The sequence below is a fragment of the Lepidochelys olivacea genome (assembly GCF_965140295.1).
Source record: "Lepidochelys olivacea isolate rLepOli2 genome assembly, chromosome: 1".
Taxonomy (NCBI): domain Eukaryota; kingdom Metazoa; phylum Chordata; order Testudines; family Cheloniidae; genus Lepidochelys; species Lepidochelys olivacea.
In genome coordinates, this window is record NC_140411.1 from 286,809,382 (window position 1) to 286,940,313 (window position 130,932).

The 130,932-nt window shown below is 40.4% G+C and overlaps 3 protein-coding genes across 6 annotated transcripts; 1 reads left to right on the top strand and 2 right to left on the bottom strand.

Annotated features, from left to right (window-relative positions):
• Positions 1-9,775: 9,775 nt before the first annotated feature.
• Positions 9,776-28,485, bottom strand: TMEM19 (transmembrane protein 19). 2 transcript variants are annotated; one of them, XM_084650144.1, is made up of 7 exons: positions 28,178-28,196; positions 27,608-27,755; positions 18,854-18,967; positions 16,961-17,098; positions 16,362-16,616; positions 14,593-14,802; positions 9,776-12,495 (listed from the first exon to the last, which is right to left on the bottom strand). In XM_084650144.1, exons 2-7 carry the CDS (start codon positions 27,732-27,734, stop codon positions 12,332-12,334), a joined length of 1,008 nt encoding a protein of 335 aa, XP_084506270.1. In that variant the 5' UTR covers positions 27,735-27,755; positions 28,178-28,196; the 3' UTR covers positions 9,776-12,331. The 2 variants fall into 2 exon arrangements, with proteins under 2 accessions (XP_084506270.1, XP_084506269.1); XM_084650143.1 differs by lacking the exon at positions 28,178-28,196 and adding an exon at positions 28,264-28,485 and having other exon boundaries at positions 9,777-12,495.
• Positions 28,486-50,070: 21,585 nt separating this feature from the next.
• On the bottom strand, positions 50,071-61,028 carry THAP2 (THAP domain containing 2). Its single transcript, XM_084638160.1, has 5 exons — positions 60,748-61,028; positions 58,955-59,150; positions 53,715-54,464; positions 51,439-51,507; positions 50,071-50,344 (listed from the first exon to the last, which is right to left on the bottom strand). The coding sequence occupies exons 1-3, from the start codon at positions 60,816-60,818 to the stop codon at positions 54,087-54,089; spliced, it is 645 nt and encodes a 214-aa protein (XP_084494286.1). The 5' UTR covers positions 60,819-61,028; the 3' UTR covers positions 50,071-50,344; positions 51,439-51,507; positions 53,715-54,086.
• A 143-nt stretch (positions 61,029-61,171) lies between these two features.
• ZFC3H1 (zinc finger C3H1-type containing) lies at positions 61,172-120,348 on the top strand. Of its 3 annotated transcripts, none has more exons than XM_084638126.1 (35): positions 61,172-61,846; positions 69,960-70,379; positions 75,160-75,224; positions 75,476-75,713; positions 75,959-76,185; positions 79,154-79,277; positions 81,566-81,657; positions 82,652-82,855; positions 83,681-83,845; positions 87,199-87,336; positions 87,841-87,959; positions 88,348-88,494; positions 89,294-89,468; positions 89,702-89,833; positions 90,638-91,183; positions 91,311-91,420; positions 92,648-92,779; positions 94,090-94,211; positions 97,253-97,354; positions 97,723-97,851; positions 98,672-98,855; positions 103,486-103,672; positions 104,282-104,473; positions 106,074-106,311; positions 107,712-107,817; positions 107,906-108,104; positions 108,624-108,718; positions 109,658-109,768; positions 112,522-112,626; positions 112,737-112,902; positions 114,737-114,837; positions 116,463-116,564; positions 117,163-117,202; positions 119,305-119,367; positions 119,494-120,348. In XM_084638126.1, the coding sequence occupies exons 1-35, from the start codon at positions 61,279-61,281 to the stop codon at positions 119,629-119,631; spliced, it is 5,982 nt and encodes a 1,993-aa protein (XP_084494252.1). In that variant the 5' UTR covers positions 61,172-61,278; the 3' UTR covers positions 119,632-120,348. The 3 variants fall into 3 exon arrangements, with proteins under 3 accessions (XP_084494252.1, XP_084494253.1, XP_084494254.1); XM_084638127.1 differs by having other exon boundaries at positions 75,515-75,713; XM_084638128.1 differs by having other exon boundaries at positions 75,518-75,713.
• Positions 120,349-130,932: the final 10,584 nt, after the last annotated feature.

Sequence of the window (130,932 nt, forward strand, 5' to 3'; positions counted from 1 at the left end):
ATTCAAGCTGTGAGGAAGGAGTCAGGTGGAGGATGAAAGTCCATGCTGGTTTCTTTCCCTGCTGGTGTTTGCTAAAATGAAAATTGATCAGTTCCTGCCCTCTGCAATGCAAATGAATGGCTATTTGTCATGTGATTGTTGATCAACTCTGATGACACCCGGCTGGAGGTGTCAGCTTATCCTTTGGGAAAAAAATGTTAACCCATTCCCAAGACTTGTCTGGTAAACACATTTTAGTTCAAAATTTCCTTCATACTTGTGTGATCCCTTGGGCATTTACTGTGCATACCTCATGGAAGAATATTAATGATCAGTATGTTATTTGTTTTCCATTGATACCTTATATGACAGATATAAGATACAGTTTATGACATTAATGAACTAGGGTACACTGAACTGGTCAGGCCAGCTGAAGCTCATCACCAGATACCAGTGAGCTGCTTGCCCTTTTGCACTGGGATGCTGTTAGGGTCACACTGAGTGCTTCACAAACATTAGCAAAGGTATCTTCACCGCACCCATGTGAGAGCAGGTGGGAATAATATCCCTATTTTACAGATGGGGATCAGAGGCATTGAGAGATTAAGTCCAAAACTGTCAGACATGTCCACTAATTTTGGGTGCCCAACTTGAGACACTTAGGGCCTAATTCTAGAGTAGAGTACTTAGCATTGTTATAATACATTATGTGTTCAAAGCACAAGTCCAGTTGACTTCAGTTGCAGTTGTAAGCATTCATCATTTCTGTAAATCTGGCTCCATACTCTCATGTTATGCACCCAGAAAACGAGGGATACACAATCGGTCACCAACTGTGGACATCTAGGTTTAAATGACTTGTCCAGCATCACATAGGAACTCTGTGGCAAGAGGCAGAGATAGAATCCAATTTTCTGGGGCAGACTTTAACCTCCTTAACAGTGAGATCATCCTTTCTCTTTCTGCAAACCCCTGCTTCATTCACTATTCAACCCTGAAACACTGTCCATCTTGTGCACTGAATGAGGCAGGAGTCCTACTGAAAAAAATAAAGTTTGATCATGTAATTACAGGCTATCATAATGAACACACACAAGGGACCCAAATTAAGGTTACAAGGGCAACATGCATTCTGGCATTTCCTAACTTCTGAGTGCTTGACTTTGCAGCCTTAATGTTCTTTTTAATGTAATTTCTGCATTTTAAAAAAAAGTGCAAAAAAAAATTCCAGTATGTGGAATTATATTAGGTCGTGAGCAAGGTTCAGGACTTAAGATCCATACCACAGACTTCTATTACTTGATCTAATGGAGTAACTAGAGCAGTAGTAGGCTGTTATTTTCTATGCAGACCAGGCACCAGAGGAGGCTAAGACACACTTTGTTTGTGGGCTTCCAGCTATTTGCTGACAGGAGAGAAATGTCGGGCTTCAGGTGTGCAGGGTTCAATTCCAGATTCTGGAAGGAGTGTACTGTAGTGGCTACAGAAAGTTCTTCCCTTGTTCTCCAAGCTTCTGTCTCTCCCCTTCTGCCCCTATCCACCTCCATACCTGCCCCAACTCCTGACCCCCTCTGCATTCAAGTTATGCAGCTTCAGTCTTGTCCTCCACGTGCCAGGAGGGGGAATGTTGATAGCACAGGAGAAACACTCACACTGCTGTCAGTTCCTGGGCCAAGTGCCACAGCAGCCCCTCGGAGAGCTTAGAGCTATCACAGGGAAAGTCTAGTTTAGCCCTGCAGCCTGGGATGAAGAGTGCTGTGGGGGAATGGCACATGAACAGTCCAAACAGCTCACAGGGTCTGCGAGGAGCTGAAGCATGCTCAGTGCAGACAGAATCTTCAGAGAATTTAATAGTCAAACTCGAACAAGCCTCTACTGACCTTGTGCAAACTGCAATTTTTCAGAGGCACATAACTTGGCCAAATTTGGGTTAATTTTCACAGGGACAGTTCAAACACATCCCTGTCAGCAGGGCAATCTCCCTGCTAAATTACAAATCCCCGCTCTAAAGAATGAAGGTGCTAGATCTTACATAGCTTACAAGAAGTGGAAGGTTGGACATATGACCAGGGAAGAGTATAAAAATATTGCTCGGGCATGTAGGAATGTTATCAGGAGGGCCAAATCGCACCTGGAGCTGCAGCTAGCCAGAGATGTCAAGAGTAATAAGAAGGGTTTCTTCAGGTATGTTGGCAACAAGAAGAAAGCCAAGGAATGTGTGGGCCTCTTACTGAATGAGGGAGGCAACCTAGTGACAGAGGATGTGGAAAAAGCTAATGTACTCAATGCTTTTTTTGCCTCTGTTTTCACTAACAAGGTCAGCTCCCAGACTGCTGCGCTGGGCATCACAAAATGGGGAAGAGATGGCCAGCCCTCTGTGGAGATAGAGGTGGTTAGGCACTATTTAGAAAAGCTGGACGTGCACAAGTCCATGGGGCCGGACGAGTTGCATCCAAGAGTGCTGAAGGAATTGGCGGCTGTGATTGCAGAGCCATTGGCCATTATCTTTGAAAACTCGTGGCGAACCGGGGAAGTCCCGGATGACTGGAAAAAGGCTAATGTAGTGCCAATCTTTAAAAAAGGGAAGAAGGAGGATCCTGGGAACTACAGGCCAGTCAGCCTCACCTCAGTCCCTGGAAAAATCATGGAGCAGGTCCTCAAAGAATCAATCCTGAAGCACTTGCATGAGAGGAAAGTGATCAGGAACAGCCAGCATGGATTCACCAAGGGAAGGTCATGCCTGACTAATCTAATCGCCTTTTATGATGAGATTACTGGTTCTGTGGATGAAGGGAAAGCAGTGGATGTATTGTTTCTTGACTTTAGCAAAGCTTTTGACACGGTCTCCCACAGTATTCCTGTCAGCAAGTTAAGGAAGTATGGGCTGGATGAATGCACTATAAGGTGGGTAGAAAGCTGGCTAGATTGTCGGGCTCAACGGGTAGTGATCAGAGGCTCCATATCTAGTTGGCAGCCGGTATCAAGTGGAGTACCCCAAGGGTCGGTCCTGGGGCCGGTTTTGTTCAATATCTTCATAAATGATCTGGAGGATGGTGTGGATTGCACTCTCAGCAAATTTGTGGATGATACTAAACTGGGAGGAGTGGTAGATACGCTGGAGGGGAGGGATAGGATACAGAATGACCTAGGCAAATTGGAGGATTGGGCCAAAAGGAATCTGATGAGGTTCAATAAGGATAAGTGCAGGGTCCTGCACTTAGGACGGAAGAACCCAATGCACAGCTACAGACTAGGGCCCGAATGGCTAGGCAGCAGTTCTGCGGAAAAGGACCTAGGGGTGACAGTGGACGAGAAGCTGGATATGAGTCAGCAGTGTGCCCTTGTTGCCAAGAAGGCCAATGGCATTTTGGGATGTATAAGTAGGGGCATAGCGAGCAGATCGAGGGACGTGATCGTTCCGCTCTATTCGACATTGGTGAGGCCTCATCTGGAGTACTGTGTCCAGTTTTGGGCCCCACACTTCAAGAAGGATGTGGATAAATTGGAGAGAGTCCAGCGAAGGGCAACAAAAATGATTAGGGGACTGGAACACATGAGTTATGAGGAGAGGCTGAGGGAGCTGGGATTGTTTAGCCTGCAGAAGAGAAGAATGAGGGGGGATTTGATAGCTGCTTTCATCTACCTGAAAGGGGGTTCCAAAGAGGATGGCTCTAGACTGTTCTCAATGGTAGCAGATGACAGAACGAGGAGTAATGGTCTCAAGTTGCAGTGGGGGAGGTTTAGATTGGATATTAGGAAAAACTTTTTCACTAAGAGGGTGGTGAAACACTGGAATGCGTTACCTAGGGAGGTGGTAGAATCTCCTTCCTTAGAGGTTTTTAAGGTCAGGCTTGACAAAGCCCTGGCTGGGATGATTTAACTGGGAATTGGTCCTGCTTCGAGCAGGGGGTTGGACTAGATGACCTTATGGGGTCCCTTCCAACCCTGATATTCTATGATTCTATGATCTTCCCAACAAAACAGTTGTAAAAAAAATATTTTTTAACCTGGGCAAAAAACAACATTTTCCCCCAACCTCATTCTTGGAAACTGAAATATTTCAGCTGATACTTTCAAAAATGTTGAGGCAGACACCCAGCATAGAAAATTTCAGCCCGAGTGGTTAAAGTTTAGCCAAGTCTTTTGCAGATAAACTTAGGGTCTTATAATGGAAAGTATCAGGCAACCATTACTATAGGTGGCACTAACAGCTCCGCCTATAATTTATCAAAAACTGCACATGAATAATTAGTTCAACCCTGCTGTCTGTACACATAGCATTGCTGAGTAATTCCAGTCTCGTTACTGTGATCACGGTCTCTACCCCTATCGTTTGTTGTCCCTCGGTTGCATTATTTGTAAAATTATGATCTGTTCCTGCAATTGACTTCCTTTGAAGTCAGTGGGGCTCTTTGTGACCACCAGGGTCTGCCCACATAAAGTCAGTTGTAGGTGCCTTAGATTGCAACATAAGCTCTGCATGGCAGTACCAACATGCTCTCTATCTAAACTGCAAGGTGCCAAGTTTGCGGCACCATAAAATAATGACGTGTTCATTTGCACCCTTCACGTTGCATTAACAGGTTTCTGCATTAATTGGTTTGTTTTTTCAAATTGGTCATTTAAAAGGCCTTCAACATTTATTTGTATATACTGTATGCACTGTTTGTTTTTTCCTTTCTGTGAAATATCTGATGGCTTTGTAGTCTGCAGGTGTTAGAGAGAGCTATGTTAATTTTTAGTGTCTTGTCTTCTAGCTTCAACTCCGCCACAATTTTTTTCATGTTTCTAATAATGTTAGATAATCTATTGGCAGGTCTCCCACTCTTGCTTGTGTGGAGGAATACTTCCTCATTTTGAAACAATTATTAACCAGTGCTAACGTGCCACTTTCTTGTGGTGAAAGATTTTTGCAACATTCTGTAAGATCTATTTAAAATAACAGTCTGACAGTCCTGTCTTAGTTGTTGGCATATAGCACTGAGGGACTACCCTCTCTCTTTACTAGAAAAAAATGTTCCGAACTAACACAAGCATTAAAAAAAAAGGAAAGGAAAGGAGAATAACAATGCTGCTCTCTTATAGTGAAACAACCATAATTTAGAAAATTAATCTCTCAGATACATCATAGTCCTTATTTCAAATGTGTCTCGTTACCAAAGAAATCTCCTTGACATTGGTCAGGTCAATCAAACTCTTTGGCCTTAATCAGGGCTTAACTGCCTCAGATCCCAGTCTGCTAAATGAGGAGAATACTACTACTTTACCTCACTGGAGATTTAGGAGGATAAATTAATATATTCAAGGCACTCCAGTACTATGGTGATGGGCAGTATCACAGATACTGGGTTAACTGAACTCCTGTCCCCCCTCTTCTTGGGGGAGTTCATTCCACAGTCAAAAGCCACTCCTGAAGAAAGTTCTGTCTCTTGCATAGATGAACTTTACTCTTATTGTTGAGAATTCCATTGTGCCAGAGCAGCAGAGTTCTCAACCACGATCTTTGTCCCAGAGCTTTAGCTGATCTTTTAGATGTCCTGCGCCCAGACCATCGAGCACTTTGAAAAAACGCTTGAAACCTTGAACTCAATTCAGAATTCTATGGGAAGCTAGCGTAGATAGTGGAGGACAGGTTTGATATGTTTGCAGTAGCCTGTGTTGGAAGTAGGTCATGGTCTGGTATTTGCTCACCTCCTCCTTCACCCCCATCCACCCCCCACAGGTGTTTGTTGGGAAGTTGCTGTTCAAGATCCATTGTGTTGCTTTCCTGGTTGTTTTTCTAATAGTCCCCTGTTAAGCTATACCAATAGTTTTATACAGGAAAATCTAATAAATCAACATAATCATACAGTAACTTTACTTCACTGACGTGTAGCCAGATAGATTCAGCTTGGTGACTTCAAGGGGCTTTGGATTCCATGGCAATATGGATACCAGTGGAGGAGGAGGAGGAGGATGAAATTAACAGGTTACTTCTGCAGGACTTATCTGGTACAGCTTTACTTGGTGGAGCTTCTGGGCTTGGTCAGCTGACACTGACTGGTGAGGCAGGGCAGTCATGCAACACTTGGGTGGCCAGCAGTGGCTCTAGAGCTTCAGGCTGTGGAAGGCTGCTTTCCTGGTGATCTGTGTAGAGGTCACTGTGGAGCTGCAGCAGCATAACACCAACATGAGAGTTTCCTCCAGTCTGGAGAAGTGTGTAGCCATCATTGCCATTTGGAAGCTTGCCAGCCCGATTCCTATCTGCCACCAGCTAACCGCTTTGGTGCTGCTAGATCAGCTGCTGGGGTTCTTTACATGGAGGTTTGTGGTGCGATTAAGGGGTTGCTGTTGTGCTGAGTCATAGAGCTTGGCAATGCATAGGAAGTTATTGACAGCTTTGCATAGATGGGATGCTCAAAGGAGCTATTGATGGGACCCCCCCCACCCCATGCCTATTCTTTGCTCCCCACACCAGGCCTCGGAGTTTATCAGCAAGAAAGGGTGTTTCTCCATGGAGTGGTAAGTCCTGGTTGATCACTGTGGAAGGTTCATCAATACAATTACCACCTGGCCAGTTTTTGTATTGCCTTGCTGATAGCATATCTTCATGGCAAGGTGTTTTTTGCCCTTTCCCTGTTTCTCCATCCTGAGGTGGAAGGGAACATTCAGCAAAGACTTCCCATGGGCCAATCCCTTGTAAGAGCCAGGCCTCCCCGGGAAGACTCGTCTGCCTTCCCCTCCTTCCTAAAATGCTCCAGCGTTGGCCAGACTCACTAGCTGCCATCTCGGGGGTGGGGATTGTTGTGGGGCTGCGTTTCCCGCTGGCTGCTTGGGGGCCTGGAGTGCAGCAAGGGGTGGGGAAAGTAAGAGGCAAAGAAGCCTGGAAACAGCCCCAGCACCCTACCTGCACCAGCACCTGTGTTAGGTGGGTACCAGGAGGGCAGGCTGGTAGGAATGGTGCCTGAAAGGGGAAGTGGAGGCCAGGGGGCTGGGGGTCAAGGTTGGGCAGTGGCTGTTTTTTTTGCATCTTGGAGCTGACAAACCTATTCACTAGTATGAATGTGGGGTGATGCCAGGGGGTTGACTGTTGTGTGGAAAGAGCCTGCCATTAGGATGATTGAAAGATAGGTCCCAGTATAGTGCATTCTCCATAGTTTGCAGCACAGTGCAAGGTTGGGGTCCAGCCTTTAACTTTGTAACAAAGGTGCTCCAGCATAGCTGCTTGCTTCTGTATTATGTACACCCTTCCCAGGCTTTGTGATTGCATCTGCACCTCTGGTGGCTGTCCTTATGGTGGAAGATGTCACTCTGTGGCAAGTCCCCAGGAGAGAAAGAGAAAGAAAGGTCTTGTTCAAAAAGGCAATAGGCAAATACAGCACTGCTATTTACCAAGATGGTGTCCCCCCAGCTGGTGCAGGTGTGGTGGGGAAATATTAGTTATGTAGGCAATTCTGAGAAAACTCATTGCCTTGGAACATGCATGCCAAAAGAAAGCTCTAATTTGCCTTAAGGTCTCTTATTACAGCCTCAGATTAACAAAGTGCATTCCAAAATAAAGAGAACTCTACAGTAAATGAATGCCTTACAGTCTGTTTTGAACTGTCTCTATAGCCTCATTTGGGAAATTTACTTCACAACGTAAATTAGCTAAAAGTTGAGGGTATTAATGAAACTGAGCCGCAATACTTTGGCTATTGCTTTTACTCTTTGACTACAACAAACACACTTGCCATGCAGGTTTTTTTAACCGGCCTGCGTTGCCAACATCTTGAGCAGAGGTGGGTGAAAGAACAGGAAACACCTCAGAAAGGAGATTGTGGATGCAGCAAGTGGGACATGTGGTTGTGGGATTTGATACTGCAGGGAAATAAAACTTCATAGCTTTTAGTCTAGTGTGGTTAAAAACTAAGCAGCCAGGGAAAGGCTCCCCGAACACAACAGCAGACGGTTGGTACAAGGAAAAAGGTTATTTAACTCTCCCTGTACACTTGTATTGTAATACAGCATATAGTACTGACTGATACAGCTCCCCTCTGTAGCATTTTCAGGCTCATTTTTGTAGAGCTCTCATCCACAGCAATTTCAGGCCAGCTATCTCTAAATCTGCTGTGTAATACCGTTCTTGGCTGCCCAGAAAAATCTCCTGTCAGACTTCCTGGTATACATGGGATCAAATGGTACCTGTTATGCTGTATGGGCTGCGTTGTGGAAAACCGTCCATGACATCATTCTTAGTGCAGTGGTGGCTTTGATTGCAGAAACAGTCCAGGTCCTCATAGTATAGGCAAGCAGTGGGAGCTTTACCAGAGGTCCTGTTCCTGGTCTTCAGCTACCTCTGCTGGAGATCCTGTGCTTTGACTGCACTGGGACCAGGTATGAGAGTGCCCTGCTCTTCATTGGTTCTGTCAGCGTCTTGTACAAGTCTATCTTCCCGTGACTCTTCTCCAAGCATTGAACATGCAGCTCTCCAAAAACAACAATCAAATCTAGGACCTCTGCAGGAGTTCACAAAGAAGCCTAGGGGAATGGGAAGCATGGGTCCACAGGGGAGGGAGGAAGGGGCATGGCTATAACATATGTGACTCCAGGTGTGTGAACTCACTACTATCTGGTATCAAAAAGAGGCACAGCTGGCTGCCAGCCTGCATTTAAACAAGGAGGTGAAATCCAGTCAAGATGACCCCAGAGCCATGGAGGTACACAGATAATCTGATCTAGGGGTGAAGCAATGCACTGGGGAGACTGCTAGAAGTATAGTAGTTAGGAGTGTGCATATGCAAACCTTAGAACAAACAAACTCATTGCAGACAAGCAAACCATCCTCTTGCAAGGATTCATTACAGCAACTGAAGATGCCAAATTCACTTTTTAAAAGGTTATGTATAGATGCAAGGCACTTTAAGGCAAACTAAAGGTAATTGGATATAACATACCTATGCAGGCAAGCCCTATTACCAATCCTGAGCCATCCAGTCCTAAACTTGTTTCATTTTAGAAATGGCATCAGTTCACTTGATGTGTTAATCTGGCATGCAGATTCAATAGAATGCAAGCTTTCATTTTTAAAACAAGTTTTGACCCTTTGTGGCGAAGACAACCATCTGAACATGAATTAGTGTAGTCCTGTCCTAAACAGCAGATAGGTGGAAACTCTCCCATTCATCTCCCAGTGCTAACTATGAAGCCAATAATGGATATTTAGGAATCAGATTTGAAAATAATGTAGGTGTGCAATTTGCATACACAGTTAACAACTGTTCATACACACCAGTTAACTGCATGCAAAAATTGCCAAACAAAAGACAAAAGTAGTAGTGATCCCAGAAAGGGCTGTGCATCACTGAAACTGTAATCTTATCGCTGTTCAGTGGATTATCTGGACTCAGTAATAATTTAAAAATCAAAGCCCTGGGCCACATTTTCACATGTAATTGGGCCATCTCCCCAGACTGTTTGACATCTCTTATTGAGTGGTTTTAGCTAAACATGTCTCAGTGAACTGTGGTTTACCACTGAAGTGCTTGCACACTTAACTACGGTGGATCTATCAGGCACAAACAATGCACATTTTGACACTTAGTAAATTAGTATAATTATAAAGCTGTATTCTGTAAATAAATGATTGCACTGTTGTATCCTTAAAAATGCTTCAGATTGAGATACCAGACTAACTGAAATTTTTTCAGGCAGAGACAAGATTTAACATAAAAACCAATTACATTATGTGTTTATTAAGAAAAACTACTTCATATTTATATTGAAAAATAGTCATGTTCTTAAACATACACAATCTATAAAACTATACAGATAAGGCTCAATTGACTTCCAACTGGAATTTTTCAAAGTATTTTTCAAAGTACAAAGTATTGTAGAGGTGATTTGTGAATTTTCATGCTGTTTCAGTAAGAAATAAATAAATTAGTGCCAGATAAATGTCAAATTTTAATTTACAGGCATTGGATTAGTATTTGAGATTAATCTAATACAGGCATTGAGGCAAAACAAATATTCAAATATTTAAAACACAGTGTAATGGAAAAACACTATGTGCCCTCAATTCATTTCTATTAATATCTTACTCTGCTTATTTTGCCTCCTTTCCTTTTATCACCTGCCCTTTTAATTTCATCTATTTTCTCTGTGCCTATCCAGACACCTTCTAATGATCTCAAGTGTTAACGTTCCATTGGCTTCTTTCTGGTCTGAACAACTACACTTAGTGACATACAATTTCCCTATATTTCTCCTCCTCTTCTCATAAGGGCTACACTTTCTGCACCGCTACTGTGTAAAATAAAAAAAATCAAAGGCAACACAATCTGCACCACTATGTTCTGTTCAATTTAATAGTATTTTGTCCAGTGTAATGGTATCCTGTCCAGAGTGGATATTATTTAATAAAACTAATGCTATATTCTTTAAATACGATTCTGTACACTAGAGATTTAATGGTGGGAAATTCCAAAGCACTCAGTGTTGGCCCAACTCTGTTCTCACCAGAGGTAAGCCAATATTCTGCACTTTTGAAAATCGCACCCTTACCTGCTACGTGCAAAATTACTTGTTTAAAATTTAATTTAACAGCAATGAAGGCATTTCATACTGCTATGCAGTTTGTTTGTTTTTAAAACATGTTATGGATATATATTCAGTGTTGTGTGGTGTTTTAAGCTTGGGATCCACATTAGATTACAATAGAAACTTGGCTAAAAGCCTCCTTAATCCCTGAAAAGATGCCTTTGATTCCTGCAACATAATATACCAGACAATTAAAATATTTAAATTAAAAGCTAAACCCTCTCAAAGTATTTGTATGTTTTCACTCTCTTACTGAACTCACCATCATCTACTTTTTTTCCTTTCTAAGAGCCTTCCTCTAATGCCGTGTGGCATTAACAAAATCAAAAATGTGTTAGCACAAAATCCTAACTATATCATGAAGAAAAATGCATTTATTTACAGTTAAATTAAATATAATTAATCAATAAGGGCATCTATGCCTTTCACATTACAGTGCTTTTCAACAAGAACATTAGGATGCAGTGGTCACACTTAGTTTATTCTGTTTTGAAAGATTCTGCCAAGTCTCCTATACTTAAAACTGGGAATATCACCGGAACTGGTAATCACTCTCAGATTTGAAGAAACTTTTTTTGGTGCACACATTATGGGTCATACCCTGCAAATGGATCCAGGTGGATGATCTCTATATGGCCAAAAGGATCCACGCATGCAACCAGTTGCAGGATCTGATTCTATATAATAAATACTAAATTGTTAACTGAAAAACTTTTTAGCCTGTCATTTAATGACAAAAGTGAAAACCCCATAATAATTTATCAACAGTACAGGCCCCAACACTTTTTACATCTCCAGTGAGCAACAATTTGTAAAACAAAAAAAGAGTGTTACTGAGGAAGAATATGAAGACCACAACTTGGTGAATGTGCTACTATTTAACTGTGGAATTACTCTTTAATATTCCAAGTTACAGAACAAGTTACATCTTTTCTAACCAGTTGATTTTGAATTAAAAAAATGTAATCTTTACTTTTAAGATCAATAACTTAATCTGAGAAGTACCACCTTATGATGCTGCTTATATAAGCTTTATATTCCTACTTAATAAAAGGCAAGGAAGACTTTCAGAAAACAAGGACAGAAACCTGTTTTGCTTATTGGAAAAAGATTAGTTTTGATTTTAAATTTAGTCATATGCCTGAGACATTATGTTACACCATTACTTTTTCTTACTCTTCGTCAAAAGCATGGCAAAAAAGTAATACAACATGGAATAGGCAACAATGCTTATTAAAGTACAATGTTTTTAAAGACTTCAATGCACCTCTATAAAACCTATAATATTGTAGCAGACAATGGGAAAATGTATACTAAACCAGAATTCAGTGATTTCATTGACACTACTATGATCTATATTACAGAAAATATATAGTACTTTGTTTGTGGCTTGGAGAACACTGTTAATGCTAGTCGTATAGCAGATCCAGGTTAGATTTGTGGTTGTATTCTCTCACTCTTTCTTCTGCCAGGGGCTGGAAATGATTTGGAGACCAAGCATTCAGCTTCAGAAGGGAAAATGAAGTGTTTCATGTTACAAAGTAGCAAACGGCGTCCAATTAAGGAGTAGCACTGACAGGTTATTAACAGAGCCTCATCTGGTCCTCTTTTCCCAGAAAGATGGTGGCTGCCCATAAAACTTACAGCCTAAGGAAGTTAAGATGGTGAATCCTTCTGGCTCTGAAAAGGATGCAGAGGACTTCCTCAAACAAGGTAAAAACAGTGCTTTGGGGAGAAACCTTTGATTCATATTAAGTGTATTTGAACTATGTATTAAAAGACTTAGGAAGTTTCACCCTCTTGGCCAGAAACCCCATGCCACACCAGGAAGTAACAAAGCAATGACTACAGAAGAAAAGAGGTTCACTGCATTGTTGTCCAGAATAGGTTTTCCAGATACGTGCTTTGAGTCTTTTGTTTGGTAGTTGACAACCATGCCAATACGCTTGTCAAAACCTGGGGAAAGAAGTAAATAAAAGATAAATTTACAGTACTATCATACTTGAGAGGAAATCCACTACCAAGACCTCAAATGTACATGACTGCCTACAAATGCTTAGTATAGGACTGTGCAGTCAAACGTATATAAAAAGGATAATTAACTAGCCAATAATTATCTATTATTATTATTATTATTATTAATTCTAAACTAACACCAATAGCCTCAAAGGAGGGAATCTAGATTCTAGACTTTTAATTAGAGAGAAGCTATTTTTAAAAAATGTAGTTACTGTTTCTATGAAATCTACATATGCAGTTCTACAAATAAGAAGCTAATGATAGTGGGAATCAAAACTAAAGAGTTCTGATATGAAAGACGCTGCTGACAAACAAATGGTTAGAAACAAAGTATGTCTGTCAAAAAGAATTAGTTTTCAATGATAAAGGATGTAAAGAAAATGATCACTCTGTTTGATGGTAAGTCTACTCCTCTTAGATCAGTGGGGGGACATTTGGGGAGGCGCGCGGCGGGACCCAGGCCAGCCCCCACAAGGGGAGAGGGGTGGAGAGAGAGCACCACCCAGCTCCAGTCCCGCTCCGGCTCTGGCCCCAGCTGCAGCCCAGCTCTGCCCTCATTCCCTCTCCGACCCCAGGCCGGCTCTGCTTCTAGCCCCAGCTCCTCCCCTCTTCTCAGTTCTGCCTTCAGCCCAAGCTCCTCTGCTGAGCCAACTGTGCAGTAACGGCAGGGGAGGCAGACAGGCAGATTCCATTACCGGTAAGGGGCGGACACAACAGGAAAAATTTGGGCACCACTGCCTTAAATGCTGAAATAGTACTCACTAACATCTCCACTTACAAAACAACAGTATTTACTAGCTAGCTGCAAGGCTTTCCCACCACCAGCCTAGCTGCTCTCTACTCTACCTTTGTATTAGCACAGTTTTAACATTGTTTTTCATTAGCTATCACAGTGCTCTCCCTGCCACTCCACTATTGTGTGTTCCAGGAGAAATGTACATTTCTAGAAAACTGACACATGAGGTGTTTGTGTGGGGAATGAGGGGAGGCGGAAGCACCTCAAAGCAGGCCAGTACAACATATGCCAGTATTTCTCTTGTAGCTTTTGAAGATCTCCTAATGCCCAGCATGTTAAAAGATAAGAATATTCACCGTGAACTTCTGTTTTATTGTAAAGAGATTCCTACAAACACCACAAAGACTTTTTCTTTTTTAAAGCCTGTTTGGAAAGCAGATAGCTGGCAGTCTTGTTGCCTCCTAATCACTTACTAAACTAAGGCCAAAACCAAAGTTCAGTGGTGAACAGGATGAGGCTACAGAGGCACTAACTTCATGCTGAGGTAGTTAACTTTTACTAAATACGTGCTATGGAAAGCCAAGCCTCATGTTTATTTTCTAGATAACTCGCCAAACCCAAGAAAAAGACCTTCTGCTCCCCATATTAACATCTTTAGTGAAAGCCACAATCGAAACCCAAATGCACTGCACAAGGGCCACTGCCTCCCGTAATCAAGTAGTACTTGACTCTACAACTAATCCCATTCAAATCAAGGTGACTATTTGCAAATTAATGCATTACTCCACCTAGTAAGGTGGGACAATTTGGCCTTAACTTTACTATGTTTGTGATAAGATAACAGAAGTAAAAGGAAAGTACTGTCATACAATATTAGACACACTTTGGTTTGATAGCAATTCAGTGGAACAAGACAGAAAAAAAGAACACAAAGTCAGTGTGCACTACTAGGATCTGACATATTCAAGCAAGGCCTGATGAAAAAATACTAATCATTTTTTTCCCTATCATACCATTTCACAAACATTTTCATGACTCGGAGGACAGCAGCCTCAGAAAATTTTGAAATGCCAAAATAAAAAAGTGGGGAGAAGAACCAAGATGGCAGAGGATAAGGATGAAGATAGGAGCAAAGGCAATTTATCTTCTTTCTGATCTCCACCATTCTATTTATCTCCCTTTGACCACTGTGGAAATCCCTCCATTCTTTCCCCATTTTAAAAACCACTTCCCCAGCCTCTCTGGAGTTAAAAGGGAGCTTTTAAGTTAATCAGAAAAATAAGCAGAAAATTTCTTACCAGTATATTGCATTGTAGCTCCTAAATATGAATCAATAATTGACCCCAGTAAACCAGCCATTGCGCCAAACACAACAAGTGGCCACTGTGGAGCAGATATATCCAGATCACTCACAAAAACAAGCTGAGTAATGAAGTAAGCCACACCTACTAGCATGCCACCAATGAGACTTGAAATTAGGCCCACTAATGTAACACCTCCATTAGTACCTAAATCAAAGAAAAAACAGAGTTGCGTTATAAACCATTTTGGAAGATGTATTAATTGGCTTTAATGGTTTACTTGACAGTGAAGACAGAACTACCCTCTCACTCCCAGAGGCTCCGTTACACTAGCCTTTGTTTCTCTAAAATTTCCAGTAGTGGCCAACACATTGTCTACACTGATGCTTTCACTATTGTTACTGCTGATGGAACTGCAACCAGTGTTAGCAGTGTGGGAAATTTTGGAGAAAAAAGGCTAGTGTAGACAAAGCAAGGACTGATCCTTCCTGACTGGCATTGTGCTGGGTAGCTTACCCTGCAAAGTTGCTGCCTATGAACTACCACTTGAGTAATCAGATACTTCAATCTCCATGGCTATTAATCCAGAAAATTTCACAAACAATAAGTTAAATAAATATTAAACAAAATTGGAAAGAAAAAAAGTGTCAGTATTACTTAGGCACTTTAATTTTAGGGGTAGAGCGGGAGGAAGATAAAGATATCCTCCCAACCCGTACATTTAACTCTATTTAGCCAGAGTGAGTATCTACTATTCAAACTTTCAGAAGTAGTTCACCAAGATATGTTTTGCCCAAAAGATATTTAAAAGAATTATCTAAAAAAGCAACACGTTTACCAACTTACGCAAAAGGAACCCAGTGAGCATTTATGGTGGGGAAAAAAAAAAAAGAGGCAAACTACTGTCTTCACACAATTTAGAAATCAACTTACAATAACCAACTCTCAAATTTAGGGATCTAGATTTCTTTGCTTCAAGAAAACTCAATACTATGAATTGCTTTAAGAGTTAGCAATGTCATCAACTATAGGAGACAGGGAATGGTAAGACAGCAAAGCAGGAAATGAATTGACTATTTGGTTTAAAAGTGCATTTTTATAATCTTTACATTTAAAACACACATTCTGCTACCAATTAGAAATCTTATCTAGCTTGATTTTAAAAAGCATTTCACTTCCCCTTTTTTAAAGGAAGTCAGATGACAATTACCATTCCTTATATCTATAAAATCTATCTTTAAATCTACTGCAATACGAACACACTAATGGTAGTAAAAACAAGCAGTCTCAGAATTCTGTAAGGGTTTTATCTCACAGGATGCTATCTAACTGCAGGTATGTGAATTTTTTTCATAGTAGTAAATCTGTCAAAAAACGCATTTTTCAGGTCACTGAAACTATTCACAAAATCAGGTCAAACACCTGAAAATGAAAAAAATTGTTTTGGGTCAAACAAAATGTTTTGTTCAACCCAAAACTGAATTATTTTTTTTCCTGTTTTGGCAAGAAAAAACTGTTTCAGTTTGAACCAAACCAAAAGTTTTTTTTTAATTTTTTGCTCTCTCTCCAAGCTATTTTTTTTATTTACAGGCCATGACAAACAGAATGTGGTAAATACTATGTCAACGTACTTATTTTTACCACATAAAACTTCACAATACTAGCAGAATTTGATTTATTCTTTTTATGGATATGGTTATGTTAAGGGTCCCAGACAGAAATGACACATTATTAAGACAAGAATGTATAAATCAGCAAGGCCTTACCAACTGGAACCTTTTCCCATGTTGTTATTAACCTTGGCTCACTTTTACTCCAGACACTGCCAATCTCTGAAGCCCACGTATCTCCAGCAGAGCAGGCCAAAGCTCCCAAAAGGGATAAACACATCCATGATGCAGTGTACTGCTTGGAAAAGTCTATTGGAATTTCACCTGGTCCATTTTCTATCATATATAGCAGAGCCAGCTCCGTAGGGACACCACCATTACAGAATACTTGCACCCAATTCCTCTGCCCACCTTGAGTAAAACAAAAACAAAAATATTTGAATATTTTCATCTGTAGCAGAGAAACTTGACATTCAGCCACATCATACAGTAGCAAAAGCAAATTAAAAAGCGCAAAACTCAAAAAACATGAAAATCTCAAGTCACAATCACTACTTTTAGTTTATTACTATTAAATGAACAACTAGCAAGCACATTGCTTCTAGTCCAGGATGGGGATAAAGAGGAGAAGAATGCTTTACAGTGTTCTCTATTCTGTGTACTACTATATAATATCTCTAACTTTCAAAAGTATCAGGTAAAACACAGTAGCTATTCTTTACAGGTTGTTGGACAGTATAATTCTTCGTGTTTACCTTCTTTGAATTCTGAATCTATACGCTTCTTCACATCTTCTTTCCACTTAGTAAGTTTTGAAGAAGTAACAAAAAACATGAGCAAGGCAGTGAAGAAGCTGTAATTTGCAATTGTTAGGATAAATCCAACCACTAATCCTGAAAAAGTGGGGGGGGGGAAATAAAGCAAGTTTAGTTCATGCAATCATCTTTTCAAAACAATTAACAGGAAATTATTTTGGAGTCTCAAAAATTATCAATTACCCCTTCATGATAAACCTACAATAAAATGACAGTGCAATTAGCTAGATCATTACTGTAGTTCCTGAAAACTGTCTACACAATTTAAAAAGAGCCAACCATTTTGACTGAAATTTTTTTGGGGCTTTTTTGCTTTGATCTTGTCCTTTAACATTCCTGAATCTTCCACTAAGTATCTGGACAGTATATGGTTTCTGAAACAGCCATCTGATATTGCCAGGAAACAGTAACACCCATCTATGCAAAATACAAAGAAAATTAAACAATAAGATGAGGCAAATGACATCTAAGTGAAAATCCCTGGATATACCCTGCCTGGAGTATTTTATTGTTTCTAGGCAGAAAGGAGACAAAGAGCTATTGTTATGTTTCCAGCCACCACTATCTAAATGCTGACCTTTTCATGACTTGGATTCTCCCTTCCCCCCCCTCCCTTTTTTTTTTTTTAAACATAGAGCCACCTCTTTGGATCATTTGACAGATTGCGCATTCCCTGCCATCCATTCATATCATGTCCTGATAGTTGCTAATCTCTTTTTTTTTTGTTCATTTTCTCTCTTGCTTTTTCTTTTCTGTCTGTTATTTCCTTTTTGCCATCCTTCCCTTTGTTGCTTTTTCACATGTTCGTTTTTAACTTTTCTCCTCCTCACCGTGTACTTTGGATTCCCTCTACTTACTCAACTGCTCATCAGAAGCCATATTCTGCTAGTAAAAGAAGTCTACTGGTGCCACCTGAGGCTCAGCTAGCTCAATGTCACTGCAGTACAGAAGCGTGGCCTGATTCTCTATATAAGTGAGCTGCTCCTCCAGTTGGTTACGGTAGGAGTTACAAAGGGAGAAGAAAAGTAAAGTTGGTGGCTTTCAAGGTATTGCCTGCCATTCTACCTGCAGATGAAGTACCATATTTGCAGTGTGTGATAAAAGAAGGGAAGATTTGGGGTCGTGCTCTTTCTCCCCAACACTGATCCTCATTTCTGCCCTGTGCCTCATGAAATGGACTAGCACCATAGCTACAAAGCTTGCATCAGAGTTCGGTAATGTTACTCTACTGTACCTTGGTGTTTCTCCATCTAGTCAAGAAAAGCAGGCTTGAACAGATCATTAATTTCCTTTTTATTTTTGGGAGGCAAGAAAGGAGCACTGCCCATCCTTCAGCAAAGGGAACCACAGAGAACAGTCTGGGTCTGTATCACATAAACTGAAGAATCAAGCAAATAGGCTCCCTCCACGTCTCAGATTGAGGGAATTGCTTTCCAGCAGCCTCCTTCCCCATACTCCTTTCACTCTTCTGGCTTAGCATGGATGAAAAGAGACTGCAACCGTCAGTCTCTCCACAAAGACTCCAGATACTGCAGAGTAAGATGGTGTATGTTATCTCATGTCTCATTGCCATTATTGTAGTGGATTTTATAGCTAAAACAGTGAGCTGTAGTTACAGGAGCATAAACTGCTTGCTTAAACAAGTATAAATGACACACAACATTAAACCAACATGAAGCCATGACAGATATTGTATGCTTACACTTATATGTTTACATTATTACTGGATTGAGAGTAGGAAGTCCTTAAAAGTGCACAGAAAAGCAAAAATTAAGAAAGGCACATTAGCTTATATATTAAATAGGTCACTTAATATTCCCAGAAAATACATACCCCCTAAAGCTCCACTGTGATCCAGGCTCTTCTTCTTAAAGCCTCGTGAAGCAATCATTAGTGGAACGACAACTGAAAAAAGCCAACGCCATGGAGAAATAGGCCGTAAAGTACCTGAGAAGTTAAAATAAAGTATTAAATAAAATATTACATACTCGTCTTCTGAAGGATAGAAAATGGTCTACATGTCAGAATAGTAAATCTTTACTAATATGCATTTACATTCTGAACATACAAATCAGACCTGCTTTATTTTCCTCACCCCTTTTACAATTCAGAAGAGAAATACTTTAACTCTGTTTTAGAACAACACATTGAAAAGGACCTTCTCCCTTTGTTTAGTATTCACATAAATTAATCCATATAAAGAGAAAGTATTCAGTTTAGTAATAAAAACTTTACTAATCAGAAAAGGAACCAAACTGCAGGGAAATGACATAATTTTTAAATTTCTAAAAGGGAATTACAGACAGTGAAAATTAAAATTCAAAAATACAAAACTAACTGAAGCCTGATTTTAATTTTGGTAGAATGGATGGTGTAATTGTGATTTTACAGCAAATACATAAAGACACTAACGGACTAATGACATTATGGGACCTTTTTCTTCCTAACTTCAAGTAAAGACGTAAAATAATATAAAGCCTATAAAACTTAATTTTCAAAATATTATTTTTATTACTTTTATGTAGCGATGGCAGGACTACATTTGAATAAATAAACCAATACACAGAAATCTTTCCAGTACCTTATATTCTGATCGCTTCTCTAGAACTATATGAAGAAGTTTCAACAATATATTTTATAGTACATTATGCAATAAATACAAATGATTTTGAAAAAACATTTCACCTTTAACTAAAAACTTCTTTGACAAATAATCTTGGCAATTTAATAAAGTATCCTGAAGACTGGTTAAAACAAATAGAATTATAAACACCTAGAGGAACATGATGTGACAGAGACAAACCAAAACGGTTTATGTAAAGGAAATTTATGTCTCTCGAAACTCCTAAAGTTCTTTGTATGTGTCAACACAAGAGTAGATAAAGGAGAACATACAGTTAAAATGTAGTTGGACCTTCCAAGAGCCTTTGACATTGTCATGTACAAAAAGACTATTAAGGGAATGAAATATTCATGGAGGGGGAAGTAAAGTACTATAATGGTCATGGATCAGAAACTGTCTAGATATAAAGCATGCAGTAGGAATAAATGGACAATTTTTAACTTTTTCCACTCAACATATATGAACTTTCTATACACAAGTATTCATTCATAGGGTATATTTATCTTCAAAACATCCCTTTATATTTGATCAACCTCTTATTATCTATGTATTTATTTTGTTCAAATCCTGTAGTAACCAATACATTATAAAATCTACTTGATCCTAATATAAAGCTATCATTGCTTCCACTGCAATGATTAATCATACTTTTATTTGTCTAAGCCAGTAACGTTGCGGATCTGTCCTTCTCCAAACATGAGCTATCAAACACCTGGCTGGAAATACTAATTGTGTAATAGTCCAACCTCCTTTGGACTATTACACATATAGAATCATTGTTGGTTTTGTGGTTGGCCTAATCTTAAAAATTCTAGCATTTTCCTCCAAAATACCATTACAGGGGGGTCCCCGGTACAAGTCTCCCCCTTATCCGTTGTTTCGCCTATCCATTGCTCATCAATAGGGGAACGTGTTCTGATTCACTTTGGTCCCTATCTGCGTATCCGTCATTTGCAGTACTGTACTGTAAGTTGCAAATGACAGATATCTCGATTGGGACCGATGTGAATTGGAACACATTCCCCTATTGACGAGGGATGGATATGCGACAGAGATGCATAGCCATGGGTGGGCTGCGGCTCACCCACTTAATATCCCGGCCTACCCCCCCAGCCTCAGCTCTGCTCCTGCCCCAGCGCTTGCCCCATACCGCCGCCTGGCATGTCAGCCAAGGAGCAGGGTTGGGCCCCGGGGGCTTCCAAGCTCCTGACCCTCCTCTCTGGCTGGAGCGCTGGGCGGAGTGGAGCAAGCCCCCACACCCCAACCCCACTCCCCGGCAGGAGCGCCGGGCGGACAGAGCATGGCAAGCCCCAAGTGCCAGGCGGAGCAGGTACACACATTTTTACCAGGCCCCCCTTTTTTCCAGTAGCCCCTGGCCAGAGCATCTATCACATCCCCCTCCACCACAAGACCAGCTTGGTGGTGGTGGGGGGCGGCCAGCTCGCTCTTACCCCTCCACTCCCCATCACTGCCCGCCCACCCAATGTCCTCCTCTTACCTATGCCACTGCTGAACCAGCGGGTCCCTGGTATACATTGTTTCGGTATCCGTGGCCAGGGTGGATAAAAATCAATGATTTAAAAAAAAAAATTAAAAATTGGATTTTATTTAAATTGGATTTTTTTGATAAAATGCTTTTTGAGGAAAAAGCCTATCTAAAGATAGTTTTAATTAAGATACAGTATAGCTCAGAGATATCTCATCATGGAATGGGGATTATAAATGAGAAAAAGCAGTGCTTGGTCAGCAGAGCTCAAAGCTCTGCAGATGCAGGGGTTCTTGATCCCCAAGGGCTCAGGGGTATTACAGAGCAGGCACATTCTGCAGTGATGTATCTGAAGTCTGGCATGACATGAGTAATTAAAACATGGAAAGAGGCCTCATTTCTTGGAGGACAGAATTAGGGAAGTAAACAGATCATTAGGCTGAGGTCAATAGGCTAAAAAGACAATGTCTGGGCCGGCTACAATAGGAGGGAGAACACCCACTGAACCATTTATTAACAATGGACAAGATAAGTTAGGACTGTAAAAAGAGGAGGTTGAGAGTGCACAATGCATGGTCAGAGCAGGCTGCAGAGGGACTGGTTCTTGCAAAATAACCAAGCCAATCCAAAAATGTGTGATGCAATGTATAGTAAATGCAATGCAACGTGTAAATGTATATAAATGAAGAGGTTTTCTGTGTAATTTTGGAGGCGTGGTACGCCCTATACCCACCCCCTACACTTGAGTCTGATCAGCTTTGCATAGGTTTGCTGTATGCCAAGTTAAAGAACCTGAATGACGAAATACGGAGTCAAACGAGGTTTTTGGATTCCAGAGAACAGAATGAGGTGTTCTACCACAACTAGACAAATTATTCTGGATAAGTAGGGCCTTTCATTTTTGGCTTTTATTGTATTTAATTCTGCCTGGGAATCCAAGAAATGAGTCTGCTATGGGCAATGATTTAACTATTTTGAAAAATTAGCTTAAATGCCCTGTATAACAACAACAATAACAAAAACAGGTGAAAATTGATGGAAAAAAACTATTTATTTTTCTGGGTAAATACTGGGGTTTATTTTGATGGACGGAAGGACAAGGGAAAAAATTGTTCAGTAGATTAATGCTTTGGTGAATGGAATTCAATGTGGTTTGCTGCAGAACTAAAACATAACTCAAAACATGAGTTTAACAAAACAACACATCTCTAAACCCAAAATAAAACTTATTTGAATAAACAGTTTACTGTTGTAGACTTAGAACAGGGGTTCTCAAACTGGGGGTCAGGATGTTAGATCATATTAAAGTAGTTCTGTATTAAAATCCATAGTTTAAATTCCAGGGTATTACTAATTAAGAGGTCTCTTGGTTTTTAGTACCGTTTCTCTCCCGCTGTGTGTGAAAATTGCAAGCTCCTAATTGTTAGTACATTCTAAGACAGAGTCTGTTCTCAAAGCAATTCTTTGTAACAACCACCACTCAGAGAGAGACTCAAAGCAATACTCTGTAACAGAAACAGCACCCAGAGACTCCTCGCCCTTTTGTTGTATTCATCTCGCTTTGTTAACAATTGTGATTAAAATAGAGATAGAGGATGTATGTGGATGGATGCTTGGTGTGGATAATAACTGAATGATCAGGGAAGTGCCAGCCTAAGAAGGCAGTGTCCATTGGCTGAAGAAGGCGTCAAGTGGAAATAACCAGAGGACCCCCCGGAGGGCAGACTGGAATCCACCCAACAGCCTCAAGAATGGGAGAACCAAAGAACAAGATAACATCTGTCAGCACGGAGCTGTCAGGAATGTGACATCTGCTGATTGATTCAGCAACAGCATGATGAAGCAATTCCCATAGACTGGCATATGAAGACATTCCTATAAAAATGGACTCTAGAAAGTGAGAACTTTGGGGTCTGATTCTGTAAACCAACTTCCAGGAGCATCAGATGTGCATCTGACGAGGCCCTGCTCCCTCCTCATGTCCAGGCCACCTGGCCAGTGGCTTGGCATGAGCAACTCTAAGGCTGGTAACTATGATAACACCTTGCAGAACCTGTGTGTTAAATGTGGTATTTTGGCTTTTCCCCTTTAATAAGATCCTGCTGGTTTTTATTTTATTGGTATAACCAGGACCTCTCAGGGGGTTGCGAAGTTAATACATGGGGGGTCCTGGGCTGTCAGCCTCCACCCCAAATCCCACTTTGCCTCTAGCATTTATAACAGTGTTAAATATACAAAAAAGTGTTTTTAATTTATAAAGGGGGGGGGGTCGCACTCAAGGGCTTGCTATGTAAAGGGGATCACCAGTGTAAAAGTTTGAGAACCACGGACTTAGAACTATTAGCCTATAAACATTTACATTTAATAACTGGGCCACGCCATTTGCAGCACATACACTTAACTTCATTCCTTTCTCATGGTTTTTTTTTTTTGTTTTGTTTTTTTTTTTACAACTTTTGAATACTTCCTTGTGTTCTGAAATGTATTCAGATACAGATTTTTGTTTTCTTCCCATTTTAGTGGGAGATCTTTAAACCATTATCTGCTGACAGCTTTAAATGTGTACGTGGTGGGTGTGAGATTCATCAGTACATTCAGATGTGCACGCACTTCAGAGCTTGTGTTTGTATCTTCTAGACCAAAGGTTCTCAAACTGTGGTCCGCGAGCTCCATTCAGGTGGTCCACAGATAGTTCCCTCTAAGGTGCGCACCTGGGCGGCCGCACACAACAGAATGAAGGGCCACCACTAATGGCATGGCTCCACTAATTAGGCATGGCTCCACTAATTAGGTGCCTTGACCCTGGAGAAGAAGCACATGTAAGATGAGATGGTGGTCTTGGGGGGAATAGGTGGGAGGGAGCAGTGGGTGAGAAGAGCGGGTGGTGGGAATTTGGGACATGCATGGCTGCGGCGGCCAGAGAAAGTGGCAACTTTCCCCAGCTCCAGGACTGTGGCTGCCGGGGAGAGATGGCCCTCCTTCCCAACCCCAGCTCTGGGGCTGCCATGGCAGGGGAGAAAGGACAAATCCGTTGCATTAGAAAGGTAAGACCACTGATATTAAAATGAGTGTGCGCTCTTACTTGTAGAACAAAAAAACATTATTAAGGTTTTTTTTTTTTTTAAAAATAGGGCTTTTATCCAAAGCGCTTTACAATAGTTAGCTAAGGGTACAAATAACATTTGGAAAGATCATTAAGTGGTCTGCCGAGACCCTCAGCAATTTTCAAGTGGTCCATGAAAAAAAAAAGTTTGAGAACCACTGTTCTAGACCAAGGGTTCCCAAATTTGTTTTGTGGGCCAGGCACCACTTCCCGCAGCTCCCATTGGCTGGAAACGGCGAACCATGGCCACTGGGAGCAGCACGTGGCCATACCTGAGGATGCTCAGGTAAACAAAGGGTCTCGTGGCCCCCCAGGGGCTTACCCTGAACAAGCTGCAAACCAAGTTTGGAAACCCCTGTTCTAGACTAATACATAGCCTTTTTACTTCAACAGGCAACTTTGCATATACACACAGACTAACGTATTATCATAATACATATATCTCATGCAATGTATTGTATTTTCCTAATAAAACAAGTCATTTTTATATGAATGACACAAAAGTAGGGTGAAAAATAGGAAAAAAGTGAATAACACTTTTTGTAAAACCTGGGATTTTTTTTGGTAAAATTCGGTTTAAACTGAAAACGAAGGAGCTTATGGATAAGGCAATTGGAAAAGGTCTCAGAGGGAATCCCAACAAATGATGCATGTCTTACGCTATGCAAAAAGATTCACAAGACAGAAGTACCCCTTCTTCTCCTCTGTACCAGAGTGCAAAGCAAGTGCTTTGGGAGATGACAGGAAGGCAGCCTTGTTGCTATGAACCTCTTATAGTATACATAGGAGAGGAGCTCCACTTGGGCATACAGTAACCCCCCCCCCCTTAAAGTCGTCCCGGTTAACACTGTTTCGTTGTTACATTGCTGATCAATTAGGGAACAGGCTCATTTAAAGTTGTGCAATGCTCCCTTATAATGTCGTTTGGCAGCCGCCTGCTTTGTCCACTGCTTGCAGGAAGAGCAGCCCGTTGGAGCTAGCTGGTGGGGGCTTGGATCCAAGGTGGATAGGCAGCCACCCTGTCAGCTCCCCGCTCCCCTAAGTTCCCTGTGCAGCTGCTGCCCAGCAGGCTATCAATTGCCAGCAGTTCAGCTGTCCCTCCCCCCACTGCCATGTGCTGCTCCTGCCCTCTGCCTTGGAGCTGCTCCCCGAGCCTCCTGCTTCTTGCGGGGGGGGGGGGGGGGAGAGAGCAAGGGCTAATGTCAGGGTGTCCCTCTCCCCCTTGCTCCTGCACCCCGCTTACCCCATCTCCATAGAGCAGGGGGACATAGGACAGAGGGAGCTTCCTGGCAGCAGCTGTGGTCTCAGCTTGCTGATTAACTTAACAAGGCAGTGTACTTGAGTGGGTCGGTTTACTTAAAGGGGAAAGGCGCATGGCTCTCTCACACACACGCGGTGTGTGTCTTTGTCTGCCATGCTGTCTCCCCTCCCTCCATTCCTGCTGCCTTGTAGAGTGTGAGGCTGCATTAACAATGAGTTAACCGTTGGAAGGCTCAGCCAATTGCTAGTTCATCAGTTAGCACTAAGGCATTCCTTGGGAAATATCCCACCCTCTGATGTCAGCACCTCAACCAAGCTTCACAATCATCTTTGTTTAAAACTTATACTGTGTGTGTGTGTGTGTATTTTATATCTTTTGTCTGGCAAAAATAAAAAAAATTTCCTGGAACCTAACCCCCCCATTTACATTAATTCTTATGGGGAAATTGGATTCGCTTAAAGTCGCATTTTTCAGGAACCTAACTACAACGTTAAGTGAGGAGTTACTGTACCTAAGATGAAAAGGAGTATTTGTGGCACCTTAGAGACTAACAAATTTATTTGAGCATAAGCTTTCGTGAGCTACAGCTCACTTCATCAGGTGCATTCAGTGGAAAATACAGTGGGGAGATTTATGTACATAGAGAACAAGAAACAATGGGTGTTACCATACACACTGTAACGAGAGTGATCACTTAAGGTGAGCTATTATTCTCGTTACAGTGTGTATGTACATAAATCTCCCCACTGTATTTTCCACTGAATGCATCCGATGAAGTGAGCTGTAGCTCAAGAAAGCTTATGCTCAAATAAATTGGTTAGTCTCTAAGGTGCCACAAGTACTCCTTTTCTTTTTGCGAATACAGACTAACACGGCTGCTACTCTGAAACCTGTACCTAAGATGTGTAAGAAAAAGCCTAGTAATTTCCAGGATCAGCCAACACAAAATTTTCTATACAAATTTGTATGGGTACTGTGCATGCCAACTGATTTTAAATTTACAAGGCTTCTTATATTTCTTTTGAGAAAATAAGTAAATTTCCATGTAAAAACTCTTCAGTTAAATTACTAAATATACTATTACTCACAGAGTTCATACATGTGGTTAAGGACAATATAAACATGTGGCAGTTCCCTTTACACACTGCAGCCACCTTAACTCAAAACCAAAAGAAACACTGATGAATTCTTTCAACGGTATTGAAAAGTCTTTGTAATTAAGTATATAGTTAGCGATGCAGATGTTGAAAGAATCTGCATGTTGTGATTCAGTTAGGGTAATAGATGGAACGTGTACAGTCACCAGACATAATCACTAAAAGGATAATAGAACATTTATGTGAAGTATTCTTTAATACTCTCCTACTACAATGATCCTAACATGTATTTTCTCTACAAGTAATAATATTGATTGAAGAAAAATCTTAACTGCAAATTAACAAAATATGATCAAGATATATTTTATGAGAGGATTGGCACATCTTGCTTCTGGAGGCTGAGCTCATTGCACACACTCCTTGTATTCCTCAATTCCCCCCACAAGCTCCCAGGGTCACCCTCCCATTTCCCTCCATTTTAGGAACTCCATGCAGAAACCCCTCCTTCATGCCAGGGGCTCTGTGTGCCCCCTTTTCTCCCTGTGCCACTTGTCTCTGTGCCCCCCATCTGCCGCCTGTCTCTGAGCCCCTCGTCCTATGTTCCCCCTTACACAATTATTTCATTTTTTCTGTCTGGGAGATAAGTCATTCAGGGCAACCACATTTTAAACTCTATTGAATCAATGGGCAGAGCTGAGATGAGGGGTACTATGCTGGAAGGTATTAATGGCTACCATCAACCGGTTCTTTGATCTATAGACCATTACAGATCTCACTGAAGCTGACTGGTCTCTAACCACATGCCAGGAGCCTTCATGTGTCCTCCACTGGTTTTTCAGCTTTCATCAAAATCCATAGGGTCCTACTGATGACTAGAACATTCTCTAAAAATTTGGAGTTGACAGGAGGCAGTATGAAAAAGTTATCATTTGCTAACAGAGACAGAGAGACGATGGGGGTTCAAGTTGAGCATATGGCTAAGTTTTGCTCAGCCAAGTAGGCTGGCCACGGACTTACCATAGTATGTACTTGCTGTCATAGACACAATCCAGAAAGATAACGAAATACAAATAAGCAGGCTCAAAATGACAATATTTGTCATCATTTTGATAGATTCTTTGTAATCCTCCTGCTGGTATGACATGGGAATTCAGAAGACAGTTACCTATGGGAGGAAAAGATCACATACACAATTTCAATTAAAGAACCATTTTTGTTAAAAACAAAGTTTAATGCAGGGGCTGTGGCTTGGGCCGTAGCACTGGGGGACCATTCCTCAGATCCCTGCTGAGTTAAAGACAACTACACTCCCACATGGCAGCGCCCCCCACCCCCCGACAGGGGAGCCTCTGGAAACTAACCCAGCAAGAGGGAGCCTCTCCCAACGCGCACACACAAGGGACGCCAAGTCCATGTCACCACCGAAAGGAAAGAGGGAAAGTCAGAAAGGGCAGAACAAGTTTGTGACAGCCCCCCACCTCCATGGGAGCGTGTCGGGCGGGCGGTCGGGCGGGCCCTTCCCCGTACGGTGGAGATTCAAGGGTGGTGGTGTGGGGTCTGCGTGAGGGGCTGGGCGGGTCCCTGCACCTTGCACAAGGTGGCGGCCCGGCTGCGGCGGCGCCTCTAGGCCCAGGTCGGCGCAGAAGGGCGGGGAGGGGGGCACTCAACCTCACCCTCTGCCAGGCACGGCGAGCTCGCTGTCCTGCCCCGGCCGCTGGGCGAGCCTCATGCTTGGCCCCCGCGCCGTCGGGCACCAGCGCCGCCAGATCGACCCCGGCTCCGCGCAGCCTCAGGGCTCCGGCCGCCACCCAGCCGCGCATGCTCCGTGCTTCCTGCCCATCTGCGGCCGCTCAGGGAAATACTCTCCGCCGCTCGCGCAGCGCCGTGACAGCGTGGGGGGGGGGGGGGGACGGGGACGCGGGGAACTGAGCCCCCATCCCCCACCGAGCCCGTGAGAGCGGGGACTGGCCCTTCCCCACTGGCTCCGTGCCCCGCCGTGCCTGGGACAATGGGTTCCGACCCCTCCCGGAGTCCCACCGAGCACGTCTCCCCACACCTGTGACAGCAGAGACCAATCCCCCCTCAGAGCCCGCGCCCCCTGCGTGACAGTGGGGACTGACCTGCCCGCCGAGCCTATGCCCCCACCCCTATGCCAGGGGGGAGTAAGGCACCCCCGCACATCGAGCCCATGCTCTCCATGACTGTGGAACTGAATCCCACCCCCACCCCATTCCTGCCCGCCCTTGTGGCAGTGGGGACTGACACACCCCCACCGAGCCCATGCCCTCCACACCCACCAGTGACAGCAGCGACTGCCCCCCCTAATCTCTCTGACAGCAGGACTAACCTCACTCACAGAGCCCATGGCCTTCTGACAGCAGGGACTGCCCGCCTAGCCTTGTGATAGCAGGATCTGATTCCCCCCCCACTGAGGCCAGCCCCCACAACTTCCAAGTAACAATGGGGACTACCCACCCCACTGAAACTGTTCCCCCCAAACTCCTCAGCAAGCTGGGGCTTCTTCCCCCCGCGCCAGTGTCCCCATCCCATGAGTTACAGCTTGGGCTCTGGCCCCATCCCCTCCTTGAGACTAGAACTGAGACATGAGGCTGTTTCACCCCACTCCAGCACAGAACCTGTGACTGCCTCCCCACTCTCTTTGACTAAGCATCAAGTCTGTGCCTCCATCAGTCTCTTCAGTGAGAGTTAAGGCTGTGCTCCCCTCTCTTGTACTGACTATATGCTCTCCCATCCCCTCTATGAGAGTGGCACCTGGGGCTGTCTCTCCCACCTCCACACTGAACATCGAGTATTTACCTTTCCCAATACTTCAGTGAGAACCAGGGCTGTGTGCCCCTCTCCTTGTGATGCGCCTGTACTCCATACTGTCTCCTCAATGAGATCTCCCTCCATGCTCAGACCTGGGCTGCGTGCCCCATCCTTTGCAGTGAATATTGATTCTATGGCCAACCCCTGCTCCAGTCACTAAGCACCAAGTCTGTGACACCACCTACTTTACACATTCCCACTCAGTCAGTTCTGGGCTGGTCAGTACTGACTGTACAATTTGAAGCCAATGATCTCTAGAATTCCATATATGATTTACATTATGAAACAATCAATCAAACAATCAAAAAATAATAGGTAACAATCTCACTTACCAATTCACAGAATAACAATGACAGGATGATGGCATCAACATAAGGATTAGAGCCTGAAATCATGGTGGTAGTAGTGATATCTCTAAATGTCCTGAGTGAGATTTTAAACTTGTTGAAACACAGCAAAATCCTTCAGCATCAGAGGCAGACTTTAACACCGCCTTACAATTAGCTTCAGCTGAGTGCAGACCAACCCAGTCTGGCAACTTTTCTGAGTACATGCCAGAATTGTTTAGAGGGTGCCAGACAATCAACGAAGAAACCAGTAAGAGTTATTAAGAGAGGTGCTGTGTGACCACAAATATTGTGTGGGTGGAAACCTGGCTATGAGTGCATCTGACTCCAAGTATGAGAGACTTTGTACATCCACAAAGCAAAGAAAGGTATGAAATTCCACAGCCTTCTGTATATTCTCCTTCCCCTTTGGGGCAGATAGCCATCAAGTGTACAAGATTTTTGGGATCATTCTGCACAATTCTGACGTATCATTCAGAGATTCTATATTGTTATATACACAGCCCATATAATGAAAGGCCTATATCCCACAAATACTTATACAGCTAAGTAACTATAAGCAAACAAAAACAACAATGAGTCCTTGTGGCACCTTAGAGACTAACAAATTTATTTGGGCATAAGCTTTCATGGGCTAAAATCCACCTCCTCCAATGCATGGAGTGAAAAAAACAATAAGCAGAATATATATTATAGCACATGAAAAGATGGGAGTTGCCTTACCAAGTGGGGTGGGGGGCGGCAGTGTCAGGGCTAATGAGTCAATTCAATTAAGGTCAAAGTGGCCTATTCTCAACAGTTGACAAGAAGGGGTGAATACCAAGAAAGGGAAAATTACTTTTGTAGTGCTAACAAGGCCAATGCAATCAAGGTGGCCCATTTCCAACAGCTGACAAGAAGGTGTGAGTATCAGCAGAGGGAAAATTACTTTTTGTAGCTTATATGGCAGAGGGGCATTGCTGGCACATGATGGCATATATTACATTGGTAGATGTGCAGATGAATGAGCTCCTGATGGTGTGGCTGATGTAGTAAGGTCCTTTGATGGTGTCCCTTGAATAGATATGCAGACAGAGTTAGCAACGACCATGTACATTGGCCAAACCAGAGAGTCTCTATGCAAAAAGAATAAATGGACACAAATCAGATATCAAGAATTGTAACATTCAAAAACCAATAGGAGAACACTTCAATCTTCCTGGACACTCAATAACAGACTTAAAAGTGGCAATTCTTCAACAAAAAAACTTCAAAAACAGACTCCCAACGAGAAACCGTAGAACTGGAATTAATTTGCAAACTGGACACCATCAAATTAGGCCTGAATAAAGACTGGGAGTGGATGGGTCACTACAAAAAGTAATTTTCCCTCTGCTGATACTCACACCTTGTCAACTGTTGGAAATGGGCCACCTTGATTGGATTGGCCTTGTTAGCACTACAAAAGTAATTTTCCCAGCTAAGATTGGGGATCTTCTGGCAATAGTTGCAAGAGCTCAGAGGTTCTTTTGTTGTTGTAGAGATGGAGGAATAATTCAAAGGCTGCTTGCAGGCCTTTCTGCTTTGTCTACACTAGGGGTCTGATCCTGCAAATATTTACATGCATGCTTAATTTAATTAAAGTCTATAGGACTATTCTTGTGCTTAAAGTTAAGCTCCTACATAAGTGTTTACAGCATACAGGCTCTGGTAATTTTAGTGAAAAAATTACCACTGATGCCACCATCAGGTCAAGTGTTTCAGACAAGACTCTGGTGACATTCAGCCTATTTACAACTCTATTTTGTGGGTATAAAAGCCAACAGCCATTGGAATCTTCTCTGCACTACAACTCCCATCAGTGCTAACACTGGTGTAGCTGAACAGGTTGTAGTGTTGGTGTCTCCGTCCCCCCAAAAAATCCCTTGTGTAAACATGGCCTTATTTGCAAACTGTCTGAAATAATCAACAAACAGCTAACATGATTGTAGGGTTAAACTGATAAAAACAAAACAAACGAGGCAATTGTTTAAGGACCACACTGAACTAACAATGCTAGAGTTCATGCATACAAATACTTAACAGAATCTAAATTACCTAACTTTAAAAATAAGGCAAGATCAAGCTTATTCAGATCACTAGCCTAATAAACCATTGCCTAGTTAGTGGCAATCAACTCCATAATTTATTCATTCCAATATGAATTTATCTATCTCCAATATTATTTTTGTTTGTAAAATATTAAAGTTAGTGGTAGCACACTGAAAAGTTAAGGAGAGTTACTGTTGGAGCAAAAGGGCTGTGTTGAGCTGTGCTCATCCTGAACAAAAGACTGTAAAGACTGGATCAGCTATCCAGAAAGGTTTCAAGTTGTAATTTTACCTGATTATAAAGAAGGTTGGAATCACTAATTCTGTAATGATGATTGCACATATATACACCTTCTCTTTCTTTCAGTTTGTGGGGCTTTGGTCCATAATCTGTCAAAACCTCATTTGCTTTGCCCCAAGCATCTTCAGCTATGATAAGCCAAAATATATGCCTGTTGGGTCCAGGATTTAGAGGTAACTTGTATAACACACATGAAGCAATATGATCAAGATTTTTAAAAAATAGGAACCTAAAGTTAGGGTCTTTTAGACATCTCAATAAGTAGCCAGATTTTCAAAAGTGCTAAGCACCTAGCAGCTTCTAACGAAGTCAACCCAAATGCTAACTTTAGTGTCCTGTTTTTTTTAAATCTTGGCTTGTGTTTTTATTGGCACCTGCAAAAATGATACATAAGTTCTGGATCCTGAATCTGGAACTATGCTTGAGGAAATGGGATTATATATTTTAATTAACGATTATAGGACAATACAACATCAGACATATCAAGCAAACAGCACTAAACAGTTGAGAACAAATGGTACTCATCCCTGTAGTTCCTGACCAAAGAAGAACTTTACTTCTTCTATACTGTTTTGTACTATGTTGTTTTTAGACTTTCTCACTCCATAATTATTGTTCTTATTCAATACAAATTTACACTACCTTTCTTATGGGCAAAGATTTAAATAAAATATATTAAAACTTTCACACAGTCTTGTTTTAAGAATACTGTTCTTAAATCATTAAAAAAGTTAAGTGCCTTCCATGCTCAGTACACAGTGTTCAACACCTAATAACTAAATTTCTATAAATCTAAGCAGCACACATTACTCATTCATGCTTGTAAAATTTATAATCTATATATTTTTAAATAAACCGTGAGCCATCCAGTGCCAAAAAAGCAACTAAACAATTTTCTTAATGGTTTGGAAAAAAAACCTAACAGGCCTGAAAGCCTTTTCTTTCAACTTTCGTAAATAAATGCCCCTCTGGTCTAAGCAACATCATGAAAAGTTTCAACTAAAAGCTATCTTTTAAAAGAAGGTGTATGCAACTGAAAGCAAAATTTTAGAACTGAAGGCCTTTTTATCTTCAGCTACAGCACTCCAATCACAGCACTATAAAACAAAACTGGTTTTGAGTCTAGAAGTTCCTACACTGCAGTACCATAATAAGAAAAAGGAATGGATAAAGGAAGTAGGATGTCTGGAGATACTAGCATACTACTGTACACAGTATATTAATCACAATACACTCATCTACATTCTGGGATTTTTGCAGATAATTTTAGAAATATTTCAGGATTTGGCATTTTCTAATGTAGGTTTGTAATATCAGAGCATAAAATGTCTCCTGTACCAGAGAGCTCTTGAAAATAAATTTTGTTTTCTGCTTTTTTCCCCCTTCCCCTCCTTTCTAACACTCTAATATAGTATTTTTCATCTTCTTTTCTTCATCACTTCTCAAAGTAAATTCATATCCATGATATCTCTGTTTCTGAAAACACATTGTTTATATCACTTTTCAGGTTCTTTCCTTAGAGCTGTAACATTGAAAGGGAACACTCTCATTATAAATTAGTCAATTTTTACCTGGTTTTGGGTGTTTGTAAATAACAGGAACTATATTAGTTTAATCAAGGAATAACAGGAAGAGCAGGGGGAACTGGAAATCTTAACCGGTGAGCTTATGCCAATTAGGGTTGGAGCTGAGTCTATATAAATACAACTCTAGGCCTGCTAATATAGTTACCTTGGAATTAGTTTGATAGTAAAGATCAGAAAACTTGGACTGTTCTTAATTATTTAAGGTGTTTGGTAGTTCTGTGTACATTTTATTCATTTTTACTTAAAATATATCTGTATTATCTTGTCTTACAGAGCAAAACTTTATAATTAGGAATGGTCTTGTACATTGCTTTTATATTTCTTGTAACCCTCCATAAAGGCAATATTGATGGTTGGTTTTATTATTTAATAGAAAGTTATCAACTTAATTTGTTTTTAAACAATGGACTTTAAAAATCCATGTGTCCGATAGAGCACCCTTTAAAAGTGTAGATAGAGCACCCTTTAAAAGCACCTTTAAAAAGCACCTTTTACATCCTGCAAAGTGGAACTAGGCTGGTGAGAGCCAGGATAAGACCTTATGCTTGTGTGCAGAGTACTGGTGTCTGGGAATTGGACTACAGCTGCACAGCACATAGACCCCCAAAGTTACAGGGCAGGGGGTGATGGAAACCCTTTTGTCTGGGTGGAGCCCAAAACATCATAGATGCATAAGTAGTTTCTTGTGAGAATAAGTTGGGTGCCTGCCTAAGTCCACACATAACAGTCAGAGGAGGAGGAGGAGGAGCTGCCATCACCCAATGAATAACTTTTAGCCCAGTGCTTAGTGCAGTTGCCTGGGATGTGGAAGACCTGGGTTCAATTTCCCTCTCTGCTGGAGGGGAAAATGGATTTGAACAGGATTCTCCTATGTCTCAAGAGTGGTGTTCAAACCACTGAGCTGTGGGATAGTCTCATGTAAGAGAGCTCCCTCATTCTATCCTGGTGAATCTGTTTCATCATGTATAAATAATTAAAGAAGCATTAGACCATGGGAACTGGTACCTAGGTCATCCACATAGACACCCTAACCACCAGGCTATAGAGTAGTCCTGGGGGAATTCTGCACCACTGCGCACACGCAGAATTCATGTCCCCCACAGATTTTTTCCCCACAGAAAATATATTCTGCCAGAAAGATGCTGCAATTACACCTATCACCCACCAGGAGCTGCTGTAACACCAGAAGAGAGGGCAGCTAGTTCAGGGCCAGAGTGGCCAGCCACGGAGAGGGAGGGGGCAGTATCTGCATTCCACACAGTGCCCTGTCTGCAGGACCAGGTGAGGAGACATGGGATATGGGGCAGGAGAAACAGAACAGGGCACATGGGGCTGCTGGAGGGTCACATAGACTGGGGTTCAAAAGGGCTAGTGGGGGGATAGACTGGGGTGGGGGTTAGTGGGGTGACAGCCACTGATCCATGTGTCCCACAGGCCACCAACACCACCCATACACTAAACCCAACAACTGAAAATAGATCAAGGTATTACAGCCCACAGGTGATTAGACTATTATGTGCCAGACAGAAGAGGAGATACTGAAGTGCACCAGTGCACAAGGTCCCTGCAGTGGCAGGGAATTGATTAAGTGAGACATATTCAGATAATCCTGGCAAGTGACCTGCTCTCTATGCTGCATAGGAAGGTGAACCTGCCCCCAAGGTCACTGACTATTTGATCTGGGGGAAACTGCTTCCTGACCCCACATATGGCAATCAGTTAGACCCTGAGCACAGAAGCAAGAACCAGCCAGACAAGCATGTGACACAGAATGCTCAGTGCCACCTCAGAGTACTGTACCACCACACCAGTGTCCCATCTCCAGCTGTGGCCATCCCTAGTGCTCCAGAAGGAGACAAGAAAAAGAAGAATGCATTGGGGGGAGAAGGGGAATCTCTTCCTGACCCCTGCAGCTGATTGGCTGAAGCCCTGAAGCCTGAAATCTTAGGAACCAGAAGCAACTCCCAGGGCTGACGCACCCTGCCCTCCATCGTGGCATGCAACCCTGTCATACAATCCCACTCATAAATTTGTCCTGCTCTTTCTCAAAACTAATTAAGTTGCTTACGCCTACAACTCCTCGTGGGAGAATGTTCCAGAACCTCTCTCCTCTGATGGTTAGAAAACTTCTTCTAATTTCCAGGCTGAATTTGTTCATAGCCAGTTTACACACATTTGTTCTTGTGCCAAAATTGTCTGTTAGCTCAAACAGCTCTTCAACCTCCTTGGTGTTTACCCCCAATGTATTTCTGGAGAACGATCATATCACCTCTCAGCCTTCATTGTGCGAGGCTAAACAAGCCAAGCTCTTCTCTCATAAGATAGACACTCCACTCCCCTGATCACCGAAGTAGCTCTTCTCTACACCTGTTGTAGTTTGAATTAATCTTTCTTGAACATGAGTGACCAGAATTGTACACAGCCTTCCAAATGAGGTCCTACTTGTGCCTTGTACAATGGCATTAATATTTCTATCTCTACTGGAAATGCCTCATTTAATACATCATAGATCACATTTTCCTTTTTCACAGCCACATCAGAGTGGTGCTTCAATTATCCTATGATTGACCTACATATGCAGATCCCTCTCCTCCTCTGTAACTTCCCACCGATGAGCCCCCAGCTTGTAGCAGAAATTATTAGACCCTTGCACTTCGTCCTATTAAATTCCATCCCATTTCTGTTACTCCAGTCTTAAAGGACATCTAGTTCCTCTGTATGGACAACGCCTTCCAACTTTGTATCATTGGCACAAAAAGTAGAAGTGTGCTAAAGTCATTAATATAAATATTAAATAAGATCTGTCTTAAGGTCCATCCTTGAGGAACTCCACTAGTTACCAGCACTTGTGCATCCATAAATACTACCTTCTGTTCTGGAGCTCCTTTGCCTGCAATTTTGCTTTCTCCCTAGTATTTTATTCTTCATTTGTTCTAGGTCTTCCTCAGTTGGCTCCTGTCTTGTGCCTGCTGCTACCCTTTAAAAGCACAGGCAGCAATAAGATGCTTGCAGATTAAAAGTAGTGCAAACAGAACAATCACCATCCCCACGCACTGTTGCTCAAAGACAATTATCTCAATTGAGTTTTACCATTCAGGCTGAGGCCAAAAGAAATGGCTAAACTGCTCCTCTATACAGGACTTAAGTGAGGAGAACTGGCAGCAGGCACTGTAGTACTTTGAGACTTGGGGAGGCTTGCAGCAAAGGTACCTGCCATGCAGAGCTCAAACTGTGCTGGATGTGTTTGCCACCTATTCCGACAATCTTGCAAATCAGGAATCTTTCCCCACAGAATCATAATCATCATGTGTGAAGTTGCCCTCCCCTGCACCGTCTGTATTCATTTGAAGTGTGAACTTGAGACTAAGATGAAGTAAATTTAAGACTTAAACGTTTCATAATCAGTTAACATTGTCACAAAATTCAGTGCATATGTCCTGAATAAATCTGCGCAATGTGTAGCTTTCCTGCAAAATTGTGGCTTGCCCTAGATAGGGTAGGGCTATAGTGCAACTGGAGGTGTGATTACAGTATAGGTAGCTGAGCTAGCTTTAATCTAGCTGGCTCAGGGCCATAGGCGTGCGCAGCACATTGCATTAGGGTGTGCACCCAGGGAATTTTATTTATTTATTTTTTTAAAGGAGAACATTTATTGAATACTCAAATCATAAAGGACATTTTTATTCATCAAAGAAACTAAAACTTAACTCAACTTAATGTTTTTTAAATTAAAAAGTAAACTTTACTTAAAAAAATACAAACTTAAAAAATGAGACACAAAATACCAAATGTTTGCTGTAGTGATAACCAGGTGTATACAAAGATAGTCGATTTTCATGATCTTTATCTTTAACCAGATAATGAGCTAACCCAAATAGGTTAAGGTTTCTTCATCTTCCTGTCCTAGAGGATGAGATGTTGCTCACCAGGTGTTATGGACTTAAATTCCTCAATCATTGTAATTAACTGACGAAGCCAATTCTCATTCAATGTACAAAATCACGAGTGAGGCGAGGCTCTGCTAGGACATTGTACTTCTTAGTTTGTTTTTTACATGTGCTAGTTTCGAAAAGGCTCTTTCATGTGAACAGCTTGTAACAGGTAAGACTGCAAAGCATTGAATAGATTTGTAAAAGGCCTGGAACATGGAAGACCGATCCAATTCCTTTAGCCAATCAAACCACTCGCTGGTGGTGTTCGTAGTGCTACCTTTAGGAACAGATCCGTCATAACCCCGAAGCAATCCGACATCAGCTTCCAACTCATCCAAGGACACTTTAAATTTGTTGGCAATGATTCTCATATCGTCCCTGCCAATGTCTAAGCTCAGCAGTTTTCCCATTGCAATCACAATTTTACAAGTCTCCTGATCAAATCGCTGGTCAATGCAGGTAATCATGGAGTCTAGGAGTGGGGGAAAATGAAGTTATTCTCTCCTGCGCCTCTTTTGTATCAAAGTGATGCTGGGACTCAAATGCGTCATCTATACGAGTGGACTTTTTCTCTTCTTAACTGGAGGAATCGATATATCATTCTCTACACACATTTTCACACTGTCATTGAAAATAGATTGAAAATATTCTGGGCCATTTCTCATCACAGCCAAAGAGTTACACAAGGCTTATCACCCCTGTCATTAAAGAGCCTTACTCACTTTTACCACCATCTGGAGAATAGGGTGCATCATGTGAAGGGCAAAGACGAACTTGAATGAATTTAGTTCATGGATAAAGCCCCTGGCTTTTATTTTAGCGTCAGCAAGGCAAGTTGTTTCGATAATCCCTTGTAAAGCTTGTAAAATGATGGAGTAGTTTTGTTTTACAGCAGCCACTGCTTCTGCTCTGCATGCCCATCTTGTGTTTGACAGGGACTTCAAAGTCTTCAACTGGGATCCTACTTCTTGTGAAATCTTCTCCATTACTGCATGTCGCACAGGACTCCATGAGGGCGTAAAGAGTCTGAATAACACGAAAAAAAATCAAAGACAGTTCTGTTTTGTTTACTTGCAGTGCATGCATCTTCTAGGACGAGGTTCAAACAATGCACATAGCAGTGTACATAGGGTATTTCACTGTTTCTTTCTTCACATTTCATTTGAACTCCCACAGTACATCCAGACATAGTAGATGTGCCATCAAAACAGACAGACATTACTGATGGTCAATTTTAAGAATGCCAAGGACATCATTTAACTGGTAAAAATTGACTGAGCATCAACTGTTAATAGTGTCTGAACAGACAAAATGTTCAACTGGACTGTTTTTCATTGTCAAAATACCACACCACAATGGACATCTGTTCATGGTGTCCTCAGTCAGTAGTGTCGTCAGCAATTATTGAGACCATTTTTCCATTTAGTGAAGACACAATCTTTTGTTGGACAATGTTGTGCAAGGCTACAATTAAATCATTTTGGATGCGATTACTCTGATAGGTAGCGTTTTGAGGAGATTGTTGCACATACTTTGCCAGTATGGGATCATATTTTTGGAGCATATTGACAAGATTTAGAAATAAACCTCTCTCAAACCCCTGAATGGTCTCCCACCTTTCGCCAAACACAGAACAATGTCAATCAGTTGCTCCATTACACTTCGGTTATGGTACTGTTCTTCTTCTTGTTTAGACAGATAAGCCTGCTTGCTCTCATCCAACAATACATCAGTAGGTGTCCCTTCATTAAAACTTGACCATGAAGAACAGCTCAACACATGATTTTTTGATAGTTGGTTGTTTTAAAAACATTCATTAGCCTTATGCCAGTTTCTGAATCCCTTATCAATGAATGCTGGATCAGTGTGACCTTTGTTTGCTGCATCATTAGAGGAGAGGAAACGGCAGTAAAAGCAAAATGCTGCGTTCTTTGATGGGCTATATTCTAACCACCTATACTTTTCCTACTAATCGGACTGAAAACTTCTTTGTTTATTCCCTATTTTACTTCTAGGAAACATACTCAATCTAGGCTGATAAGGACCTCTAGATAATCAAGACTGGCGTTCTAATCTATTTTTTGGAATATCACAGACCGGCTCGTCAGATGGAATGTTTGATGGCTTTGAATAGGAACTACACTGACCTGAACTAAGAGACAAAGTCTGTTTCTGTTGGTCATTACTCAGTTTATTGCACGCACTGGAACTGGTGGTGGCGGCATTATCTTCATGTAAGTTCTTAACCGAGGAGTCCGAGGTATTTGCACTACTATCAGCACATTCGTTATAATTCAGTTTGTCTGCTCCTTTTCTTATATTAACAACGAACCGATCCATATTTTAAAATTAAAAGGGGGTATCATACCATTGAATTAAAACAAAGCCACGGGCTTGTTATGCTATTTCAGTAGAGTACACGCAACAAAGATTACAAACACTGTAGACACTGCGCTGGGCACGCCTGATGCGGCCGCTTATATAGGTCAAAGAATTTTCTAGAATAGTAGTTGGAGGGGAGGGGAGGACCAATGGTAATGCGGAGGGGGAGGGGATACCTGCTGCAAGCGAATGCGGGCTTTCTATACATTTCTACAACATCTATATTACACAATTCGGCACTTATTGCATAATACAACTGCAAAATTAAGCATTTCTGATGGTATCTTCTAGACTGAGCACTGAGTCCCACTGGGTAGATAGAAAGATTAACCTAAATAATCTATACAGAAACCTGTGGAACCCCATAAAATTGGGTCCCTAATCCATGAACTATTAGAACTCATTTACAAAACTTTTCTTAAACATTACATTAATATACTGTCTCATACTATAGAATTAGAATTTATAATCCTTATTCCATGATGAGATATAATGTATCTATCTTTAGATATGTTTTTTCCTCAAAAAACCAATTGTTTTTTTTAAAGTCATTGATTTTTTATCCACCCTAACAGCTGGGCATGGTGGAGATGGGGGGGGCGGGGAAGGATTGGTCCCCAGCTGGAGCGATGCAGGGGCCAGGGACAAGAGCACAGTGGGGCATGGGGGGAATTGGTCACCAGCTGGAGTGAGGTAGGAGTCAGGGGAAAGAGGAGCACAGTGGGGCATAGGGGGGGAGGATTAGCCCCTGCTGTCTGGAGCAAGGCAGGGGCCGGTGGCAAAAGCACAGCGGGGCGGGAACTAGGGTTGGTCCCTGGAGCAAGGGAGGGGCTGGGGGTAAACTACAAGTGCAGCAGGGCTAGGGAGGGTGTAAACAGGATCCCCCCCCACTCCTGCCCACATAAAGTGGGTACCTACCTTCTCCCTGGTTCTAGCCCATTCTCTCTGTCTCTCTCCGCACCAAGCTGAAGGTGGGGGTGCACTGAGTACAGGGCTAGGGATGCAGGGTCTGGGAGGGAGTTAGGGTGTAGGAGCAAGCTGGGGATTGGGGTGCAGGGTTTGGCCAGGAGCTAGAATGAGGGAGGGGGCTCAGCATTGGGGCAGGAGGTTGGGGTGTCGAGCGCTTACCTGGGGCAGCTCCCATTTTGTGAGGGGTGCAGGTGGATATGTGGGCGGGAGGGCGCAGAAGCTCCCTGTTTGGTGCTCAGGGTTGGGGTGGGGATGTGTGGGGGGGTGCAGGAGTTAGGACATAAGGTGTGGGGGACTGAATTGAATTGAAATTAGGGGGGGTGTTCGAATTTACAGGAGGTGGGGCTGGTGTCAGGGCCAATAAGGGGTGAGACTGTGAGGGTGAAGGTGGGCTGTATGCACCATAGTAAAAACTGAAAAATGTTTCATGACCATTTTATTAGATTTAACTCATGTTTTAAAATCATCACACAAATGAAACTTGGCTACTGAAGCCTTCTATGAAGCACTACGTCTACATCCTTCTTTGTTTCTTGTTATAATTTTGCACAACTCTGTTAATGAACTTCTTAAATGCAATGCGTTCATCTTTGGTAGCTTCTTGTGTACCCAGTACTTCCATTCCTTCAACTGATATGCTCATTAGTTCATTCACATGATCAGGCAGGAGGTGACTTCTTTCAGAACACAAAATTCTATTCAACAATGAAAAAGAACGCTTAGCTGTAGCTGTTGTGACTGGGAGTAGCAAGAGATGAATTTCTACTTCTCTCATCCCAGGAAACAGAACACAAAGATCAGGTCGAGCCACTAGTGATGATAAAAAAAGAAGTTGAAGTCAAATCTTCATTCATTCGTTGTATGATATTCCACTCTGTGTTCAAATTCTCTATTCTGTCCTGAGCACATGGCAGCCCCATTGCTGGTAGTGCCTCAATCCACTCAACTGTTGGTGTTTTATAGGACAGGCATCTGTAAAAGCTACGTAGAGGTGGAGTAGAATCTAGAAGTCACTGTTATAGGTTTTTAAGAATCAAGTCTGTGTACTTTTTCAGTTGTCTTAACAAACACTTCTTGTCCTCTTCACTTTAGGATTCAATATAAATGCCTTCATTAGTCAACTTCTGGACTGAAGTCTTTGCTTCTTCCAGTACTTTTTCAATGGATAGCTCTCTAATTGATCCAAATGTAGCTTCTATTGCTGGACAAAGATCTACTACTGTTGTAGCAGATAATTGGGTCATTAAACAATGCCATCCAGGTGGTTTCAACAGTAGACTTACGAGAGAGAGAATGGCAATAGTCTTCTCTGAATGTAGTAGCAAAAGTAATCCACCAGCCTCACTACTTAGATCCATCACATCTTGGTAGATACTTTCCAAAGCCAGTAATAACGGCTGGAGTAATTTTAAGACAACAGCCAAGGATTGCTCATGGGAAAGCCAGCGGGTTTTCCTAGGTTGGACTAATTTTAACTTCAGTCCCAGTGGATCTTCTATATTTTCCAAGATAGTAAGTCTTTTTGGACTCTTGCTGAAAAAAGAATATAACGAAGACATTACATTTATAGCTTTTTAAATGTCTTTTGAAGATTCTGCAGCTCGTACTAGCGCTAGTTGGAGTAGATGGCCTCTGCAGTGTGTATAGGAGAGATTAGGGTTATAATTTTTTCTGAGCAAAGCTTGTACTCCACCGTGTCTTCCAGAGAAGTTTGCAGCTCCATCAAATTCACAAGCAGACATCTGTCTGGGGTCCAGTTGACAAGCATTTAACTCTAAGATGTGGGTTGTCACAGATGCAGCCGATGTGTCTTCTATAACTTGAACATCTAGAAATGCATCTACTGGCCTACCCCTGACATCTAGATAACGTACACAAAGATGTAATACTTGATGCCCATTTGCATCGGTGCATTCATCAGCCATGTATGCAAATTTTTTGAATGTGACGAGAGAGTTCTTCACTTTTTCAACTGTTGAGTCTTTTGCTGTTACACTCCATGCTTCTAGCCAGTCAGTTGAGTTTCTTGCAGAAAGATAGTGAGCATTTGCTTGTCTTGTTCGGAACCAGTGTTCAACTTCAGGATGAACAAGTGACAATGCACTTAACATTGGCCTCCAGTTTGTAGTGTGTAGTATCTCTTGCTTAAATAGAAAGTAGGATGCCACAGCCATGTTTGTTCGCATGAACTGTGTTGTGTCTCCAGCATTCTTAACAGCCTCATTAAGTACTTCTAAAATTGGCTTTGAAAGTGGGTTTATAAGGCTTTCTGCATGTTGGTGCACTGCAGCAGCCTGGTGTTTTGCAACCTTTTCATGTAGTTTGTCAGCATTGGCTTTGCTGATTGGTTTGACAAACCAATCCTCCACTTTTACCAATTATAGCATTGGGAAACTTTCCTTCTTTGTAAGCTTTTTTGCAAGAGGTGCACCAGTAGCCATCTTTTGTAACTTCAATATATGGGAACACTTTGACCGACGAACATCGGGAAATGCCTTTAGGTTTTGGAGACACTGTTTCTTCACTAGGTAGCTGTATTTGTGTTTCGGGCTGGTCGGATGTAGATATACCACTTGAACCTTCAGATGACATGTTGATATGTTCTTGATGTGTTCTTCACCTTGGTTAGTTTTTGAGGCCTTTGAGTGAAAAAAAAAGTTTTTTTTGTCTTTTCATTTTCACTTTGACCGGCAACCTATAAAAGAGATATGAATAAAGTAAATGTCTTGTTAGGACAATGCAAATTTAACATAAGGATAATGCAAATTACACCAAAACACATAACAGGTCTAGATTTCTAAAAAAATATAATTTAAAAAAAGTTATTTAATTTAAATTGACTTTTGAAAAGTAAGCCATCATAGGATAAGAGGAAAGTCCTCTCATGGATGAGTAACTGTTAAAAGATGGGAAACAAGAGTAGGAATAAATTATCAGTTTTCAGAATGGAGAGAGATAAATAGTGGTATCCCTGAGGGGTTGGTACTGGGACCATTACTGTTTAACATATTCATAAATGATCTGGAAAAATGGGTAAACAGTGAGGTGGCAAAATTTACAGATGATACAAAACTATTCAAGATAGTTAAGTCCCAGGCAGACTGCGATGAGCTACAAAGGGATCTCACAAAACTGGGTGACTGTGCGACAAAATGGCAGATGAAATTCAGTGTTGAAAAATGTAAAGTAACCTACATTGGAAAACAATCTCAACTATACATACAAAATGATGGAGTCTGAATTAGCTGTTAACACTCCAGAAAGATCTTGGAGTCCTTGTGGATAGTTCTCTGAAAACATCCACTCAATGTGCAGCAGCAGTCAAAAAGCAAACAGGATGTTGGGAATAATTAAAAGGACAGAAAAATATCATATTGCCTCTGTATAAATCCATGGTACGTGCACACCTTGAATACTGTGTGCAGATCTGGTCACCCCATCCCAAAAAAAGATATATTGGAATTGGAAAAGGTACAGAGATGGGCAACTAAAATGATTAGGGGTATGAAACAGGAGGAGAGATTAAAATGACTGGGAATTTTCAGCTTAGAAAAGAGACGACTAAGGGGGGATATGATAGAGGTCTATAAAATCTTGACTGGTGTGAAGAAAGTGAAGGAAATGTTATTTAATCCTTCACATAACACAAGAACTAGCAGTCACCCAATGAAATTAATAGGCAGCAGGTTTTAAAAGAACCAAAAGGAAGTACTTCTTCACACAACAAAGTCAACCCGTGGAACTCTTTGCCAGGGGATGCTGTGAAGACCAAAACTATAACAGGATTAAAAAAAGAACTAGATAAATTCCTGGAAAATAGGTTCATCAGTGGCTATTGGCCAGGATTGGCAGGGATGCAACACCATGCTCTGAGTGTCCCTAGCCTGTTTGCCAGAAGCTGGGAATGGGCAACAGGGATGGATCACTTGATGATTACCTGTTCTGTTCATTCCCTCTGAAGCACCTGGCCTTGACCACTGTCAGAAACAGGATACTGGGCTATATGGACCATTGGTCTGACCATTCTTATGTAAAAAATTAATTATAATAAAAATGTTTAGTACAGAAACCCCACAACATAATGACCTCTCAAGATAGCAACAATGTGAGATAACAACCTTGGCAAATAATGCATTTTAAAAATCTTGGCCTACTAGGAAACATAAGTTTCCATTCCCAGTCACAAATCTAGCATTGTGGAGCAAAGTCACTGAAATATAGTCCAACAAACAAATGTTTGTTTAACGTGCCCCTCATTTTTCCCTCCACCGCACCCCACTCACCGGTGTTGCCCTTGGTCAGTGGAGACTCAGAATTCAGAAGTGCTTTCATGTGAATACACCTCCCAGGTAGGGGGCAAGAAGGCACCTTTCTCGTTCCTCCAGCTGCTCACTGTTCGCTCTGGCCACTGCTGTTTGTTGTGCCACCGTTCATTCTATAGCTCCGTTGCCAATGGCCCTGCACAGTCACCTTCTGCTGCCACTTGCCACTGTGACCTCTGGGAGTTGGTCTCTTGAGGTTCCACACAGCTCTCAGTGATTTCAGCTGAGCTCTCAGTGCGGGAACCTCGCAGCTAGTGTAGTCTGGGCTGTCTCTTCCACAGAAACACTGTCGCCACAGCAGGACTAATCACTTAGACCTGATCATCAGTGATTTCAGCTGCAGTGGTCACTTAACAGAACAAAAGACTATCTATGGAGCCTAATCAGCTCTGTCTTTAAACAATGGAGTGAGACAGGTCCCCATCCTCTCTCTTAATGACCTCAATCAACACAGGCTAAGTACAGTTCTACTGTCCTTTACTCATACAATAAGAACAACAAGATTTCATCCCCCACCCCCATTCAAGTGATTTGTAACCCAACCCCAGCCAAAATCTATCACTTGGGCTCTGTTTGCTGGATACCTAGGTAGATTAGGTGTGAATGTAAATATAATCTGGTCTTGAAGCCTTTCCCCACAGCCCAGCTCATCACTAGCTGTCAGGGAGAGCTCATTTAGACTTTGCTTACAAATCATCATTTGAAATTATTAGGTTGGCCAACATCATCAAGATGAATGCACCGACATTGTTATAAAAAACAACTGTATAAGGAAGCTAGTCCATGTTCATACTTTTCAAATCTATAATACTTTTTCAGATACATGTATTTTATCATACACTGTATATGCTTTTAAAGTGTTATTAATGTTTAAATTTCAATTCAAATTTCCAAACAGTCACTAAATTGGCATGTAACTAGTTCACAAAACTGGAGGGGTGGGGGGGAAGGGTGTTGGAGAAATTCAGTAGGGGCATAGGGAAATCACTGGGTGCAGGAGTCAGGGCTAGGGTCATGGGGGGAGGGTACCGGATTCAGGGCAGGGGGCTGGGTGTGTGTGAGGGGGGAGCAGGAGTCAGGGCAGAGGGCTGGTGTGGGGGTTGCAGGGGTCAGGGCTGGGGAGGTGGGCTGGGGTCATGGGGGTGCTCCCAGCCCTCTGCCCTCAGTGGTTCACAGCAGGGGTCTGGAAAGGATATACCCCAATTCCACCCTCTTCCGCAAGGCCCTGCCCCCCCCCTCCACATCCTCCTTTCTCTCCCCAGCACACAGTTGATCGGGGGGGGGGGGGGGGAGGGATAGAGTGAGAGGAGGAGGGGCGAGTACGCAGCATGCTGGGGGAAGAGGCAGGAGCTTGGCTGCTGGCTGCCGTGGAGCAGCAGGACAGAGCTTGGGGCGCGCAGCACCACCAAGCTTCTGCCCCTGCAGGGAAGAGCCGGCGGGGGGTGGAAGAAGAGAGGCCGAGCCGGGGCCCACCCTACCCCGGACTCCCTCGCCCTCCATATCCAGCAGTCTGGCCACCCCCCCCCCCTTTTTTTTTGCGCTTGGGGTGGCCCTGATTAGGGTGTGCCTGGGCATACTCCGTGTGCACGCCTATGCTCAGGGCCCGAAGCAGCAAAGCTCGCCAGGGAGCCTTGGTACATATTTGGGCAGCTAACTGATGCTGCTGTGGCTTCACGATTATTGGTACCTGGCCTAGCTAGATTAAAGCTAGCTCAACTATAAAATTACATGTGCTGCAGTCACATCTCCAACTGCACTTTGGACATACCCTTAGTATGCAGGGGAGAACAAAATTACCACAGAGCAGCACATTGCACAGCTTTATGCAGCACATCCACACTGGATTTTTATGATTTAAACTTTTTCAGCATAAAATTCTATCAGAACAATAACTTTAATTTGTTGCATAGGTTAATGATATTCTATACCAGTATTTTGCATATCTATGACACATATGGAAATGGCACACTCTCTTTGGCCAACAATTATAAATTAGTTTTGTTTCTTAAATGATGAAAATTTTTTGTATTGTTAAGAAATTTAAAAATTTACAAAAAGGGGATGATTATTTATATATAAAAAAGGTTTAGGCAGACCTAATTAGTAATAGTCAACTGCAGTCCAACCTGGGGCAGGGGTAAGTCTGGAAACCTTTTTCACTGTAGCAGCTCGCAGGTCTTACCTTAGGTGTGGGAGCAATGTCTACAAGACTTCTACTGTAGCTTCACCAGATTCTAGACAACAAGGAAGTCAAGGCATGCATGAAGGAGGCGGTGGATATAATGTGTACTTAGAAGTCCAAGACACAGGATGATTTCTTACCTCCACTTGAGACTTCTGAAGAGTCAAATCAGGCTCAGGAGAACTTGTGGGAAGTCCAGGTAAAGTAAATAGCCTAAAAGCAGGATGGGCTGAAGTTCTGAGAAGTGTGCTTCTTTGCATTGCCTCTGCTGTCAACAGCCTAAAAATCCTGACCAGACTGAATATTCAATTCTTTTCTGTTTCTCTGCTATACTAAATTAAATTTTATTCACATTCTTTCAGTCACATGGAGTAGACCCATGCTGCTGTGACTCACTGTGTTATGCAGCAAAACAAGACTGGGGAAATTCAGATAAACAGGGTGGAGTCCAACACACAGCACTCATACCAAAATTGTGTGTCAATGTAATTGGTGCTTTATGGTGCTTGCTGAAAGGAACCTTAGGATCCTTTGCCTTCTGGTGCTGCTAAGACATATTCTGTCAGTGGGTTCCTGATCTTGTTTGAAGATGATCACTGACAAGAAAGTCTGTTTTCAAGTGGAGACTTAAAGTCTATAGGTCCCTTCTTCAAGTGAGAAACAGGCTCAAGAGAATGCAGTGTGGCCTTTCTTTTACCCTTGGCAAAGAAGCTAGTACCTGCTCCACAAATTCTTAATTAATATAAGACAGATTCTAAAACTTCCTTGAAACTTAGATGCAAGCAGCAACACCACCTATGGGCATGCATGCACCTTTGAGGCAGCTGCCCTCATTAGTCATACTTGCATTAAAGGCCACCTGTACCTCATGCCAGGGAAAGCCCATACCTCCATGGATTAGCTTTTTAAGCTATTAACAATCTGTGAGAAAAGATAAACAGCTATAGAGGTCCTCCTATAGCTCTACATGACCTTTTTCCATGAAGGCTTGGTAGTCCACAATGTGGACTACCAGCCATGAGCTGACAAACGTTTCTTACAAATAAATTCCAGCTTCACTGTTTAAGATTCTGGGTGAAGGGCTCTAAATTCAGCCAGCCAATTTCTTTCCCTCTAGCTCAGAAGTCAGCAAACTACGGCCCATGGGCCTCATCCAGCCCATCAGACATTATTTTCCGGCATTTATAAATGCCAAAAATATATTAATAAGCTGTGGGTCTGCAGTCTTAACTACTTCCTTACCCCTAGAATTGGTCCCTCTAGATCAGCATTGAAGCACATTTGTAAAGTGATGTTAAAAAACAAAATCTCTCTCACACACACACACACACTTGTTCCTGCTGATGCTGTATCTGTTCAGTGTACAGGATTTAATTCTCCAAGACTATCAATCTGGCACTTTTCACAAATAAAGATTTTAATGTAATTCATGAGTTCAGCATGGTTTCAATTTTTATAATTTATTTTTGAATGTTTGTTCCCCTTGTTCATAAAGTATTAAAAATTAAAATACTTCTGTCAAGGTTCCTTCCCCACTCTGAATTCTAGGGTACAGATGTGGGGACCTGCATGAAAACCTCCTAAGCTTACTTTTACCAGCTAAGGTTAAAACTTCCCCAAGGTATAAACTATTTTACCCTTTGCCCTTGGACTTCCACTGCCACCACCAAAAATTTATCCAGGTTTAATTTTATTAGGAAAGAGCCCAGTTGGAAACGTCTTTTCCCCCAAAAAGCCTCCCAACCCTTACATGCCACTTCCTGGGGAAGGTTTGGTAAAAATCCTCACCAATTTGCATAGGTGACCACAGACCCAAACCCTTGGATCTTAAGAACAATAAAAAAAAGCATTCAGTTCTTGGAAAAAAAAAAAGAATTTTAATAGAAGTGGCAATAAAAAGAATCACCTCTGTAAAATCAGGATGGTAAATACCTTACAGGATAATCAGATTCAAAACATAGATAATCCCTCTAGGCAAAACCTTAAATTACAAAAAGACACACAGACTGGAATATCCATTCTATTCAGCACAGCTTATTTTCTCAGCCATTTAAAGAAGTCATAATCTAACGCATATCTAGCTAGATTACTTACTAAGTTTTAAGACTCCATTCCTGTATTGTCCCCGGCAAAAGCATCAGACAGACAGATTTGTTTTCTCCCTCCCCCCAGCTTTTTAAAGTATCTTGTCTCCTCATTGGTCATTTTGGTCAGGTGCCAGCGAGGTTATCCTGGCTTCTTAACCCTTTATAGGTAAAAGGATTTTTCCTCTGGCCAGGAGGGATTTTAAAGGTGTTTACCCTTTCCTTTATATTATGACAACTTCAAATGTAGCCAGTTGCACAGATGTACAATTTTCCTTCAGTTGATACAATCAATGCTGGAATTTTATACAATTCAGCTTAGCACATAAAAATATTCATATAGCAAACATGAGGATGTGTAAGACAAGCAGTAACTACATTTCTCAGAAGAAAATTTCATACAAATTTTCAGTTGAAAAGTGACATTTTTATTTGAAACTAGCACAATAGTTATAAAAAACATAAGCACTTTGTCAAAATGATCATACAAGACTTAAGGTTACCTGTTACATAGCATGGTGTTTAATGATTAATTACGCAGTAAGATGGATTTCAAATAAAACCTATACTCTGTTCAAAAACTAATACAAAATAAACATTTGGTTTATAAGTCTACATGACATTTTTGGAAAACGGACTAACAAGTATTGCTTTTGTTATGACATAACCTGCTCCAGAACCCATAAATAAATTGAGGTGAAGACCAAAACCTTCTTTGGTAGAAGTGACTGGAAAAGGAGAAGGTACAGACCTATAATAAAAGGTAAAGGGCTAAATATTAAAAAGGAAATATGAACAAAAGTGTATTGTATTGTGTCCCTTCTTCAAAAGCTCATGCAAAGAGATTGACCTCCAGGGAATACTGCAAAAGAACTTTACAGTTAAGCATCTGGCATGTTAGGACCACAGCCTATCATGCCGACCAATATTAAGTTGCTGTTTCCTTGAGCTCCTTTATCTGTCTGTATCCACCTTTGGCCTCTTGTCTTATAGTTAGATTTAGACTCATTGGGGTGTGAACAGTCTGTGTGCGTGTTTATACAAATACCTAGCACAACATGATCCTGGCCCATGACTGGGGCCCTTGGTATTACCACCAGTTAAGATGTATCTAACGGTAATCTGCCATATACATTATTTCTCTTCACATTTGTCTCCGTTTCTGGTGTGTGGAAGATCTATTACTATTAAATTATCTAATTTGACAAACAAGTCTTGTCTTTATTGGAACTTGACACCCAAACATTATCAAGATTGAGATGTTATTCCACTGTTCACACCACTGATAGAGAGTCCTAATTAAGATCTGTAAAATACTAAATTTGCCATGATTTACGTAATCAGCATTTGAAGTTGTGATTTTAATAAGTTTGTACCACTATTTTAAAGAGTATCAACCTACCTCAAGAAGTAGGTTGAGGCAGGCTTTTTAAAATCAACTATTTTTGTGACTCAGTGTTCAAAGGAAAGAATGAGAGATACTCACCAAGTAGGATTAAAAACAAAACTTTGCTTCTGAGCAGTATAAGCAGTTATGTGCCAAAAAAGAAAAAAAGGGTAAGCACCATTAGCATAGGATATTTTGAAGAGAATAACTAAGTTCCCTTTTCTTCATGTGACAGCTGCCATCTTCTAATTGGTGAAAAAAGGAAAGCGGGGAGAAAACCAAACACACCTCCTTCCCCCCAGCTAACATGTTCCTCCTTCATAAAAGGCAAGATATAAATTTATTTATATATTGAACTAGCTTAAAATTTGAAAAAAGCTGAAGAGTACAGGTAGGGTATACTGCTTAGCCACTTCTGAAGTACTATTTTTTATATCTTTTACTTGAAAAGCACTTACCTTAATAAAAAGTACAGCAAAATGCCTGTAGTATATACTTGTATGAAACATCTCCGAGATGGACAATACCTAAAAGAAAAAAAGTACAAGAATTCATTATTAAGTACATTTTTAAAGGAAATATTTCTTTTGAAGCTTTATTACTTATTTACATGTACTCTCATCTAAAGATAACTTATGAATGATTAAAAAAATCACTTTAGGAGAAAATGGTGAATATCCCAATATAACAAGCTATACATTTAGTTTTCATGACAAATTTCAAAGGGACATGGCCTCCTTGCAAATCAAGCACCACTGGATCAATCTCTGGGCAAGATGCTTAAGGAGGTCTAGTTATATATTCAGTTGATATCCATCACTGGTAATCTTGTTGCACCATCAAAGTTTTTGATACCCATGTGCTCACCGGCCATGTAATGGAATTCCTTGGTACATGCACTTTGAAATTCATTATTCTTCCATTCTAATAATACCTCCATACCAAGAAAGCCACTGAAACCAAACCAGTGCTGCTGGAGGGGACTGATGGGTTTGGCTTCAAATATCCTCATTTTGGGTCTTGTCCTGCCACTTCATATAGAGCAGCTGACAAAGACTGACATTTTTCAGTTCTCATAATCTGGTGTTCTTAAGGCTTCCTCAGCACCCACAATTCATTTCTGTATAAGAGAGTTGCTTTAACTGTGGCTATTTAGATCCATAGCTTCCTCACAAGCCTGATGTCATAGCCTTCCCACAGAGGCTGCGGAAGGGCCCAGAATATGGCAGCAACTGCTGATACACAAATGTCCACATATTTCAAGCATCCTCCAGCACAGTCTAGGGGGCTGCCCAAATATTTGACAGATGCCACTTGCTTGATGTCCCATCTGGAAAGGTTAATAGTGAGGTAGCTGGAGCTGGAGGTTGTGGTCAGGGACTTAGTTTTATCCAGATTAATAACCAGATCAATATGTGCTACTATTTGCCCAACCAGCTTAGTTTAGCTTTCCACCAACTCTTAGGTCACACTACAGGAGTCCTTGTACATAACTTTTATAATTGCAATTATCTTATCAAGAAGCCATATGATTTTAATGTTTTGGAGAAAAGCATTATGGAAAGTAACTGAAATGCCTTCGTGAAATTGATGAAAACAGCAACTATCTTTAATCCCCCTTCTCATCCTTCCAGTCTCCCATGCCCAAATAAACTGTTGGAGCATAAATATCTGATCAATGCAACTTCAACCTGTCCTGAAGTCTCACTTCCTCAAAAGCCAGTCTTAATCTGTTGATAATTATGTTCATTTTCCAGGATACTGACAATAACCTCTATAATTATTCAGATTGACAGCATCACCTTTCTTCAGGATTGGTACATACTATTGTCTTTACCCAGTCATCCAGTAGCTCCTCCTGCTCCCATACCTTCTTGTATATTTTCTTAATGCTTTGATAGCACTTGTTGCGCTGATTTTTAGTGTCTCAGCTATTACACTGTCTATCGTTGAAGCTTTCCCATTTTTCAACTTTTTCACTGCTCTTTCTGATTCTTCTGCTAATGGTGGTTCAGTGCTGACATCCATTCTGCCTTCCAAGACACCGTTCATCTGGCATGTCTAAAATGCTTGCTTCAGCACTTTGTCAAAAATGCAACTTCCATACTTTCAACATCACTTTGGCATTTGCTGTCAGTTCACAAGTGGCCTCTCTTGCAGTTTGTATTGCTAGCTTAATTGTGTTTCCATACAACTTAACCTTTTTGTATATGTGCATATGTGCAGCACATATATATATGTATATGTGCATATATAGCAAATTTCTGTAACAACCCCTCATGGAAATTGCTCTCTACACTGTCCTGCTGCCAAAATGGCAGACCACAGGTATCCACAGGATACCCAAGCTAAGGTCCTGTAACACTACAATGGCTGTGGTCTCCGACATCACCCTGGGCAGCTGCAATGGCAGCTCCTGGGAAAAGACAGAACTCAGTGGAAAAGTCTCATCTTCTTCGGGAACCTCCAATGAACCAGAACAAAGTAAATGCTGCTCCTTTCTGGGCTTACTAGGCCACTTCTCCCCAGCATGTCCGGCCTCTACCCCATGACTTACTATGGACCCTGGACACACACAGAGGCCTCTGTGGTCTCGAGTGATGGTGCTGGAGGTACTTAACTGTGAATCTCAGGGGTATGAGGGACTGTGGGCCAGTGTTCACTAGTAAAACATTTCTATGTTTGATTGTTAGTAATATAAAGTGGTGATTATTATTCTTAAAGTAAAACTTACCTGAATAGAGCATGTGTTCCATCAAAAACTGGTCCATTTCAATTACTCAGATGTTCTACAAATTAGACCAATCAACCAAAACACAATCCTCAATTATTCAAAAAATGAAAAGACAGTTAATTCACAGTTCTTGCATAAGGCACTCTTATTAACTGATAGTAAGTTTTCAATCACAATCAAAAGACTTGTGAAGTTTTCATTAGTAATAGACGGGTATTTGCAATTAATTAAGCAGGCATAAGAACCAAAGTTGTCCCTCACCACCACAAGAATGTCCTAGAAAAACACATTAATTAGGCTGGATAAATTTTTTGGCATTATGTTCAGTATAAATTTAAATTTTGAAGTCTAGGTTTAAAATCGGCAAAGCTGTTATAGATGGTCTTGCTGTTCCTGTAAAATATTTTTGAAATCTTCCAAGGGAAGGTTTCTTAAGGCACTTGGTAAAATGTGGTCCAACGTAACTCCTGGCAAAATATTATTTGTTTCCAAGTTTTTGATGAGGCAAGTCATTTCTATCCATCTTTGTGTGGCTCTACGTTCTTTCTGAATGCAGTTCTTCATTCTTCTTCTCAAGCTTGCTATCTCCTTTTCTAACTTAATTATCCTTTTCTTGGCTTCCATGGGGCTTCTGAAAGCATAACTGTGTTCAAGTAGTACTTGTCTACAGCTAATGTTTGTTTTGAAGTTAGATACCCCTTCTGGGATATAAGCATCTTTCTTCTTCAGAAGATTTCTTGACATAGGTGTCTGTAAATAAAATGACAGGAAAGGAAATAAAACCTAAATTTATCATGGCATTATGCAAGTTTATAAAATGCCAAACTTCAAATTAATTTAACCTGTAATTACTACATTTCTAGAAATTCAAATACAAGGAGCCTGTACATTTTGTGTAAATATGTATTATTGCATTTGTAATAAACCCCCCATAAATGTTAGAAGGTATCCCACTCCCTAGTCCTTCTAATCTAATAAAGCATGATATTAGGGAAAGACAGATCCCGATCATTTACATAGATCCACAATGTGCAAGATGAGAATAGGAAGAATAGTTCTTTTGGAAATGGACAGAATGGAAAAATTAAGAAAAAAGAATATAAAAGTTATACAATTTTCTCAGTTCCAAAATAGTTTATAGTAGCTTTTTTCTGTGTGAACAAACAACTGATTACAATTAAACCTTTAAATAAATTTAGACTGTGAAAAAACAGTAAGCAAGAGTAACTAGTAATGCATAAATAAATCATACAATAAAGTTTTGATTTCTGAAAAATAAAGTAAGCCTCATTTGACTAGATTTTAAGTTTTATCTGATGATGTCAAGCAGCTATGACTAGGATTTATAAACAAACAAGAGAACAAAACAAGCCAATTGTAACTGCACAATGGTCCCTATTTTTATTCACAGTAATTGACAAACAGGTGCCATTTCTTACAATTTCATTTTTCAGAACAGAACCATACTAAGTCTGCAGTAACTAGGTACATTTAAAACACACAGTATTCTTATTAATTTTGAGCCAGGTGTCCAATTTCATCCATGCTAAGGCATTTTGCTCATGAACCTGAAGATCAGCTGTAATAATTACTGTATCAGGAATGCCTAAACCTTGATAGAAAAAAATATTGCCAGGACTATGAGAAGCAATATTTTTCACACTTCACATATTTTTAGAAGTGTGAACAGGCCTCCATTAGAATTCCTCCTATTATATGTTAATTTTATTAATCAACACTGATTTTTTTAAACCAATTTTGTGATCTTTGCTCATTAGTAAAATAAAGCAGATTTTTGGGACAGTTTAAAGAGACTTTTCTGCATAGTAGCTGTTGGCTGCAGATGTATGCAGATTTGTTGTCATCCCTTAATATGAAAAATATTTCCACGAACACGTGCTGCTGAAATGGTGTTCTTTGCATGAATTTGAATTTGTAGGCAACATCCAGGGAGCAGAACACAGAACAGCTCCTGGCTTCAGTACCTTAAGACCTGTGCTTTCTTGTAGTTTAAACCATTCCATTTGCACTTCATTGAGAATTTCTTCAGTGTCAAAAACAAGAGGGATCTTGCAAAACAGAAAAACGTCCTTTACTTTTATATGCTTCAGCAGCAACCAGTTCTCTTTCAAAGGCACACAGCCAAATGCAGCTAGCTCAGAGGAGCTCTCTTACTGTGCAGCTTCAAATTTAAGTCATAAAATTGAACTGTAATAGCTATTATGAAACAGAGATTAGAGATGTTCATGTTAATTTCCCCTTTTTATGTTTGAATTTCTCAATCAGTTTCTCTCAGAGGGAAAAAAAATACCACCACCAAAATAAAATACTGTATAATACAATAAAAAACTTTTCAATTGCTCCTGTACTTCATCACCTTTCTGTCATCGAATGCATGAGATCACATTTTGTTTTCAAAACTGATGCTAGTGTTAGTTAATTTGCAGAGTAGCAGCTCATTCTAAAACCCAATTACTGATGAATAAACTGTTTCTTTGCTGAATAACACAGCGATAAGTAATTTGAACAGACCATCTCATCATCTGTTTTCATTAGTGCAAACAGCTCAGATACTGAGTGCAGATCAACTGTAATCCCAATCACTTATTGTCATTTCAGCCTCTGCTTCTACATTCCCTCAGCCATGACCACAGCATCTAGTGCCATCTTTAAACTACTAAGAAACAGCAGATGTTCATGGCTTTCAAGCACCATGGGCAAGAAGAAATAGTTGTAGAATGTCAGTGCCAAGGTGGATAAAACAAATTAATTAATGTTTTAAATTAAACACAGGGTTTATTTATTTAAAATTCATTTGAAATTGACAACCTATTTTAAAGCCCTACATGTACTTTAATCTATTAAAATAATTTAAACAAAAAAATTATATTTAGCAATCCATGTTTGCTGCTGAAGTTTTAAATAAAGTCACACCACTTAAATGGTGGAAGTCACTGGCTAAGCACCTGGAACCACTGGTTGTTGAAGTGTTAAAACAACTTCTTATAGAAGTAGCCTCTTTTACAGGTGCAGAGAGAATATTTTCTTCAATTCAGTTTATTAAACTAGTTCAGTTCAATTTCTTGTGCACTCAAAGTTGAGACACTGACTGGGAGTTGAAAAAAGCAGGAAAGCTTGTTTTCCAGTCTATAAATAAATACTAGGAGCATAGGTGCTGACTCCATAGGCCAGAGGTGGGCAAACTACGGCCCGCGGGACTGTCCTTCTCGGCCCCTGAGCCCCTGGCCCAAGAGGCTAGCCCCTGGCCCCTCCCCTGCTGTACCCCCTCAGCACTCTGAGCAGGGGGCAGCACTCTGGGCGGCGGGGCTGTGCACTCATGAAGGGCACTGTGGCAGCGTGTCGGGCTCCGGCACGGCTCCCAGACATGCTACTCTGAGCGGCATGGTAAGGGGGCTGGGGGGTTGGATAAGGGGTAGGGGATCCTGGGGGGCAGTCAGGGAGCAGTTGGAGAGGAGATGGGGTCCCGGGGGGGGGCGCGGTTAGGGGCAGGGGGTCCCGGGATGGGGCAGTTGGGGGACAGGGAACAGGGGGAGGTTGGCAGGGCAGAGGTTCTGGGGTGGGCAGTCAGGGGACGGGGACTGTGGGGGTTAGATAGGAGGTGGAGTCCCAGGGGACAATTAGGGGCAGGGGTCCTGGGAGGGGGGAGGTCAGGGGACAAGGAGGGGTTAGATGGGTGGGGGATTCTGAGGGGGGTGGGAAGTGAAAGGGGGTGGGAGCCAGGCTGTCTGGGGCACAGCCTTCCCTACCTGGCCCTCCACACAGTTTCACACCCCAGTGTGGCCCTCACGCCAAAAAGTTTGCCCACCCCTGCCATAGGCACTCCAGGGCTCAAACACCCACAGAAAAAAAAAAAAAAAAAAAAAAAAAGGAAGTGCTCAGCACCTGTTCGGCGCGGGAGGAGGGTGTCGGGGGCAGGAAGTGGCAGAGCAAGGGCAGGGCCTCAGGGAAAGGCGGAGCAGGGGCAGGAGTGGAGCACCCACTGAGAAAAATAAGTCAGCACCTCTGACTGGGAGAGAAAGAGATCCGCTAGACACAGTGACCAGAAACAATCTACATATTACACTTCAGTTGATTAATAAGTCAATTTTAAATACAAAATATTTTCATAAACTTCTTGATACACTTTTTGTCTTATGTATCCAGCACTTTTAAGGTAGTTTTATTTAATAATAAAGGAGCCCTTATAATGCTGTTTTTGCACATTTAATTAGATTTGAATTTCCATCCAAATACAACTTGACAAATTACAAGTAAAAATATTCATCGTCTAGTAAATAAGAAATGCATCATTCACAATTTTCTAACATAAGTAAAACTTCAGAATCCAAATAAATGTAGGTTAAACTATCTTAAACAATGCATATATGTATAGTGTATCCATCTAGTTAGCAAAAAAAAGCACCACCAAATTTAATATAAAGGCTATATTTAGTTGCAAATCAACGTTCTAATCGTCCCCAACCAATGAGAATACGCCTTCCTTTAGAAAAGTACTTAAAAAGCACAAATACAAAACAGAATAAAATTGCTTATTTAAATCAAGGTTTCCTGCTTGCTGATTTAAATCATGATTAGTATAGATGATTTAAATCCATCCACCATGGTCTGTGCTAGTATAAGTTGCAAGTGAGAGTTACAAAACTGCTTGCCTGGTAACAATAGTAAAGCAAGTGATGCCGAAGGAAGGAAGAAAAGAAAAGAACTGGGGCATACTAGCGAACATGCTGAATTGCCAATGGAAGAAACTTCTCTGGAACCACATTTCTTCAAAAGTTTAAATATTTCTATTCTAGTAATTTGGGAACATGTTGTACCACATAGCAATGTTAAATGACAAAAATGAGGGCATCTCTGGGATGAGTTTTAGGCAGCGATGCATTTACAGTTGTCTGTGTTTATAAAAGGGACATAATCTCCATTAAAAAAATAAAAGATTAAAAAAGTAATTTCAGATACTATTCATACTCCTATTTCCCTACCAACACTAGTGATTTTATAATCACATTTTTCCATTTAAAAAATAGCTGATTGGTGTGGATGACATGCTACAGTGTTATGACTGTAAAATAAGGCAAACTGTTGAATTAACTTTTTGTTTGAGTTTATTTTCTTTAAATTTATGTAAAATTTTGTATGGGATGGTCATGTGTGTGAAGTTTTTTTTGTAACTGAAAAAATGCAGAAGACTTCAGAGAGTGACATACATTCCAATAACCTACCCTGAGTTTTAGATGAGCAGGGAAATCAAAAATTGTAGGAACAGCATCCATTCTAAGTCGTCTAGTTTGTCCAGTTAGGTCAAAACAGGAGGATTCAAAATGCTTTGAGCAAAGAAAAGTGTGTTTGCCTGGCACAAAATTATTGCGTTTTACAAGACGTATCCATTCCTTTCTTCTCTTGGGATCCAAGGGAAATCTAAGAGAAAAGACAATAGAAATAATGAGATAATATATCACTAGTATTATTTATACAAGAATTATTTTGGGGCAGTTCTATGGCCTGTGTTATACAAGAAGTCAGAAACAAGATGTAGAGGGTGCAGCCCAGTTGGTACAGTGGAAGTAAGTTGGTGCAGCAACAGCTGGGCCAGGAACCAGAGCCGGAGTCAAAAGAAGGGTTGGGACAAGCCACGAGTACAGCTAGGAGCTAAGGTGAAATATGGGCAGGGCTCGAGCAGCCTGAAGTCTGTAAAGTCGGTCATCACTATCAGGTAGTGGTGTTCCAAGCCATAAATTTATGTTGGGCTGACCATGCTACTGTGTCTCCTGTGAGGCTGGTATATGCCCTGAGAGTCACCAGACCAGCTCCTGGCTTGTGGAACGGCTGAGCTGAGCACAGGAATGACTCACCACTGCATATGGCTTAATGAGGCTCTAGTTCAGGGATGGCTCATTACCTCACCATCAGTCCCTTCTGGCCTTGAAATTTATCAAGTCTTTTTTTACTATGATTGCAAATAAACAATAAAGGGTGAAAAAAAAAAAAACCTTCAGGGGAAAAAAAACACAAACCAAAATAACTTTGGGAATTCGGAGTGCTAGTGTAATATAAATATAAAATAATAAAGTGAACAAACCACTAAACTTAATTTAAAGAAACCCATTGCAATTCATCTTTACAAGGAATACAAAACAACGTTTTCCACAAGTCTTAGTGTGACTTGACGGGTCTGTGCATAGAAGTTAGCTTCCAAATACTAAGTCCAAAAGACACAAGTGACTGAACTAAGATTTAAATATGACTGATAAAGGAGTTTTTAAAATGGGGTTTGTGCCCCCCCTTTTTTTGCTTCAAATGTATAAATAAAGTCTAAAAGGTTTAATTGTCAAACGTTTAAATATGTATTTTAGCACAAAAATACCAGGAATAATATCTGACCTTCCCTAGTGTGGCTAAAGGGCTGCTTGGGAGTCTCAGAGGCGCATACTAGAGTTCAGCCCTTATCTGAAGAGGTGAGGTTTTTGGTTCTTTAACAAAGACATTCTTTCTCCCAGCTGTTAATTCGACTTTAGAAGATGTCAAAAGAAACAAATAGCAGCTTTAGACAGGACTGACTAATACTTTCTTCCTTTCTCATATGCTCAACTTTCATTCTTGTTATGGGGCAGATCTGAATTTCAGTGCGAAAAAGCAGCAGGAAAAAGAAAACCTGGTCAAGCTTTTGAGAGCTTCACTTCTTTGAAGGGATCATCTGACGGGCTCAGAACTCCGCAAAGCGCAGGCTAAACTACACCTGCACCACACCGACGGCCCGGAAGGGGCTGACCCGTGTCTACACGGGCGACTGGTATGGGGAGTTCATCAACCGAAGCACACAGCCCGCGTAGCCCGGGGGGCCGCCCCGCGCGGGGCCAGCGCGCAGCAGCGGCGGCGCCGCGTTACAGCCCGCTCTAACGGGAAGGACCGCTGGTTAGAGAGCCGGAGGCAAGAACACAAACCCGGCTTCCCCAGCCACGGGGGCGGAGAGCCGCCCGGAGAGCCCGGCCTAACACTCCCCCCGCCCGGGCGGTACCGGTGGAAGCTGACGTTGACGCTCTTGTTGTAAACGGCGGCGCACCCCGCCGCCGCGCAGCTGGTCGGCATGTCCCCTAACAGGCGGCGCGCTGGGGAGGCTCGCTCTTTCCCTTTATTAAGATGGCGGCGTCCCAGCGACTCCGTCCCGTTCCTTCACCAACATGGCGGGAAACGCCACTGCCCTTGGAGGCCGTTATCCACCCCCGCCCCATTGCAGGACGGCCGGGCTCGCCTCGCTCCCGGCTCTCTCCTCTCCTCTATAACGGACGCTCCCCGTCTGCCAGTCAGAACTACAACTCCCATGATACAGCGCGCAGCCCCTCTCTATGACGCCATCTACTATGGCTTCCTTCCCCTCCGGGGGGGGGGGAAATGAGAGAGGGGAATTCTCGCGAGAATAGAAGCTGGCGGGGGGGATCCTGAAGACAGACGTGGTGGGGAACTTTTGGGGCTGGGCTACTCCGGAATCGAAAGCGCTTGTGCCGCTGCGAACCGCTCCCCGCTTCCCCTGAGCGCCTGGACCGGGCCCATGGCGGCGGCCACAGCCCCTGCCGAGGCGGCGCCGCTGGAGCCTCGCGGCCTGTCCCCGAAGGAGGAGGGGGAGCTGGAGGACGGCGAGATCAGCGACGATGACAATAACGGCTCCGAGCCCGCCAGCGGCCTCATCAGCACCAGGCCCTACTCGAGGCGCAGGCCGCCTCCCAGCCTCCGCGGCGGCGCCTCCCTCTCCTCCTCCTCCTCGCGCCGCTTCCCCCGCTCGCGGCACCAGCCGCCCCCGGAGCTCGGCCACCTGCACAGCCACGGCGGCTACCGGCCCAAGGAGTCGTTCCGCTCTCACCCGCCGCCACTGCCTTCGTCGCGGATGCCTCCGGGCTCCCACTCCGACTCTGGCCCCAGGCTCTCGTTCTGGGAACGCAGCCACAACGCGCTGGATCGGTTCCGCTTCCGAGGCAGGCCTTACCGCGGCGGGGGCCGCTGGGGCAGGAGCCGGGGTGGGGGAGATCGGGGAAGCAACCCCCCCGGAAGGCCGCCGGGGGGCGGGGGAGGACCCGGATTCAGCTGCGGCCAGAACTGGAGAGAGTCCTCCCCTCGGAAGTGTATCCTTGTGCGGGACAACGGCGGGGGAGGGGGGGAGAAGGGGCCACTTCCCACTGCTCGGGACGGGCCTGGCTGTGTCCCTTGTTTCCCTACGGCGCTGGGTGACTGGGACCCGGCTGTGGGGAAGGAGAAAGGGCCTGAGTGGCGAGCCAAACTTAAAGGCCTCTCATAAGTACCTCGAACAGCACAACGCCCTGAGCACGCTCTAGTTCATATCTAGGGGCTGTGCCTCAGGGTCGCATTCCCCAGGGTGCATGAAGAGGGGTTGGTGTGAAGCTGGGTCACTGATCCGGATAGGCTCTGTTAGGAGCAAACCCTGAAGGCTGATGCAAAGCTCAGTGGGCTAGGTTCCATGTGGCCTTGTCTTCCCCAGCCTGACAGGAGACCTGCGGAGCAGGTCAGCCCCAGGGAAGGGAGCCTTAACCTAAATACTTAGACTAATTATCTGAGCAGTAAAATTCTGAAGTTGCTAATTTTGCCTCTTGGGCAGTGATGAATTCAGTACATCTCCCAGTCTGCTTTTAGCATTGTCAACTGTAGTGCAGACTTGTGACTTCTAATCTTGGTTGTTGCTATGCTTTGCTTTAATTCTACTTTCACGGGGAGATGAATGCAAAACGCATATATCAAGCCCAATGTTGTCTGATATGGTCATTTGTAGCAGAGTCCTGTTTGCTCTAGAACAGTTGGCTGGTCGGTCTGGATGGTGCCTTAATGGTTCTTCCTATGGCAGGTGAAGTGGCAAAACCAGTGAGGAAACTTCTCTCACTTTAAGTTGGGTAGGTCTTTGTCCTGGTCTACAGCAGGAAAACCATGCATTGGTGGAGGGTCAGGAATGGGTGCACTGAACTGGTGTGCAACGTAGCTTAAGTGTAGATAGTGATAAATTGCATCAAGTTTGCTTTCAGAAACTAGTTAAAACCTGTTCTCCTTTGCTGTAGTGTTGAAAGCAGTTTGTCATTGTCTACACTTTTAATTAAGTTATGTACATCACTCACTCAGCTGTATCAGTTACTCACAGTGGTTATCAGCAATGGATATTTTTCTTAGTGAAGCCAAGACTTGGGGGGGGGGGGGGCTTGAGATCTGTTTAAAAGATCAGAAAGAGAAATCCCTGTTATTTCAAGTCCAGTTAATATTTGAAGATTGTTAGCCTTAACATAAGACTACATTTGGAGTGAGGGGAGTAAGTGTTGTAAGAGCAGCCTTAGTTAACTGTTTAACTTCATATGTTACCATCAGAACGTTACTTGAATCTTATCAGTATTTGTGTAGTGCTTTTCATCCAAGAATGTCTCTCTTAAGATGGGAAAATAGAGAAAATGTGACTTGAGCCCAAGGTCATGTAGTGAGTCTCTGGTAAAGCTAGAAATAGAACCTTAGGCTATGTCTACACTAGAGATCTTACAGCGGCACAGCTATCCTGATGCATCTGCGCCACTGTAAGATCTCTTGTGTAGCCACTTTGTGCCGACAGCATAATTAAACTACCTCCAATGAGTGGCAGTAGCTATGTCGGCAGGAGAAGTTCTCCCGTCGTCATAGTGCTGTGCACACTACCGCTTATGCCAGTGAAACTTATGTCTCTCAGGGGAGTGTTTTTTTTCACACCCCTGAGCAACATAAGTTTTGCTGACATAAGTGGTAATGCAGACATGGCCTAAATCTCTTCGTTCTCAGTGTTGCTCTAAATACTAGAAAATGACTCTGCCAATAATTATTGTTTTGCGTGAGTAGTACTGTAATGATTGTTCTAGATGAGCCTTGCAAAAGTTATTAGCGCCAGCATAAAATTTACTTTTACACTCTTTATGATGAAGAAACTAATGATATTTTATTTTTTTAAAAGAGATAACAATTGAGAAAACCCTAGCCCTGCTTTACTGGGTTTTAGACATAATTTATTGGTAAACATTACACAGGAGGAGCTAATGTCACTGCTGCTTAATGAACTGAGATTTTGAAATATCATTCATACTCTAAAGTAGACATAAGATTTCAAAATGAAATGCTTAATCATTTTCTGTGCTTACCACAACTTTTGTCACATGCCACAGTTGATATTACAACTCTCTAAAATAGTGCAGCTACCTGTACTCCTGTTGGTATTAATGGAGTGAGGACTTCTGGATGCATGCCTTCTGCAGCAGCCTTCACTTTCCTATTAAGAGAATTATGTGATTGTCTACACTGCAAGTGGACAGATGTGTTAGTGGGGCTCTTATTAGCATGCAAAAAATAGCTGTGTGGATGTTGCAGCCCTGGGCCAGCCACCTAAGCTCAGACCCAGACCTGAGCCTCCGCCCATGCCACAATGTCCACAAGCTATTTTTAGTATGCTAGTGTGAGTCTGTCTACATGGTCTGGGAGGTTTGCTCCCAGCTTTAGGGTAGATATACCCATATGGGCTTTGGAGCCCCCTTTGGAATTTCCAGTGGCAAGTAGCCCTTTGAGAAGTCTTTGATATGTGCCATCTCTGACAGGGAGAAGTGGTATTCCCCACCTATGGAACCAGGGCTTTGTGCATACATGGCTCCAGCAAACCCCCCCCCCCTTTTTTTTCTTTTTTTTTTTTTTGAACAGCACCAGGAAATATTTCTTAACGTCTCAGGGGCCTCAGTGATGTCAGTAGTCTGGATTCTGAACTCTTTTGTTGAGTATGGAGATTAATTTTTGGGTATGGAAGAAATCCCCATCTGAGTTACAGGTAACCTTTAGAAGGTAATACATGTGGGAGTCTAAATTCCTGTTACAGATAAGTACTTCAATTTTGTTTTCAGTACTGCTCCCTTTTTTCTTGGGCTTTAACTTTTAGTTCAGTTGGTAAACTTTGTAACTGATGTTCAGTCACAGTGTTCTTTATTAATTCCTTACATCTTTAACCAAGTCTTGGTTTAGTCCTAAGGGGAACACAGGATCTGGTTTAAGAATGAATATAGCCAAACCACTTAGTAATCGTGACCGTAATGTGATTAAATTTAACATACTTTTAAGGGTAAAAATGCCAAAGAGACCCACCACACTAGCATTTAACTTCAAAAGGGGAACTACACAAAAATGAGGAGGCTAGCTAAACGGAAATTTAAAATGAATAGTCTCAAGGGTGAAATGCCTGTAGACTGCATGGAGACTATTTAAAAAGACTATAATAGAGGCTCAAACTAATTGTAAGAGAATCCAAAAAAAAAAAAAAATGCCCCCATAGCTAAACAGCAGAGTAAAAGAGGTGATTAGAGTAAAAAACGTATCCTTTAAAAGATGGGAGTCAGATCCTAGTGAGGAAACTAGAAAGGAGTATTAACTCTGTTAAGTCAAGTGCAAAGGTATAATAAGGTTAGGCTAAGAAAGAATTACATGAGCAACTAGTTTTTGTCATTAGCTAACAGCAATTTTTTTTTTAAGTACCTCAAGCAGGAAGCTTGCCAAACCATCACTGGGACTGCTGGCCAATCCGGTGCTAAAGGAGCACTCGAAGACAAGGCCATTGTGGAGAAGCTGAATGAAGTCTTTGGATCAGTCTTGACTGTAGAGAATGTGGGGAGATCCCCACACCTGAGCCATTCTTTTTAGATGACAAATGTGAGGAATTGTCTCAGATTGAGTCATCAGTAGAGGAAGTTTGCGAACAAACTCATAAAGAATAATAAGTCACCAGGACTCAAATGGTATTCACCCAAGAGCGCAGAAGAAACTCAAATCTGAAATTGCACAAGTATTAACTGGTATGTAAACTATCATGTAAATCAGCCTCTGTACACACACACAGATGACTGGAGAATAGCTAATGTAATGCTGATTTTAAAAAAGGCTTCAGAGGTGATCTTGATAATTACAGCCTGGTAAGCCTAACTTTAGTACCAGGCAAATTTGGTTGAAGCTATAGTAAAGAACAGAATTGTCAGGTGCATAGATAAACACAATATGTTGGGGAAAGAATTAAAGCGGCTTTTGTAAAGAGAAATCATGCCTCCCCAAATCTATTAGAATTCTTGGAGGATGTTGGCAAGCATGTGGATGTAGTGTATTTGGACTTTCAGAAAGCCTTTTGCAAGGTCCGACAGCAAAAGCTCTTAAGCAAAATAAGCAGTCATGGGATAAGAGGAAAGGTCCTCTCATGGATCAGTAATTGGTTAAAAGGAAAGAAACAAAGGGTAGGAATAAATGGCCAGTTTTCACCATGGAGAGAGGTGAACAGCGGGGTACCCCAAAGATCTGTGCTGGGACCAGTGCTTTTGAACATATTCATAAATGATCTGGAAAAGGAGATAAACAATGGGGTGGTAAAGTTTGCATATGATACAACATTACTCAAGATGTTTAAGTCCAAAGCAGAGATACAGAGGGAACTTATAAGGTGGGTGACTGGGCAACAAAATGGCAGATAAGATTCAATGTTGATAAGTGCAAATTAAGCACGTTGGAAAAAATAATCCCAACTGCACATACAAAATGATGGGGTCTAAATTAGCTGTTACCATTCAAGAAAGAGATGTTGGAATCACTGTAGATAGTTCTCTGAAAAGATCCACTCAATGTGCAGCAGTAGTTAAAGCTAACAATATTAGGAACAGGTAGGAAAGGGACAGAAATTAAGACAGAAAATAATGCCACTTTATAAATCCATGCTACACCCACATCTTGAATACTGTGTGCAGTTCTGTCACCCTATCTCAACAAAGATATGTTAAATTGGAACTGATGCAGAGAAGGGCAACAAAAATGATCAGGAGTGTGGAACAACTACCAAAGAAGAGATTAAAAAGACTGGAACTGTTCATCTTAGAAAAGAGACTTCTTAAGGGGGGATACGATAGACGTCTAAAAAACCATGAATGGTATAGAGAAGTGTTCTTTACCCCTTCGCATAACATATGGACTTGGGGTCACCCAATGAAATTAATAGACAGCAGGTCTAAAACAAAATAAAGTACTCAATTTAACACACTGTCTACCTGTGGAACTCAGTGCCATGTGATGATGTGAAGGCCAAAAGTATAACTGGTTTCAAAAATCAGATAAATTCAAGGAAGATAAGCCCATCAGTGGGTATTAGCCAAGGTGGTCAGGGTCAGAATCCCATGCTCTTGGTGTCCCTAAATCTCCAACTGCTAGAAGCTGGGACTGGACGATGGAGTGTATCAGTCAAGATTGCCCTGTTCTGTTCATTCCCTCTGAAGCATCTGGTTCTGGCCACTGTCAGAAGACAGGATATTGGGCTAGGTGGACCATTGGTCCTACACAGTATGATCGTTCTTATATTTTGTTCAGGTTTTTTTGCTGAAATTTCAAATCTGTAGATTAGATGGATTTGAGTCTGCAGTGTGGAACCCCAAAATGTGGATTTATTTGTGGAGATAAGTTCTAAACTGTTTCTGTTGTTTGTTTTTCATCAGTCTTTAGTAGCTGAGTTGAAGGTTTCTTTAACCTGCCTGGCTCTTCGGTTCAATTTTGCAGAATGTTTTGAAGGATAACAGCTGTAGCCTGTTTGTTTTATTTTTTTATCTTCATGTATTCATATCTGTGTTGCCTGTCCTTAACCTAGTCCTAGATGATATTTGTGTAAACGTTTTAAATTGTATTTTTAAGAATTCCTCATCACTTCCACTCTTGAGACACATTAGGATATTTCCCCTACCATTTTTTACATACTCTTTTAAAAAAACAAACAAAAAAACCCCACCCTTCTCTAATTCTCATAGTGTTCCTCACCTTTAGGCCATCCCACATGAGAGAAGAGAAATAGATACAGAATAGTTCTAAGTAGATTAAATTAAGCAGTCTTTACAAAAAATACATAAAGATACTTTTAAAAAATTCCAAAGTTTAGGATTGTCTGCTAATGCTCCCCCCCCCTCCCCCCAAATTGCCTGTGTAAGGGGCATTTTTACTTTTACTTTAGCAATGTTTATCAATTTGCAAATATCCCACTTATGGTGGTTTGGGATTATCCATTCCAGAATTCCGAAGTAGTTTGATTTCTTATTAATATATATTTACAGGGCTTCTTCAAATTATAATGGGCACTTTTGTATATACTATCTTAGTTGTTTTGTTTTGTACATCGTTTATCCTAGTCGATCATTATGCTGAGGCTCGACATGTTATGGCAATAGCAAATGTTTTGCTAGAATAACCTAAGCAGTTTTGGAGGATGTTTTTCAAAGATATTCAGACCTCTCTGAGATGAACATATTGATATGTCCAGGTCACTCGTGCCCCCATGGTCATGAGGGTGGCTTCGCTTTGAAATGCTGTGCAGATAATTATGGTTCTATATCCGAGTACTCAGCATGTTTAAATTAACAGATTACAGAAATTTCATTGTGCTTTAATTTTAGCTGTATTGTTAGTACACAACAGCCTTAGTGGAAAAGTATTTTGAATTATCATAATGTTCACCTGTTGCACAAGGAGCAAGACTGACTCATCAGGTTAAAACAATTTTTTTGCTGTATAAATATAACTTTTGGAGAATTAAGGTGTTTCGGCTAATTAAAGCAGAGTCCTACAGAAGAGTTATTAAGTAGCTATGTTAGCATTCTAAAGTTTAGACTAGGGTAAAAGAAGTTCTAATGTAGATGTTTAAGTAAACTCAAAATGCCAGAGGGTCTTTTGCTATTAGTTTTTGGTTCACATTGAACTGTGCCAAATAGGTTGGTTTAAATTTACAAGAACGCGTGTTTATTTGGATAAGAAACTATGAAAGGCACTTAGTTTGGCTATAACATGTCCAAATAGAAGTAATCTTTGGGTCCTGGTTTCATGTAAACAATAAAGCACAGGAAATACCTTGAGTGCCTTCAGCAGTCTGTAAATGCACCAATAGCGTGTAATACATATTGGTGTAACAATGTATTACAAGGCTGTTTAGATCATTAGTATTAGTAGCAATAATAATATAATCTGGTTCTCTGTCAGATTTCAAAGAGCTTTTCAAAGGAGGCAAGTACTTTGATTTCTTAATAAATATATTTACAGGGCTTCTTCAAATCATAATAGGCACTTCTAGTATATACAATCTTAATTTGTTAGTAATGATTAATAACAATCTTCCATGTGTCACTATGGAAGGAAATACAGTCTTTAATAAGATAATTCTGCATTCTCCTTGTGGAATTGTTTGTGTACTTAAGGCCTGATCCATGAAACTCCGTATGAAAGTCAGCAGGAGTCTTTCCATTATCTGCTCTGGGCTGTGGGTCAAGCTCCTGTTGCCAAGCCAAAACCCAATAGAAAAGCGGTGTCCATTGGGAATGCATGCACAACACCTTGTAAACCAAAAGGTTTGGTCCTGAGCAGTGGCTGCAAAACGAACTAGTATATTCCTGACTGTTCTGATGATAAGTCCTGGAGCCCTTGGCTCCTTGTGGTTTACTTTTCTTGGTTGTTGGTGGTAATTATCTGTGGCTTTAGCTCAGATGTTGGAACACGGTTGCTACAGATTTTAACTGCGCTGTTGCTTGGTCTCAGCGTTTTATGGATGGTTAAACTGTGTCAGAATGAAGTTTCAGTAACTTATTCAAGACCACACAGAGGGAGTCAGTGGCTGAGTCATACTTCTGTCAGAGAAGTCTGAGGCTCACTAATTTGCTTTGAGCAAGTCTAACCACCAGGTGAGCTCCTCCCTATCAGTCTCCACCATTGCAGTTCCAGTGAGTCAGAGGTTGTGGGTGGAGAGAGAGAAAACTTGCTGGGCAATTCCTTGAGCTATAAGAGTTACAGAAGTCTTAAAAAATGAATCAAAAAAGATGGTATTTTTCTACATTTGAGAACAGTTGTAAAGTATCCTATAAAAGAAATGTGAATTAATGAAATTGAGCAAGAAGATGCTACTTGACAGTGGGTAAGTGTGATCAGTATGTTAACTTTATATTCCGTTCTTAAGACTAACGTATAAAATATGCATATTGTTATGTGTTTGACAAATTAAGTTCTGTTTCTGAAAATGGGGAGGAGAGTTCAATATGAAGTTCTAATACTAAATTACTCCAGTGGGAGAACACATTTTAATTTGTTACATATTGTTGCTTAATCTTCATTCATTGTATCTTAATCTCTACGATATTAAGGGCAGAAATTGATGAAATTTAGTTTTCTTAACAAATAATTCAGCCAAAACTTTTGGAAGATCTCCATCTAGAAAACAGAACTACCCATCTAAAAATGAAAACTGTATGGAAGAAAGCTTTGAGGATCTTCTTCTGAAATACAAGCAGATTCAGCTTGAGCTTGAATATATTAATAAAGATGAAAAACTGGCTCTGAATAGCAGAGAAGAAACTGTGCACCAAGATGATGCTAAAACAGCAAACGCTGAGGACCAAATCGCTGTAGAAAATGTCAGTATTACAAAAGAAACTATAAAAGAAGTGTCTCCTGAGGAGAAAAATCAGGTTATAGCCTTTCAGGCATTTGAACTGAAACCTCTCAGGCAAAAACTGTCTACGTCGGCTGAGAGGAACAGATTGAAAAAAACTAAAGATGGAACAAAACAGCTGTCACAAAAATCTGAACTCTCAGAATCCAGTCAAGGTAACTATCGAACGTTCCTGTCTGCATTAACCTGTTACAGCAAGAATCTTTGTGATTCTACTAGGTATTTGGGAAAGTTGTGCTTCTTTGAAGCTTGATATTGTTAAAAGAAAGTGGTTTTACATCAAATAACTTATTTTAAATTTGGAACTTGTCCTGAAGTATAACATCTTCAACATTTAAAGATTTAATTAAAGATTGATCCAAAATATAAAATAAATTATTATAAATATTTTCACAAAATTTTCTAACTTAAATGTAAATAACTTGTTTGGAGAGAGAGAGTAGGGCAGGAGAACAACATTAGAATATTTCCCTTCTGTTATATTTAGGTTTTCAACACTGTATATTAGTGCATGAGAATCAGAAAGTGAAATTGATGAATCACTAGTTGTCTAATCAGCCTTCTTCCCTTATCCGCATTAACTAACTATAAAAAGGAAACATACAGCACATATTTAAAATAAATTGTTGTTAAAATCTAAACAATTTCCGTTTTAATAACCTAAAGAAACACTTTTAAAAAAATACATAGTTTTATTACTATGGTAATATCACCTGAAGGCCAAGCATGGATGTCATACTTGGTGGCTCCTGACTGTGGTATCCTATTTGAAGGGCTCTGAGTGATCATATTATGCTATTTAGTGCTGGTGTTTTTAACTGCAAAATGGTAATTTAATTTTGATAAGCCAGAATTGATTACTGTTCTAACATGTGCTGTCTTTATTTAAAAAAATAATAATTTGAAAACGAGAGCTGTGGCAGCCTTAAATTTCACAGGGAGCATTGCTGTTAACAGTGTAAAAGAGTAGGTGGAATAACTAGTGCTAAGAGCTGACTTACTGCTTTTGAAATGTAGTTTGTTTTCTTGAGATTTTTTTTAAAAAACTAAATTAACAGCCTGAGGCATCCTGCTCGTAACTGGAATCTTGGGCTTTCGTTTAATCATCTCTTATATTTTCGATCTCTTTTCCTTACTGGCTTCCTTCTTGTGAGACTAGAATGTGCAATGGCAAAAGTTTCTCTGTTAAAGCTGAAAGGGGAGGATTGAAATTTAGTGACAATCGTATACTCTAGTGTGAGAGTTTTTCTCTCAAGTGTTTCTTGTAGTGTAATAAATGTTCCTACCCAGAAGAACTTAAGTTGTAATATAAGACAAAACACACTGTAAGAGTTCAGGTAAGGAAAAGAAATGGAGAAATCATTGTGGGAAAGAGGTAGGGAAGATTTATGTAAGAAGTGGGTTTGAAAGGGGGCCAGATAGAAGCATGATGAACAGAAGTGGGAGGATATTCTAAACTGTAGACACAGCACAGAAGAAAGCATGAATCTGAGATGATACAAAGCATCAGAGCATGAGAAATATAAGACAAAGGCATTGAGAGTCAAGATGATTAGCTTGAGCATGATCCAGCAGGAGATAGGAAGCCAGTAAAGGAAGGGAATGAGAGAATAGTGGTTAAGGAAAATGGTTTTACCTGTGGTACTTTAGATAAACTGGACAGGGGATGGTGAAAAGTAGGGAGACCCAAAAGATTATTACACTAATCAAGGTAAAATGATAAAGGTGTAGACGTGGCTTTATTACCAGGCTTAGAGGAGCAGTCATATCTTCCTGACAGAGCAAGAACCAATATAATATAGGATAAGTAAATATGTAGAAAAAGGAGTAAAACTGACACCTATGAGTCTGGGGAATAAAAAGGAGCTATTTAAAAACAACCCGACCCCCAAATCCATAAAAATAAGAAATTAAACACAAGAAGAATTAACTCTGTATTGCAGGACATAGGACTGAAAGGGATCTCTTGCTTTGAGTCCAGTCCTCTGGTCACAGACAACTCCATATATCATTCGTTCATAAACTTATCAGGCTCCAGCTTAAAACTAAGCAGGTTGTTTGTCCCCACTATTCCTATTGGAAGGTTGTTCCAGAACCTCACTCCTCTGATGGTTAGAAGTGTTCTAATTTCCAGCCTAAATTTATTCATGGCCAGTTTATATCCATTTGTTCTTGTGCCAACTTGTCCTTGAGCTGAAATAGCTCTTCTTCCTCCCTCGTGTTTACCCCTCCGGTGTATTTATGGAGAGGAATCATATCCCCTCAGCCTTTTTTTTTTTTTTTTTCTTTTTGCTATTGGACCATATGCTAGTGGGAAAATTAATGCTGTATTCCTTGGATGCACAATTTATTTTTAATTCATATATAGTACCTAGCCTGGTAGGAGCTAAACCCATTACATAAAAAATACTAAAAGCAAACAAGTTACATAAGCCACTAACAAATTATACTTGCATGACCAGTACCACGAGTATCTCCAGTGTGCCTTAGAAGATCAAATGATAATATACAACCCAAATTAACAATTGCAATGCATAGTAATCAACCAGAAACAAAACAGAATAAATGGGCTTTGCATGATGCCCTGAGACTTATCAGAACTTGGATTTTCGTGAGTGCTCAAGGGAATGCATAGTAAAAGCAGAGCATTCAGCTAAGAACCCTGTCGCTAATCTTAGTTTTATCCCAGGATCTGATAGCAAGAGCATCCCAAGTGATTTCAACAACCGTAAATTAATATCAAGTGAGGTAGGAATTTCTAAGATAAATGAGAGTATACTATTCAGGGCTGCATACAGTACATAAGGGATTATAAGGAAACATCCTCTATCGCAGGGCGTTTATATCAAATGTTATTCTGAGGCCCTAATGGGTGCAATATAGCTGAAGAGCTATTTTAGGGCGTCTATACTTAAAACAATACCGGGGCACAGCTGCAACCTTCAGTGTAGACAATACCTATGCCGATGGGAGGGCTTCTGTCAGTGTAGGTAATCTGTATCACCAAGAGGTTGTAACTAGGTTGACTCGAGAATTCTCTGTCAACAAGAGGGGGTTGGTTCAGTTTAACTGCGTTGTGGATTTTCCACACTCCGAGTAATGTAGTTGTACCGACTTAATTTCCTTATGTAGATCAGGCCTTAATTCTAAAACACAGTTTTAATGCTAATTTTAACTGTCCTCCTTTTACTCAGGAGGCTCTATATCTTCCTCTCTGTGGAATACCCTAAGTTGCTGTTTGTAGCTCTATTCCGTTCACCATATATTTTTACCATCTAACTGTTGGCTGTGTGATTATGAGTTAGTCTTCGTCCATCTCTGGGGAAAAGCAGGTCTACGCTACAGTGGGGATCAGCGCTCTGAGATTGATTCACCGGCAGGTGATTTAGCGGGTCTGGTAAAGACTCACCAAATGAACTGCAGATAGCTCTCCAGTTGACCACTGAACTCTACCCCCGACGAGAAGAGTAAGATAAGTCAACGGGAGATTTTCTCCCATCAACCCCCCACAATGTAGACCCCACAGTAACTCGACCTAAGGTACGGGGACTCACCGCGGTAGCGTAGACCTAGTCTTAGGAAGCATGTGTTCCATGTTATAGAAACTCCTGTCATCACAATTAGCATTAACTGTGTCTTTTCCCACCTTGAATCCGTGGATTGAAGGGGCATAGAGGGAAGCTCTAAAGTTCAATGTTGAGATATGTGGTATTAGGAAAAATACTTGTACATGTTCTGTGGCTAACTAGGCTATAGTTTGGAAGTGAAAAGGGTGGAAGTGCTATTAATAAATCCAATAATGTTCTCAATCTGCATCAGCTATATTTTAGTGATGTCTACTGTTGCCTTTATGCTTCAGGGCTTATTAGCGTTTTAATGTAAAAGTTTATAAATCAGCTGTGCTGTTAACTTTCTTTACGCTAAGTGAAACTTGGTATGCAAAGTTTTAACCCAAGTTAAAAGTTTTAACCCAAGTTTTATCTTCTAAAATTTATGTTTTGAGTTTGCATTTGCCCTTGTATCTACTTTTCTTGATATTTAGGAAGAGTCTTTTTCTAGGACTTGGGAGCAGGGAGAAAAGTGGGTTGTCAATTTCTCTTTTCCCAGTTTGGCATGTGGGCAGGGACACGCTCTAAGAGGGTTTTTTATATGGAGAGAAAGCATCTTCGAGAGTGATTCATCTGCTGTTTTTATTTTTCCCCTCCCATTTGATGGCAATGTGACTGGTGGGCAGTCAAGCATATCTGTAGGGTAAAGTTCAGCTGGTGAGTTTTACTACATACCAGGCCACTGATAACCCTAGAACTGGTTTCATTGGAGGTGGAGGAGGTGAACCAGTGTTCTTCTCCAGCTTTGAGTTTTCAACTTGATCCTGCAAGGTCCTGAGCAGCTACTGGGATGTGCTGAGCTTCTTAAATTCCAGTGGGAGCCGAAAGTGCTGAAAATCTACTGTCAACCACCCTCGGTGTAGACCCTGCAATAACTCGACCTAAGGTATGTCGACTCCAGCTACATTATTCATGTAGCTGGAGTTGCGTAGCGTAGGTTGACTTACCGCAGTAGTGTAGGCATAGCCTGTCTTTTGGCAAATGCCGCTCCCATCCTCTTTATGGGATAAACTGGGGGAAGACTTCCATAGAAGCAGAAAGAAAAACAGGGGAAAAAAATACCTTAGATGGAAAACTATTCAAAGATCAAAGATGTACTGTCCGGGTGTTACTTCTCAAAGCAAGGTCAGTCATGCCAGTTATAATAGCACACTTCCAAAGTACACATCTGCAGCAATTTTATTTTTAATATACTACTCTAATGTATTAACACCTCAATAATATTAATAAAATATCTTGGGTTCAGTTCTGCACATTGTTTTAGTGTAGTTCTATTAAGTGAACTGAAGCTTTGTCATGTTTATAAAAGTGCTATTTTGTTTTAAAGGAGTAGAAGACAAAGAACAAAGATTAGTACGAAAGCTTAGCACTTCAGATGCTACATCTGAAAAGGTAAGAGTGTTGTGGCTGAAATGATGTTCTATTTTGTGGCATGATCTTCTGGTTCTTTTTTTTCCACGTTGTAAAGTCAAGCCACACTTTAGGAATAGGTAGCATTAATCCTCAAAGACCCTGATGAAATCTGGGGTGGGATTTTAAGCTTGCCTCTTTTATAGAAATCTAATTGCACTCTCAAGTCTTTTTGTGTGAAAAATAACATTTGTGAATTTAACTAATGACTTTTAAATTTAATGACTTTTCAGTTATGCTCTCCCCTCTTTTTCTCCATCCCATCCTCAAAGAAGCTACTGGATGAGGAGGAAGAGATGTCTGAATTGCAGCTTAGACTTCTTGCACTTCAGTCTGCCAGTAAGAAATGGCAGCAGAAAGAACAGCAGGTGATGAAGGAAAGCAAGGAAAAACTAACAAAGACTAAAATTGTTCAGCAAAAAGTCAAAACCAGTACAAAACCACATTCAACCAAAAAAACCGGCACTGCAGGTAATATGCGTAACATTATTAAAATGGTTAGCAGTAGTCGTCCATCTGAAATCTAAAATGTAATCTGTTATGTAAGGCTGATACTAATACCAAATCTTCACCACCATATGGCACTCACTAATACTTTTCATTCTCAAAACTTTTAGGGTTTCTGCAAAATGTAACCTTTGGGGACTTGTGTTGGATATGTGTGGAGGCTTTTAAAGAAATGAGATGCGATTACCTGTATATATTTTTATTTAAAGCTAAGCAAGCTTTGAGGAAACAGCAAACAAAGGCATGGAAAAAAATGCAGCAGCAAAAGGAACAAGAAAGACGTCAAAAAGAAGAGGAGCAGAGGAAACAGGAGGAGGAGGAGGAGAGAAGAAAAAGAGAAGAAGAAATCCGAAAAATTCGGGACCTTTCAAATCAAGAAGAGCAGTACAACCGGTTCATGAAGCTTGTTGGGGGGAAGAGGAGATCAAGAAGCAAGGTAGTGATTTGTTTTCAGATGTTCTGTTTGAGATCCTTGATTGATGCATACTTTCTTTTTCAAACTGTCAGAGAAACAGAATAGTTTAGTGGTTACAACATAGAATTTGGAGCCAGAAGTTTGTGTTTTAATCCCAGATCTGACTGTTTTCTTTTCTTCTGACTGTTTTTGGTCATGTCTCAATCTCTCTACATAGATTTATCCACTTGAAAATTAGTCATCAGTAATTATTCTCGTAAGAGTGTTGTGAGCATAAAATGCTTGAAAGATGTTAAACCCCTCTGTAAATAAGTATAACCAATTAGTAGTCAATCCTGTTCTAAGAGGTGTAAAGCCAGAATACTGCTTTTTACTAGGTTATTCTGGAAATTAAATTCAGTGGGGTAGCACTCCCCAAAAGTGCTCATTTTAAGACAAATCACGTTACACTGCAGAAGTGAACCAACAACATATGTTGCCTATCAAGAAGCAAAGGCTATTCACTAGGAAAAAGTCTCATTAATTTAGAGATAGGGTTGCTTACTTCTTCTTTTCCAGAATGTAGAGTATCCCTAAACTTAAATTTGAAAATCAGGAAATAGTTATATTTTGCACCCAACCTTAATTCTGTCATCATGGAGCTGGAAATAGGCACTGGCACCAAATCAAACTTGACCCTGTCACTAACAAAATTTTGTGCTGCTGTGTCCCCAGACCAATTCTTTAGCCTCATTCCTCTCATTTAGGTGTAGCTGCACTGCCTCAAGTAAAAGTTAGAGTAAACTGGTAGCTTGCTGCATCAGGAGAGGTGCAGCTGCAGCTAGAGGAATCAGGGATCCCTGTGTTTTGGGCTTGTTATACAGAAGGTCCCATTAGATAGTCATAATGGCCATTCCTGGTTTTATAATGTAACAATATTTGAAAGAACTCTAGAAAGGACTCTAGCATTTGAGGGCCACTAGAATGGCTACCATTGTCCATTCCAGAGGCTGACAGTCCACAAAGTATGTCAAGAATATAGAGGGATGGTAGCATTTCACCCCATTCTAACACTTGCATATTCTTAGTGCTCACCAGCACTCCATATCTGCATTGGCATTCACACGTCATGCATCCCCTCTGCCTTCTGTCCTGTACTGTTGCTCTGGGAGTTCTAGCACTGGGATGTGCCAACAGACTACACTATGTCGCTCATTTTGAAGTAACCAAAGTTGATGTCCCACAGGGAGTCCTTAAGACAAGGATGGACAGGTATCAACATCTGTCAAGTCTTTAGGGGCTTGCCTGGAATAGGCAAAGTGGTCAAGAATAGTAGGTCAGGCTTAGATAGTTGGTGTTTGGCTAAGCCCATTCTAATCTCAGCCTTTATCCTAGTCAAGATAAGGCTTGGGAGTTCCCCATATGCTATCCTTATTCACTTCTCCCCTGCTGTCCTCCAGGTGCTCAGGAGGGGTACAGTTATATGATCTTTAACTGGGACAGGTTGGAGTATTGCTCATGGGGGCAGAGGTAAGATTGTGGAGGGAGGGGGATGGGAAATGACCGTAACTCTGCATTTCCATGTTTTCAGAAATGCAAGTTTAGCTCTTCCCTCCATGTTCTATGAGGCACAAGGTAGTGCTAGCCAACTTAATACAGGTTTGGCATTGAATTTCCCTTGTTTGAGGAAATGATGGTAAAGAGGGGGCATGATTGAGAGGCACCTGTGGTGGGGGCCATGGATGGACTTCCTAAATACATCTCACTGCTGCTCAGCTACTAGCTTTGCTTTTCTCCTGGCTCCTTCATGCCACTCATAAGGCTGTATCTGAGGAGCCCCTTAAGCAAATGATTCCAAATTGGCACCACAAAGTACACCATGTTGTGGTATACCACTGTTCACGACAACCTCCTTTATGTACATGGATTTTAGAGTACTTTGAAAGTGGGCTTTTAAACAGCTCTTTTTGACCAGACCTATGAAGTCACTGCCGTTCCTCGTTAATGCTGCTGACACTTGAAGCAGAACTTCCAAAAACAAGCCCATGGGTGCAAGCAGAAAGTAGTCTGAAATTTGTCTCAGAAGTCTACCAAAAGCGGACTTGAACTCATAGTTTTTGTGTGCTCAAGTTCAAGACAGTCTGTTTCTGTAAGCAAGCAACTGATCGATGTAGGCTGAGCTCCTCTGCATAGTTGGTCACATGAGGCATCAGGTGTACCAGTCTCATGGAGCGTATGCAAATCACTTTCTCTCAGGTGCCTATCACGGTTCTTTTTTCATGGGAGTTCTGTCTCTGGAACCCTTTGGCCGAATAACCCATTATTCACACAACTAACTGGCTCTGAGGCTTAACGATTTTCAAGATAAATTCAGTACGCACGTGGATTTTATTAGAGCTCTGTGAAGGTTGAAAGCTTTGTTCAACCTTTACAATAAAGTTGCTGAGTGCTCTTTCAAAATAACTGTTTTTAGTTTTCCTATTCAGTCATTACTTGGGTCTTTTGAAAAGAGATTTGCTTTTCATCAAGAACTTCAGTAATTTACTGTATGTATTGGCAGGAGCAATAGAGTTCTGAAGTAGAAGTTAATTGTAGCACCATTTCTTTCAGAAACGCTTTATTCAAGACTGCCCAGACTTTTAACGTTGGCTAATTTTCAGGAGCTTGATTGTCTGTTATAAGTTTATTTTGGGTTTGATAATTGGATGTTTGCTTGTTAATCTCTTCCTTGATAAACTTGTAGAAACTGCTGTTATGTTCAGAGAAAACAGCATTCAAAACCTCCAGCTGATCTCAGTCTCTTCTGTACATGGAGAAGAAAACTGTAGTTTGACTTCTTAAGCCACGGTTGACCCCCTTCTTGCCTCCTTCTGTCTCTGCTGGGTAGAACTTGGTTGAAAAATGAGTGAGGGGACAGGTAGTGGCAGTGTTAAAACAACTTTTAAAAAATGCAAATGCTGTAAGACATGCTAAATTAAAACACTTTTTTTTTTTTTTTTTGTATGCATAGTCTTCAGATACAGACTTGAGATGGTCTTTAGATAAGCAATCTACTGATAGTGGAGGAGGGATTTATCAATATGACAACTATGATGAAGTTGCCATGGACACGGACAGTGAAACTAACTCACCAGGTAAGATTTATTTTCAATTGCTGACATGGTTGAAAAGTGTAATGATGAAAAATGGTTGGAATATTACCGTATATACTTGTTCATAAGCCGAATATTTTTGGTAAAAAAGTGACGCATCAAAGAGTGGGAGTCGGCTTATAACTGGGTCTACACCAAAATTTGATGATTTTAAACTCTATGAAATCATTGAAATTGAATATCTAATTCATTGTCGTTTTGTTTACCTGGGGCGTCTGCAGGCATGGAGCCCCTCAGTTCCCTGTGGCCGCAGTTCGCCGTTCCCAGCCAATGACAGCTGCAGGAAATGGCACTTCCCGCAGCTCCCATTGGCAGGGAATAGCGAACCGCAGCTACAGGGAACTGAGGGGCTCCATGCCTGCAGACACACCAGGTAAACAAAATGTCCCAACCCACTAACGGCTTATCCTGACGGGCCAGGAGCCAAAGTTTGTCAACCCCTGAAATATAGGGTCGGCTTATGAAAGGATCATATAGTTTTTACTGTTTTTACCTATCCATCTTGGGGGGTCGGCTTATTAATGAATGGGCTAATGAACGAGTATATATGGTACTTTACTGTTGGAGATTGTCCATTTCATATTTCTTCTGTCGTCTCAGAAGGGCTGTGTTCGTTTTGAGGACTGAAGTTGAATGGGTGGTAATTAAGGCTAAGATTTTTTTTGTTACGGATATTTTTAGTAAAAGTCACGGACAGGTCATGGGCAATAATGAAAAATTAATGGAAACCCATGACCTGTCCCTGACTTTTACTAAAAATATCCATAACAAAATGAGGAGCCTGGGCATCTGCTGGTGGGCTGGGAGCTCCAGGGGCTTCCACCGCCCATGGGGGCTGGGAGCTCCTGGGTACCCCTCTGCTGGTGGCGCAGAGCTGCGGGGGTCGGTCCCCCTGTGCTGCCCGGAGCGGTCAGGATTGCCCCCACCGCCCGGGGCGGTCAGGAGCTGCGGGGGGGTCCGTGTGGGGGTTGGAAGCTGCGAGGGGGCTCCTGCCACCTGGGGCGGCTGGTGTACCCTGCAGCTCCTTGCCTCCACAGGTGGCTGGTGTACCCCACAGCTCCCAGCTGGTGCTGGCTGAAGTCATGGAGGTCTTTGGAAGTCACGGATTCCGTGACCAAATTGCAGCCTTCATAATAATGCCCTGCGGGTTTGAGAACTATGCCGTTTAAGAGGAACTAATTCTGTCCTGTTTTAAATCTGATTATTTTTTATATATCTTTTTATTCCCTAGGGATCCTCTAAAGATCTTCAGGCTTACACTTAGACAAATATGATTAGAAACATCAAACTTGTTTATAAATTCACATGGAATCATGTAGACATGGGGGTCCGCAGAACGCAATGTGAAAGACTCTGTTGGCTACTTTCTAGAACCCTGTCCTGCACCTAATTTTCTCACAAACTTAAATAAAACTATTTCGGCGCTCCTTTTCCATCAGAAAATACAGTTAAAATTTAGAAACATTACCAATATTTCAATAACCGTAATTCTTTCTTAACTGTGTTTACTCCTTTTATTCCATTGCTCTTCATCTTCTGATTTTATTTTCTTATTTTCCATATTATTATTATTTTTCCTTCTCGGCCAACTTCCTTACCCTCTGGCCTCTGTTCCCAGACTTTCTCACTAGCTGCCTCTCTTAATCTTTCTACTGTCTGTTTTTAGAAGGACCACAGAACATACTGTTACCAGGCATGCAAACTGTGACTCCTTCATATGGAAGGGCGGGCCTCTGAGGTTCTGGATCTACATATCCCAGTATTCAATACTCCTTGCGTTTCTTCCCTGTCTGGTGCTGAAGCCTTTGTGCATGTTGCATCTCCTTATTGCTGGTTGCCAGATCAGTTGGAATCTCTGCTGGGGCATGTAGTTTCAGAAAGCATGCATTTGTGAGTTAAATCAAACTGGACAGCAAAGATGGGTTTCACTTAGAGTGATGTTGTCTTCGAATATTTGAATACAAATTGTAAAGTTAATAATAAAAAAAGGTAGAAACAGGGCATTGAGTAGTTCTGTGTGTCTTGTGTTCAGGTGTATATACTCCTCTTTTGATCTGGTCTCACCTACCAAAGTTGAGATGTAAATTAGGATCTTGCCTGTTTTCTCACTTTGCTTTATAGTCATGATTTGAAATGCAATTCGGTAACTTGCCTAGATTTTTAGTTGGTTAATTAAAGTATAACATGACTTAGAGTTGTGTTTGGTAACTGTTTAAGTTATTGTTGCTATTCTTCTTTCTTGAATTTAAATGTATCTCTCTTCGTTGCAGTTTCGTCTCCAGTGCAGCCTCCTTTCTTTGACTGTCTGATGGGATATTTTCCTCCTCCAACGCCACCAGTTTCCTTGCCTCTTCCACCTCAGGTTACAGGAAATAATTTCAATTAATTTTAGTCTTTTAAATTTTTCAGTTTTAATATATATTTTAGTTCTGTGCCTTAAAGAAACACTGTCTTGGACCCCACATTTATGTTGCATTAAAATATGTGAGAATTTCCTAATAACTTCTAACAAGTCTGCATACAGTAGTTCTTCCCAGGCCCTTTTGTGGTGCCATTGTGCCTCTGTATCTTTTTGCTGATCAGTTGTTCCCCCTCTGGTGTTGGGGTGACTGTACAGGAGACCCCCTTTTCCAGAGATCAACAAAACCAGACAATTCTTTCAATCTTTTCTGGTCTCAACTGTCTTTCCACCTTCTTTGCTGCTGGAGTTCTAATCAGTTCCTTCTCCTCTTGCATCACTACTTTCAGGTGTGTAGCTGAAGGGTAGGGTAACCCAGTCCCCACTTCCCTCCTGGGCTCCGGTTCCCTGGCCCTATATACAAAATGTCTGTCCTCTCTAGCCTCAGTATTCCCCATCCAGGGACTAACACCTATTTTGGCTGTGTTGTAGACCCCTTATCCACCCAGTACCAGTCTCAATTAGACTCTGGTTGCCTTCTTACCTAGGAATTTTCCAGAAGCCTGCTATTCTCTGTCTTCCCCCCTTCCCACTGAACATTTGCAGCTTTCATATCCTTCTTTGTGCCTAGTTGGTGTTTCTTCTTGGGACTAAAATCTCTGAATTCCTAGCCTTAAAGGGAATTGTAATAGAGCTGAAGGGACAAACCTTCAAAAGGCCACTGTTTTAGCACTTATTGTTCTCGTTACCTACCTCCTTTTTTGTAAATAGGAGCAATTTAACTCCAGCCTTTGATGTCACTGTTTAAGTCACTGCTGTTTGAATTGTAATATTAAACCGTGACCTGATCAGTTTAGTTCATGTCCTTTGTGTCTTTTGGGATAATTTAGCAATGAAAGGTTTAGTTTAATTCTATTTGGTTTTCAGATTCTGTTTTTCTTTTTGTAATGCATTTCAGACCATGCAGCCGTTGAGCCAACTTTATGTGGAGGACGTTTCTTGTGTTTCTCTTGAGCCTCCTCCACCTCTCCCGCCTCTTCCACCTGAGGAACCTGAACAGCCACCCAAACCTCCATTTGCAGATGAGGAAGAAGAAGAAGAAATGCTGCTACGAGAAGAGCTACTCAAGTCTCTAGCTAACAAACGAGCTTTCAAATCAGAGGTAGTCCAGTAGTTTGTGAATATAGCCTCTAGATGGCAATCTTGAGCTTACTTTAAAGGTGACCTGCAAAGGGTGGAAAATATAGGATGGGTTTTTTGCTCCTTTATGGCTGTATAAAACAATCCTGAATGAGTTTTAAACAAAATCTGCTTGGCTTACATTACAAATTACAGGTCTTGTCAAACCTGTTTTTGCTGGAGGACTGGTGGGATTATAACATTTCAAAGGACTAAAATTTGTACAGTGGAAGGGATTTTATTCACTGTTAAACTGTTTATTTGCTTAATACCTATTTAACAAACAATTAGAAGGAAGTTCTTTTTGTTAAAGCTTCAAACACTACCTACCCTGTCATTTGAAGGCTGAGAGAGCTCTTGCTTCACTTCAGTCCTCCAGCAAATGAGAGATGGACAGGACTTGACATTTCTAGTATTTCTGAGGTAAAAAACAAACAAAACTTATCCCCACCGCTCCCTGTGTTTGTAACGAAAATTAAACTAAACTGCCTATATGACCTCATAAAAGAGGCCACAAACCTATTTCCTTTGCAGATCAACTGTAAACAAGAGCAGGACCATTCTTGCCTAGTACACTTTTTGGCATCACTATGTAACTACACAAGTGGTGGTAGTTTATATTCGATCAGAAAATTGAAATATGTTCTGGTGGTATAGTGTCTCTGTTATAAAAATTTAGAGATGGCATAGGCACTAACATGCTAATATTTTTCAATTGTTTTTCATATAGAGCTGTACACCTTTTGAAACTCTTTTGATACAGTATACTGTTTTCCCCCCTAATTGGACTTTTTATTTCCTTCTGTAGGAAACATCAAGTAATAGTGGTCCGCCTTCACCTCCAGTTCCAAATAATTCCCAGCCTGTGCCAAGAAGCAATCTATCAGCAGTCAGTATTAATACTGTATCCCAGCCTCGGGTACAGAACACAAAGTTTGTTAGAGTACCGCGACCTCCACGAGCAGTAATCACAGTAAGGAAATAACTTCAGTTTTCTTTTAGTAAGACCATCTTATGAACTAGTCTTAACTCATATGGTAAGTTAGAATTAAAGGATCTTCTTATGCATAAAGGCATGTTATTTCCCTTGAAAATAATTTTGTGTTAGAGCAGTGATTAGGAACCTGTGGCATGTTGGGCCGTTCTCTTTCCCTTCATTGCAATGAAATATTTAATTCTCTGATACGTCTAAGAATTTATGGCTTTTCTGAGCTGGGAGAAGATGCAGTGGCCCTTCTTAAATAACCTTTTAAAATGAGCTAAAGTTTTTCCCTTTTTAGATTGGGGCGGAGGGAGGAGAATCCTGAGAAGATAAGATGCATGAAGCAAGCAGCAAATGTAATTTCATATATTTTTAGCAGTCTAGTGCAAAACGGTATAGCTGTCACTTAAACATTGTTTAAATTACCTTAAGTTACCTTTCACTAGGAATTTCAGACACTGAAGATTATTACCCTTTCCCGCTTTTAGCGTTCAGCATCTTATCCATTCAAAGCACTGTATGAGCATTTGAGCCATGGTCAAAGTTCACTGAGTCTGTGAGACAGCCTCTTTAAATACTGTCCTGTTATTTGGTTTGGTATAATCTTACATGAAGTTAAAGATGAAGGGAGATGTTACAGGCAGAAGATGCTTGGATGTAGAAAATTTAAAAACCAAAACAGTGAAACCAGCGTTTTTAAGATGGAGGGGAATTAATGAGGCATAAGATTAGCACTAAATGGTCGAGGTAGTTCTGTTCTGACAGTTGGTTTATCTGGTATTTAATTATCAGAGTCCAGCTAGATATTATATAGTGGTTTTTTAATCCTATTTTAATGGCTCTGAGACATGAGTTCGGATCACGTCAGTATCTGATTTGTGGTGTCCATGATCTCTCTGAAGCACCTTTGAAGTGTTTCACTGCCTACATATTGTTTTGTAAGGAGAAGGGAGGACAGTACGGACGAAAGATAGAAGAGGCCTGACTACACTGATGTCATTTTGGTCAGAATTTACGGGAGCTTCTTAGTCTTCTGATTATAACCTCTCGTGTGCATCACACTCTTCGTTAGCTGAATTTACTTTAAAAAAATCTTATGATATTCCACTCTTTCAGATAACTTCAGCAGGGACAAGGTCATATTTCCCCCTCTTCTAGCAAACCTTTCCATCTCCTTAACGCTCTGTGTCCGCTGCCTACTTCTAACCTAATTTCAAACAATACAAGAGTAATTTGAGATACAAAGGGCCTCTGGCCTTTGTGCACATTATACATGTGATAATCAGTTGGCAGTTGCATGTGTTCTGTAAGCTGTTCTTTTGGTAATTTTTTATGTAAATCTCATTTGAATCACTTTGTCAACTATTAGAGGATTTTGAAAGAGTTCTTTGTCCTATTGTCTTGAATTTCTCCTGGGTCAGATTTAATTCAACTGTTATGGTACAGAAACACAAAGAAAAATTGTACTAGTTAATGGGAGATGAATGCCAGTATTTAGCCTTTTTAATTGCAAGATAGCTTTTATCAGCTGTGATGATGGGCAGTTTTTAAAGGGTTGAGCAAGTCCTGATAAGTTTTTCTGTATACTCTAGTTAATGATTATTAGCTTAGTTATTTTTTACACTAATTAATTTAAAAATGATGGACGATATGTTTGTATATGCTTCAGCCTTGCTCATTTTTTAACAACTTTTCATTTTGCATAGCCATTCTAATTAAGTGTTTTTGAGTTTTGAATCAACATAATGATAGAAAAATCACTCCATTTTCAGGCTTGTTAAAAGCCATTGCTTATTGTGAACGTGGTAGCTTAAGGTCTAGAACAGGAACACTTTCCTGTGTGTATTAAAGGAGGTGTGGCCAGTTTAAGGCCCCATCTACTCTTAAAACTTACACTGGCATAGCTATGTCAGTCAGAGTGTGGGGAAAAAAATACATACCCTAGTGACATAACTATGCTGACAAAACCCCCAGTGTAGCTGGAGCTATGCTGGCGAAGAATAGCTAATGTTATTCAGGGAGGTAGTGGTTCTACATCAGCAGAAAAACTCCTTCTGTTGGCGTACGCTATGGCTACAATAGGAGGCTATGCCTGCCTGGCATCTCCTAATAGTGTAGGTGTAGTGTATACGGGATAGATGCTCTGTAGTGTGTAGACAGCTGTAGGTATCTACAGCAGATCACTTGCATAGCTTCTTCTCTCCCTTCTACCCACAATAACTGTCAATTCTCATCATTCTTAGGGCCATTTTTTTTTTTTTTAAATTGTTTGTCTTGTGGTATTCAGGGTTTTTTAAATTATTCTTTGAGTTCCTGAAATCATGAGACTGTGTTTTCTTTTTAAAAAGTAAGTTTCTTGTCCTCCTGGTTGCAGAGAAAAGTTTGAAAATGTGTACAGTCTGTACCCTGAAGGCTCAAAACACAAAAGACTGTTACAAGGAACTAAACATATGATTTAAAAATAATAATCCTAAATCATGATTTTTTGTGTATGCCTGACTAATGGTTTTTGAATGATTTTGGTTGGCAATGCTGCACCATGTTCTGGAACAATGTGTATATGATCCTGACATTACTACTGGGAGTGGTGGTGAAGGGAGAAGACAAACCGCTAATTTGTTCCACCCTACTGCAGCCCTGGAAGACTATATAAGATCACACTCCTCCCTATGCATGTTTCCACTTGCATTGAGAAGAATAGTAGAGTAAAAGTGACAAAATTAATGTCTTTTGCTTAGCTGCTCAAATTCATGTTATTGCAGAAGTGGTATATGTAGGAAAGTGTAGTAATACATGCTTCTTATTTGGGATTTGTAACATATTGAAGGGACACGGCCCTGAGGTAGAGGATAAACATTACTCTGTAGCTGTCTAGCCTTGAATGAAATTTAATCCATGCCTGTGTTAGGAGGAAGGGAGAGAATCAGCTGGAGAATGTAGGGTGAAGTTGCCTAGAACTGTACATGCGAAAATCTATCATTATTTGATCTACTCAGTCTTGAGTACCTAGTCTGAGTATGTGGGACTGGGACTAGAAAGATCACTGCATAGTATTAGCATAGACTTCCTTTGTGACTTGCTGTTTTCTCTGCCTCCATTCTCGATTTGTAAAATTAAGATACTTTCCTCCTTCACATGACTGTTGTGAGAATAAATCCTTTAAATGAGGCATTTGGAAGTTCTGGTAAAGGGAGCTGCATATATATGTACATAAAATACTAGAACTGATCCAGAATATAATTGGAGCAGGGTTAAAAGTGTTCACATAAAGCCTACGTTATAATGCATCACAGTTTTGCTTCTTTTGCCAGTAGGTATAAAAATAAGTACTTTTGTCTCTGCAGCTTCCCAAGCATAAGTCAGTAGTGGTGACACTCAATGATTCAGATGATAGTGAATCTGACGGAGAGCCATCTAACTCTACTAATAGTGTATTTGGAGGACTAGAATCCATGATCAAAGAAGCAAGAAGAACTGCAGAGGTAAATGGTATATCTATTTATACATCTTAATTTTAGCACTTTTTAACCTCAGAATTCACAGCAAACCTTCCAGCAAGGGTCTGGAGATACAGGCATGTGTCAGAAACAGAAGAATATTGAGTGTGTTTCTATGGTACTGTGCCTGGGTTAGTACTTGTCCATTGTGTTGCAAGAATGATGTAAACTTGCTTTTGTTTTAGTTAAAAATAACCTCAGGATAAAACTTGAAGGTGTACTAATATGCTTCATTGAAAAATAAAACCCAAACACAGAACTCCAGGTTGTGGCAGGTAAGAAAAGGGGCTGCTAATTGACTATATTTGGCTTTAAAAACCTTGTACTCACTGTGTAATCTGTTAATAACTACATCTTAAAGCTTTAAACTTAAAGAAAAATGTAATTGCCCCTTAAATATAGTATGGCTTCTGCAAACATTTGCATTTAATTTGGTGTGTGGGAAGTGTAATATTGGCATATTTTGATTAAGCTCTCTTCTTATAACAGGCCTCAAAACCCAAAGCACCTCCAAAATCAGAAAAAGAAAATGATCCTATGAGAACCCCAGAGGCCTTACCAGAAGATAAGAAGATTGAATATCGACTCTTAAAAGAAGAGATTGCCAGGTGCGTTGGTGTTTCAGTGTAATAGCACAGCTTTGGAGAACCTATATTTTGATTTTAAGCCATACCAGTAACCAGTCCTTTTAATTCTGACAAAAAGATGTTGAATTAAAGATCAGTAGAATTAATCTGAAGTGCTTCCTTAGACTGTAAAAATAAACTGGCTTTTTTTTAGATTCTTTTTAGTAAGATTATTCAGTATATGAACTGCTTGGAAACAGTTCCAGCTACAAAAATCTACCTCTTACTTGAAATATAGCCATATTACTTTCTGTAAAGCTCTGCTCCTTTTTTGTGTTCTGGGAGTATATGCTGTCAGAAGACATAATGTGTAGCTAGTTGCAATTGCTGGATATTCCATGTGTTTTGTTTTTTAATGTGTCTGTTTTAGTCGAGAGAAGCAGCGCTTAATTAAATCTGATCCATTGAAGAACGGTTCATCTCCTGCAAACTCTGATGGTGAAGTCGATGGGGTTGGTAGAATAGCAATAGTTACAAAACAAGTTACAGAAGCAGAAGCAAAACTTAAGAAGCACAAGTAAGTTCTTCAGCATGATGTAAACCACACTGAGCTTGTTTAGGGGGGATGAAAGGTGAAAATATTCATGAATATGTAACTTCAATACAATAGGGCTGGATTAGCCACTGCTTTGCACCTTATGTTGTCACTTCCTGCTTTACAAAATGAGTGTGTTGTAATGCCACCATCACAGTACTCCACAGCCCTCTTTCCTGCTCTCCGATCTTTGTGGTTTGAAACTTTGGTTCTAGGCCCCCAACTGAATTGCTCTGGATTTAGTGTCCAGTTGTAGCACAAGTACTATTTTTCTCTTTCCCTGCCCTTCCTGCCAGGTCTAAGTGCTGCTCTTTTTGAAGCAGCAGCTTCTTGTCTTGAGGCAACCTCTGTTCTGCATCTTCTTGCCCTCCACTAAAGTATAAACCTACCTGAGAAGAGGGCTCAGCTGCGGAAATGGGAGCAGAATTTTTGGTGCCCTTAAATATCTAAAGCTATCAACAAAATATTTTTAAGATTTGCCATTTTCTCATCGGACTACCATATTTAAAGTGATGTCATTGACTAAATCTGCCCATTTAGTATATCTGTTGTAGATTACCCAGCTGTATTGCCCATGCTTGCCTGTCTCATGGGATGTTATATACTTAATGTTTGTTTGCAGAATAGTTTGAGTTAATTTAATGAAAGGTACTGTTGAAAGTGGTTGGTTGGTTGGCTGTTGCTACAAATTAAGAAGTTTGGGATTCAAAGTGGTAGTTTGTAATTCTGTGCCATTTTGGTCCTTGGTAAAATGTGTTTAAACCAACTTTTTAATTTTTAGACTTCTGTTAATGAAGGATGAATCTGTTTTGAAACATCTCCTGCAGCAAGAAGCAAAGAAGAGAGAATCTGTTCGAATTGCTGAAAATAAGATTGCCAAACTTGCTGAGCAACTGCAAGCAACTGAAAAGATTTTGGATGTTAATAGGGTGTTTTTGAAGAAGCTTCAGGAACAAGTAGGTTTGAACTTTGTCAGGAAAAAAAAATTGTTCAATTTATTTTCTATCACTATGTGAACTTTCATATTTTTGGAGTTGTGCAAATTCAGTTCTTGGAAGTATGTGGCTTTATTTGTACTGTGCAACATATTAATTCATTTAGCTGTGTCTGAATTTTGTCAAATCAAACTTTTTATTGGTAGAAAGTGCATGTTTTCTTGAAGTGCTAAAATATTTTTTTCTCTTTTCAGATTCACAAAGTTCAACAACGAGTTACAGTGAAGAAAGCTCTGGCGTTAAAATATGGAGAAGAGCTTGCTCGAGCAAAAGCAGTGGCAAGTAAAGAAATTGGAAAACGAAAACTGGAACAAGATCACCTTGGAGTAAGTCAGTCACATAAACTTGCACCATTCTTTAGTCAAAAAGCAATAATAACTTTGTTTAGCTAACTTCAGTTCAGAATCTTCAAATAGAAGTTTAAATGGAAAAGTATTTTAAAAGGTGAACTGTGAAGAAAAAACAAGTTTTTTTTTCCATGTACATCTCCACATTGCAATATAGAAGCTCTCTGAAAGTTTGTTCCAAAAGTCTTTTCTGTTGGATTTTTACATTAGAAGTGTTAGGGTTTTACTTCCATCTCTTTGCTGGAGAAAACGAATAGTACTGTAATAAGATTCTGGCCTGAGCTATGTGGGGAAGGATTCCTGCATGTTGGTGACATCACTATTCAGCTCCTTCAAAGATTTTGCCCAAGCTGTCCAGCTGAGACAAGTAAGTGAGGATCTGATATTACTAATCTGAAAAACAAGCTGAAGAAGGCAATTTGGAAGAAAAACAAAGCTCTGAGACAATTTGAGACAGTTTTTTGTAAGTTATATTTTTTCTTTGTTTTCCCTTTTTTATATGTATTTGCTTTGCATTTTATGGTTAAACTTTGGTAACCCAAATTTGTGTGTTAAAGATTTATAGAGTGGTGTAGACTAATTTAATAGAAAAACCAGCCAACATTCCAGTGGAATTGTGGCAAATTATGTTGTGGTTTTCCTGCTGTTTTGTTTACGTTTTCAGGCAAGAGTTTAAAATATGTACTTCTAACCTGAGTCAAATGTTTTACCCTGTTTCATTACCCTCTTATCAGTATTTCAGTAAATGCAAAGAGATATTAAGGGATTTTTTTTTCTTTGTAGCCAAGCAAAATGTTGAAATTGGATCATTCCCCTGCATCAAGTCCAAAAAAACATTCAGCAGAATTGATTGCATTGGAGAAGAAACGACTACAGCAACTGGAGTATGAGTATGCTCTAAAGATTCAGAAACTTAAAGAGGCCCGTGCACTTCAAACCAGGGAACAACCGAATATTACTCCAAATGCAGAAGAGGAATCTGAATTTGTATTACCTCAGCCATCACTTCATGACCTTACACAAGACAAACTGACCCTAGACAGTGAAGAAAACTATTTTGATGATGAAATTTTGTCTAACTCAAACAGAGAACGAAGGAGATCTTTCAGAGAATCCAGTTCTTTTACTAAACCGAATCTTAAGCACATGGACACCCCCAAACAAGAAATAAACAAACTTTCTAAAAAAGCAGTGGAGGAACCTGAACTTTTTCTTGGGTTGAATATTGATGAACTGAAAAAACTTTATGCTAAAGCTGACAGCTTGAAAGAACTGCTTATAAAAAGTACTGCCGTTATGACTTCTAAGAAAGAGTTTTTATGTGGTCAGGTAAACTTGTGCCTCAACTCCTTTTTTTTAATACTTAACTTGTAAGTACATTATGATGATTTGTCTTTTTTATGAAGACTAGGTTTTTGCTGTATTATAATTCTTTAAATGTATATTTGTTTCCTAGGAAATTTTGGTAGATATGGATATTGTTACGGCACAAAGTAAACAAACTGAAGTGAGACCATTTCCATTTGGGCCATATCATAGTCCCCTTCTAGTTTTTAAATCCTACAGGTATGAAGATTATATTAACTGTGTGTGTGTGTGTGTGTGTGTGTGGCTTCTTTGTGTATGGAATATTTTAATTGCTTTCAGTGCTCTCTCTTTATTTCTTCTTACAAGTTGTCTAATGCCAAAGGTAAGTTTGGCTTAAGAACAGCTTTTGTAACCTTAGCTTGGGATTCCATTCTTTGGAAGATTTGACATTTTAAAGTTCTGTGTGGTATGATAAACTTTTAAGCATGATACGTAAAACCTAACTTTCTTAAACCAAAAGTTGTCTTAAAATTATTTTTCTGCTTCAAAGAAACAGAAAACTTATCTCTAGAGACTTAATTATGTCTTCATTCATTACCTATAGGCCCCATTTTGGAGCAGCAAGATGGACCTAAAGTCTATGGCGCTTCAGTTCCATAAATTGAATTCTGTGCTAGATTTAAGCAGATTCTAAAACCTGGATGATTACGTTGAATTACATGCAAAAATTTAACACCAGCAGTGCAGTACTCCTTGTATTTGTTTTATATTAGCTCTTATATTACACTACTCCTAAATTTACAGTGTGCTCTAGATTTTTGTATTACAGCATTGTAATACAGTGGGAAGGCAGAAGCTGAAGGATAACTTTCTTACAGGAGCAGCTTTGCTATGCTTTTAATATAGTACAGACTGTGGTGATTCCCTTACCATACTAGAAATTGACAAACTTAAAACGCTGTAATAGTTTAGCATCAAATTTTGTATTAAAGGAAAAACCACCAGAAAACATCTGGCTAATAAGAGTCAGCTCATACTGAGTTTCTGTGCACCTGTTCTGGAGGCTCTCTGATATTGAGCTTTTAGTACTATGGCTTCTGCGGTTATTTAATCCCCAGCAATCTGCTTTACAGCTCTGCTTGATGCCAGTTAAGTAAGTGAAAGAGCACAGGTCTCTCAGGTTCGCATTAGATCTTAACTCTAATATGTAACTCTCCCTACAGTGTGTGCATTAATTCCCCATGTGCATGTAATGAGGTTTGGTGAATGAAGGGAGAGCAGGATATTGGAATAGAAATCTATGCGGACTGAGAGAACTGTACTGTGTTGCCTTTAGTAGGTCAGCTGTACTCCAGTCAGCCTTTCAGAAATGCAAGATACTTCTGGAAGCAAAATACAATTCCTTTTTATTTATTTATATTTAAAACTGCTTTTCTGTTTGTCTACCAGGGATTCACATCATATTTTTTTTTTTTCTTTCTTTAGGTTTAGCCCCTATTTTCGAACCAAGGAAAAGCTTTACCTCAGTTCAGTATCCTACAGCAATATGATTGAGCCAAAACAGTGTTTCTGTCGTTTTGATTTAACAGGCACGTGTAATGATGATGATTGTCAGTGGTGAGTCCCTTTCAGTCTTATTCATTTGTCCCAAATCTCTGTTGCAGAGTTTACTGCTGCCAAGAGGTGAAAATAGACATGTCTGATTCTTAACAAGGTCTGTGTGCATGATGTGCTATAGCCTTCCATTAAAAACTTGCCTGTGTAAGTTCACTTGGCAGGAAGAAAATCAGTGTGCCAGTTCCAGTCCTGGAGGGAGAGCTCTTATGTCTAAACTTGGAAAAAGAAAGATTGCTTGAGTTTTTGAGGATTTTGTTCACCATTATGTCAGATCCTGCGGGGTGTCCTTTAGGCTCTTTTTGTATCCAGATGGGAACTCTCTTGTATCGTAATTACAGCAGTGTCTTTTATTACCTGATGTAACAGTGGATGAGGAAACATACTATTTAGCACACTATAAATAAATTAGTAACATCTATAGCATGGTGTATTATGGAATTATTTAATAAAAGATCCTATTGTAATGCAAGAGATCAGTTTAAAACTGCTTTGGAAGAACTGCATTAAAATCTGTATACTTTGAAGCCACATCATTAAATGGTGTTTACGGTTATATTAACAATAGCCTGTTCATTTGGAGTTTCATTAGCTAGCTGTTGCTTGCCTACCATGCCTCTTGAGCCATTGGACCTCTCAAATGATGAGATTGATCTAACTTTAAAAAAAAGGGGGGGGGGGAAAGGAAGTAGTGTATTGATTCACTGACTCTGGGTATATAATCTGTAATCAAGAGCAACTGGATTATTTCTGAGAGGAATTCTACCAATACACAAGTGCATGAGACTCCCAACTCCTGTTATCTTTTGGAGGAATATCATATGAACAGACCTACTATTTTATGTTAAGATTATTCTCCTTTACTAGAAGTAGTGCACATCTATTCCTTGTACAGGGTGGTGAGACTGTACGCAGGATACCTAAACTAGTCTACACAAACATACACTGAACTAACAAAATCAGTTTTAATTGGCACCTTTTGTTACTTCAGTGCAAGTGTGTATTTTGAAGTGTGGTCCACACATAGACTTGTACTGAAATAACAAAAGGGGTGAATTAAAACTGTTAGTTATTTTATTGCAAGTTTGTGTTTAGACAAGGCCTAAAAGCATACTTGTTCGTTAGTAGACATTTCAGAGCACCTTAAACATTGTGCTTCATAGACATCTTTTCACTTCAATTTTTTGTTGGTTTCTCTGCTTCAGTAGGGTTTAAGTAACACTTGCTGATTGTGGCCCTGATGTTAAATCTTTACTTTGGTGATATTTTGTTGTCTGAGAACAACTTAGTCTAACTTTTTTTTCTCTTTTTAGGCAGCACATGAAAGATTGCACTGTTAACCGAAAGCAGCTGTTTCAGGACATTCTTTCTTATAATTTAGCTTTGATTGGCTGTTCAGAAAAAAGCACTGATGAGGAGATCAGCATTGCAACAGGTTTTTAAGTTTGTTTCCTACTGAATGTAAAACTGGGAATTTTTTTTTTTTCCAAAGGGTAGCTTTTATTTTCATTAGAAGTTCTAGAATTAAAGAATCATTACAGTCTTTCTAGTGGTCATTGTATACATTGTAAAATATTTTTGTATGGAAAAGTGGAAAGCCATTTTTGAGTCACAGTCCATAGTAAATTTCTCAGTAGTAGACAGTAACTCCTGTATTCAGGAAAAATTCCTTCTTTATTCAGGAGAAAATTCTCCCTAATTTCACTGGGCATTTCATTCAAACAAGAAATGAAGGAGACAAGATTTCATGGGTGGGGAGTGGAAACCTTCCTTACCTTCCTTTTTTATTGCTTATATACATAACTTAATGGGATGTTGTACTTATTAATGGAACTAGGTGTAGTGTGAATAGGCACCAGGAAAGCTTCCTCCACAATCCAGGCACATAATCATATTCTAATCTATTCTCAGGGCTAGATTTAATGATGATTATTTTGTGCCAAAGTGTACAAAATCATCCTGGGATCTAGGATGAGAGACACTCTTCTCTAGAGATCAGTCCTTTTTAAGCCCAGTTCTCTAGAGATAGGGCTGATGATTATGTAACTTTGCCACTTAAATGGGTTAAAGTTGGATGGGTAAAATATTCTAAATATTAATGTTTTTAAACTTAATAATGGAGTATTGGTATACACATCTTTTAAATTGAAAAATGAAGCAAGATTTCTTGTTAAATCCTGTAATACACTCTCTGTTGATACTTCTGTTTTGCCATGCCAAAAAGCCTGAGATAAACAGTTGGTTTTAAAAAGCAGAATGATGTAGATCATATATACTACTAAGAAACTATTGAGCCAGATGTCATTTTTTAAAACCCAGATACGGTTTTGGAGACTATGTGAAATTGTGCGAATTTGAGGGATGGTCTAGGGTTCAGTAGAGAAATTGATTTCTTAAACATCATTATGATTCTAAAAAAGTATCTGTTTTTTACTACCACCATGTTGGATTGTCATTTTGGATAGCGGATGTGTACTGTTCAGTTTCATTTTTCCAGTTCCCTTATTTAAATGCAAGGGGAAGAGCTTAAATCAGGGTCTAAAGACCTGGGAAAAGTGATCATAGAATCCTAGAATATCAGGGTTGGAAGGGACCCCAGAAGGTCATCTAGTCCAACCCCCTGCTCAAAGCAGGACCAATTCCCAGTTAAATCATCCCAGCCAGGGCTTTGTCAAGCCTGACCTTAAAAACCTCTAAGGAAGGAGATTCTACCACCTCCCTAGGTAACGCATTCCAGTGTTTCACCACCCTCTTAGTGAAAAAGTTTTTCCTAATATCCAATCTAAACCTCCCCCACTGCAACTTGAGACCATTACTCCTCATTCTGTCATCTGCTACCATTGAGAACAGTCTAGAGCCATCCTCTTTGGAACCCCCTTTCAGGTAGTTGAAAGCAGCTATCAAATCCCCCCTCATTCTTCTCTTCTGCAGGCTAAACAATCCCAGCTCCCTCAGCCTCTCCTCATAACTCATGTGTTCCAGTCCCCTAATCATTTTTGTTGCCCTTCGCTGGACTCTCTCCAATTTATCCACATCCTTCTTGAAGTGTGGGGCCCAAAACTGGACACAGTACTCCAGATGAGGCCTCACCAATGTCGAATAGAGGGGAACGATCACGTCCCTCGATCTGCTCGCTATGCCCCTACTTATACATCCCAAAATGCCATTGGCCTTCTTGGCAACAAGGGCACACTGCTGACTCATATCCAGCTTCTCGTCCACTGTCACCCCTAGGTCCTTTTCCGCAGAACTGCTGCCTAGCCATTCGGTCCCTAGTCTGTAGCTGTGCATTGGGTTCTTCCGTCCTAAGTGCAGGACCCTGCACTTATCCTTATTGAACCTCATCACATTTCTTTTGGCCCAATCCTCCAATTTTGTCTAGGTCCTTCTGTATCCTATCCCTACCCTCCAGCGTATCTACCACTCCTCCCAGTTTAGTATCATCCGCAAATTTGCTGAGAGTGCAATCCACACCATCCTCCAGATCATTTATGAAGATATTGAACAAAACTGGCCCCAGGACCGACCCTTGGGGTACTCCACTTGATACCGGCTGCCAACTAGATATGGAGCCATTGATCACTACCCGTTGAGCCCGACAATCTAGCCAGCTTTCTACCCACCTTGTAGTGCATTCATCCAGCCCATACTTCCTTAACTTGCTGACAAGAATACTGTGGGAGACCGTGTCAAAAGCTTTGCTAAAGTCAAGAAACAATACATCCACTGCTTTCCCTTCATCCACAGAACCAGTAATCTCATCATAAAAGGCGATTAGATTAGTCAGGCATGACCTTCCCTTGGTGAATCCATGCTGGCTGTTCCTGATCACTTTCCTCTCATGCAAGTGCTTCAGGATTGATTCTTTGAGGATCTGCTCCATGATTTTTCCAGGGACTGAAGTGAGGCTGACTGGCCTGTAGTTCCCTGGATCCTCCTTCTTCCCTTTTTTAAAGATTGGCACTACATTAGCCTTTTTCCAGTCATCCGGGACTTCCCCCGTTCGCCACGAGTTTTCAAAAATAATGATGATAGTGATGAAGTTCTATGTTCCTTTCCCCTTCCCCAGATGCCTCTTCTGCATCTTTGAGGAGTAATGGGATGAAAGTAACACAAGAAAGTCAGACTGGAAAAATCAGAAAGAAATTTCTGTTTGTGAGATGTAATCTGTAGCGGTGGCCTAGAAAGCACCTATGGAAACTCCCTTTTTTAAGGATATTTACAAGTAGACGAGACCAAAGCACTAGAAAATGTACTGCAGGAATAATCTTGGGGGGATAAAATGGCCTAATATATCTTTTTCCAATTTTTGACTTCTATATCCAGCCACACTTGATAACTTGAAATGATCAGCACTGAAATAATGGTGGTGATATTTATATTTTCATTATTCTTTCTGCTGAGATTATCTCTTTTGTTATAATATTTCATAAATTTATAGCATCTAGTTATATTGTAATCTTGGTCTCATTTTAGAAAAATATGTAGAAAAACTTTTTGGTGTAAACAGAGATCGAATGTCAGTGGATCAGATGGCCGTTCTTCTTGTTAGCAATATCAATGAGAGTAAAGGTCACAGTAAGTAACTTGTTTGATACTATTAATAAAACAGTCTGTTATATTATAGCGTTAACATTGCGTATGAGCTTGACAAATTCTTACGATAGTATTGTAAAGAGAAGATTTGCTTACTCTATTTAAGTTTATTGCACTGAAACATATGGTTATGGTCTTCTGTCTTTAAGCTTCTTTTTGTTATAAGGTTAAAATTTCAAAAGTGACTTGTGCACTCAGGAACCTAAGTCTCATTGAAAGTCAATGGAATCTATACTTCTAAGACACTTAAATGCTTCTGATAATTTTACCTAAAATGACTGACTTTGAACAAAAATACATTGGTTTGTGGCTGCAAAACAAACAATTTCTTTTCTTCTGTTTGGTTACAGCACCTCCATTTACAACTTGGAAAGACAAAAGGAAATGGAGACCTAAGTACTGGAGAAAACCTGTTTTAGATAGTAGTAGTAGCAGCAGCAGCAGTGAGGAGGAACAATCTCTGGGAACTATTAAATATGGTAAGGCAAAATTGTGTTGTGCATTAGAAATAACTAATATTGGGGGAAGGGGGCGGGGAGTTGCAAGCACTTACTCAGATAAAGCATGACTTTACTTCAGTATATGATCCATTTATGTACTCCACGCATAAGCTTCTTGACTACCTTCTCCTCATTTGCCTGTTCTTTATTCTAGGATGATTAAATCTATGTATATCCATTTAAAAATAAATAATTTAAAGTCTTAGTGGGAGCTGTTGTTCCCTTCTCTTGCAGGGAACCTGCTAGAATGTTCTAGAGCATCTGAGATTGGCGCATGCTTCGCAGGGCATAGCTCTCGAACTAGTTTACCTGTGCCTTAAGATATCAAAAATCTTAGTCGTTACAGAGATTTCCCACATGATTTGTGCAAATGGCACAACCAACACCCCCCCCCCCCCGAGTGAATCCTGCAGAAGGATCTTCAGAGGATCAGACTTGTTTTGTGATGAACTTTCTCCTATGAGTTCTGCCTCACTCTCAGTGCTGTCCTATAAGTTATCCCTAACCAGTATGATCCTGCAAAAGCAGTCCTCTAACACTTCCTTTTTCCAGTTTTCACATTTGAACTACTGCCAGTTTTTTGTGCCGTACTTACTGCTTCTTTCCTGCTTTAAAGAGAGAGTACCTTTACCTTTTTCTAAATGTGGTGGGTGGTTATTGTATTTGAAAGGTATCCTGACATTCACTTGGGAATTCTGTTTGATGGTGTTTTCCCTCATCTTAAATATACGATTAGTTAGTTCAAGTTCCACTGTGAAAGGTAATCTGCATGCTGAACAGAGACACTTTATTCTTCCAGCCCATCCTGTAGAACACAAAGCAAATGTTCGAGCTTTGGATGCTGTTGTGACTCCTGATGATGTCAGATATTTCACAAATGAGACTGATGATATTTCTAATCTGGAGGCGAGTGTCCTCGAAAACCCGTGTGATGTACAGCTTTGGATTAAACTTGCATACAAGTACTTGAGTCAAAATGAAGGGTAGGTTTTTATCTATAGGCAAACAAATCTGTTGCCCTTTTGTATTTTTTGGTTGATGCTTTTCACCTGTGCTACTGTAATCAGATTTCCTTCCTGGTGTCAAAGGACCCTTTGTTTCTTTGACAAAGCCACAAATACCTTTATTGCTTAAAAGCAGTTAGAAAAAACTTCAGATTAGATCTCTTGCTGTACACAGTCCAGTGCATGAGTAATAAATTATATATTTAACTCCAGACAGGTTTTATTTCAGAGTGGAAGTAGTTGAAATGGGAATTAGTAAAGGAGTAATCACTTTAAAAAATACACAGTTTATAAGATTACAGTGGAATAAATGTGTCCAGTTCTACGAATTTTTACATCAAGGTAAGTAGGATAGAGGGAAACACTGATTTTAAATCTGCCTTTGGAATGTTTGGGATGGCATTCTAAGACAACATGTAGTCAAGGTGCTTTAAGATGACCCACTAGAGTAAGAACTGCCAGGTGTTTTGCAGTTTTTAATCCATGTGGAGTACGTGGGGAAAATGGTAACCTAACTCCAGTGTGTTTTTCATGTTGTAATTTTCTTGCCTTTGGAATTCTTAGTAACTAAGTTTTTTTCATTTTCCTTAACTGATAGGAATTAGAGAATCAATATGTTTTTTTATTTTATGGTAAAAGCATCCCAGTAGCAACTTGGTCACTTAGGTTGAGTAGGCTGTTTCATTCTAAGTTTCTTAAATCATAAACTGTTCTGGAATGAGATTGTCTCTTCATGTGTGTTTGTGTAAGCCATAGCAAAAGAGACCCTCATCCTGACTCAGGCCTCTGGATACTACTGTACTATAAATATTTAATAAGCTTCCCTTTTCAGAAGTTTTTTCAGACATACATTCTTCAGGATTAAATTTTCTGTCTAAATGTGAATTATTTGGAAATCATGGACAAAATTTAGCACTTCATTCCTTAGTATCAGCACATGAATATACCTCTTCCTCCACGCTTAAAGAAAAATCTTGATTTTTGAGCTCTACAATTTCAAATTTGGTGTGTGTGTAATCTTCAATGAGGAATTTATGCCTTATCAGTTTGGGAGGCAGTACTTGCTTATAATGAAGTGAAAATAGCATCATGTGAAATATGTAACTTACCAAATTAAGTATGTAGTTTTAATTATCCAGATATGTGCAAGCCTGCACATGTATGGATGTATATTTCAAATAGCATGCATGTTCTGGTGTATGAACATTTGGGTTTTTGCAAATTTCCTTGAAAAATAAACTTAAAATTCAGTGCAAAAAAAGTTAATTTAAACAAATCAAGAAATTTAGTCTTCAAAATTTAACATTTAGATAACCACAACAACTGCAGTTGAGCCCCACCTACCGCATTGTGTGGGTTTGTGTTATGTATACTTTGGCCTAACCTAACCACTTACTGAGTTCAATAAAAACTCACCAGGCACATCCCAGCAGAGGAGTTACTACTGTTGGAATCAAAACTTTGAGTTTCGTTAACTTGTTAATGCTAGGATGGAGTATTTTAACAAGCTTCTGTATTGACTGTAATTGCAATGTGAACAGTGGGTACAAAGCTGGTTTACGTGAGGAAGTACAGTGATTCACAACCTCTGTATCAGTGCTTGCCAAACTGAGAGATTCATGGGGGAGCCATGAGCATTTGGGGAAAATTTTTTAATCAGTGTTCTCCCCCCCCCCTCCCCCTGCCCAATTAACTGACTATTAGATGAGGCTTAAAAAATCACCTTCATCTTATCTATTGGTGTGCACTAATGGTTTTCAACCCACTAGGGGTCCACAGATTATGTCTAAGATTTCCAAAGAGGTCTGCACCTCCATCTGAAAATTTTTAGGGGTCTTCAAACGAAAAAGGTTTGAAAACCACTGGTCTGCTCCTAAAGTTACTCCTGTTTCCGGAACTGGGAGCTTCTCTGTGCCCTCTGGTCCTGCAGGGGGCCTTTAGCACAGAGACTCTGCTGTGGGGAAGCACTGAGCAGGAAGACTCTCAACTGGAAGTCCTGCTGGCGTGGAGGGCAAAGAGACTTCCAGTGCTAAAAGCAATAGCATTCACAGATAAGGGAAGGGAAATGAAGGAGAGATAGGTGCATCTTTTTATAATGGAGTGACTTTTACCAAGGGCTAAGCCTACATGTAGCAAACATTCAGCTGAAGAAGGTGATGATTTAAATCAAGTTAAACGGAAAAGGAAGAAAAGTAGATGTTGTGATAGTTACGTTGTTTGGATGTTCATGTTTTGATGTGACTGTGGAAAGTGCACGACAACAATAGGTGTCATTTGCTTAAGTGTTAGTAAATGAAAGTATGAGGCCAGGGAAACCAAACACGAGTAGCAATTTTTTTTTCCCCTTAAGAAAGAGGAAGAATTTAAGTGGCAAAAATAGTTGCTGCTAAAGAAGCAGTTCCTCAGAAAGCCTTTGAAGAAACTCCTGTTGTGACCATGTGAATTCCAAAATGCAAACAAGCACACACCCTTAGCAAGACCCTTATATTTCCAAAAGAAACAGATGTGTATAAAATTATGATTAGGGAACAAGCAGCAATAGCACTAAAAACCATTCCTGTGTCAAACGATGCCATCTGTTGACACACTGATGACCATGTGAAAATGCCTATGACCACTTGATAGAACAATTAGGAAGAGGCAGTATTTTGCACTGCAGCTTGAAGAATCCAGACAGAGCCAATTTGTCTCATCTTCTGTGTTATGTGAGATTTGCCAAAATAGGTACAATAGGTTGAAGAACTTTTATTTTGCAAAGAAATCCCAGTCTGAACAACCAGTGAGGAAATACTAAAGTTTTGGATACCTTCATAGCAGATGAAGGACTTAACTTGGGTTGGGAGGGGGCTGTGTATTGACAGGACTGCAGCTATGACTAGAAGGAACAGTGGGGTTTCAGCATGAATAAAGGAAGTGGCAGAAATAGCAATTAGGACATTGCAAGGTTTATAGTCAAGCTTTTTTAATAAAATTCCTGGCAGTGCTGCTTCCCTTCGCTTCCAGTTATTTCTGTGATTCTGGGTTTTCAGGAATGATTTCTGTGAAAACTAACATAGAAATCATTTAAATTTGGAAAACTATGTCTGACAGCAAACATTGTACAGCCCCTATGCAGTTTGAAACAGGCCCATTCTTCTCACTAAAATCTTAGGCTGTGTCCTAACATGCAAAAAATCCATATGTTCAAATTATAGTTCTAAAAACCCAGATTGGATTAGATAATTAAACTTTATGAAATTGAGTAAAGTTGCACAACTGTCCAAATTCTAGTGTCCCTCTTGAATCTGGTGTCCTGAGTTGATGTGTGTGGGTTTTTTTGTTTTTTTAAAGGAGGGTATCTGGTTGTGGGGACCCCCCGCCCAAGTTCTTAAATATCTGTAAGGGAACTGCAGTAATAAGTTTGGGGACCACAGCTCTATACTACCAAGGATGCATTGATAGTTTGGTACAGCCTTCTAGCAAGTTATCATATACATGGACTCTTAATCAGAAATTGTTTAGTTACATTGTAGAGCACTCTAAATGTACGCTGCATTCCTTAAAAACATGGACACAAGTTGTTCTGAGGGCTGCAGGGGAAGGAGTACCAGTGGGCAGGATAGAACTTCCTTCTCTGAAACAACTCTCCTGATGATCTGGCTGTTAAGAGATGAACAGGCCCATTATGACTTGTGAATATAAGTCCATTAGCTGATTTGCAATGCTTTTGATTTGTTGAGATACACAGTGGAAAGTCTGTTTTGCATATAAGTAATTTCAGAGGTTTGTATACATGACCAAAAGCACAGATGAGGTGTTTTAATCTTCTTTTGAATCTTCTTGCATAAACACAATCATTTAGGTCTGTGTAAAATAATTCCTAAATAAATAAATATCCATCCCTCAAATAGAATAAATAAGACTAGCCTGAGAAGCTCTCTATAGTTTTATGGAAGTTACTTGATGTTTATAAACTGCAAACCACATATGCAGTCCATCACTTGATTGGCAGTTCTTCCAAGAACTATACTTGTGTTACTTAAATGTGGTGAGTAGTTAATTACCCCCAAAAGGGGGGAAAAGTTGTGGCTTAAAACTGGGCAAGAGTAAAAGAGCGAAATAACGTGACGTGCATTCTAGTCTGCAGTAAAGAGTAATATCCCACATGTGCTGTATATAACAGATAAAATCTTGCCAAAGAGTGAAATCCAACTTCTTGCTTCATTTAACTTTTGAAATGTTTCTACTAAGCTAGAATGTTTTTTAGCTTCTTTCTGGGTCAGAAAGTGGGAGACCTCAGGCCATGGATAACCCCTGTTCAAGTTAACCACATCCTGTTAACTGGCATCTTCTTCCAAGGAGCTGATACTCCTGTCCTTTTGTAGAGTATGTGATAATAGTATGCAGTTCATATAAATATGAAAAAAGTGTGGTCTTTTTGCAGTCCTCCATTTTATAATGGCAAGAAGCATTTAAAACACTTCTTTAAAAAAATTCTAATTTCTGTTCATTTGATATGCCTCCCTCTGAAACGTTCTATCTCGAATGAGCTCTAAAAGTTACTAAGTCCACTCTTCACTTTAAGAAAACATTGAGATGTAATATATTGGCCCAATTTTTTTCTTCACAGTTCATCTTCTGAGTGCTTGGATTCTGCTTTAAATGTTCTGGCTCGAGCACTAGAAAACAACAAAGAGAACCCTGAAATCTGGTGTCATTACCTCAAGCTGTTCTCAAAAAGAGGAACCAAGGAGGAAGTGCAGGAGATGTGCGAGACAGCAGTAGAGTATGCGCCTACTTACCAAATCTGGTGGACGGTAAGAAACAAAATAACACTATGTACTTCAAGCACCTATATATAATATAGTGCAAAAATATACCAATACTATAGGTAAGCAGTGAATTTTAGTGTGTAACAGGGAGAGGGTATCTTTTTTTTTTTTTTTTTTCCTTTTTTTCTTCTCTTTTTCCCCTGTGCCTAATACCTTAGCTTTTAAAAAGATCTAATATAATGATAAAAAGCAAGGAAATTCACAGTTAAGTTTACAGTGCTGTCCTTAGCAGGGTCCAGTTCCTATTGCATTTGATTTGATGATCAAATTTATCTAAAGCAAGGTGTTGCGTTTCCTAGATACAAAGGTGTATGTGTGTGTGTGTTTGGTTTTTTAAGTTAAACCTCAATTTAACTTGAAATTTCTTTGCCTTTTGTGAATATTGATTTTCAATAACATTTGAATGGAGTGGTGTTTCATTGAGGTAATATCTAAAAACACAGTAAATAAAAAAGAGCATCGTATTTGAACCCTAACAGTTTGCTAGTAGTTGTTCATGTGAATAAAATATAGTGATTTATATAGCTTTTAGCCTTAGTAACTGTACTGAAGTTTTCCCCCTAATAATTACTTGTGTGAAATATTTCTATCTAGTTTTTGAACCTGGAAAACTCTTTTGATGGAAAGGACTATGTATGTGGGAGAATGCTGCAGTTCCTAATGGAAAGTACAGAGGGTGAAGAAAACTCTGATCTCCTGTCCTTTCAGCTGCTGGAGACCCTGCTGTACAGAGTTCACTTAAGCATGTTTACAGGAAGACATCAAAATGCTCTTGCTCTACTTCAGGTGGCTATCAAGTTACACACATTTTAACCCCTATTATACTGGATGCTTAAATACTAATTATGTGTTGGTTTTTTTTGTTTTGTTTTTTCATTTAAGTGTCCAAAGAATTGCCTTTTTCCTTTACTTCTTTGTGGTGCCTAGAATTCTGGTAGTTCCAGTACCAGACAAGTTATCCCATTTATTGGTAGAAAGTTGATACAATTGGAGGGATGCTTTTGTGCATGTGTTAATAAGGCAGATTTTGATTAAATTTTTAAAACTTTTTTAAAACGAGGAGAATTCCCTCTTGATTGCATGAATTGTTGCTAAAAGACTGTCTTTAAAAAAAAGTTTATTGAATTTTTATCTTACAACTTGGAACATGTATTGCAAAGTAGCAACATTGATTGTTACAGTTTGTAAGGTATCTTTATTCATTATCCTAATTTAATAGTCCAAGGCCCTTTCAAGCCAATCTAGTGTTGGTGATTTCTTAACAATTTTTACAAAAATTATTTTAAATACTGTGTTTAATATTTGAACCATTGTAAAATTTTGGGTGATATTTTAACTTCTTTGGGTGGCGGAATTATTTATTTGTCCTTCGTTCCTTGTCCTTTACATCATCCTTTGAAAACATTATGCATGTGTGTGATTTTGTTTTCTTTTCACTTTCCACAATCAATAGAGGAGTTAGTGGTCCTTTTCCATGGCTGCAAAAAATACAGCAATGACAGGGCTTTGCTACTTATATGTGAAATGTAGAAAGATGTCCTGAAAGACTAGTTCTGATCATTACTAGGTATGACCTGCTAGCAGTTGGAAATGGGAAACAAAACTTTGATGTCTGCTCCTAGCAAAAGGGAGATATAATAGCTGCATACTTCAGTGGTTCATGCCTACCAGCAAGGGGATTTTCTTAGTCACATGGGTTTTTAAAATTTGTTTTGTAATGCTTTTTTCTAACCCTACCAGTTTAGGTAAGTCTTTTATGTCTTGGGGCTAGTCTGCCCTAAAAATTATTCTAAACGTGATATTGTACATCTCTATTTTTTGTGCGTCATTTATTCCGGAGCACGTGTACTTCGTTCAAACACAAAGATTTTTGTCTGCCAGTCATCACATACTTTATTTCTGATGTGCCAGTCATATTAGACTACTTTCAGACTTGCATATAGCACTAGTAGCAGAGTCTGAAGGCGTACTACTGCCCTCAGTGACATCTGTGCAAATCTGTCTTCAGGTAAATAGATAGGATAGAATACGTGCAGGGAGAAGAGATGCTGAGTACAAAGTCCATTTTTGTATGGTCACTTCACTTCTCTGAGTAAGACAGGTCCTTGTCATTGTCATCGTCTAAGCCCGTAGTATTATGCTGTTCAAGGGCCATATTACATGTTTGCCTTATGTGTACTTGAGCTGCTTCCATGAGTAAGGAGACTAGATATTGGCTCCAGGTCTGTCTTTGGGTTACCTTTCTGTCATCATGAGAGCTTTTGAGAACATGGAAACTTCACGTTTCCTCATTGTTTCTCTCATTTTCAGATCTCAAAATATACTGATCTCCTATGTAGAGCATATCAGTCAAAAATATAATCCCGTTTGTCTTTTACCTTTACAGAATGCTTTAAAATCAGCTAATGAAAAGATAATAGCAGAACGCCTCACCATAAGTGACCGCTGCTTGGCTTGGCTAGCTTATATACATCTAATTGAATTCAGTGTTCTCCCTGTTAAGTTTTATGATCCTGCTAATGCCAACCCTTCAAGGATAATGAACAAAGAGCCGTTTTTAATACCATGGCAAACAGTTCAAGATGTGAAGACCAATCCTGATATGTTGTTAGCTGTGTTTGAAGGTAAGTTATTTACTACATAACTTTGCTGCTGCACTGCTGCTCTCCTCATTCAAATGGGCAGTGCCTCTCACCTGTGGAACTCAGGATGGGAAGGAAAAGGTTTAGACTCTGATTAAACCGCTTGCTTGTTGGTGGTACAAATTATTGATGTATGAAGGAGACACACTAGCTTTTATCTTTTTCGGGGACACATCCTCTGGAGTTGGCAAGACTTACTCCTAGCATCCTGTAAGAAATTCTCCTCTCTCTGGGAATCCTCATGTCCTCATGCTCCCAGCTAAGCCTTCTGTGGTGAAGTCATGGCTTCAGGCAGGGCAGTGGGAAGTGAAGCCCCAGCTTGAGTCCAACTCAAAAGCCCCATGGACTAATAGATCCAGTGTTTGTGGCTTGCAACAGTGTGCATAGGTCACCCTTCGAGGTTCCTGAAAAGCTGCTGATAGCTAGGTTTGGAAGGATTAGTTTTTATTGGTAAATTATCTGAAAACTTCATTTCACGGAACACACAGATCCACAAAAATTTCTATTGATGAAGAACAAAATTTACAGATAGGCAAAGTAAAAAAATGCCACTAGAGAACTTATTGGAGTTGGATTTAAGGACTTTTTTAAAATTCTTTTTTAAATATTTTGATGACATGATGACAAGTTGTGTTTAACGGTTATAAAGCTTTAACTTTCTGAACCTCAACATCTACGGTCATTAAATAATTCTGATCTCCCCCACATACCTTCCCACAACTGTGAATATTTTTAAGGATTTTTTATTTAAATTAACATTGATTTTTTTTCAGTCAGAATTACTTTTTTTAATAAAAGTCAAATTCTACCCAGGCTACCTGTACCATGTCTTGGACTTGACTTGGTGCTTGAAGGTGGTCTCGGCAGTTGTGGTGGGGGTAGAGGGAGTCCACTAGAAAGGTGCTGCACCAAGGGATTCGAGCCTCTATGCTCTAGTGATTCCTCAGCTCAGGAGAGTGGGGAGGAAAGCTGAAAGTTGAAATGAAGTCCTTGTTGCACAAAAACTAAAGAAAAACTTTTATAAAACAAAGTGGTTGGGAGAAATTGAACCACTTGCTTGTGCTGCTGCTGAATTTCTGGTATCCTGAAATGAAGGGAGGGACTTAATCCTGGAGCCTCCGCTAAGAACATGGCAGCCCGTCTGAATTCCACAGGTGAGAGGCATTACCAGAAAATTATTAGGTAAGAAAGTCTTCATTCTCGAATTACACGTTAACTATCTGAAAACAACTTTTCCGAAGGTCACGTTTCCTTTCCCTAATTCATAGGTAAAAATCAACTTAAACGTGTTGTATAGATTTGTGTAAAACTTAACTTATTTAAATCTGTATTTAAGCTTATATTTACAGGCTTGATTTTAAACTTTTTTTGTCTCTTTTTAGATGCAGTACAAACATGTACTGATGAAAATCTTGGAGCTGATGAAAGAATAGCTATCTGCCTTCCACTTTACAGAAACATGATTGCTCTGCAGCAGTTACTGGAAAGGTAAGAACAGGTTACCAGACAGAACACTTGTATAAGGATATTTAGTTCAGCACTTTCTTTTTTTAAACTTTTAACTGTTTTATTTAAGGTGGGAGGCTGCTATAGAACTGTGCATCTCATTGCTGGAGTTATGCCCTGTCAACTGTCAGTTGCTGGAAGCGCTGGTTACTTTATACTTGCGGATGGAACAGCATGACAAAGCCTATGCTGTGTGGCTTACAGCATTTGAGAAAAATCCTCAAAATGCCCAAGTTTTTTATCATATGTGCAAATTTCTCATCTCCCAGGTAAAAAAACACCCTCATTGGTTTTGCGGCTTATGTATTCTGTAAAATGAGTATATTTGTACCTTGCAATATGTAGTTAATACTAATACTTAGCACTCTTGTAGTATTTTCAATCTTGAAAGCACTTAACAAAATGTAACTAACACTTGCAAAATACCTGTGATGTGTCATCCTCATTTTATAGTTGGGGAAATAGGAGCAGGGAAATTGAGTAACTTGCGCAAGCAAATAGGAAGAATTGATGTGAGAATTGGGTTCAGAACTTGAGTAACTGACTCCCAGTCCTGTGTCCAGACCGCATCCTTGTGCAAGAAAAGTAGAAGATGTCACAATGTAAACGCATTAGTGCATTATCTCGTCTCTTCCTGTTACCTGCCCTTTGATATAATTTAATTATATTGCTCCTTGAAAGATTCAAGGGAAAGTACTCCTTTAAGAAATAGTTTAATGAATTTTTTTAACTTATGTGCTGTAGGCTGACAGAAGTCTTACGTAATGTCTAATTTACTTTTAAAACAGAAAAGGGCAGACAGTATTCCTCCATTGTTTCAAGAATTTGTCGCAGCCTTCTTTGAGAATGTATGTCAGGAACACAGTCCCATGGATCTATTACGGTAGGATTGGAGAAGGCATTATTTAATTCATACTGATATAATTATGGTGTCATATAATACAATAAATTGTAAAGTATCTGATTTTTATTAAAATTGCAAAACTATCAACGGACTCGTTCCCACAAAAGCAAGGCAATCTAGAGTTGTTAAAACTCCATTTTTAATTTACATTGTGTCTACGTTTTACAATCCATTAGATATTGCACTGTTCTAAGGTTTGCACTTTCCTTATTTAACCATGTCATTTCTGATCATTTAATCTGAGCAGTGCAAGGTAGTTTACAGTTAAGTTGGTCTTTGTTTATTTTAACATCTACTGGTGGTTTCATTTCCTTGATTTTTGGGATGAGGAATAGAAATATGCTGAATATTTAGGCCAAAAATATTAAAGTGGTGTGCCTAAAATTACACTCCTAAATCTGTTTAGGTACCTGCATAAAGCCCCAATCCAGTTATGCGCGTAACTTTAAGCACAAGAGTAGCTCCATTCAAATCAAATAAACCTGAATTTCACCTTCAGTTTTTATATACTGTCAGCTTAATGGTGGTAATGGAATTTTTATTTTTTCCACAAGCTGATCAAACGTAGATAATTTTCAGTTATAAAGGGTTGACATACATATAATATGAAAAAGGAAACATATGTCTGCATCAAGAACAGATGTAAAGAAGCTCAGTGTTCGCAGTTTTTATATAGTCTAGTATCTTTCTTGATGCAGAATAAAAAGAAAAAAGGAGGATGTTTTTTAAAATTGCTGTTTAGATTTTATAAGCCTAAGTAATATTTTTAGAAAGCTGATGCTAGGTACACATTATCTATTTTGAATGTGAGGTGTGAAGTGTATTTCTAAAGTATACCAGTAAATATTTGTCTGGTCAGGATTATTTCTATATATGAGAAGCAGTTCATGTTCAAGTATGTGCATATTTTTGTTTTAGGTATCTCTTGAATTTTCCAATGCCAATTGAATTTACATCACCTCTGTATAAAGGACATCTTACAGATGATATTTTAAACCAGCAAGTACCATTTTTGTGGCAGATCTACTGGTGAGAATTTTTATAGCCTCTGAAAAATGAACAGTAAACATTCTTTTTATAAAAGATTTTATAATTTAAGAGTGCATTGTACATACTTAAGTGTGTATTATATTGGGTTCTTTCTGAATGACTAATCCACCAGTCCTTCTAGAAGCTTCCCTGGCTGCTGCAGAACCGGGATAGATTTATGGAGCTGTAAATGAGGATGTCATCAAAGGCTCACACTTGGGAAAAGTTCCAGAGGTTCTGTCCTTGCTGTGCCAGAACATGGCTGTGGCTTATCTCTACCAAAAGTGCCAGTGACTTTTTTTTAAACTTTTCTTCCTTTCTCTGTTTCAGCTATCTCCACTTCTCGTTCTAGGTTTTTCCCATTTCCCTATTTTGCCTTTGCTTGGTTCTTCAGCATTCTTCTTCCCCAGCCTCGTTGGCCCAGTCTTCCTACAGTAAGGACATGCATGTTCTAAAAGTTGGGACTTTCCAGAGACAGATCTCTTCTCAACAAAAGAAAATGCCACGGACATGGTTTTCCTCAAGAAGAAAGCGATGTGTAAAGGTGACAGATCCCAGTCATGCACTTATGATCTACTTTGTTTTTCCTATTGTTGCGTCTGAAAGCAAGGATATTCAAGATTTGCCAGGAGAAGATACTAGCTGTCATGGTAACACCCAGGCAGCCAAAGAGGACCCTTCTTTTAGTATAGGCAATGTCATTGGGATACTCTCTTGTGCTGTCATGGAAGAAGCCTACTTCATGGTCTGGCTTTATGCCATCTCCATGATTGACTGCATGGCTTTTTGAATAGAGAGGCTGAGCTAGGATAACTCTCCAAATGAATGCTTACTTACTGGTGGAAGGTTTCTTTGAAGCTAGCAAAGATTAAAACCCTCCCCTCGAAGCGTACATCTGCTGTTTTACCTAGCTGCATTTGTTGCATTGTTTCAGATTAGATGGTAAGCTGTTTGGAGAAGGAATTGTGCATCTCTCAGTACCTAGTACAATGAGGCCTCCATGATACACTGTTCTTTTTTGCATGTTATTTATTATTTGTATCAGAAGGGAGGGATAGCTCAGTGGTTTTAGCACTGGCCTGCTAAACCCAGGGTTGTGAGTTCAATCCTTGAAGGGGCCATTTAGGGATCTGGGGCAAAAAAAATTGGGGATTGGTCCTGTTTTGAGCTGCGGGTTGGACTAGATGATCTCCTGAGGTCCCTTCCAACTCTGATATTCTATGATTCTGTGCTACAACTAATATGCACCAGGATTCAGTATATCCTGAATTTTATTCAGGACAACACATCCCCTTTAGCACTGGGAATAAGTATACTGAAGATTCATCAAGCACCTATGGACAACTTGCTGTCTGGACAGTGAGCTCAGTCTTGCATTCCACATACACGTTTTTAGCTTCTTGAATCATAAAAACAATCTATGCCTGCCATGATTAGGAAACACCCATTTTAGAAGCCTTGTACATCATGTAGGCACAGACCATCCCCTCATATGAGTCTGTATCTTATTTCCTATCCATGATTGATGTTTCTAAGAATAATAAATTTCATCAAGGAGAATCATTGAGCTTTATCAGCCTTCTTGATAAAGTTGAGCTGTACAGCATCTTTAGCTATGCCCTGCTGAGCTGTGAAGACAAATCTTAAACGATGGAAGGACTCAGGAAGTCAGCAGGTGCCTCTCTTTCCTTTTCAGATGCAAAGGACAAATGATTTCAAAGTTCATCTTGTCAGGTGCATTGCTGTATTATACAATCACACAAAGTGGAAATACCAAAACCTGAAAGGATCAAGGAGCAACAACATTCACTTGGAAAGAGCATGTGACTTTTGTGACTAGTGACTTGGTCCTTTGTTCACACCTTCTCCAAGTACTATACACAGGGCCTTTGGTTATCCACTGTGCTGCCTTTGACATCGTTCTTCATGCTGTGCCAGAGGGCTCATTTAGCTATCTAGTTATATTTCATTGCTATACTCTCCCGCTCCCCCCTCCAGTTTGTGAATGCATTTTTTTCTTATAACCTACTTAGCCAAAGACTTCTTAGCAAACTCCTAGCTAAACCCCTAAGCATAGATTGGTGGATGAGTGTCTGTCAGAAATTTCTCCTCTGTTAATCTCTCATCTTGGAAAAGTTATGTCCATCAGTCTAATCCTCCCCTTCTTCTGGGAGCAGAAAAACAATATTAAATGTTTATTGACCATTGTTTGACTTTTTTTTTTCTTGCTCTTCTTAGCGGAGGGTGTCCATATATTTGCTGTTTACTGTTTCCCCTCCAGTGTTGTTTCTGAACCCTTAGTGTTTAACTAGCAATCATAGTTAAATTGCTATGTACATTTAATTATACATTTTGGAATTTTGTTGTTGTGGAGCTTTCCAGAGGGAAACTCTGGTTACCTGTCTCCAGTCTGCAGCAGTCAGAGAACACTCTTAGGTAAGGATTGGCAGAAAGAAAGGTACTTTTCAAGAGTAGAAATGTACAGGTAAGAGAAACTTTTAATCTTTATTTAAATGCATTATAAATACCTATTTAGTTTACAAACTATTAGTCGTTAACTGCTGAAAGATTAGTCATTTTTATAAATTATAACTGATAAAATTGAAATTGGGCTTATTTTAGCAATATTAATGATTTCACTTCTGCCTTTGTGAAATGTTAAACTCTGCATTGTCCTTCTCTCTTTTATTTAATATACAAAATAAGAGCAAACCCACTAAGGCATAATGCTTTTTAACTTTTAAAACAAACAGTTTATGCCAGTCTCTTCATGCAAGTGTTGGTGAAGCATTGGATGCTTATGAAGCAGCTCTAGGAGCAGTGATGCAGCAGGAAACGGTGCAGAACATTTGGATGGAGTAAGTTTAAATGAAGGGGGGAAAGCTACCTAATTTCACAGTTGTAAAACTAAGGCCTTTGGAAGTGTCAATGTGGTTTTCTTTTGTTTTTTTGTGTTTTTTTTTTGCAGTTACCTTGTTTTTCTCAATAGCAAAGTTGTTGGATCCAACAATAAAGTTCAAGAATTCAAGCTTTTTACTGATCTAGTGAACAGATGTCTAGTTACAGTTCCCACCCGATACCCTATTCCTTTTAGCACTGCTGATTACTGGACCAATTATGAGTTTCATAATAGGGTAAGAATTTTCAGTAACCAATTGTATGTAAAAATGTGTGTTGCTAATGACCTTTTAGCAAATGTTCTTAACTAACTTATTGAGTTAGAGCACTCCAAGCTTATATTTTCTCTTAGCATTTCCCAGTTTCTTAAAAAATGTGAATTTAGGGAAGAGAGTGAATAAGCAGTGAACAAGGGAGACTTTTCTGAGCATGGAGGGCATAAAGATAAATGGAAAAAATTGTTTGGAAGAGTGGTAGGAGAAGGAAGAAATTAGAACAGAAATATTGTTGGTAACAAGATTATATGCGTTCTTAAAGGTGAGGTTGAGCTGGAATTAAATCCAGTGAGACAAAAAGTGAAGAAATTTAAGGAGGAAGTTGCTCTACACCAGCAAGACAGCAATATCACATCAGCAATGAAATTTTTAAATAAATTGGGGCGATGAGAAGAGGATAAGACTAAAGAGAAAGTTATAGTAGTTAAGGCAAAATTTGATCGGAGTGGATGTGTGTGTTTGCAGAGAGGAAAAGATAGGGTGTTTTTTGTTTCTGTTTTGGTCATGAGAGGAAGAGACTTCATGGTGTGCAGTGGAAAAAGTCTACAAAGAGGGTGGCTATAATAGTGGGAGACTGGAAGGGTACTGGAGTTGTGACTTCATTTTTTTTTAAGGGGGTAGTTCAGCAAAATTAGGAGGTAAGACCATTTTGGAGGGTGTGTGGAGTGGCAACAAGGCATCCAAGATGGGATGTCTGAGAGATGGTTGGAGATAAATGAATGTGAAGAGGGAAGAGTGGGAAGAGGTAGTGTTGGGAATTATCTAGATAGAGGTGGTAGTTAAAATTTATGGGAATGGATAAGGTCCAAGTGTAAAAGAGGAGCTAGCACAAAATCTCAAGGGATAGCAACAAGAAAGGAGAGAGTAAGTCCCTGAAATATGCTTAAGGAATGATCAGCAAGATAGAAGAACCTGGAGCACTCAGAGGGCAATTCTACCTAAATAACTATCTGAAACGCTTCCTTCAGAACTGTTTCAGGACAGAACAAGTGATTTGATAGTGTCACTGTATGGGCACGCGTGCCCTAATGCAGTAAAGTATAAGGATTTTTTGTCTGAATAACACTACATACTAATGTATTACTTACTATCTAGTAATTAAACAATTCCATGCCATCTCCTTCCCTGTTCCGTAAGAGATTTCATATGTTTACTTGGCTAGTGTAAATTGGTATAGTTCACTGACTTCAACGGAACTATGACGAATTCCGTAAGCTAAGTATATGGCCTTATTGTTTAGTTGTAGGGCACCCTGTGCTGCTGCTGTGAAGGACATTGAGCAAATTGTTCAAAACTTGTGTTTATACAGTTACGACAGAAGTTGCTAAATTTGAATGGAAATCCTGCTGGATGGGTGTGTGAGTGTCTTTTTAATTGGGAAAGAATATAGTGTTATACACACATGGTAACATTTTCAAAAGTGCCGGAATAACGTAGCTGCTTTTGAAAATTTTACTCATGAAGTTTAAGCTGAAAAAATCCTCATCTTGAGCATCATCTATTTTGAGTTTTATTAATTTTTTACAATAATAATTGTGACTTTGCTAATCTGAAGACCACATTTCTTTCTGGAGGCTGGGGGGGAAGTTTCACTGTAATGGACTTGAGATTTTATTCAGTTTAAAAATTAAACTTCTAGGTAAAATATAGTAATTGTTTCTGCCAAATAAACAGTTATTGTTAAGGTTCATGCTTAAGATTCATGTTCCAATAATTGTATTTCTCATCAAAATTACCAGCAACTAGAATTCATACCCTTTTAAATTGGATTCACTTTTATCTTTGAATTTTACAGGTAATTTTCTTTTATTTGAGCTGTGTTCCAAAGTCTCAACATTCCAAAACCTTGGAACGGTTTTGCTCTTCTATGCCTACCAATCCTGGACTTGCACTGAGGTAGGAAAATAAACTTAAGGGTGTATATTGCTAACCAGTTCTATGTCTCTTAAGACTAGTTCGCGCTGTTGCAGTTGGGAATTCAATGTATTAAAAAAAAAAACAAAAAACACTCCAAAACTTGAACAAAGTTCTTTGTATAAGAGTCTAGCAAAGGAGAGGTTCAGGTTCAGTATATCCATGTATCGGCCAGAATACAAGTAAAATTCCTTTTAAAATAAATGCTTGGTATGAACATCTTTTAATATAATAGGAGAGAGAGAGAGAATAAAGACAAGTGTTGTGGTGACCAGTAAAATGTAGGTGTTTGAAAAGAGGACAAGTTAATAAACTGCAATTACTCCTTTTCTGCATCCTGCCGAAGAACACCCTGGCATTTTGGCATCTTACCAGTCGTATCCCAGTGCCTGACAGAATTCTGTTCCATCTACAGAAGGGCTAAAAAGTGACTTAAAAGTATTGGTAACTTTCATCGTGCTATCTGGGGTGTGTGGTCAGAAGGCTAGACGCTCCAGACTCTCTTTTTGGAGTGAGTAGAGAAACACTAGGGAAAAGTTAAATGTTTTTTAAGACATACAACCACTGTCTATTCAAAATGTTGCTTCAACAGAGGACAAAGAATATGTAGATACGTTGGAGTGTGATAGGGCTGGTTTGAACCCTACCTTAACATTTGTTCAGATTTTTTTTTATAAAAAAATTATAATTTGTCTTTAATTTCTTCTTTCCTGTTTATAAGAATTTTCAGTTGATGCAACAGATGGGAATGATTCGTATTTATGAAATGTTTCAAAATGCATATTTACTCAGACTGGGCATAGCTCTAAAAAAGGCATTGTTATTTGTCGTGTACATCTATAGCTTAAATGGTCAGCTTCTTATTTTATAGGCTGAGAAATCCCAGAGCTCTCCCTTTTCCTTGTTATGGATCAATGGCCGGAAATCTTTTAATATTTTTTAAATGACACACAAGATTAAATGGCTGGATTTTTTTTTTTTGCAGCCAAGAAATAAATTCCTCACCAAAACCTGTTTATAATGGTACTGCTGGGATGCACTTACTAGAAATGTTTGCTACCTAAGTAGAACTTGTATCCTTTGCTAGGAGTGTCTGTATTTACATATTTCAGAGTAGCAGCCGTGTTAGTCTGTATTCACAAAAAGAAAAGGCGTACTAGTGGGACCTTAGAGACTAACCAAATAAATTGAGCATAAGCTTTCGTGAGCTACAGCTCACTTCATCGGATGCTTCACATTTACAGACTGGATATAGAGAGATCTAATTTCATGCTGTTAGTTCCTAGACACATAAAACTGTAGATGCCATTTGAAGCTCTTTAGCATACCTCTCTTCTTGGAGTTGTATACCCACCTCACACATGCTGAAGACTAGAATTTTGACCTCTGACCTCATAGTGCACCAAGAGCATGCTTTATGTATCTCTGACCACACACTTTGTTGTGATTCCCTAAACGTTTGCCTCCAATAACTTTTTTCAGCTGACCTAGTAATTGGTGGTGTCACTATGCACATAAGTGCATCATACCTTAGATCAACATGGTTGTATCTTTAATGTAAGCTTATGATAAGAGCTGTACTTACTTCCCTTGAATGTCCTTTACAGGCTGCTTCAACAACTTTGGGAAGAGAACAATATTCAGATACTGAAACTGCAAGCCAAGATGTTTACATATAATATCCCAACATGCCTGGCCACCTGGAAAATGTAATGCAACAATCATAAACCTGTTTTCATAGATATTACTTTTGTTTATAAGGTTTGCATCACAAAGGTAAATCTGAAATGTCCTTCAAATTGGATTTATACTGGAAGGCCTTTTTTTCATTATTTTTAGACTTTCAACAGTTGGTTCAGACAGGCAGAGGTACTGACATTTTTAATGTAAAATGAATCATTTAGTTTCCATGTAGAAAAAATATATAGGCAATTATTGTTTGGATAAATATAGAAAATGTATTTTAATTATTAAATTATTGACTTCTGTCTCCTCCTCCTCTCTACCCTCCCTTTTATATATCACAATAGCAATAATCTCCATTATCCAGTGATGCTCAACTGATCATTTTCTTCAGTGTTTGTTCATAATGGGGAACCACTGAAATGTCTTGCTCATGTAAGGTTGTTTTAAAAAATGGCTACTTTTTTTTTCTTCTTCGTTCTTTTCACTATAGATTATCATCATTGGAAGTTAGTCTGTTACTTTCAGGGCGTTTGCAATCCCATCCCACAATCAATATTCTGCCAATAATGGCATTTAGTTCCGTGCATGGTTAAATTATTTTTGTGTATTTCTTTTTCTCAGAGCCATTGCTGCCGAGTGCTTTCTAAAGGGACAGAGAGAGGTAAGTTAACATTGTAACTGATCATTTTAACAAAGAAAATTCTGTGAAACTGTCAGTGTACCTGGCTGCACACACAGCATAGGCCATTTTATAAAATGAAGTCTATTTTGGGGTAGTTGAAATGTTCTGGGCATAAACCAGAAACAGATACTTCAAATACAAGGAATATTTTCGGCAGCTCATTTTGCAGAATTGAATTGTGGGAGTAACAATACTTCTAACAATGTTTGAAAGAAAAACTGTATTATTAGGAGTGACACCAATTTGTACGTTGCTTAAAATTTTTTCATTATAAATAAAATGAAAATTTTTGAAGATCTCTATCATCTCCATCATTTGCAGCAGGACTTCAAATTGGCAGAGGTATGGTTCTGGTATCAGAGAGGTGTCGTTTCTGGCCTCTTGAAATTCAGTTCAGATTAGGCAGTGAAGCTGGTTAAGTTAGTCATTGGCTAGCTGTATTTCACACAGCACACTTTGTTTTGAGAAGAACAGTAACTAGAGGGTCACATACTTCATAGCTTCTGTAGGCCAAGCTCATGCAGACATTAAGGAGTCCCTGCAACATCCTCCCTAGACTACCCCCTCGACATTCCAGAAACTCTGTGTGCTCCTCCCCAACCCGCCCTTATCCTCCTGCCAGGGTTTCTGTGTGTGCCCCCCAGTTTCTTTTCTTTCTGGCTAGGAGAGTCATTCAGAGTGTCAACATATACTCTTGGGAGGATGGCCAGACCTGAGATGAGTGTGTATTGTTATGCCATCAACTGGTTCTTTGGTTTATAGACAGTTAAGGTATATCTACACTATAATTAAAAACCTACAGCTGGCCTGTGCCAGCTGACTGGGGCTTGGGCTAAAGGGCTGTTTAATTGTAACGTAGACGTTCAGGTTTGGGATGGAGCCTGGGCTCTAGGACCCTGGAAAATGGGGGAATTCCAGAGTGAGCCTGAATGTCAACACTGCAATAAAACAGCCCCTTAGCCTGAGCTCTGCGAGCCAGAGTCGGCTGACATGGGCCAGCTACAGGTATTTAATTGCAGTGTAGACATACCCATGTAGACCTGGCTGAAGTTTCTGGGTCTGCTGACCAAAGGCCAGGAGGTCTGTGGTCCCCCCGCACTTCCCCGTTTTTCGATTTTTTCAGTGTTCCCTGAAATTTGGAAGTAAATGCCACATCTGATCAAAAAGCTATCACATTACATCCAAACATACTGAGAAATGCCATCAACTTGTGTAGGCTCACTATATGGTTGGCCAAAAATACTTTTTAATAGTCCAGTAGCACTTCTTATGCACCCTCCCCAGCATCTCATTACAGTGGTTCTGAATTCTGATTCTGCCACTGATTTCCTCTGACATGGCACTTAGACAAAGAATCCCTACCCGTGAAATGGGAATAATGCTTATCCATCTGCCTCCCAGAGGTGTTCTGAGGATTAATGTCTGTACAGTGATTTGAACATAGCCTGTTCTAAAAGTGCAAGAAATGGATTAGGTGTTTCAATTTGAGGATCGGTCACTCAGACACCGCAGATTGGTGGGGACTTTCATAAACTTTGCCTTAATCTCCCTGTTCCTATCTATAAAATGGGAATAATAATAATCTGTGTCACAGGGGAGTTGTGAAAGTAAGTGCATTAATGTGTGAGACCGAGATAATACAATGATGAATGCCATACGCAGAAGCCCATGAGGCAGTTAATTCTGTATGCAGTGCTGGATTTGGATGGTATGTAGTAAGCAAGACATGGGGCCACACATTGAATGATGAGGAGAAAAAGATATTGAACATCTGCTTCATTCCCTGAGCATCATGCCTCCTGTGCAATGACAGAGGCAGGGATTTTGTGGAAAAAATAGTATGTAATCATGTAATTAATCATACTAATGTGCACTCAAGGGTCAGAATTAAAGCACAGGCAGGCTTAAATCTGGCATTTCCTAACTTCTGACTGCTTGAGTTCGCAACCTACATTTTCTTATAAGATTATTTTTTTGTACGCAGAAATCTTATTGAGACCGTTCTATGTGCTTTAAATGTTTGTGTTGTTTTTCTGAATACATTGAGCAGCATTATCTTGGTATTTGTTTTTATTTTACAGGTCCATCATTTATATCAGAGAGCCTTTCAGAAGTTACCTCTATGTGCAACACTGTGGAAAGATGTAATGTTTTCTCCTTATGTTTCACTTTGAGGTTTCATATAAATTTTCTGCATATCCCATATCCATAGATGTGGTGATGCTCAAGCTCTGGCTAAATCTTATATCTGCTTCCCCCATCTCTTACAGCAACTCTTGTTTGAAGCATCAGGAGGAGGTAAAACTGATAACCTGAGAAAACTAGTTTCCAAGTGCCAAGAGGTTGGAGTCAGCCTAGATGAGCTTTTAAATTTAAACACTTACAGAACAGAAAGCAAGAATCACTGAATGCTGGCGTGCAGTCAGTCCTAAGTCCTATTAAATGCCAAAATCATTTGAATGAATCTTCAGGCTGATCCATGCCTAAGCTCTGTGTCAGGCAGATGAGCATTGCTGAGCATATCAAGTCTCCAATCTGCTTTCCTTGAACCTGGAAGCAATTAACATGACCCTCCTCTCTCTGGATAATTGAACTCCCTGTTTGGCCTGCTTCTGGGCCCTGCCAGAATCTCATAACATCATGTACGTAAGTATAGTTAATCAAAATGACAGACTTTTTTTTAATGTTTTCCTTTTATTTTCCTTTTTCTTTATCTTGTGCTGTTCCTGATTCACTTGACACTCTCGCTGATGCCTGAGAGATCTGTGTTTGGGGTTAAGTACTGGACTGTGTTTACAGTAAAAAGCAAGCAGTCCACTTTGGTTTTTTCCTTTTTTAAACCTTTTTGAGATTTTTTTCATTACAGGATTTAAAACAAAAGCAGCCGCTCTTAAGGAAAGCGTAACTGCCAGGGCCTCAAGTATGCTTCTTGCACTTGAAGGCTCTAAGAGGGTTGTTTACTGCCCTTTCTGCATTCTGGACTCATGGCAGAGACTATTAAACTTGAAGATTAAAGAAACTATTGCAAATGCCAGTGCATCAGAAAAAAGAGTGGTCAATTATTATGTGCAATTTTTTTGTAAAGAAATTTTAATTTATAATAAAGTTTAACAGTTTAAAGAACAGTTAATATTGAACTGTTTTGTATTAAGATACTACTCTGTAGTATTAGTTGTTTATACAAAGATATTTTGAATATAAGTTAACTTTTAAGAAAGCTGTTGTCTTTATTATTTGTTCTCTATTAATCACATGAAAATGGGATTGAGATAGTCACAGTTATTGTGACTGGGAAATATTTTTCATATCCACAAAAGATCTTTCCTCCTTCTGCCACAGATACAAACACTTTATCATGGTTTGACAGTCACCACTGACAGCACTTATTCCAGCCCTACAAAATACAAGATACTGTGTCATAGAAACTGACATTTTTTAATTCCATAATTCTATCCTTTAATGATATAGGACTTTGAGAAAGGGCCTCCTGACACACACTACAAAATGGGATATTTCTGCCACTCCAGTGAACTGACAAGCATTTGCTGGAACTGGTTGGTCACGTGGTACTAGTTCCCTCCCTTGTATCCATGTGCAAATCAAATTACACCTCCCCATTCTCCCCCTACCAGACTGGGCGGGTGGGGGCGGGGGAAAGAGCTCAGGGCTTCCCCCCTGCAGCAGGGGTGGTGGGACTTGGGGCTTCTTCCCTGCAGGGAGCGGGGGGTCTAATGGCTTTAGCCTCATGGGGGTGCATTGTGGCAGAGGCCCTGCGCCCTGGCAGGTGCCACCCCACGGGGCAGATTGAGAGTCGCAAGACATGGACAAATTTCTGAAGATTATGTGGCTCAGAGGGTCAGTAAGATTGGCCATTCCTGTACTATTACTTCCATATGAATAATTTGTACAGGTGCCACAAAGATGATTTGATCACAAATCGGAGGGTAGGTAATCCTCAAATTTGGAAATGAGGGGAGATGGTTCATGACATCAGTTCATTAACAATTATTTTTTCTTGAAGTTTGTGGTTCTTGGATGCGCCAAGGTAATCTTGCCTTAAGTGGAAAAAATACCAGTCCTAAACCAGGGCAACAGGGAAAGATTCTGTTCTTCCACATACTTATACACCTGATTTATAGAAACAAGTAAAACTTCAAATAATTGCCTGTTCAAAAAGACTGGTTATTACATTTATTGTTTCGGTAAGGCAGCATCAGAAAAAAATCTAACAATAAATCCAAGCTCTGTTTTAGTTAAACGAAGTCAGAAGTGCTCAAAACTATTTAGTTTTGAATGAATCTGATGTAGACCACACAGTAGGAAATTAAAATACAATCAATGTTTTGTTCTGTTCAAAATATTAAAAGCCTCGGTATGAAAGTTTTTAGCATGTGCTACATAAGTATTTTTTCAAAATGCATTTAAAACTTCATTAATGACTGACAGCATCCATGGCATTTTTATGTATGCCCTATTTCAGGGAAACACTACTCATGGGGAAAAAAATTAAATTCTGTGCACAGTATTTTAAAATTCTGCGTATTTTATTTGTCAAAATAACACAATATAATCACGCTGGTTTCAATTATTTAAGTAATTTATTTAAACTACAATACAGTGGATGGAGAATGGGAGTGGGGAGCATTGGAGGAAATCCCCTTGCCTAATAGTAATGTAGCTAGCCCTGACCGTTTATTTCTAGTTATTAGTCAACAAATATATATGCAGCCATATGCTCAGTGTTACATCATAGGCAACTGAAGAGCAAGTGGGGGCTGGGGAGTCAAACTCACAATCTGTATTGGCTATTGACCATCTCCAGAAAGGTCAGTAGCAAACAGTTCATGGAGCACATTTTGGTACATTTTTCAGTCCAAAAATGTAGGCAAGTTCTAATCACTAAAGCACCATAAGCATTTATAAGGCCATACTGTCCTTTACATCATCACTCTGGCCATGTAAAGGAGACTTAACAGTTTTACACTCCTGGGGGAATTCACAAAGACAATGGGAACAATTCACAAAGCAGGCAGGCTGCTACATTTTGGTCTGCCTGAGGGGACTCCTGCACCATGCTTATCTTCTCAGCCACACCCTGAAGCCCTGCCTGTCCAGGTCGAGTGTGCCACAATAGCGTGAGGGACAGAGTGTCTGTGTGTGTCTCTCACACCCACCCACCTCTCCCCACCAGTGGTGATTTACATATCTTATTTGCTGCTCCAGGTTCCTGAGCCGACCTGCCTGAGCTGCTCGGGACGGGCATGTGATTGCTCTTGGGGCTTCCCTTTACTCCCCCCTCAGAAGTCATTTTTCTGCAGGGAAGCAAAGAAATCTGTGGGGGACATGACCATTTATATTAATACACGATTCAGCACAATGCCACTACTCTCTAATCTTATTAAAAGTATTGTTCATTACTGTGAAAGTTACAGATTTTGGACTGTATGAGTGCTCATGTTCTTAGGCATGACAGATACTTATTGTCAGTGTTTTGTTACCTTTTTGATCTCACTGTTCTGTGCCTGCGTAGCAGAAAGCCATTTGGGTCACTCTGATTCAAAAGAAACTTTTAAGTTTTAAATCTTCCTCAGGAAATGATCTACTCTGCCTTAAAGTTTTCTTCATATAGTTGGAGATATGCTGCTTAAAGTTGACTGACTGTCTCCCTTCTGGTCATCTGTAATCTGTATTGCTTTAATTTATAGTGCTAAATTGCATCTTGGCCCACTTCTATTGGGCTGAACACAGTTGTAACTTCAATTTTAATGAAAATTACTTAGAGAAGCAATGACAAGGAAGATAGATATCTTTCAGAGTAGCACAAGCTCATGTGACTGTTCTCTGGCCAGGCTCAAAGAAAAATGCATTGGGTAGTGTTGGTGAATTTCTCTCGCCCTTGAAGGCTTCAGTGTTTTCATTAGAAATTGACATTCTAATGTCTTGTCCTGCTGTATACATTAGTGTACTAAATAAAAAGTACCATTTAAACAATTGTGTTTAAGATCTAGTACTAGCTGATTTTAGTACTTCATTTTCCTCTTCGATGCACTATTTCACGTTCCTAAGGGAAATATGAAACAGTTGATTAACTTCATAAAAGGACATCCTCTTTTCTCAGGAGGAGGAGATGTTGCACTTAGTCTACCATAGGAGACCATTTTAAAACAATCACTTATTTCAAATTGTGGATTTATGTGGCTGGATCATGAGAGAAAACCAAACTACTCAAAATAAACATTTTATTTATAGAAGCAATTTAAATTGAATAGGTCTAGTGTGTGACCTGCTTCTTACAACACAGGATGTCTTATAGTGCCTGTACTATTGTGTTAAAATAGCCTGTACTGGAGAAGTACTAACACGGTTAGTGAAGCAGTGTATGCTGTGATTTCAGTGTTACAGAGGGTTTAAAGATGTTATAGTGTTAGTGACCCCTTTACAATGTGGGCAAGCCTGGTCTCTACTGTGACTTCTGCAGCAAGAACTATTAAACATGATTCGAGCTAACATTGTTTTATTTCTGGTGTAAATAAGAGCTAATTAAGCTCTTAAAATACATCCTACCTCAGCTGAGTGAGATCTAACAACTACAGGGAATGGTCAAATGAATGAGAAACTTAATTTTACTTTAACAGGAGCACGTATTGTTTAAGATATCTGCCCTTGCCTGCTAGCTGCATGGTCTATGTGTAAAAGTGACTGAAGGCTGATGCTGGTTGAACTGAAATAAGTGACTCCATTACACCTAGGCTGAAAAAGTTATAAAACAGCATTTCCCATAAAAGAATACTGTTCAGTCTGCTACCACTGGGAGAGCTGCTCTTCTGTAAAAAACAGATGCACCAATCACTGAAGAGGACCTTCATCTCAGTCTCCTTCCTTTCCAAAAGGCAGGCTCCTTTTGCTTCAGGCTGTCTTACTAATATTTTTGTTGAAGACTTAAGAGAGAGAAAACATTCCAGGTGTAGGGGTGGCATGTCTAATTGTCTCCTTATAGTAGGAAACCTTCCCTGTGCTATACTGAAGGCTCCCAGCCAGGTTCTCCTAGAGCTAGGTTCTTCCTTCACCAGGTGAGGAAGGTAAAGCTTGTAACACATCAAAGAAACAGAGGGTGGGGAGTGGAGGGTTCTTTAGATCAGACTATCTGACTCTCTTTAGGTAGATTGCTCAATTGCCTTTGGAGGGGAAGAAGAGTCCAAGGCTACCTCCTAAATAGAGCTTCAGCCAATATTTACACAGCTGCTCCTGACAGTCCCTGTTCCATTAGATAATATCACACCTTTTTGAATCTGTTCCCTAAACATAGAGAGATTAGCCAGCATGCTATGCTAGAACAGTCTCAGGAACCTAGCAGCCACCGGGGGCAACCTCCTAAGTCCCCTTCCTGAAGCAGGGCAGGTTTCCCTTTTACACTGCATGGGCTCTACAATATCCTGAGTGCTTTCCAAACTTTTGTAAAGCACACAATTTATGCAGCATTTTACAAAATACAGTGAGACATGTTCCCTATCTCAAAGGTTATTATCTAGGACAGAGGTGGGCAAACTACAGCCCGTGGGCCTGTCCTCCCTGGCCCTTGAGCTCCCGGCCAGGACAGTTGGCCCCTCCCCTGCCAGCGATTTATTTTCATTTGTATTTTGGGTAGTAGCCAAGTAAATTATATTCTTTCCTTCTCTTCCCACTCCAGACTGGGTAATTGGCAGCATGCTGGCCTTAACCATCCATATCTGTTCCTGCAGTACCTCTTGTCTAGGACTCCTCTGCCTGCCCTCTTCCCCAAGCAATGACAGAGCTGTCATGCAAGCAGTGGGCTAAATCAAAGCAGTATTCTGTAAATGAGGCAGCATTTACAGGCTGTGCAGGAGGCAAATTATGCCCTGCCTGTTCACAGATGCATGACCCTTACCCTGCCAAGGCATTAAGCTCAGAAGTGACATCTAAAAGGGGAAAAGGCTGCCAATAAAAATGGCTGCAAGAGACCCTCCCTCACCTTGGCCACAGTCATGCATGGACCCTGCAAAATGGGCAAAAAGAGCCAAAAAAAAAAAAAAAAGCAAAAAGCACAGGAAACACAAAATGGAAATGGAAAGAAAAAAGATATTTCTCCTTAGATTCAAAACTCTACATCCTTTGAGGATGGTGATCTTTCTGATTCAGACTCAGAGCAGAACAGAGACAAAAAGCTGCAAAAGTTTTTTCCCCCTCTTGCCACATTTGATATTGTGGAGCAAATTCGCATCTACCATGCAGCTCCATCCAGATGGGGTCTTAGCCAACTCCCACCCTTCCTTTGAGGAAGTGATTGGGGAGGAATGGGAATATCCTAACAAAGGAAAGCATATAAACACACAGCTAAACTGCAAGGGGCAAAAAATGCCATCACAGAAATTGGAAAGGTGGATGCTGTAGTGGGGTGTCATTAGCAAAGGGCATGATAATCTTATCTGAAAGAGCTTTCTTAAAGAGATAGCAGATAGGTGGAAGCCACCCTCAAAGATTTTGAAGCTTCCTCCGCCACTCTGTGTCCCTAGCTCCTAGCTCCTTTCCATGAGTCACAATGTCATGGTTGGATGACCATAAGGCCCAGCATGACAAGGACCATCCAGGCCTCGCGTCGATTCTTTAGAAAATAACCCTAGTAACAGCCTTCGTTACAGATGCCTCAGTGGACATGATGAGGTTCTTGGCCAGTGCAATGACATGCAGCTCAGCAGCCAGGCAGTGTATCTACCTATGCCCTTGGGGCATAGCTTGGTTGCTGACTCCAAACCTTGTGCTGATCAATATTCAGAGGCTCTCTCCCGTTTGGAGACTGTGATAAGATAGTGGCAGATAGTAGTGCACCCAAACCAAAGCAATCCTTCCTGTCTCCAAACAGTGCCTCAAGAAGGGACTACTAGGCCAACAACAGGCATAAAGACAGGCATCTACTCTGGGGATACTCCGGAGCTCAAGCAGTCACCGAAAAAAAAAAAGGGGGGGGGTTGTCAGCACCCACAGGGCCAGATAATCTTTTAATTAATACAGGCAGAGTATATCATTGTGGGCCCCAGCACCCATTGTGGCCCTATCCGCAGCTCTGCCCCAAGTCCCCGCCCCTGCTGGCCTCTTCCTTACAGTTGAATCACACACACTGTCTGTATGTGAAACAGAACAAACAAACCCCTCTCAGGGTATACAGTCTTTACCTTCCGCCAAGACTTCCTCCTTGGAGACACTGCCTGCTATACCAATCCAACAGGGCCCATTGCAGTACCCTCCGTTAGTGTGTCCTTTTCAGTATCCCCCCACCTCCGCATGCCCCCAGGGCTCAATCTTTAACCAGACCGACAGGGCCCATCATAGGACCGTCACTTGATCTGGCTAGGTTCTGGGCTCAGTTCTTCCTCAACTAGCCTGGAGCTCCTTCTTAACTCTCCTGATCTTTGGCAGTCCTCCCTGGCCTCTGCCCTGCCCACACTGAGCTGTCCATGGTCCTGCCACTCTTCCAGCCAGCCAGGAACCCAGTCCTCTCTCTTCCAGCTTCAGGCAGCAACTTACTGCTCTTTTGCTGCTGCTTCTTTCTATATAGCCCTCCTGGCCTCTGGTTGGCTGTTCCAGCAGCCCCTCTAGGCTGGCTGGAGGACTTCTCTTCTGCTCTTTCTGGGGTGGGGTGAAGGAAGCAGGGGGCCTCTGGACCTGATCCACCATCACACTTAGCCTTTCTGATTTTTTCCCTACATATTTTGTCCCTTGCATATTCTTTTGTACTCATCTTTTTCAATTTGATCATGTTTGGTAGGATTCCCTTTTGATTTTCAAGTCACTGAAGAGTTTCTGATGGAGCCATATTGATTTCTTGCTTCTTCCTATTTTTCCTTTGCATCAGGATAGTTTGCTGCTGTGCCTTTACAATTGTCTGTTAGAGAAACTGCTGGCTCTCCTGAACTCCTTTTTCCCTTAGATTTTCTTTTTATGGGCCTTTACCTAGAAGTTCTCTGAGTTTCTTAAAGACTGCTTTTTTAAAGTCCATTGTCCTTATTTGCCCTCACTCCTTCCTTTCCTTCGAATCATGACATTTATCATTTCACAATCACTTTTACCAAAGTAGTGAATTTCAGTTACTCCCTTGAACTTAAGCCTCCCCTCCCATTCCATCTTCATCCAATCACTCACCTCAAGCAACCCTATTAACCACAAGCTGGTGCTCAATGAGATCTCAATGGGATAGAGAAGGAATGGAATGATTCCCCCATAAGAAAGAGCTAAACTCCATATTCTTCATCATCCCTAGGCATACAGGAGGTTGTGTGTGTCTATGTCAGAGCCATCCTGGACTTCAAATGGCTCAACAAATGGATGAAGAAAACAAGATTGCAGATGGAGACCCTGGACTCCGTGGTAGCCTCCCTATCCCAAGGGGATTTCCTTATCTCAGTGACCTAGTGGTTATCTACACATTCCCATACATCCATGTCATCATCATCTACTGATATTTGCATATGGCATGATCTGCTGCCAGTACAAAACTCCTGCTCTTTGGCCTTTCAGTCAGCTCCCAGAATCTTTATAATGTTTTGATTAGAGTCCCCAACCAAAAAAAAAAAAACAAACCTCAAAAACCAGAAAACAACAAGAAGCGCACAGTACCACAATGCAGACACAGGAGTTGCTTCAAACATACAGGCTTGTAGTAAATACCAATAAAAAGCTCCCTAAGCTAAAAGTATGGCCTGTGATGAACAATATAACCAACTAGGAGGACACGATCAGGTAGCGCAGGAATTTGAACCCCAGCCTCTGGGCTGTTTGCTACTTTGGGGAGGGTGGTTTCTCTCTGGTTTTCTGAAAAAATGTCAAAAGATCTCAGCTTCGTTCTGATGTAGAACAAAAACAATTGTCAAAACCTTGAAATTTTTCATGAAATGGACTTCTTGTTTTCCAGCCATCCCTATTGACAAGCCTCCCTAGTAGCTGGCTTATACTTTGTTGTCTAAGAACAAAATAACTTTTGTTAATTGACTAAAGTATACTCCCTACTGTCTAAGATTAGCAAGGCTGATATTTAAGTAGCAAATTCCTGCATTTGGTTTCTAAACACCAATAGTCTGTATTTAACTATTTGAGGGCACCAACTCCTGTGGCCTTATTATTGAGCATCCGACCATGACCAGCTTGCCCAGCCACACTTGGTCACTGCATGAAATGAATGTTCTTGGCATGACATACAGCAGTGACATTGTTGCTATTGAAGACTTCATAACAGATTTCTCTGTGTTGGTGCTGGAAAATCATGGCTTGCCTGGCAACTATTTTAGATAGGACAACTTTCCCTGCTCTGTGGTGTGGCAAGAGTTGGCGGTGACTAGGGCTAGGAACTGGGAGGTTGCCGGAGCTAGGATTGAAGGAATTTGCAGGGGAAAAAAGCACGATTCTTGGGAAGCAGAGAAGCCAATCAGCTGACTGGCCCCAGCAAAACTGGACTATAAGATCAATTTGGTCAGAAGGAGTGGGTTGGAAAGGTCACAAGAGTTGAGCCAAGGGGCTGGCCTAGTTGAAGGGAGCAGATTGGCTGGCCTGGAAAAGAACGAAGTGGACAAAAAGGCCTTTTCGTTGTTTAGTTCTGAGCACTGGGGGAGACCTGACAAGATTGTAAAGTCTGATCAGCTTTGCTGGACGCAATGGCTGACTCACAGGACTATGTAAATGAATTGCCACTGATTTACAGAAATCTTCATGTCACTTTTAGGTGCAGTAGGGTCAGTTAGGTTTCCAAGCAGGATTCAATTGAACTGAATGTAAGCACACTTGTCTTGGTAGTTTTTCTGTGTGTCACAACAGTGCATTGACCGTGTTATTTTTGTTAATGAGGAGTAGTAGACATGTCTCTTCCTTTAAATAATACTTAAATTCTAGACAACAAACATTGCAGAAAAATTCTAACTCCTCAAATTTTCTGTGCCAGAGGATTTCTGTTGTCCCCAATGCCTAGATAAGCCAGCTGGCATTTCTCTATCTATCTATAAGGTAACTTATCTAAAGTAATGATTCCAAGGAACGCAAGATCAAAATTTGGCCCTAACAGGGTTGTAGACTTTAACTGCTACTGTTCCATTACATTATATAATAAATTCATATAATGAAATTTGTTGCTGCTGTAAGTCATTTTAACTGTCTTACTTGAATACCTGGTAATAAAGTGGTATGTGCCTTGTAACTGAAAATGAGCCTTGTTAAGTTGCTGGCAATGAATTATCTGTGAGACTGTTTGCTTTCAGTTAAAGGGAGCATAAAACCTAATCATGAAGTCGTCAGTGCTGCACCTGGAGTCCTGGAAGAAGTAACTTCATTGTGGCCCTGGCAAAGAATTGGCTTAGTACCAGCTAAATGTGAATTTATGGTAAAGTCAGTAAGGATGGGTGCCTAGTGCAACAGATGACAAAACTCTTGTGTAAATTACTCAGCTTCAAAGTAGAACGTAGAAAGATCAGGCAGTTGAGTGAATTTTGCATCATTCCGCACCTGCTCCCCTGTCCTGCAAAGGATAAACTATGTGAAGGTCACTGCATCTAGGAGTAGAGCCCTGCATGGATACAAAATTTGTATCCATATTTGATCTGCAAACATGGTCCGTGGATTTCTGCAGATTTGCAGGGCTCTATCTATGAGGACGGCAATCTCTATGCTTTGGCATGGAGTTCTCTGTTGAGTTTTAGACAGTATCCTCTTCCTCTGACACATGTAATGCGTTTGTCATTCTCTCATATTCTTTCCTCTAGCTGCCTTGCAGGCCGGTTGACATAATTTAGCTAATGAGAAAGCTTGGTGGGTGGGCAGTTGGGGAACTTCCAAGAGAGAATCCCAAGGGAATAGCTAGTTTCTTCCCTTGGAATAGACCAGGAGCTGTGCAGGGTTGGTATTTTAGAGGAAGTGAGTTAATTATGTAGGGGGACATACTTTCTTCAATCCCTTCCTCATCTCTAGCCACCAGAAGCCTCCTGCAGCATATCTACCCTTCCTGTGAGCTCTCACTACTCCCACTACTGAGGCTCCTCTGCCACCCTGCTCAAGCTCTCAGCGAACTTCCTCATCTAGTTAAAAAGACAAAAATGTTAGTGCAGCTGTCATCCTGAGTGACTTGGCTACAGCATGAACATCATAGGCAAAGGGCCACCACCAGTACCCCTATTGTTCACATGTCTGTAGGGGCAGCTCTGTAGGACAAAGGCTCCTTGTCTTGGTGGCTCCTGTCAGGACAGCTGGGAAGAGGAGATGAGAAGTCTTCAGCAGCTGCTCAATTCCCCTTCTAGACAGCTTTTTATGCTTTTAACAGCACAGCATCAACAATTTGTGCTACCGTAGAAGTGAAGCCATAGTCACTTGGGCCTGGCTGGGGTAGGGTCAGTGGGCTAGACCACATAGCTGAACCCAGGAGGTGGAGGCTGTAGTCGGAAAGAACTACTCAACTCATAAGGATATATTGCCAGCACGTTCCATGTCAAAAGTGCTCCCAGAACAGGGAAAAGCTAAGGCTAAGCACCCATTATGTGGCTTAGGGCCTTAGCTGCATACATTAGGTTTGGAACAGCTTTTAGTAACTGCTTTAGTGTCGCAGAGTACCAGGGTTGGCCAGCTAGTGTGGTTTTCCCCAATGTGTTTTTCCCCCTCCCACTTGGTAGCCTGCCATGGAGGGTCTTGCATGGAGTTCTTGTGCACCAATGCATTTCAGT

Bases quoted from the DNA above. Each gene is read 5' to 3' on its own strand.
- TMEM19 (XM_084650144.1), bottom strand. From the start codon at position 27,734: ATGTCATACCAGCAGGAGGATTACAAAGAATCTATCAAAATGATGACA. The intron at 17,099-18,853 runs GTATGTATTTTC...CCACTTTTTCAG, and splicing joins TCACAGTGGAGCTTTAGGGG to GATTAGTGGTTGGATTTATC. The intron at 12,496-14,592 runs GTAAGAAATTTT...TTCTTTCCCCAG, and splicing joins AGCTACAATGCAATATACTG to GTTTTGACAAGCGTATTGGC.
- THAP2 (XM_084638160.1), bottom strand. From the start codon at position 60,818: ATGCCGACCAGCTGCGCGGCGGCGGGGTGCGCCGCCGTTTACAACAAG. The intron at 59,151-60,747 runs GTACCGCCCGGG...CTTTTCTCTTAG, and splicing joins GTCAACGTCAGCTTCCACCG to ATTTCCCTTGGATCCCAAGA. The intron at 54,465-58,954 runs GTAGGTTATTGG...TTTTATTTACAG, and splicing joins CTGCTCATCTAAAACTCAGG to ACACCTATGTCAAGAAATCT.
- ZFC3H1 (XM_084638126.1), top strand. From the start codon at position 61,279: ATGGCGGCGGCCACAGCCCCTGCCGAGGCGGCGCCGCTGGAGCCTCGC. The intron at 88,495-89,293 runs GTAAGTTCTTCA...TTTAATTTTTAG, and splicing joins GCAAAACTTAAGAAGCACAA to ACTTCTGTTAATGAAGGATG. The intron at 104,474-106,073 runs GTGGCTATCAAG...TTACCTTTACAG, and splicing joins ATGCTCTTGCTCTACTTCAG to AATGCTTTAAAATCAGCTAA.